The following is a 143485-nucleotide window of genomic DNA, read 5'->3' as shown; positions in this document are numbered from 1 at the left end:
GAGAGAAAATCAGCATCGATTGAAATATCAGCAACTTACAGAGCCTACAGCAAAACCGGTGGGAAAAAAACAAGGTTCCATCTTTCATAGTCAGGAATTCCAGGAAAACACAATGAATCTAAAATAAAAGAAAAAAATTGCACACTATTAAACCATCTTGCCACCCCCAAACCCTCAGCAGAAAATTACCAACCTGAAAAACAACCAAAAACTGCGTACAAAGGTAGTTCCTACTCTATGTGCTGCCGGACCTTGCCTTGTCCCGCAGTGCTTACCTCGGACAGACACCTCCGCTTCTCTCCATGACCAAAGCCCAGTGCCCGCACATCCAGCCAGCTCCAGAGCTGACACCGCCGGCAGCACCGGCCGAGCACCCAAGGCCAAAGCCTTGAGCCATAAACTTTTGACCTTGACCCTGTGGTCTTTGAACCTGTGACTTTTTGACCTTGATCCTGGGACCATTTCCACTTGACCTTTGACCATGTGACCCCTGGCCTTTTGACTTTGACCTTTGACAGCATGGCCTTGTGACCTTGACCCGTGCCCCTTTGACCCTGTGACCTTTTGATCGTGGTACTTGACCTTTTAAAATTCAACTTTGACCTTGTGACTTTTTCCTTGGCCTTTGACCCTTTGACCCCAAGCCTTTACCTCTGGCATTTTGACCTCGACCTTTTGACTGCTGACCTGTAACTCTTGGCAACTGACCTTTTGACGTTTGACCATGTGACTGTTGATCTTTGACATATGAAATTTTTACCTTGACCTTTGTCCCCATGACATTTGGATTTACCATTGACCCCATAACCTCCTGACCATTGACCCTGTGACCTTTTATCCTTTGACCCCCTACTTTTGACCTTTTTGAACTTGACCTTTCACCCCCACTACCTTTTGACCTTTGATCCCTTGATCTTTTGACCATGACCCGTGACCTGTGATCCATGGCCTTTTGACCTTAACCCCGTGACCTTTTTGACCTTGACCCCTTGACCTTTTGACCTTTTGAATCTTTGACCTTGATCCCGTGACATTATTACCTTGACCTTTTGACCTTGACCCCATGGCTTTTTTACCTTGACCTTTTGACCTCTTGACCTTTTACCTTGATCCTGTGACCTTTTGATCTTCAACTTTTGACCTCTTGACAATGACCCCGTGACCTTTTGACCTTGACTCTGTGACCTTTTGAGCTCGGCCCTTGACCTTTTGACCCTTTGACCTTGACCCTGTGACCTTTTAACCCTGGTCTCTTGACCTTTTGACCTTGACCCATTGACCTTTCGTCCTTTTACCTCAGTCCAATGACTTTTGACCTTTGACCTTTTTCATTTGACCTCGACCCTTTGACCTTTCAATCGTTGACCCTGATCTTTTGATCCTTGACCTTGACCTTTTGACCTTTGACCTCGACCCCTTGACCTTTCGACCTTTTACCTCGGTCCCATGACTTTTGACCTTTAACCTTGACCATTTTCATTTGACCTTGACCCTTTGACCTTTTGATCTTTGACCTTTACCTTTTGACCCTTTGATCTTGACCCTGTGACCTTTTAAGACTTTTGACCTTGACCCGTGACCTTTCGACATTCACCCCGTGACCTTCTGACCTTGACCTCGTGACCTTTTGACCTTGACCTTTTATCTTTGCTCTGACCTTTTGACCTCTTGACCTTGACCTCATGACCTTTTGACCTCTTGCCCTTGACTGTGACCTTTTGCGTTTGGCCCCGTGACCTTTTGACCCTTTGACCTTGGCCCCTTGACCTTTTGACCCTTTGATCTTGACCTCGTGACCTTTTAACCTTGGTCCGTTGACCTTTTGACCTTGACCTGAGACCTTTTGACGACCGCTTGACCTTTCGACCTTTTGACCTCGGTCCCGTGACTTTTTGACCTTTAACCTTTACCTTTTGCTCTTGGCCCCTTGACCTTTTGTCTTTGACCTTGACATACTGACCTTTTGACCTTTGACCTTGACCTTTTGACCCTTTGACTGACCCCGCAACTTTTGGCCCTTTGACCTTGATCTTTTGATCTTTGATCCTGACCCTTTTGACCTTGACCTTGTGATCTTTTGACCTTCGTCCTTGACCCCGTGACCATATGACCTTTGGTCTTGGCACCGTGACCTTTGACCTTTGACTATTTTGTCCTTGACCCCATGACCTTTGGCCCTTGACCCTGTGACCTTTTGCCCTTGGCCTTTCAGCCCTGTGACCTTTTCACCTTGACTCTGTGATATTTTGACCCTTGATCTCTGACCTGTGGCCTTTTGACCTTTGTCTCCGATATCTTTTGACAGACCCCGTGATATTTTGACCCTGCGACGTTTTGACCTTAACTCTTGAGTCGTGATCTTTTGAACTTTGACCCCATGACCTTTTAAGTTTGACCCCATGACTTTTTGACCTTTGACACTGCTATATTTTGACCTTGGCTTTTAACCGCATGACCTTTTTTCCCTGCAACCTTTTTTGCCTTTGACCCGTGACCCTTTGACCTTGACATTTACCACCGTGACCTTTGACACGTGACCTGTTGACCTTTGGTCCCGGGATCCCTTTCACCCTGCTCCCTTTTAACCTTGACCTTTGACTCCATGACCTTTTGACCTTTGACCCTGCAATCTTTTTTGCGTTTGACTTGTGACCCTTGGTCCTTAACATTTCCCTGTGCTCTTTAGACCCTGACCTTTGACCCTGTGACATTTTGACCCTGACCTGTGACACCATAACCTTTTAGCCTTGATCATTGATCACTTGGCCCGCCGCCACCCATAGATAAGGAAAGACAGAAAAAAAAAAAAAAAAGACAGTGACAGGGAGCAGGCCAGAGGGACAAGGAAAGACAGGAGGAAGGACAGAGCAACATAGAAAACAGGTGACTGACAGGGAGCCAGAAAGCCGGATACTCTGAAAGAGACAGGGGCAGGGAGCCAGATACCCAGATAGAGAGAGGACGAGAGCAACAGAGAATGACAGGGACAGAGAAGTGAAGTAATAAATAGCAGGAATAGGGAGAAGCACAAAGGATCAGAGAGAGGAAGAGATGAACAGCAAGGAGGAACAGGACAGTGAGATACAGAATGGAAAACATAGCAACAGTGGGCAAGACCAGAGGGGCATTGAGAGAGAAGGAAAAAGGAAGGAAAGCTAGAAGAGGACTGAAACAAAATTCGGAGCTTCCAAACACCCTTGCTTTCTAACGCTCCTCACAGAGGTAGGAGGCTAGGTGCGGCTGGGTAAGGATTCCGAGATGAAAACTCAAAAACTAGAGTGTGTTATTAAGCAGGCATTCTTTATTGCAGCGCTGGGCAGCACTGGGGATCGCTCCACCAGAGTGGTTTCACAAAGCAGTTTAAGTACAGTTTAATCCATCCATATTCATTACATATTCAGTACTTTCCTAGAATTCATTGCTACATGTTGATGATCTTGGAACATACTTTTTGTTACCCCGATCTTATGGTTTACTTGTGTATATTTCCAAGTTCCTGTTATTTACATATGGTGGTATACCTATATCTTCCAATCACCAAAGGTCATTCTTCTTCCTTGGCACAAACACATGATAAGTTCCCTATCTCTTTGACTGATCTCTGACAGACAAGCAATGTCAATTACAAACACAGGGCATAAGGTCAAACAGTTCTCAAAGTTTAAACTACATAGCTTAAAACAACCAGGGCTCGCAACGTTAATACGGGAAAATCTTAACCAGAGCAGGACAAGGACATGGAACAGCACATACAGGTGCAAAGAAGAAAAGAGTGCCAGGAGACAGGCCAGAGAAATGGGGGGGTGGGGGGGGTATGGGGGGTGTGGAAAGAGAGACAGATGCAAATCAGGCCAAAGAGACACAAAAAAAGGGAAAAACAGCAGTGGGCTACAGGGCAGAAACAGGATGAAAAAAAAGGAGAGGGAGCAGGAAGAAGTGCAGAGAAAAAGAAAAGAGAGTAGTAGAACAGGAGAGAGGAAGGGAGAGAGGAAAAGGGAGCAGGATAGAAGAGAAGTATAGGGAAGAAAAACCATCACAACAGCATGGGAAAGAGAAAGGGCTAGAGGAGGGGTGGGGGTGGACTGGGATGCACAAGGGGTGACAGGGCCCCCCAGGGCCCAGGACTCACCACAGCTCTCACACTTGATGCTGCCAGGAGTACTGTCGTCTCGTTTGCTCAGTCAATAAATCTGAAGAGTGAAGTGTAAAACTTTAAATAAAAATAATAAAGTCAAGTTTAAAACTTTCTTTAAAGAAAGAACAAATCTCAGTAATTTGCTTTATACTACAAAGGCACGTGGGTGTTTATGTACGTCCAATAAAAATGCTTACACTACAAAATTATTTGATTTTCCATCTGCATTAACTGAACTTGCCTAGCTGTGAATGGATACCATCAAATTACCTGGCTCTGAAATACACTGTTCCCATCCGCCTAGGGGGTTTCCTGTGCATTACACCATTAGGAGGGACGTCTAGCCAGCTGCACCGCCCAGGAGAGATGACACCAAATGGCCAGGGAAACGCATCATCAAAAGCCAGACAGAAATATAGTACTTGGGAGCACTGTGTCCAAACATGGGGAAAAACATGGCCCAGAACATTCAGCGGCCTCTCTTTTTAAACATTTAGGACAGATACCGAACTGTTTAAACCCCCCTCATAAACCACACACTGCAACTATTTGGCAGTTATAGCTTAAAACAACGCAAGTCCATTTGTAAGTTACACAATTTTAACTTTTTTTTTTCCCCTGTCATAAATCAAACTTATAAAAAGTCAGTGAGATAAGAGATCCCCCATATGGTTTCACTTTTGGGGGGAAGAAAAAAATAGAATGATAGAATCATTTTGGTTGGAAAAGACCTTTAAGGTCATCAGGTCCAACCGTTATCCTAACACTGCCAAGCCCACCACTAAACCATGTCCCTCAGCACCACACCTATAAGTCTTTTGAACACCTCCAGGGATGGTGACTCCATCACCTCCCTGGGCAGCCTGTTCCCATGTCTAACCACTCTTTCGGTAAAGAATTTCTTCCTAATATCCAATCTAAATCTCCCCTGGTGCAGCTTGAGGCCATTACCTCTTGTCCTGTCATTAGTCACCTGGGAGAAGGGACCAACACCAGCCTCACTACAACTTCCTTTTACGTAGCTGTAGAGAGCAATAGGGTCTCCTCTCAGCCTCCTCTTCTCTAGGCTAATCAATCCCAGTTCCCTCAGGAGCCCCTCATAAGACATGTTTTCATGACCCCTCTGCTTCATTCCCCTTTCTCTGGACCTGCTCCAGGACCTCAATGTCTTTCCTACACTGTCGTGCCCAAAAATCGCTCAAGGTGGGGTCTCACCAGTGCTGAGTACAGGGGCACGATCACTCCCCTGCTCCTGCTGGCCACACCATTGCTGATACAGGCCAGGATGCTGTTGGCCACCTTGGCCACCCAAGCACACTGACAGCTCACGTTCAGCCGACTGTCAACTAGCACCCCTGGATCCTTTTCTGCTGGGCAGCTTTCCAGCCACACTTTCCAAAGCCTGTAGCACTGCATGGGGCTGTTGTGACCGAAGCACAGGACCCGGCACTTGGACTTGTTAAACTTCATGCAACTGACCTCAGCCCATCGATCCAGTCTGTCCAGATCCCTCTGCAGAGCCCCTCTACCCTCAAGCAGATCAACAGTCCCACTTAATGTTGTGTCATCTGCAAAGTTGCTGAGGGTGCACTCGATCCCCTCATCCAGGTCGTTGATAAAGGTATTAAACAAGACCGGCCCCAATACTGAGCCCTGGGGAACACCACTCGTGACCCTTCGCCAACTGGATTTAACTCCATTTACCAAATCCCTCTGGGCTCGGCCATGCAGCCAGTTTCTAACCCAGTGAAGAGTACACCTGTCTAAGCCATGAGCCACCAGCTTGTCCAATAGAATGCTGTGGGAAACTCTGTCAAATGCGTTACTCAAGTCCAGAGAGACAACATCCACAGCTTTTCCCTCATCCACTAGGCAGGTCACCTGATCATAGAAGGAGATCAGGTTGGTCAAACAGGACCTGCCTTTCATGAACCCGTGCTGGCTGGGCCTGATTCCCTGGATGTCCTGCACTTACCTTGCGAGCACACCCAAGATGAACCGCTCCATAATCTTGCCCGGTACCTAGGTCAGGCTGACAGGCCTGTAGTTCCCCAGATCCTCCTTCTGGCCCTTCTTGGAGACGAGCGTCACATTGGCAAGCCTCTGATCTCCTGGGACTTCTTTTGTTGATCAGGATTGCTGATAAATGATGGACAGTGGCTTGGCAAGTTCCTCCACCAGCTCCCTGAGCACTCTCGAGTGTATTTCATCCAGTCCCATAGACTTGTGAGTGTCCAATTGGCAGAGCAGGTCATTAACTACTACTTCCTGGATTATGACATAATTCTCCTGGTCTCCATCCCTGTCCTCCTGCTCAGGGGGCTGATTACCTTGAGGGTAACTAGTCTGACTATTAAAGACTGAGGCAAAGAAGGCTTTAAGTACCTCAGCCTTTTCCTCACCCTAATAACAAATCCCCAGTGCTGCAATACCTAAGGCTACCAAACAGGACTGGCAGATGTGCGAGGAAAAAACCCAAACCAAACCAAAACACACTAACCTTGATCACTCTTAGTACAGATGTCAGTATCTCAGTCAGGTTTTCATATACCCCTAAAAGATATTTTAAAAGCTTACAGACTGAAAAAGCATAAAGCTTTTATTGTGAAAACAGCCTGTTTCTTCAGAACACCTGAACTCTTACGCACAGTTTCTTTCCTCTTTGGGTACAATACAATTCTCTAAGAATCATTTGTTAGTAAGCGCACAGAAACAGAAGAATATGCACACTCTCAGGAAGAGAAAATAAACAGAGGCAAGTACATTTTTCATAGGCCTAACGTGCTCCAGGATAGACATTATTTTATTTATTCAGTCATGACGGAGCAGTGGGGAAAGTAGCAAAGTGAAGATAAACAGCAGCAATGTTAAGTGAAATCCAGCTTTAATTCTGATCACATCTTTAAGAGACTCTCCAAGTCTACACCTCAGTCCTATGAAGGACTAGTCCTTTCTTGGAAGGACAAGCTTTTTTTTAATGTAAAAGTCCTAGGCTGAGGACTCCACAGAACAGAAAGTGGACTGAACCACAGGACAAGCAGTCATCAACACTGTAACAAAAAAAACAAATCGATTATAAACCAAGTTTAAACATCACTTTCCATCCTGTTTCTTTGGTTACATTTCTACTGGTGTCTAGGTGCTCAGAAGTTCACTGTCCTAACACCACAGGTTACTGACAATGTACTCGGGCATCTAAAAATAAAAGGCCATCTCCATCTCACCCATCAAAATAGGGTGAACCAACAGAAAAGAAACAGACAAGGTAACAGGCAGCTCTTACTTTATCACAGATGAGTCTGTTCCTTTACCTGGAATGAAAACATTTCAAACTCCCAAAGGCCCCCTTGGGGAACAAGCAGTGTTCTGTTAATAGCACTTTGTCACCAGCTTTTCTGCTCTGGCAGCAGATGGGCCAAGCTTGGGTGGGGAGGGGTAAGGGGACCCTTCCACTCGCCCCGGTCCCTCCACATTCTCCCAGCCCCACATGGGCCATCGCCTGAGCAACGACCGCAGCTGCTTGCTCAGGATTTCCCTCACGGGACGTGGAAGGTGACACTGGGAAGAGGCTGTGGAACAGGAACTTCTTGGTCAGGATGCCCGGCCAGCGGTGAGAATACCAGGCAGGGGAAAAGCCTCACATGGGCAAAATCCTCTCACGGAGGCATGGACAGGTGGATAGGGAGGGGCATATACAGGTGCATACATGTTGCACATTCTAATACCTAATAATCTCACCTTCAGTCATATTAAGGGAAAAGCTGTCAGCCAAAAAAACAAGGTTCCATCCTGCATGAAGTCCAGAGTTCCAAGAAAATCCAGTGCAGCTAGAATAAAACAAAAAAATTCAGTTAAAAAAAAAAAATCTGTGTTTTTAAAGCATCTTGCCACCCCTGAACACTCAGTATAAAATTACTGACATCAAAAAAACCAAACCGGCATCCAATGGCACTCCCTACTCTACGTGCTGCTGGACCTTGCCCAGTCCCGCAGCTCTTACCTCACACAGATGCTTCCGCTTCTCTCCATGACCAAACCCCAATGCCCACACAGCCCAGCCAGCTTCCAAGCTGGCAGCACTAACAGAACACCCACACCACAGCAACCTCAGAGCAGAATGAGCTCCCTGAGCAGAGCCCGGGGCACAAATACCCCAGACCCCGAGCACCACCCTTCCCACAATCACAGGGAACTGGATAAATGGAGACACGGAGAGAGGGAGACCTAGAAATGGCATTGTCACAAGCAACGGGGAAGAATGACATCAGAGCTGGTGGGATGCCAGAAAGGAAAAGACATAGAAAGGAAAGGTAGAAGGTGACACTTTACAGGGTAATGCTAGCAGAAGAGCAAAAAAGCTTTGGGGAAGCAGACAGCCTGAAAGGCAGACAGAGGCAGGGACAGGCAAGGAAGCAGGCAGAGATCTGGAGAACCAGGGCAGGGATGGGCCTGGGCACACACGAGGGGACACATGGCTCCTAGCGCCAACGGCAGACCTCCACCACCTCGAGGCTTTTCTCTCTGTCTCTGCCCCTTCCTCCTCCACAGTGCCGGCTGCCCGACCTTAGGAGTAGGCGCTGGGTGACTCAACGCACTTCTCCCATGAGGTTTCCTGGACATGCAGCAGCTCACACATGTGAGCAACAGAGCCGCCAAGGTCCTGGTGCCATGTGCTGGTGGTGTGCTCTGTTGGGGATGGCTGGGAGGGATCCTTCCTTGCCACAGGGACCGGCTGGAGACAGCTGCCTGTGGAAGCCCCTTGGTTTGACTCCTCAGCCAGTTCCTGCAGGCAGGCATGCTCAGGCAGCCCCTTTTCATAGCCCACAGCAGGGCCAGTCCCATCATTAGCCTCACTGGCCACACCTGGAGCCCATCAGGAACAGGGGCCTGGCCAAAGCCCCACAGCACATGGCCTGCTCCCTGGCACCTGCCCACAGCCACGAGCTCTGCACCCAGGGGCTTGAAAACCATCCAGGGGCACAGAGGAGGCAGGAAAATTTTGCTCACTCTTACCCAGAACAAATCCTGGCACTGAGTTGGTTACAAGGCTCAGTGCCCAAATGCAGCAGGGGACAAGGGAAGAGAAAAGCAGGAGGAAGGTAGAGAAGAGGTGGGGAACAGGGAGCCAGCAAACAGGATGCTGTGAACAGGAGAGGGACAGGGAGCAGGACAACAGTGTAGAGAGAGGAGTGCTGAGAGACTGAGCAAAAACAACAGGGAGAGGTGGAGGAAGACATGAGAGACAGGGAGCAGGAGAGGGAGGCGGAAAGAACCAGCAGGGCAATGAGGCAGAGGCAAGACAAGGAACAAAGAAAAATTCTGAAGCGATAAGGGAAATAGAGGCAAGAACTATGTGTTAACATAGGGTCAGGAAGACAGAAAGAGGGAGACTTACAAAGACAATGTGAAAAAAAGCGACACCACTTTTCCACCCTTCCCCCCCTTGACTTCCACATTTTCCCCAACTTTGCACACCATCTCAACCTCCACTTTTTTCCATCCCTGCCACCCCACCTCAGCTTGAGCGAAAGCACGGTGGAAGCCCCAGTGCCCTTGGGAAGGCAGCAGGATGCCTGGAGAGCTCCGACAGTGAAGAGTCCAGGACAGAAAGCTGTTGCTGGCCCTCCCCATCCCTGGGCAGCCCTTTCCCAGATGGCAGAAGGAGCGACAGGCAGGGCAGCAGAGATGGACTGGGATGCAAACAGGAGAAAGTGCGACTCACCCCATCTCCTGGGACTGGCTCAGGCCTTCACCTCCCCAACGCTTTTCTCTCAACACCCCTCCACCGCCAGGCTGGCCAGCAGCTCACACGCACAGCTGATGCAGGCACCGAGCTCCCAGCACTGTGTGCTGGTGGTCTGCTCCATCAGGGACAGCTCAAGAGGATCCTTCCTCACCGCAAGGACCAGCCATTCCATGCTGGAAACATCTGCACTCCTCCCTCCTCAGCCAATTGCCCTTTACCATCTCCCTCAGGCAGCCCCTTTATAGTCCACAGCAGGGCCAGCCCTCTTATTAGCCCCACTGGCCACACCTAGAGCCCATCAGGAACAGGGGCCACAGGCAAGAACAAACGCCCAGGGACAGGGAGATCAGAAGAGGGAGATGCAGGAAGAAGAAAATGTAAAAAGTGATGATGCTTTTCCACCTTCCCTTTCCCCCCGGCCTCGGGAAAGCCTGATGGAAGCCATGGGATTTCAGGGTGTCACTGCCGAGTGCCTCCCCCTTCCCCCGACATCACCGGTGATGGCACTTTTGGGGTAATGCCAGGGATTTTTTGCCAGAAAGTTGCCAGAGCAAAGTTCGGAGTGCAAACAGGTTATTGGTGGTGTGTGTTTGGAGCAGCTGTACTTGAGGGTGGGGGCAAGGCATGCCCATGGGGCAGGGGCATGGGCAAGGGGGGGCAAGGCACACCCAAGGGAGGCAGGTCAGGGGTGGGACCAGCACACCCACAAGGGTGGGTGCCACAAGGGGGTCATGAGAAGCGCCAGCATGCTCACGAGAGTTGGAACCACAAAGAGATTGGAGGTGGCACTGGCATACCACAGGGCTAATTTTGGGGGTAATCCCAGGGATTTTGGGCCCAAGGAGGAGCCAGAGCAAAGTTTGGAATGGAAACAGTTTATTGGTGGCATGGGTTTGGAGTAGCAGTACTTGGGGGGTATGGGCAAGACACGTCCATGAGGCGGTGACAAGGCAGGAGACAAAGCATGCCCATGGGAGGCAGGTGCAAGGCATGCCCATAGCAGGGGAGCAAGGCAAGTGCACAGGGTGACGACAAGGGAGTGGGCTACGCACACCCACAAAGTGGGTGCAAAAAGCAGGCAAGGCACAGCCATGGGAGGTGGTTCCAGGCATGCCCACAGGAGGTGGGGCCGCAGGAATGGGGGAGGGCCAGGCACACACACAGGAGGTCAGCTGTAGTAAGGGGGGGCAGCATGGGAAAAACCTTGCCTAGAGGCATAGACATGTGTAAGGGGAAGGGCGTGCACAGATGCGTACATGATGCACATCCTCACATCTGCTAGATAATCTCACCTTCAGTCCTATTAAGGGAAATGATGTCAGAAAAACTAGTGAAAAAAAACAAGGCTCCATCCCACATAAAGTCCAGAATTCCAGGAAAATGAAGTGCACATAGAATGAAATTTAAAAAAAAATTAAAATATATTAAAAAATGTGTTTTAAAATCATCTTGCCACACCTGAACACTCAGTATGAAATTGCTGACAAAAAAACCCAGCAAACATGCTTCTGAGGGCACTCTGTTCTCTATGTGGTGCTGAACCTTGCCCAGTCCCGCAGCTCTTGCCTTGGACAGAGACCTCCACTCCTCTCCGTGACCAAACCCTGATGCTCACACATCCAGCCACCTCCAGAGCTGCCATCACAAGCAGCACCAGCAGAGCACCCACAGCGCAGCAGCCCCAGGGTAGAATGAGCTCCCTTAGCAGAGGCCACGGCTCATATACCCCAGGCCCTGCCCACCACCATTGCCAGAAGCCCCTGGGAAAGTGGTGGGGCTGGGACACATGGCGGGGGGGCAGGCATGCCCATGGGAAGCATGGCTGAGGGAAGGGGGGTCCAGGCATGCCCACAGGAGGTGAGGCTGTGGGGGGGACAGGAGGCAGACACACCCAAGGTGCTGGGAAATAGAGCAGGGGGAGCAAGGCATGCCCACGGAGCAGGGACACATGGCAGAGGACAAGTCACACTGATGAGGCAGGGATGCATGAAGTGGGTATGCAGCATGCCCACGGGAGGCAGGGCTACAGGGCAAGGTGGCATGGGAAAAACCTTGCATGGGAAAAAACCTCTCCTGGACGCACAGACAGGTGGATGGGGGGGGCATACACAGATGCATATCCTAACATCTGCTATATAATCTCACCTTCAATCCTCCCTAAAGACTGCTGTGAACCTTGCTGCCTTCCCAAGTGCACTGCTGCGCTTTCCCAAAGCACACCGAGGTCCCTGCTACCTCCCCAAGTGCACTGGGTCTTGAGCCAAGCATTCCTGAAGCCTGTCAGAGCAACTGCTGCCTCCCTGAGTGTGCCAGAGCTTTAGCCAGTGTTCCCTGAAGTCTGCCACGGGACTTGCTGCTTTCCTGAGTGCGCCAGAGATTCCGCTAGACATTCCCAAAGCCCAGCAGGTGTCCTGCTGCCCTCCCAAGGGCTCCGGGGCTTCCACCAGGCTTTCACAAAGACTGACAGGGCCCCTGTTGCCTTGCGAGACCACCAGGGCTTCTGCTGGTGTTGCCCAATTCCCGCTGTGACCCTTGTTGCCTTCCCAAGTGTGCTATGGCTTCTGCCAGGATTTCCCAAACCACACGAAGTCCCTGCTACCTCTCCAACTGCACCAGGGCTTTAGCCAGGCTTTCCCAAAGCCCGCCAGTGGACTTTCTACCTTGCCAAGTGTGCCAGGGTTTCCGCCAGGTTTTTCTGAAGCTGACCAGGTGCCCTGCTGCCTTCCCAAGTGCCTTGGGGCATCCACCAGGTTTACACAAATCCCGCTGGGGCCCCTGCTGCTTTGCCGAGTGCACCAAGATTCCACCGAACATTCCTAAGCCTGCCAGAACCCCAAAGACTTCCCAAGTGAGTCAGGGCTTTGGCCAGACTGTCCCAAAGACCTCCAATACCCCTCCTGCTTTGCTGAGAGTGCAAGGGCTTCCACTGCTCTTTTCTGAATTCCATCATCCCTCTTGCTCCCTTGCTGCCTTTTCCAGTGCTTTAGAGCTTCTGTCAGGCTTTCCCAAAGCACACAGAGTTCCCTGCTACCTCCCTGAATGCACTGACGCTTTAGCTGGGCTTTCCCAAACCCCATCAGGGGACCTTCTACCTTGCCGAGTGCGCCAGGGTTTCCACTAGGCTTTTCTGAAGGCCACAGGGTGCCCTGCTGCCTTTCCAGGGCTTCCAGCGGGCTTTCACAAAGCCTGCTGGGACCCCTGCTGCCTTGCTGAGAATGCCAGGGCTTCCGCTGCTCATTTCCAAAGACTGCTGTCACCCTTGCCATATTCTCATGAACACTGGGGCTTCTGCAATGCTTTCACAAAGCACATCGAGGCCCCTGCTACCTCCCCGAGCGTTCCATCGCTTCCACGGGGATTTTCCGAAGTCCACGGGGCACCCCGCTGCCTTCCCGAGTGTGCCATTGCTTCCACTGCGCTTTCCCACAGCACACCGGTGTCCCTGCTGCCTTCTCAAGTGCTCCAGGGCTTCTGCCAGGCTTTTCTGAAGCCCGCCAGGCATCCTGCTGCCTTCCCAAGGGCACTGGGCTTTCCCAAAGGCTGCCAAGCTCCTGCTGCCACCCCAAGAGCTCTGGGACTTCTGCTGGGCTTTTCCAAACCTGCCAGGTGCCCTGTTGCTATGCGGAGAGCAGCAGGGCTTCCATTGGTCTTTCCCATAGCCCACTGTGACCCCTGCTGACTATCCAAGTGCACTGGGGCTTCCACCCCCGCCTCGGCCTCCACTTTTTTCCAGCCCTGCCACACCCCTCAGCTTGAGGAAAGCCTGGTAAAAGTCCCGGTGCTCTCAGAAAGGCATCAGGGCCCCCAGTGGGCTTCGGTAAAGCCCAGCAGAAGCCCTGGCACTCTCAGCAAGGCAGCAGGTGTCCCAGTGGACTTTTGAAAGTCCGGTTGAAGCCCCAGTGCACTCAATACGGCAGGAGGGTGTGCGGAGGCCTTTGGGAAAGCCCGGCAGAAGCCCTGGCACATTCAGCAAGGCAGCAGGGTGCCCAGTGGGCTTCAGAAAAGCCCAGTGAAGCCCCATCACACTTGGCAAGGCAGCAGGGCACTCAGCAGGGTTCGAGACAGCCCATCAGAAGCCGCAGGGCACCCAAGAAGGCATCAGGGCCCCTGGTGGTCTTCAGAAACACACAGCAGAAGCTGCAGGGCACTCAGGAAGGCAGTAGGAACTTTTGTGTACTTCAGCCACATAATTTGCAATAAATAAATTCTTAGAACCCAATAACTCTTATTTCTTGTATATTGTAGAATTTATAGAACTCCATGGTCATACTCTTTTCACAGGTTTGTGTGGGCTAAGCCTCTTCACCTGCATCTGTGATCACTTCCTAGTGTTATGGTGTTGGGGGGGTTACTGGCTGCTAGGGTTTAAATGGTATATTTTCAAAGAGTGTTAGGTTTGAGCTATTTGCTTTGGTTTTGCCTTACCTCACATATTTCACATTTTTTTATTTCAGGGTGTTGTCTTTCCTCTTGTTGTCTTTCTTTGGATTAAGTTAGGGTGCAGGATGTGTGTTTAACACGTCTTGGCGAGTTGTTCTTGCTTTTTTTGTTTTATATTTTGATTCTGGTGGTTTATGTTTTAGTTCTGATCTGGTCTGGCTGACTTCCTTTAGCCGCTTTTTTCCTCTGGGAGTTTCAAGTCACCTCCAGTGATTACTGTAACATTTATGTTCGACTTATGTCAACTCCTTGTGGAGAAGGCATTTCCACGGTGGTCCTTTAATTTTCTTAATTTTTACTTATTTTTGCGGTAAATCTTGATCCATTTTCTGTAGTCTTGGAGGACTGCCGGCCGATAGAGTGCGACTCCGGAGGACTGACGGGCACTTCCGGCATCCTGGAGGACTGCGGGCCCATAGAGTGCGACTTCCGGAGGACTGACGGGCACTTCCGGCATCCTGGAGGACTGCCGACCCATAGAGTGCGACTTCCGGAGGACTGACGGGCACTTCCGGCATCCTGGCGGACTGCCGGCCCATAGAGTGCGACTTCCGGAGGACTGATGGGCACTTCCGGCATCCTGGCGGACTGCCGGCCCATAGAGTGCGACTTCCGGAGGACTGATGGGCACTTCCGGCATCCTGGCGGACTGCCGGCCCATAGAGTGCGACTTCCGGAGGACTGATGGGCACTTCCGGGATCTTGGCGGACTGCCGGCCTATAGAGTGCGACTTCCGGAGGACTGACGGGCACTTCCGGGATCTTGGCGGACTGCCGGCCTATAGAGTGCTACTCGGGAGGACTGACGGGCACTTCCGGCATCATGGAGGACAGCGGGCCCGTAGGGAAGCGGCGGCGCCGCGTGGCGGGGAGCCTGCCGGAGCCCCAGAGGAGCCGGTGAGTCCCCCGCGAACTGAGTGCCAGCGAGAGCAGTGGCCGCCGCCGTCTCGCTGCCGCATCCGTGTCGTTTTTCTCCGGGGCTGCGTCCGGTGCTCGGGGAGGGGGGGGGGGGGGGCGGGTAGGGAGCGAGTGTTTGTTAATTATGAGGCTGACCTCGGCGGGAAGGGGGCAGCGCGGGCAGGAGGGGACAGGCCACCTCAATTTGCAGAGTTGTGTTATTTGCATATTTAAGCAATAATCGCTATTGAATCCGTCTCGCTTTTCACAGGTTCTGAGCAGCTCCTCTCCCGGCCGTGCCTGTCAGCGGTTACACCAGCGCAGAGCAGCGGTGATGGTATGTGCATGCATGATGGAAGAGTATAAAAATAGGCTCAGCTCCGGTGCAGCACTATTAAATGCAACAGTCCTTGGGTGCGACTAATTCATTCCATGCATTTTATCCAATTCTTGAATTTAGATAATATTCTGTTATTTAAATGGCCTGAATAAACAGTTTAATATTACAAAAATCCAATGAATGAATGGCTCGGACCCAGTGCATGCTCCATTTACTGCTGCTGAATGGAAAAGGAGCAAAGCACAGACACCAGGCTGACCCAAAAGGAAAGGTTAATTACCGTTCTAAATCATTATTTCGGATTATAAATTAGAAACCTAATTAGGAGTACTTTACTTACCACCATTACAATAAGATACTGTTGTAATAAACTGCTCCCAATTAATATTCAATTTCTACCTCAGAATTAGAAAATTTTAATCTGATAATGCTGCAGGGGTATCTTTAATGCACAAATTTAAGATTGCTCTTATTATTAACCAGGCACTAATGATGCCCAATTAGTGTTCTATGTTTCTAAAATTTAATCTAAGTTTTTGTTAATCAGATTTAATTTACATTTTTATTTTAGCTCTACTTGGAAGTAATTAGTACCTGCAATCATTTTTTTTGTCGTTCCCCCCACCCAAAATGGCTATGTTTAAATTTTGGCAGTCTTGACTCACTGTTGGTTTTCTAATTTCCTTTTATTTTAAATCTAAATCTTTTAATGTTGTGTTAGTTTATTACTGCCTGGGAATTTTTTTTAATACCTACGTTTAAACGTAGCCGTTATTTAACAATTCCTTTTTATTTCTCCTATTTAAAAATCTAAAGCTTCGATTACTGTTTTGGTTCTAAGCGGGAATCATTATTGCCTCCAAACTTACAGCTATATGATCATTTAAGCGTTAAAGACTCGCAAGTAGTTTTCGAATTCTATTTGTTTTAAAATCTATTATTTTGTTTTTCAACTCAGTCTCAGTAATGCCTACGATTTATTTAATAATGGCTATGTTTAAATTTAGCTGTTAATGACTCCCAATTAGTTTTCTATCTTTATCACTTACAAAAAATTACATTATTAATTGTAATTAAAATTACATTATTAATTGTAATTAAAAATACATTATTAATTTTTTAATTACAATACAGATCGGGAATAATTACTGCCTGGTTCATTAAGTAATATCTGCAATTAAATTTAGTCATTACTCAATCCTAAATAATATTTCTTTTATTTATGTACACCCTAATGTTTTAATTGTTACTTTACTACTAAGTGGATTAACGAGGATGCATGATTTTTTCTTTTAATATTAGGGTTGTTTCTCTACAGGTATTACTTCCAATTAGTGCTCTATTGTTTATATTCTGCTACTTGTAATTTTATTACATAAATTGGGAGTAATTACTGTCTGCAAAGTTTGAAGTAACAGCTAGAGTAGATTATGAGCATTATTCACTCCCAAAGACTATTCTAGTTAGTGTTATTTAATTTTTATTTTAAATGTTTTGAAGTAAATAAGTAGTAAAGATTAAAATAATACAAACTGAGAACTTTGGAATTCCCAGGAAGAACAACTGGAGCGCCTCAACGTGGCCAGAGATAGGACGACTGCCACGGTCCAGCTGGGACGCTTGACGGTTTTCCACTCCAGCTCCATAGTTTGAAGCTCAGCAGAGCGCAACGTCTCTGAACGGCGACTCGGCCTTTAGCCATCGCCTGCTCTTCTCCAGCTCCGCCACCCATTTTTTTCAGAGCAGCCCAAAATCCTGGGGAAGCGAACCCGCGCACAGCAGATACGCCGCGACACCAAACATCCGGCTGTCCAGCTGCACCGCCCCCGACCGCCGCTGCGCCAACAGGAGCCTCCGGCCGACGCAGTGCCGAGCGCCCACGACTCCATCAGCCGCCGGCTCTGCCAGCGGCATGTCCGGCGAAATCTGCGACGCTGCCAAGTCTGCGGCGACGCAACGGAAACGAACGCAAGCCGTGACAAGGACAGGCACATGGCAGCAGGTACAAAACATAATGCTGAAACGCTGCACCAGCTCGCCTTTATTTCAGGAGAGACACACACAGCACAAAGAATTTTATTCTACCTTGAGAGACGCAGCTGTCCTCTCTGTCTTCACAACTGTCTCGTCACAGCCACATCATCTCCATGGTTTGGATGTCTGGTGGAAAAGGAGGGAGCTCTGCACATTGCAGCAGGCCCTCACCTTCCAGACCTGCACACAAGAATAACACTTCACCCATCAGATGACACCAGAAACTAGAAAGCCCCTCAAAACAATTTGCAATCGCACACTCACACAAACCAGTTACACTCACGTGCTTCACAGCTCAGTCTTCCTCTATGCTGACCATCTACTTCAACTCCACACACCCTTCAACAGTCAGATCTGCAATCCTCTCCCCATGGTCATTCACTGCACTATAATTGGCAGAGCAGGGGGAAAAAAAAAAAAAAAAACAGCTGAAGGAAAAAAAAAATTTAAAAATCCCTGGCTAGATTATTTTGTTGGGGCTTTGGGGGGTTATTTGGCAGGGCAGGGGGGGGGCGGTGTATTTTAATTAAGGAAAATGCTATTCAATTCTTAATTCCAACCTACAAGGGAAAACAAACCACATGTACAAGGCTAGACATATTCATGTATATTGCAGAACTTGTACTAGCACTACATTCTGGATAGGACTGAATGACAAAGCAGAATTAAATCCTGTGAGAATCCTTCTCTAAAATATCTCTGGTTGTAAAGTGAATATTGTAGACAAGCAACAACAGTTCAAAGTCACTGAGACTCCTAGTTTTCTCCATCTGACGACCTCAACAGAAATAAACAAGTCCCAAAGGACAGAAAACACCAGGATAGGGTTGAAACAACAACAACAAAAAAAAAAAAAAAAAAAAAAAAGAAAAAAAAAGAAAAACCATCACAAAAATATCCAGAGCATCAGGAACTGTACCAAGCACCTTAAGTAACACTTAAGTGGCTCAAACAAAAAAAATTACAAGACACCTCAGGAGAGGCGTCAAGACGCACGCATGAGTCCGCACAGAGCAACACCCATGTCCTTCTAAGAGGACTATGCAGGTGAGAGAAGGCCCTTTGAAGGCCCGTGGTTTTGAGAAGGCCACTTGTCACACAGATCGATTCTGGTGCCTGGAAGGAAAATGAAGGGGACTCGAGGGGACAGAGGGCACACAAAGGGTGTGGAGGGACTCAGACAGCTTATTGAGGTGCCTGCAGTGCGAAGACAAAAGGATGACTCCAGTGTCGACTCCCACAAAACATGCTGTGACCCCACTTGGGGATCACAACCTCTGGCCCTGGCACACCGGGGGCTAGGCACAGGCAGCAGTGCTCAGCATATCCAGTGGCAGGGGGACTGATGGGGTTGAACATGTCGCAGCAGGGCCTGGCCAGGCTCAGGAGCACATCTGGTCCTCACCAAGGGGCTGGAGCCAGTCGGGGCCCGAGGAGCACAGGGGTGGGCTGGCATCCCCACCCACGGAGTTGCCTCAGAGAGGTGCCTCTGCTTCTTTCCGGGACCAAAGCCCAGTGCCCACACATCCAGCCAGCTCCAGAGCTGCCACCAGCAGCAGCACCAGCAGAGCGCCCACAGCACAGCAGCCCCAGAGCAGAATGAGCTCTCTTAGCAGAGGCTGGGGCTCATATACTCCAGGCCCCATCCACCGACCTTGCCAGAAGCCCCTGGAAAAGTGGTGGGGATGGGACACATGGGGGGAGGGATGCAATACACACCCACGGGAGGCGGGGCCACGTGGGGGGTGCAATACACACCCACAGGAGGTGGGGCTGCAGAGCAGGGAGGGGTTCAGGCACGCCCACCTGGGGCAGGGAAAACTCACATGGAAAAAGCTCTCCTGTGGTGCAAAGCACCAAACGGAGAAAACCACCCACAGTGGAAATGATCATACCTGCTTTTTCTACTACTTCTGTTGCCTCAGCAATGTGGCCTGGTAGGGAATTTGACTTAGTTTTTCTGCGCTGCAGGTAGGAAAAGATAGATGCCCTATTAAGCTGTATAGGAAAGTAACTCATTAAATGCAATAGCAATATTATTATCAAAAATCGTGTGATTTACCTACAAAAAAACCCCACAATGGTAGTGTCACGGTCCACTCAGTGGACTCGTAATGGTTCATTTGCTGTCATCTTGAAGTGCAAAATTAAGGCAACCGTGCCAAAGGGGTTTGCTTCAATCAAACAGTGAAACTTTATTGTTTGCCCATAAAGCAGCATGCTTTAGGTGAAGAGGGTGAAAGGAAAGAGAAAAGTAGGAGTGAAAAGAGGAAAGATCGATAGCTACCACCACGGGTCCAAGGCATCCCTGTGGTCCCAGGTCCAGGCAGCATCCCACCCGTCCTAATGATCGTCGTGATCCTTGGTGGGGAAAGCTCCCGAAGCTCAGATGCTGAGGAGCCATCTTTTAGGCCAAGTAACACACCTTGCTCCTCCTCTGTATCTGTGCCTCTTCTTGGCTCCATTGATGCTAATCAGTCTTTCTTGACAGCAGTTACGCAGTCCACCTTATCAGCTCAGGCTCGTCCCTGGTACCGGAGAATGGCACAGCACTCTTCGTGCCATGCAGCTCTTTCTGCCAGGGTGTTCGTACCGCATTCCATTCTCGGGATCAGCAACTGCGTCTCAGGCAGGCCACTGCAGACTCATGTCAAGATGTTAGCCTAATTTTTGGGGTACCTTATTGTCCATATCCCTGATGACATGGTTGAGACAATGCTGTTCTTCAGACAGACTCTTACAGGTAGCAATAGGGAACTAAAGAGGGCAGATAAGAAGGAAATTTTAAAAACAGAGGGATTAAGAACAGACGGGGGCAGAATAGGGTCAGCAAACTAAATAAATGAAGACATTGAAACAAAATGTAAAAGGTGATGAAGGTGAGGACAGGCAGAAAGACAAAACACACCAATAGGGACCTGGATAATGGAGACATGAAGAGAACATTTAGACAGAGACCTAGATATGTCATTTTCACAAGCAATGGGGAAGAATGAAATCAGAGCTGGTGGGGTGCCAGAAAGGGAAAGACATAGAAAGGAAAGGTAGAAGGTGACATTTTACAGGGCAATGCTAGCAGAAAAGCAAAATGCTTTGGGGAACCAGACAGGCTGAAAGGCAGGGACAGGCAAGGAGGCAGACAGAGATCTGGAAAACTGTGGCAGGGATGGGCCCAGACACACGTGAGGGGACCCGCAGCTCCCGACGCCGACGGCAGACATTTATCGCCCCGAGGTTTTTCTCTCTGTCTCTGCCCCTTCCTCCTCCACAGTGCCAGCTGCCTGACCTTAGGAGTAGGTGGTGGGTGGCTCAGTGCACCTCTCCCATGTGGCTTCCTGGAGGTATGGCAGCTCACAAGTGGCTGACGGAGGTTCCAATGTCCTGGTGGTGAGCTCTGTTGGGGATGGCTGGGAAGGATCCCTTCCTTGCCGCAGGGACCAGCTGCTCCTTGCTAGAGACAGCTGCCTGTGGAAGCCCCTTTGACTCCTCAGCCAGCTCCCGCAGGCAGGCATGCCCAGGCAGCCCCTTCACAGCCCACAGGAGGGCGAGCCCCATCATTAGCCTCCCTGGCCACACCTGCCCCAGCCCCAGCTGGAGCCCATCAGGAACGGGGGCCTGGCCAAAGCTCCACAGCACATGGCCCCCTCCCTGTCACCTGCACCCAGGGGCCTGAAAACCATCCGGGGGCACAGAGGAGGCAGGAAAAGTTTATTCATTCCTGCCCAGAACAAATCCTGGCACTGAGCTGGCTACAAGGTGCCCAAACACAGCAGGAGACAAGGGAAGAGAAAAGCAGGAGGAAGGTAGAGAAGAGGTGGGGGACAGGGAGAAAGCAAATGGGACACTGCGAACAGGAGAGGGATACGGAGTGGGACAACGGTGTAGAGACAGGACAGCTGAAAGATTGAGCAAAAAACCGAGGGAGAGATGGAGGAATACGTAAGAGAACAGGGAGCAGGAAAGAGAGAGACAGAAGGGACCAGCAGGGTAACAAAGTAGAGGCAAGGTGCAGGACAAAGAAAAATTCTGAAGTAATAAGGGAAAATAAACAGAGGCAAGAACTAACACATAGGGTCAGGAAGATAGACAGAGGAAGAGTTAAAAAGAAAATGTAAAAAGTGACACCACTTTTCCACCCCCTCTTGACTTCCACATTTCCCCCGACTTCACACCTCATCTCAGCCTCCACTTTTTTCCAGCCCTGCCACCCCCTGTTGGCTTGAGCGGAAGCCCCAGTGCCCTCAGGAAGGCAGCAGGACGCCCAGTGGGCTCCCACAGCGAAGGGTCCAGGACAAAAAGCCATTGCTGGCCCTCCCCATCCCTGGGCAGCCCTTTCCCAGGTGGCGGAAGGAGCGACAGACAGGGCAGCAGAGACGAACTGTGACTCCGCACACGCAAGAATGCGCAACTCACCCCAGCTCCTAGCACCGGCTCAGACCTTCACTGCCCTGACACTTTTCTTTCGACACCCCTCCACTGCCAGGCTGGCCAGGGACAGGGAGATCAGAAGAGGGAGATGCAGGAAGAAGAAAACGCAAAAAGTGATGACACTTTTCCACCTTCCCACCCACCCGGCCTTGGGAAAGCCCGATGGAAGCCATGGGGTTCCAGGGTGTCCCTGCTGGGTGCCCCCCCCCCTTTCCCCCCTGACATCACTGATGATGGCATTTTGCAGATAATACCAGGGATTTGGGGCCCAAGGAGCTGCGAGAGCAAAGTTCAGACTGCAGTTTATTGATAGCATGTGTTGGGAGGAGCAGTACTTGGGCTGGGGCAAGGCGTGCCCATGGGGTGGGGACAAGGCACACTCAGAGGAGGCGGTTTAGAGGTGGGAGCGGCACCCACGAGGGTGAGTGCCACGAGGGGGTCAGGGGTGGCACCGGCATGCCCACGAGGGGCGGGACTGCAAAGGGAGTGGGGGTGGTGCTGGCATGCCCATGAGAGTCGGCACAGCAAGGGGGTGGGGGCGGGGGCGGCACGAGCATACCTGCAAGATGCGGTGCCAAAGGGGATCGGGGTCAGGACCAGCATGCCCACGGGGGACGGCGCTGCTGCGGGACAGGGGGCAGCACCAGCAGACCCACGAGAGGCGGCGCAGCGGGGGGGCTGTGGGCAGCACCATCACGCAAACGAGGGGTGCCGCCGATGGCGGGGTGGGGTCGGACAGGAACGACCACGAGGAGTGGCACTGCCACAGGGTCGGGGGGGCACCAGCATGGCCGCGGGGGAAGTATGGGGGGCTGGCGCCAGGTGTGCAGAGGTGTGCACACGGGCCCGCAGCATGCGTTTCCTTACCGGGAGGCAGCAACAGCCGCGGCGGCACACCCTGCAGGCACCGCACGGCATCTCCCGGCAGCAAACGTGGCAGCCCCATACCCTAGGGCTGCAGCTCCTGGCATGCACCTTCCTGCTTTCTGAGCCTGTGAGGACACCATTTCCCCCCCACCGCGCTGCCGACACCGCACCCAGAAACCCTGCTGAGCCCCCGAGCGCTCCCCAGCACGGCTCCAACAGAACCCCACCAGCTCTGACACGGTGCGGCATTCCCCTCCCCTGCCCCTCTGACATGGACCCCACCGCCCTCCTCAAGACTTTCCCCAGGACCCGCTGCTCAATCGCCTGGCCCCTGCTCACCTTCTCCCTCGGTGCAGCCACAGCCCAGCGATGCTCAGGAACAGCTCTGCTCCTCCCGCGGCTCGCACTGACCCCTCCATGGGGCAGGGCAGCGGCCTCTCCACTGGCAGCCACCCCTTCCCAGGGAGGGGCCATCACCATCAACCTCACTGCCCCCACCTGGGGCTTCTCCAGCCCTGGCCCACACCTGGAGCCACACAGGACCAGAGGGCCGTCACCAGACCCCCATAGCGCAGCACCTTCTCCCCTGGGCTCCCTCCCAGCCCCTCGCCCGCTGCAAAGGGACTGCAAACAGCAGCTGGGAGGGCAAAGGAGAAGGCAAGCATGTGTTCAGTCACACATGTAACAAGTCCCAGGAGCGAGTCTGCTCCAGGGCTCAGGGCCTACCCCTGGGATACCTCAACAGTTGTTGCCTGAGCGGTGCTTATCGGCCCGGCAGGGAACAGAGAGTTGGTAGGTTGGCTGCTGGAGCAATGGAGACAGAATTCTTGTAGACTGTGCTGTGGCTATTTCACTCCTTCTCTTACTTCCCAGAGGGCAGGAGACAGGTATGCTTGCACAACCTGATTACTGCTGCTTACAGTGCAAAAGGCACTATAAAGCAGCAACAAAGAACAAGGATGGCCTATCGAATGGTAGAAGCAACATGGAGAGTCTAACGCATTAAGCCAGACAGGGCTTGGCAACTAACCTTGTGTCATGGTTTAATCCCAGATAGCAACTAAGCACCACAAAACCGCTCACTCCCCCCATTCCCAGCGGGATGCGGGGGAGAATTGAAAGGGTAAAAGTGAAAAAACTAATGGGCTGAACAGCACCCCTGCCAAACTACCTCCTAGTTTTATTACTGAACAGGACATCATGGTCTGGAATATTCCTCTGGCAAGTTGGTGTCAGCTGTCCCAACGGTATCCCCTCCCAACTTTCTGTGCACCACCAGCCTACTCACTGGTGGGGTGCTGTGAGGAGTCAGGTGGGTTGCAGGGAAGTGGGGGGGGTTGGGTGTCAGGAATGAGCAGGTGGAGGGGTGCATGCAGCACCTCAGGGGTCCAGAGGCAGAGGCATCAGGGAATAGTGGGGGGCAGGCAGGTCATGACATAGGAGAGCAGGGGATGCAAGTGGGCATGTCACGCACATGGAAACACACTCGTGTCAAAAAAATGGGAGAGGAACGACACAGATGGACCAGAGGGACAGGGTGGGAGATGACAAGACAGGCCAGGAGGGACGTGTGTAGAAACATGCATGGGGAGATGTGTGTAGGACCACCTATACCAAAAGGTCACACCTGGGATAATCTACAGCAGATCACTCACCTTGGATAACCCGCAAGAGATAATTCACTCTGGATGACTGACCCACACCAGATAATCCACACCAGCTGCCCCATAGCAAGGGGAGTATGCACGTCTCTTGCTCAGGCTCTGCTCCACAATGTTTTCCCTCCCTTCCCATGCTGGGATGGGTTCCCCAGGGTAACAAATGTCCCCTGTCCCCACCAAACAGCCCCAGCTGCCGCAGCTGCAGGGCACCCACTGGAGACAGAGCAAGGAGCCTCCAGAGGCAGGGCTGTCTCCTTATGGTGAGTATGCTTAACAACCAGCAGGCAAACCTGGGCTGGGGTTATCAGTGGAGCATCACGAGACACTTACTACAACTCATCTGAAAAACAAAAATCCTAAATTATATTTCAGCACATTAAAAGAGTAAAACAGAAGAAAGAGGAATTCAGTCAGAATAAGCGATAGGATAGCAGTTGAGCTAAAGGAGGTCAGCTTGAAATACAACACATCCTTTAAAAGCTAGAGTGATATGAACACTTAAATCAAGACTAATTGATACAATTTTGAACAGATTCTTAGCATAAAAGTAAACACACTTGCTGGTGTTGGACAATGTCTCATCTCTTCCTTACAGCACGGCTGCAGGGAGATAACCTTGTGAGGCTGCAGGTCAAGGCTGTAATGTAATAAGAATCTATTCTACAGATCTAATTTTGGACAGGATAAACGATCCTCATGTTTCTGAGCTCGTATGAGTCAAACAACACAAACGGCTATTGCAAACTGCTTCCTTTACCTGAATGACAATGAATGACATTCTGGGGGCACCGAGCAGGCATGCCACAATCATTGAGAAAGAAAGACGCATGCCACTAGGCTGCACAGGAAGGCCAACTTCCAACGAGGTTACTGAGAGAGAACTGGACTATGACTGAGCAGCATTACAGATTCTTCCTGTGTACTGCTGTTCTAGACATGAGGAACAGTCCAACATCTGAGCTGCGCAAAATTGTGTTTTAGCTAGTTTTACACTCTTTTTGGCTTGATCTCTGAACATTTCACTCTGCAACTAAGGATCTGGTCCTTGCTTCGTGAAAAAGCATCTGCATATGTGGAAGACAATGTAGACTTGCAACGAGCATGCTGATAAACATCATTAGGGCTGTGATGTCTTTGGCATGACAGTCTAACCTTACTGCCCCTCAAAGTCCTATTATGCTACCTAAGTTGGATGTGTACAGAACAATTATACAAAAAGGATCGTTCTTCCCAAAAGTGGCAAAACCAAATTTTTGCCTTACTTTACTGTAAGACAAATCTTTCAGGTCAGCAGTCTCAAATACAGTTCATAGCAACAACTCCTGTTGCTTCTGCTCTTAAGAGAGGCGATTAGAGTTCATTTTCCAAAGTTTGGCAGGAAAATTATCTTCCAATTTCACTTCTACAGCACACATACTTGGAGGGTTCTTCTGTAACTTGAGATCACTGGTAGACTGAGTCAAAGCCTCAGCTTTCAGCTGTATCCTGTCATCACTGTCTTCACCGTCAGACATGGAACTTACTTCTTGAATTTTCAAGAGATCTCCACTACTGAAAGTCTTCTCTCTGTTACTGGAACTCATTCTCAGGGCTCTTCTTGGAAGGTCTTCCTTTCTCGAGCTGATCTTCTGAAGTTTAAAAGAGAGCTTGTTTTCCTCTCCTGCAATATCAATACAGTCAAGTGAACAAACCTGTTCTCTTCTGGTTTTGTTGTTATTGACAGGACTATTCAAAGGAGATGATAGAGACAAGTTTTCTTCTTGCTCTTTAACACTGTAAGGAGGAGTAGGGACTTCAAATGTAGCATGAAACTGAGAATAATCGACGTGGAAAAAGCCATCTTCTAGGGACATTACCGGGAGGAATCTGTGACCCCAAAGAACTTCATCTTCTGTATACGAAGTCCTAGCTTGACACGTCATTCCTATGGAAACAGAGACGAGAACATAACATTCTAATGGCAGCAAGTAGACCAGCATATAGAACAAAAAATACAAGGTAAGGCTGATGGATAAAAGTCAATTGTAGCCTGGAAGCTAACAAGTTTATAGATTGTAAAATGGAGCGATTGTTCCTAGTCCATCTCCCAACAGTCAATGGAGTGCCTCTAATTGATTGACTAGCTTTTTATGCAAACATTGGATTAAATATTGCAGACTCATGCTGGGCAAACAGTTTCTGATAAAAGCAAAACATAAAATTAGACAGCAGTAGCTCACTAGCAACAACAACTTTATAGTTTATATGTAATACTGTTTCTTGGAAGTCAGCTTGGGAGAAAGAACAGTTTCTTTGAAGCTTTCTTCTAAGTTTGGCAGAGGCTTACTGAATTCTCTGGCAAAGATGGGGTGTGGGGGGAGCTAAAGCTAAATGAAAAATTTAATCTTCCATTCCTTCTATAGGCTAGGCTACTTTTTCTCCAAACAGCATGTCGAGACAAAATCTGTGCGGAGACACTGCAGCTGTCTTCCATGCTAAGACATATGTACTGCTGTAAAGCTTGTACAAGAATTTGTTCCACTTAGTGCAAACATATATCATTGGCAGTACTTACATGCATGAACTGACAGCTAAAATGTGTTCTCACAAAGCCAACAAATTTGTTACAAACTCAGCATAGCAGTGATTATTATAATTAATACATGTATCCCAGGTGAGCAGAACTTTAAGACTTCCTGTCATGGTACTCTTCAGAGGCAGAATTAGCAGTCAGTAAGCCCAAACTCCGATTTGCTCTCCAATTACTGCTACATTAATTCTCATACAAGTGTAAAATGTTTCCCTTGCAATACCTGGTTAGGTAATTCCATTAAGTGGGGTTACGAATGTATGCTTATCTAAGATACAGGGTTCAACTGCAGGATGAGGAGAGTTTTCTGTGGGGATCTAAAGACTGCTGCACTCGATGTGAAATTCTGCCCCAGCAAACTGTGTATTTGTTTAGGGCTCAGTCCAGCACATGGGTAGTAATTCATCAGTTCTGTTTCCTGTCTGGCATGAGATGACTGCACTTGGCTGCACCAAAAGGACATCACTGTTTCTAAGGCAGGAACTGGGAAACCAGTAATCTTGTTCAAAGGATGAAAATGCATCTTGATTAGTCAAAGTTTAACAAATCCTCAAAAGAAGGGAGAGGAAGATCAGAATATTGATGAACCTACTGAATGATTTTGACTCTTAACAGTACGCATGGATTCTCGATGCATAGCTTCTTACGTAACCACAGCGCGTTGTCACAGCATTCATAAAAGAATAAAATCCTCAAAACACAAGGCCACAACATCAGCTGTCATATGGACAATGCCATGTCAGAATTAAAAAAAAAAAAAAAAAAGAAAGTTAAAAAACCCAAAAGCCCTGCTCACATTTGCTGATAACCACATATTCCTACAATCTTTGCAACTACGTGGTCTGTATTTGTACTGTAAAACTGGATTTATTATTTTTCATTCAATTTAATGCAAGCTAGGCTGAAAGTGATTTTGCATCACTGGCAACTTTTAAAGTTCAACGTTATTTCAGAGTGGTGGTCCTTAAAACAGGAGTCTCATGAGGGTGTTGTACTCCTCTGCGTGCCATACTGAAAGAATGGCAGGGTGCATCTCTTCTTGGATGTACTGGCCACTTTGGGCATCGGTAATGCAGAGCCCTGTGAGCAAGGGAGGTCTCCTATTGGCTGTCAGTGGCCTCTGAAGCTCTGTAGCATATGGCAGGATATTCTGGAGCATCCAGGCTTAGTATCCTGAAAGGATTAACAGCTGTCTTGCAAAAAAATATCAGGACTGAAAAGAAAGAATGAAAATTAGAGCATGCATATTATTCTAAATCTTACCGGTAGTCTCAACGATTCCTTCAAGGATGACAACTATTTCAAATTGCTCGCTTCTTAGTGATCTTTGTGAGAGACAAAAAAAGGGGCTCTTTGAGTTAATTTCATGACAGATAGTTAGTGGAGAAACCAAAAACAGCTGGTCGGCTCCAGTTCCAAATCCAACATCCAGTTCACACTGGTCTAGTGGCAGAAATTCTCCCTCCGGTGTCTGTCGGGACTAAAGATGGAAAGATGATTTAATAATCACCGTGTGAGGCAAAGCATGAAATCAATGCAATGAAGTCTAAACCTGCCTCTTTCGTGACATTACCATCTACAGGGAGATATAGGTAATGCTAAATAGTATAAGGCTACTATATATGACCGATTTTGACTTTTCTTACCATGCCACTAGATCTTGTCACGATCTACAAACTTTGCTATATGATATATATTTTTTTTGACAAAAAAATCAGGTACCACATTACGTGCCTTATAACGGATGTTTGCCAAGAACATCCTGCAGCAAAAGTTCCCATTAAGGAGAACAAAATCTACAAGCCAGGCACATTATAAGCCATTGCCTGAATTAATGTTTCATTATTTTCATATGTTACTAATGTTTGTTTGGCAGACACTGTGAGGTACTAACTCAAAGGTAAGCATCATAGTAATTGTACAGTATGTCTGGTAAGTGATGTTTCCACAAAACCATCTGAATCACTATTAACAATGCTATCATCCCTTGCCAATTTGCATGTACCTCCTACTGTATGTTGAGATTAATAATGAACTTATGATCATTATTAAGCTAAGTGCCCCACTTTTATTCACACCATTTCATGGGTCTGATAAAAATACCGATATGATGGCTCCCCCCGCCCCATAGTGTTCCCTGCAAATTTTCCTGATATTAAAAATTACATCAGTTGCCCAGGCAGCTCCTCAGCTGATTGCTTTAAAGGTCTCTGGTGGAAATTGACCATTAAAATTAGAAGCTTTGCAGAGCCTACTTAAAATCCTTTCTGCTTATTCTTGATTAGAAAGCACTTAACTCTTTCAGAAGAATAATGAAAGATTATTCTGTAGTTACTAAATAGTTTTAACTGTGTTGCATTGGTATTGGCAAATGTATTGGTTTCATTGTTTGGAAACACCATCCATTAGTCCTGAGAGCAAGCAGAAGCTAGCAGCTTTGCCGTTGACTTAGATCTGATTGGTATTCTTTTAAGAAAGTCTCTGTCTTTAAAAAAAAATCCATAAGCAACTAGTGTACCTCCAGATTATCTCTCCACTTTACCTACATCTTAAAAATGCTGAATTTTTAACTGCCTGGTATTTACTGGTGGCTACATAATTTTTAACTGCCTGGTATCTACTGGTACCTAACATACAGTTAGGTAGCTGGTTGAGTACAGCTCCTTCTTAAATACAACGCATTATTTCATTCATGTGCTATGTGTCTGGTTTCTGTTGAAGAAAAAAAAAAATTCTTCCTATCTAAATAACCACGTTCTCCCTTACACAAGATTCCGTTTCTCCACTACTGATGAGGGCAGGGAAAATATCAGCTTATTGCTTGTAAAAGCATTCTCACAGATTATTCGGGCTTTGAAAGGTAAAAGTGCTATAAAATATAAGTGATCAAAACCACTACTACATAGCGATAGTGACAGCCCTTGTCATATGCAAAGGTGTAATCAAACTACTGCAAAAACATCCTTTCTCTTTCCCCGAGAGAACCTGCAGAACTAAGCTGCGGACTACGCCTCTAGTTTTGAGGCCTGGCTACTGTTCTTTCAGCGGGTGCACAAATTGGTTGGCAACGCACAACCTTTGCTCCAAGGTAACAAGGCTCAACACGAGCTGTATGAACCAACCTCTAAACCTCAAAGATTCCCAAAGTTTTATCAAACACAATTACCTAGACAAAGATGTGCATATTTGCACAAATTGCTGCCTGAATGACTTAAGAACTGTTTAATCCACAAACCGCTTTTTTTCTGTGGAACAGTCTTCAATCAAATCCACTCAGTAAACAAATCCAATGAGGATTAGAGGTAACGGATCTGGGAGAAAGCAAAAGGTTGTGTCTGAGGTATTCAGTATCTTACATACAGGACTGATTTATGCATGGCATGGAGAATTTTTAAAAGAAACTTATTTGTGAAATAAAAAGAAATTAGACTGAATAAAGATAGCTTAAAAGCCATAATACGTTAAAAGTCCTAGCCAGCGACCTTTGTTGCATATATGTAGCTTTACTCAAAGGGTCACAAAACAGCACAGAGGACTATAAACTGTCAGCAATAAGTTTGGAAGGAACGCTTGTGATTCTTTATTTTGACCCCCTGCGTAACACAAAGCCAAATAAATTCCACAGATTAATAGATGCTTGAACGAGGGCACAATTACTTAGAAATTCCCCAGCTTTCATTTTAAATGTGGCGAGAGATGGAGAATCCAAAGGTCTAGATGAGTTTCTCCAAAAGTTACCTGCCTCACAGCTAAGGGGGAAAAAAAAAAAAAAAAAAAAAAGACTCCTTCCATGTCCGGATTTTTCCACCTTTAACTTTCTGCCACTGGATCTTTGTTTGGTTTCTTATTACTAGGCAGACTTCCATTGCATTATCACTTGGTCTGCTTTTGTCTCTGACAAACTTTTATGCCCTTTGAGGATTCACTCCTATCCTTTACTCACTCTCGGTGCTTTTCTAAACCCTGTTGTTTATGCACATCATTCTTTAACTGGACACAACATAGTTCTATTATTATTAACCCTCTTTCAGTTCACTCACTTAGAGAACTTGCATAATTATGTTTTGATACCCAGTTGGACTAATTAAGCATTGGAATAGAAAACACGGGATGCAAAAGACAGATGACCATTGCGCTTAATATTGCAGTACGTTGTAGATAAACTCAGGAATCCAGGAAATGCTAAACGGGTACGCGCTAATTGGCCATACAGTACTGTGGTATTTTCAGTTCTGGTATTTGAGAAGAAAAACCCTGATCTCACCTATCTGCACTTCTGTCCCACCCTTAGTATAACAGCTTGCAAGAACGTTTATTATATATTACATTACTGAAATAATATGAACTTGCTACTTCGATACTGCTGTTAAAGAATTGTACCGGGTTTTGGTAGTGACACTACACCTGTCAGCCTCACCTCCATCCCCAGAAAGGTGATGGAACAGCTCATTCTGGATGTCATCTCTAAGCATGTGGAAGAAAAGAAGGTTGTCAGGAGTAGTCAACATGGATTCACCAAGGGGAAATCGTGCTTGATCAAACTGATAGCCTTCTATAATGGCATGACCGGCTGTGTAGACGAGGGGAGAGCAGTGCATGTTGTCTACCTCAACTTCAGCAAGGCTTTTGACACTGTCTCCCACAACATCCTCATAGGTAAGCTTAGGAAGCGTGGGTTAGATGAGTGGACAGTGAGGTGGACTGAGAACTGGCTGAATGGCAGCGCTCAGAGACTTGTGATCAGCAGCGCAGAGTCCAGCTGGAGGCCTGTGGCTAGCGGTGTTCCCCAGGGGTCAGTACTGGGGCCGGTCTTGTTCAACATATTCATCAATGACCTGGATGAAGGGACAGAGCGTACCCTCAGCAAGCTTGCTGATGATACAAAACTGGTAGGAGCGGCTGATACACCAGAAGGCTGTGCTGTCATTCAGCGAGACCTGGACAGGCTGGAGAGCTGGGCAGAGAGGAACTTAATGAAGTTCAACATGGGCAAGTGTAGGGCCCTGCACCTAGGGAGGAATAACCTCATGCACCAGTACAGGTTAGGGGCTAACCTGCTGAAGAGCAGCTCTGTAGAGAAGGACCTGGGAGTCTTGGTGGACAAGTTGACCACGAGCCAGCAATGTGCCCTTGTGGCCAAGAAGGCAAATGGTATCCTTGGGAGCATGAAGAAAAGTGTGGCCAGCAGGTGAAGGGAGGTTATCCTCCCCCTCTACTCTGCCCTGGTGATGCCACATCTAGAATACTGTATCCAGTTCTGGGTCCTCCCAGTTCAAGAAAGACAGGGAACTACTGGAGAGAGTCCAGCAGAGGTCTGTGAAGATGATGAGGGGACTGGAGCATCTCTCTTACGAGGAAAGGCTGAGAGATCTGGGACTCTTTAGTTTGGAGAGGACTGAGAGGGGACCTTATCGATGCTTATCTAAAGGGCGGGTGTCAACAGGAGGGGGCCAGACTCTTTTCAGTGCTACCCAGCACCAGGACAAGGGGCAATGGACACAAATTGGAGCACAGCAAGTTCCACCTGAGCATGAGGAAAAACTTCCTTACTCTGAGGGTGTCAGAGCACTGGAACGGGCTGCCCAGGGGGGCTGTGGAGTCTCCTTCTCTGGAGATATTCAAAGCCCACCTGGGTTTTGCAATCCTGTGCAACTTGCTCTAGATGAACCTGCTTCAGCAAGTGGGTTGGACTAGATGGTCACCGGAGGTCCCTTCTGACTCCTATCATTCTGCAGTTCTGTGTGATCCTATGGTATCGTTTGCACTTTCTGCACATGCCCTGCTTATTGAGTTATCGAGATCACAATATAATGGATCTTCTTACTCATTTGCAATGCCTGTCACCTGCCATCTGCGAACTTTCTGTTACAATTTTCTTTGCTTCCAAATTATTCACGGCTGTTAATCAGTACAGCTCAAAGAATAGGTGCCTGCTGGTCATAGCCCAAAGTGCACTGGCTCTATGGCTACTATGCTTCACAATTTTATTTTTAAAACTATTACTTAGCACGTGTTGAAAACAGGCTACGATGATTTGACATTCCTCCACTTTCTGAATCAAAATGTCCTACACTACTAGCTGAAACACTTTACAGACCACTTAACGCACCAACTCTGTCACGTTTATCAGTGACATCTGTAGTCCCACCAAGAGAAGATAAAAATAGGTATCCTAACTAATTTTAAAAAAAACAATACTGATTGCCATATGGTGGACGCTGGTTGCTGCTGCTATCATCAGATCGGTCAGGCACACTAGTGAGGTCCAGGAATTTACAGGCAGAAAAATATGGTTCACTGTTACACTGAAAAGGCCAGGACTAGGAACTGCACATTTTCAGCAGCTAGTTCCAACCAGCTTCTTTCTATTTCTTTCCCCAGGAGCTTGCTTTTTCCTGCTTCTAAAGCACTCAATGTAAATTAGAAAGACTTGGGTTTCTGGAAATGTTTCTGCTGAAACACACACGCTTAGTCCTGTAACTCTGTTTTCCAAACTCGCCACAACTCAGTCCAAAAAGGGCCCCAGACTTATCGATGACATTACTACACCATGATGCTGTGCAGTGCCCTGGACCAAAAAGCCAAGCCAGCACAGCATGGTGGCACCACTGTAATTTACCGAATATCGTACAGCGCATTATCACACTTTCAGTAAATGCCTTTCAGACAGACTTAGATTGGTGTGCTTTCTTTACAAGGTAAATCCTCGGGGCTCCATTGGTCCGAACAAACCACTATGCTCACTACTAAATATGTCTCCTATCTCAAGTACAAAAGTGTGATAAGACATATTTCTTCACATTCTTTCACTGTGACACAAGTAAAAAAAAATCTAGCTATCTAATCAGGTGCAGGAGAAGTGTAACAAGATCAGCTGTCAACAGCACTGCATGAAGCACAGCGGAAAGAGCACAAATCACAAAAAGGCACAACTTGCTAACAGTAAGCGAGTTCCGGCACATTCACCGTAAGTTTACATGACACACAAAGCTACTTCAAAGCAACTGATGTAAATTCACACGCTGCCAGAACGGCCACTATGACTGCTGGAACAGCCTGTCCAGTTCAAGGGGCACCTCAACGCACTGAGGATTTACTGAAAGACATGGGAACTAATACCACAGCTTGTAATGAAGGCTGAGGGGGCAACTAGTATACAAACATTAACTTTTAAACTTCCCTGTGTCCATAGCTTATATTTGCCAAAGGTCGCAAAGCAGCTTTAAGACAAGTCACGGGCATGACGATCGTTCAAAAGAAATCAAGTATTACTCACCAATTCATTGTCTATTCTATGAAACAGCTATCATAAGATGAACCAGTCAAGCAGGTCCATCAAATGTCCTTGTGTTTTCTGTCCCAACCATCTGCATACTAGCACTGTGTAACAATGGAATTATCAGCAGAAAGCGCACCAGGTGTTGGTGTCTTATTTCAAAAGAAGTTTATAGCAAATTACTGTCACTGTAAAAACACAACTGTGACACCGCTTTTATTTCACTTTGACTTGCATTCTGTCTTGGATGATGGACAGAATTAAATACTTTAGAAGAGGCTTCCTGCTAATTTTTTAATACAGATCAACAAAAATAATGGTTTAGCTGGCTTTCCAATTCCTACAAAAATTTGCTCCACTGTAACTCCTGACAGTTTGTTCCCATATATATGTATATGTGATCTCTTTTTGAATCTTAACAGATTCTCCATTTTAAATGGTATTTTGTGGTAAGAAAAATTAACAGCTCAGTCAATCGTTCTGCACAGAACAGAAGGAAAACAGCCTTTCGTATTTACCATTGTCCTGCCATCTACTGTATCGTGCTTGTTTCTGCAGATTATTAAAATGGTCAAATAGCTGCTCCAAAGAGAGGATTACCATCCAGAACACAGAACGCTTAGGACATTCACATATGATATTCTGAAAGTAACATCATCACTGGGATCCAGCTTCTGATGCTCCCCATCAAGTGTGCTCGCACGACTAGATGTAGCTGCTGTGAGCTGCTATGTTTCTTCATCTTGGCATGCTGCATGCAGCATTTTCTTTCCATTCTACTCCTGCCTGATGCATCTTTTGGACTTCCACGCCTGCCAGACTCTACTGTCTCCTGATGATTTTTTTTTTTGTTATGATCTCCTTTAAATTAGTTTGCTCGCATTCTGAATTATGCTGACCATTGTGAGTGGTTAATAATAAATATTGGTGACAATCAAAGGGCCTTTCCACTAAAGCACCCGCGCAATCCCTCCGAAATGCTGGGAGGCCACTGGCTGAAATCATGGGGTAAGGAACTGCAAGTTAAAGCTCCACAAGTTTCCCCAAGGAGAAGAGGAGGTCGAGGTTGATCTTTGTCCTAATTTAATGTCACCACAAATCACTTTCTTATTCACAGCCATCACCTGCTAGGAGCATGCCTTAGTATCCCTCCCTGCAGCTATCCTGTATCCCGACACATCCATCCTTCCTGGCCAAATTGGCTTCCTGCCAGCCTCACAATCCACTGGAATGTCCCTGGGATGTCTCTGATGAAACTGTCTTTTCCCCTATGCCTGCTTGGCTCTTTCATGGCTCCTACTATGAGCAGCCACAGCAAATTTTTTCAAAGCCCTTCATACTGCCCCAGCCATGTCCTCTCGCCCACATGCCAAGGGACAGGGCAGCTGCCCCTGGTGCAGGGCAGAGCCCACCAGCAGGCAGCATCAGGGGCTGCACAGGTGAAGCCTCATGCTGCCCGCACTATGGGCACGTGGTTGCACTTGGCCCGCACCCTGCCCGTGTTGCCCACCTCAACCCAGGCACCCCATCCTGCCCACTGTTGTGCCAGGCTTCACCTTGATCAGCTTGCAGCGGATCTGGGCAGACACCATGTGGCTGTTGCGGAGGTTGCCGACACGGAACATGAGGCAGAGCTTGCCATCCCGCTGTGAGACGACTGCAGCATGGCTGAACATGAGGGTCTCGGCTCGCTTCTTGGGCTGGGACATCTTGATGAACATGCAGCCGATGAGGAATGCATCGACAATGGAGCCCAGCAGCGACTGGAAGAGGAAGAGCACGATGCCCTCAGGGCAGCGCTCGGTAATGTAGCGATGCCCGTAGCCAATGGTGGCCTCGGTCTCTATGAAGAAGAGGAAGGCAGAAGGAAAGTTGTACACGTTGGCCACGCACGGATCGTAGGTGTCATCATGCACCCGGTGCAGGTCACCTCGCAGGTAGGCGATGCCCCACCACATTGAGGCCATGACAAGCCAGGCGACTGTGTAGGTCAGCATGAAGATGAGCAGGTTCCAGCGCCACTTGAGGTCCACCAGTGTGGTGAAGAGGTCAGAGAGGTAGCGGCTGCTCTCGCCGCCCAGGTTCCCATGTTGCACATTGCAGCGCCCATTCTTGTCCACGAAGCGCTGCCGCTCTCTGCGTGTGCCACTGCGAGCCGGGCCCACCGCCTGGTACTCGTCCCCGAACTTCCTGCGCACGGCAGACATGCTGCCGGCTGCCGCGGCCCTCCGCGGGCGCGGGGAGGATCCGGCGGGCCGGGGGGCGCGGCGGCACCTCGCTGCCTGCGTGCAGCAGCCGCCGAGCGCGGCGCCGGCCCGCGAGGAACGGGGCGCACCCGGATGCCCGCGGAACGGGAGGCAGCTGCCGCCACTGCTGCCCGCTCGCCGGCAGCGCGGGGAAAGATCGGGCAGAGAGTCCGCGACGACACCGCGCACGGGCCGCCGCCACCGCGCAGCCGGCGGGTAAGCTGGGCGGGGGGCGGGGCGGAGCCGGGGTCTGCTCGTTGAGCGCTGCGGGGCCGCTGCGGCTGCGCGGTGGTCGGGGAGGCGGACCCCGAAGGGAGGCTGGGCGGTGGGTCGGCGGCGTCCTTTTGCTGCAGTCAGCGCCTCGCTCCGCGTTCAGAGACCCTCGAGCGGAAGACTCCTCTGCAAATGTCGTTTCACGGTAACACCCTGGTAACGGAGTTCAGGCTGCTGGAGATGAGAGGATGTGAGCGGCGCCGAGTCATCCGCCGAGAGGCCGTACTGCCGGTACCACTAGGGATTTTAAAAGGAAATCGTGAGATAGGTCAGCTCTTAAAGGAATGCGAAGATGCTAATCCTCAGTCTGCATTTGAAAGAAAATAAGTACTCGAAGTAAACCAGGCCTAGTCCATTGGAGTTAGACCGTAATTGCGTCTATGCGTTCCTGCTTACCGCTGAACTAGCAAAGCAGCTGTTCAAAACAGTTCCCTGGAAGCTTAAGAGATTTCAGCGCAGCTCTCGTGTTTTTTGATGGACAGAAAAAGACCTGATATCAGCAGTGTTAATTACTAATGACGTGAGAAATTCAAAGTGGGGCTGTGCTACTGACTTTTACCCCCTCCCCCCTTACTACTTTCTCAAAAAGTTTCTCAAAAATAATCCATATTTGAATTTTAATTCTCAGTTATGTAAGAACAGTATTACCATTCAGGTCAGGCATTTCAATACCTGATTTTCAGCAAAGCGCTGTCATTACAAAACCATAGACCACAATTACTGAGTTTTTAGAAAATACGTCTGTAATAACTTGGATTGTATTTTGCTTCAGTTCTAGATTGGGAACTGAATAAACTATTGGTCTGTCTGAAGTTTAAGTTCAGTATTTCCACTAAATGCTAAAGCACAAGCAAGTATTTTTAAGATGTTCACGCTATCAGTCTTGGCATTACATCATTAATACTTTCCAAGAAGGCTCTGTGCATAGCTGCAGTAGGTGCTTTGTGGTATTTCAGGAGCCATATTTTTCAGAACTCAAGAGGATCACAGTTCTCTTCCCTCTAATTTCCTCCCAAATCAAGCACGTCATTTTCACCGCAAATACGGAAAGCAAATTGTCAGATGAGATGAACAATTTGAGATTAAATTTCCCTGGTCAACCAAACTTTATAAAAATATTTCCTTGTTCCTAAGTATCCATTGCCAGAAGAATATTATACTTTTGGTATTTCTTGCAAGAGAAGGACTACAGCAGTGGAGTCAGTGAGAAGGCATCATCCAAGATGTGGATAAAGCCCTTTCATTTATTTTCTAATGGTCCAAAAATAATAACATATATCTCCAGGCATGTGCCTGCTCATTGGACAGTCTCTTAATACTCAGAAGGAGGAGAAAGCAATAGAAGAGTCTACCTGACTTTTTAAAAGCATAATATTGTGTATAGTCTGTATGTAGTACCACAGTAACACAGTTACCACATACCTTTCTCACTCTATTTTGACAAATTTTAGTTATTTACCTATATAAACTTTTACTATCACAGCAATGATTGCCGCAGAGGGAAGCACTCCTGTTTCCACCCTGGCTCACAAGAAGGAAAACGCTATTTTCTTTCACATTATTCTTTGTTCAGGTGAACCTTAGGAGAATACTGAGAAGCATTTCTACTTTGTCTTTAATCAATGCCATTTGTCACGGTAATGACCTATCACTAATGAATAGCTTTGGAGAAATTAGTACTTAATTATACATTAAATTCTATAAAGCATAAAATACAGCGCCCCGGAAGCTTCCCGAGCTCCCCTGGAAGTGCCTGACCCGCTTCACGGGAAAGCCGCGCCCGGCGCCGGCACCTCCGCGCCGCAGCCCGCAGCCGCCAGGCCTGACGGTGCGCTGCCCCCCCCCCCCCCCCCCCCCCCCCCCAAGAGAGCACGACGAGCCCGGCCGGCCGCAGCCGCGCGCAGCGCTGGCGCGCCCCCCCGCCCCGCGCACGTCGTGGGGGGGAGGGAGGCGGCGCGTAGAACGGCTGTAAGGGCGCATGAGCGAGGCGCACAGCGGGCTACAGGGACGCGAGCGCTGGGAGCTGCTCTGCGGCCTGCCGGGGCGGGCAGGCAGCTAGCACCGCAGGGGCCCGGGCTTGGGCCCGCACCCTCAGGTAACGGTCGCCCGGCGGCAGCATTGCTCCGGGAGCGCGGCGCGGCTCTGTACCTGCAGAGGCGGCCAGGGCGACGCCATTTTGCAGTGGCGGGGCCGGGCCGGGCCGGGCTCTGACGCTGCCTTCGATGCGCGGGTCCCGGTGTGCGGGAGCCCCCAGGCCCGCTGGACTTTGCCTGGCGGGCTCTGGCTGAGGACGGGGAGTCGGGTCTGTGCCTGGTGGAAGTTCTGCGGAGTCCTCCGGCTGGCAGAGATGGGGCCGGAGTGGTGCTCGCAGAGCCCGGTCTCGCGGCTGGCGAAGTAGGTCTGGAAGAGGACGTCTTGCTGCCGGCGTGTGGGAGGTCTGGTCCCGGGCGTAACCTGCCGGCTGCATACCCGTTGGGCCCGCGGCTGGGCCGTGAGGAGGATCGGCCGCGCTACCCTTGCCGCCGGCAGAGTCATTGGTATCCGAGGTCGGTCGAGCGCATGGAAAGCTCTCCGGGGCGGAAGAGCCCTGCCCGGCGGTGCCGGGGAGCTGGTCTGCCTCGCTGTGCTCCGCCCCTCGGGTTCCCGCCAAGCTCCTAGGTCGCGTGAGGGGCGACCGGCCGAGTGCAGGCCGCCGGCATCCGGTCCCGAGCGCGGGGCAGCGGAGTTGCGCGCCTGCTGTGGGGACTCGGACGAAGAGCCTGTCCCCGTGGTGCCGAACAGGGAGCGAGCTGTCGTTTTCACTGTGCTTCTTTCAGCCGTCGGTCGCTCTTGTAGTGTAAAAAAACTGGCCTGTACCTAAAGTAGGTGCAGTACCCAGTGAAAGACTGGCTCGGTCACTTTTGCACACTTTATGTACACGGAAGCAAAGCGAGGAGAACTCCCGTGTCGCAGCTATCAGCTGTGATAGTATTAGCACGCAGGTGCATTTTCTGACCTAATCACCGGGATGATCTTTCGGGAAGATGTTAAAATGCAACTGCTTTCCAAAATGGCATCTACCTCTTTGGCTGCTATGTCTGCATTAGTGAAGCTTGATGTTGTATTGGGCTGTGAACCACACTAGGCTTATTTACCAAGGTAATGGGAATATGCTAAAGCATATTATGCCTTTAAAGTGGGAAAGTGCATTTGAGTCTATTCATACTGCAGTGATGAAAGGACAGAGTCACTGTTTTGAGCTTCTCTGTCAAAATATCACATGCTGGGGCTGAATTTAGTACCTTGAAGCCAGCCCTGTGTACTGACATGGAGCGTGCTGGTGACAAATTATTGGATACGGAATTCTTTTCATTCTTCTCGGTGTTCGTTCCAATCAGTCCTGGCTAGCAGGGTTTTTACAGAGTATGGGAAGTGTCTCTAGGGGAAGACTCCATTTTGGTTGCTGTATCTAACTCATCTAATTCTGGTGCTTCCGAGTTTGCTGTTAGGTTCTTGAGATGTTAAAACATGAGTTTTCCAGATTCCTCTGTGGGAATTCTTTTTCACCAAGAGTCTGGAAAATAACTCTGGTTTTCTTGGGGTTTGGTGGTAAGTTTGAGTGTGGAAAGCACACATTGTTACAAAGAGAGCAAACAATTAAAGTTCCCTTTCTTGATAATTAGGGAAGATTTTAAATGCATGTTAAATGAAATGCAATAGTCAAGGAACTGGAGTGGTTGAATGAATTGCCTATACATTTCTTTTGTTGTGAAGTGGGGGGTGTGTCTGAAACATTTATTTCTTTAAAGCAATAGGTAATAAAAAATTATTTTGAAAGTTAAATAAATGTGCAGTATATGTAAGAGACTGGAGTATGATCCATGGATTAGACTGAAATTTCAACGCTGCTCACTTGCTTAGCGAACTCAGTTATGTTTTGATACCCAGGTGGACTAACGAAGCATAGCGGTAGAAAATACTGGGTGCAAAACACAGGTGACTATTGAGCTCAGTATTTTGGTATGTTGTAGAGAAATTCAGGAATCTAGAAAATGCTAAGCTGGTGCATGCTAATTTGCCATGCAGTACTATGGTATTTTCAGGCAGCTAATCAAAGTTGAATCAAAACCCGTCAAACTTGTGTCATGCAATCAAAATATCAGAGATTTATCTACAAATAGAAACACAAGGAGCATCCTTTATTGCGTTTAACGTAGAGTTTGAGTATCCCACATTTCTTTTTAATCCTTTTTGTGTGCTCTTATGGCTGTTTATTTTTCTGCAAGCATTAGTCTGATGAATTTTATGAGCCTTTTAAATGCTCTGGAACACACAAAGTGTTTTGTCTTGGCCTGGCAATTAGAAGCATAGATTCAGTTTTTTAGTTTGAAATGAAATTGTTCTGGAGTCGTTTGCTCTCAGTGACAACAAAAATCAGCAATAAAAGCATCTAATGGAATTTCTAAGCAACAGAAATAACCTTATTTGTTGTAGCATCCTTAGTAACCATGACCAAGATTGATGCAGTGACGCTCTACTACCTTTAATGAGTTGCATGTAATTGTAGTGTAATCTGCATCAGAATGCCAGGGGGGATGTAAATTCTTTTGAGGTGTACTTTTAGGAAGCCCCAGAACATCTTGTCATGATGGCATCTTCCTGCATATTCTTTCTATTTCTGTGCATATGGTGTTTATCGCTGCTTTTAGATATCCATTCTGCAGCATGCTTTTTTCTTTTCTGTCTTGCAGACAGTTACACAGCCCTTCTAAAACTGTCTATCTTGAGAATGTAATAGGGGAGCATCTGCTCTCTTCAGCATCTGCTTTATCCAAGATACCGTGTGGTTATTATATAACATAATATTTTTCGTGTTGTAATTTGTGTAGCAGAATAACTGAAGGACTCTGCCTGATGCAGGTTAAACTGAACACTTGAGAGAAAGAAGTACTAGGAATTTACTATTTTTACATGATTGCCATTTTTCTCACATGCTTGAGCTTAGGTATTATCTTTGCTTGTTTCAGGACTGCCTCTGAATCGCAGTCCAGAAAGAAGAAACAATCGTGTTGATTTAAGTTGAACATTTTCTCTAAGATTAAGAACAAGGCCATGCCAGTACTTTCGGAAGACTCAGGTAACTAATCTGCATGCTTTCAACAGACCAGCGACTGAAATCTTCGTGTATGTGTTCCACACAGGAAGTGAATTGAAATTGGAGTTAAATGAAATAGAATTAAGATAGTTCAACTAGATTTCTTAGCCATTGTCTAAAAGAATACAAGGAAGGTTGAATATAGAAGGTGGAAATGAATAAAGTTAGTCAGATTTCAGGAAAGACTTAGTTTCGTAAGAACCCCAGAGCTCCTGAATATATGCTGGTAGACAGGCTCCTCTAGGCAAACTTGGACCTCTCAGCATAACACTGGCTTCTACACATCCTTATTAAAGATCAGCCCTTGTATCTCTGCTCTTTGCTGTGCCACTTCTTAATATTTTCTGAACAGGTGTTGCTAAGCTTTGTTAATATTCTTCCTTTTGACTTAAAAAACAATGATTCCATTCAAGGCTTGCTAACCAGCTTCTCCAGTATGCTACACAGGGTGAAGTCATGTATGCTGATGATACTGGGTTTTAAAGCAGAAATGAGTTTGAGTCTCCTGGATCCAAGTGCACTGTGAAGTTCATGGAGAGAATGGTCAAGGAGCAGCTTTTACACCACCGCCCCCCTTTTTGCTGTTGTTGTTTGGTTTTGTTTTCCCAGTCATGGTCCACCGGGAAAAACCTAACTTTTGTCTGGCCCTGTGCACTGCAAAATTGGGATATTGATGATCTAAGCACTTTTTAGAAAACTAGCCACAAGCGTTGCTTCCACTGCAGTGGAAATCTATACCAGTTCTTTCCACCTGACTTATAACAGGTGCCTCAGAGGTAGCAAGGGCAAGATAACCCTTGCAAGCGAAACTGCTCAGGAAGTAGAGCTGCTAGCTGTGCAACAAAGGAGGTAGTTCACTCATTTTGTAAGTCTGCTGTGAGGCTCTAGTAACTCAAAGTTTGTTAGAGGGCTAGCGGTTCGAGAAACAAAGAGTATTTAACATGAAGGGGGAAACTTCAAAAGTAGTGTCCTTAAAAATATATATTGCTTTGGTAGCTTTTGCCTTAATACGATATATGTTATATCTTAAGCTGTGTTTACTGCTTAAGAAGGGAGCCTTACAAAACGAGGGGAAGATAAGCACAAATCTCTCTGCAAACTTAATGATCATCAAGATGGTACCCATTTAAATGTAACTGATACTGAGTCTGCAATAGAAGGAACCATGAGACATGATATCTACAAAGGTTTTGTTCTGTCTTGAATTTAAATTTAGGATTGCATGAAACTTTGGCCCTTTTGACGTCTCAGCTAAGACCTGATTCAAATCATAAAGAGGAAATGGGATTCCTTAGGGATGTCTTCAGTGAAAAGAGTCTTAGCTACCTGATGAAGGTAAAAGTTTGTTTATAACCATATGTTTTCGTTACAGGTTACTTATTCTCTGTTCTCTTGATTTATTAACAGATTACTTTGCTAAAGCGCTGCTTTTTTTTTTGTAGAATTCTATACTGATCAAAGCATGTATTTATTTAAGCACAAAACATTCATTGACAACATATTTTGTTCAGAAAAAACATTTCTGCCTTGATTGCCAAAATGCAGATACAGTGCCCCGTAGCTAAAAAGCGATGTGAAATGGCTTAATTTTTTTCCCTTATTCTGCTGAAGTCTTAACAGATTTTCTGGCTGTGAGCAAAAAGAAAACAAAAAGACTCCCAAACAAGACCAAAGTAACCCCAAGAGAGGTTATTCTTCTGACACATCTCAGAAAAATTATATTCCTTAAATATAAAAATATTCTGGCGTAGCTGTATTTAGTTTTTTAGTTTAGTTTTGTATCTCTCTGTAGTAATATACCTGCATAATCTTTTTCAGATTCATGAAAAACTCCGTCATTATGAAAGACAGAGTCCAACTCCTGTTTTACATAGTGCAGCAGGATTAGTTGAAGATGTGAGTAAAATTCTTGTCTCCTTATTTTCCTATTATTTAAGCCTGCTTTTCTAACAAATCGCAGCTTTGCAGTTGTGCTACACGTGTACGTATTTCTCATCTTCCTCAGCGGTGCTTGGAATCTGTTGGTTAGTTTTGCTCATGACTGATCAAGGAAATGAGAGCTCAAAAATACCCTGTCATTAAGTGGAGACAGCAAAGACAGTCACAGGCAGATAGAACAGAAGGATGTTATTAATGGCCTTCATAAGGGAGAGGCTGCAAAAAACATTCAGTCGTTTCTCGACCGTAGAGTATCCCAGCTAAGCATTCAGTCTTAAGGACTTAAATCCATTATAATCCAAGCAGCATTACTGTTCACATAGAGTGGTTTGGGTTGGAAGTGACCTTGAAAGATATCTGGTCTAACCACCCACCCATAGGCAGTGGCAGCTTTCACTAGACTGGGTTGGTCAAAGCCCTGTCCAGCCTGACTTTGAACATTTCTAGTGGTGGGGCATCCACAACATCTCTGGGCAGCCTGTTCTAGCATCTCACCACCCTCCTTGTATTAAAAAAAAAAAAAATTCTTTCTTGTATCCAGTCTAAATCTTCCTTCTTTCAGTTTAAAACCGCTGCCTGTTGTCCTGTTGCTACAGGCCTTGGTAAAGAGCTTTTCTCCATCTTTCTTTTAAGCTCCCTTTATATATTGAAATGCAGCAATAAGGTCTACCTAGAATCTTTCTCTTCTCCAGGCTGAACTACCCCAACTCTCTCAGCCGTTCCTTTATAGCAGAGGTGTTCCAGCCCTCGGGTCCTTTTCCTGGTCCTCGCCTGGGTGTGTTCTAACAAGTCCATGTCTGTTTTGTGCTGGGGACCCTGGAACTGGATGCAGCACTCCAGGTGGGGGGGCGTGGGGGTTCTCACTAGAACAGAGTTGAGGGCAAGAATCACCTCCCTCGACCTGCTGGCCATGCTTGTCTTTATGCAGCCTGGGATAGGATTTGCTTTCTCAGCTTCAAGCACACATTGCCTTTGCATACCTGATTTTTCATCCACTGGTATCCTCAAGTCCTCTGCAGGGCTGCTCTAAATCAATTCATCCCCCAGTCTGTTCACAGAGCAAAGTTGTATCTTAGATTTGTTTGTAACGTGCCACGTGTCTGGAAAAGTGAAATTTGTACTGTCGTTGACGACTTTTCACGAGTGGCTTGTGCCTGTTCCCTTCCAAAGTGTAGCAAAGGGCTGTGGAAGGTTTGGGAGCTAGAATTCCTCCCTTTGCAAAGCCAGGAGCCCCCGCTGCCCCATCTTAACCTGCAGCATACCCCCTCTCCCCTTTCCCACAAATAGTCTACTGCCTCAATAAAAGTTTTGGCACTGCTGCCTGTCAAGTCATACAAAATGACCACCTTCTAAACAGTACAGGGGACGTTTTATACAGGACTATATGACTTCCCTATCTAGAACCCTTTACAGGGAAAGGAAATCTCTCTTGCCTCAACCACTTCTCCCTTCCTGCTCCCTCCCTCCTTTCTCTCTTCTCCCACCCAACGAGCCTAGTGCAAAAGTGCTTCCATTATTTCACTGGTCTTTTTTTGGAAGGCCCGAGACTCCAGGGCGTATTTTGGTATCCAGGCTTTGCAGGGGAACAGGAGAACTTCTATTGCATATTCCACACAGGTAATGCTACCTGGTTACAGAGAGAATTAAAACTCCTTTGTCATACATAGTATGAGCACAAGAGTGTTGTTTCACATGTCACTTACGGATTCCATACAGAATTTAAAATTTCAGAAATTGTTCCTGAAATTATATTGGCAGAGTCACTCTTAAAATGTATGTTTAGGGGCTAGGATCCTGATTTCTGATGATGTCTTCCTGCACTGTCTAATAAAAATAAAATAGATGAAGAAGCTTTCATTTCTTTTAGGATTCATGCACTATTGATTTGGATTGGGTTTGGTCTGAGCACACTGCATTGAAGGATGATAGAAGTTAGCAAACACTCACCAGAAACACTCACTTGCAAATATATGATCTTGTTTGGTAGACTTCTTCTATTTTGAGGTTGTTAATTTTTATTTTAAAGGTAATAGAAGAATTACAGACTGCACCAGTGAATAATGAAGAAAAAGAGCTACTTCAGCTGTTGTCAACACCACACCTCAGGGTAAAAAAAAACACACCGGAGACCTTAATGAAATTCCTTCGCAGAATTCCATGTAATGGAAAAGTTACATTAGAGAGTCCCTAAGAGAAAGGGAAAACATCGTACAAACTGTAGTTCTATTCCACTGTGATTTCCTGCACGGGCTTTAGGATGCAAAGGGGATTGAGAAGACACAGTGTAAACCTTTCATGCATAACGCACCATCTTGTCTTCCCCTCCCCTCCTTAATATTTCTGAGGGAGCAGAAAAGACAAGGATACCATTTCTCAACTTTCTGCTTTCCATAGTTGACCTCCATTCTGTAAGTTTATTTAGGTTGAGCTTTGTTAACTGTATGCATTTACTGTGAATAGTGACATATACTAATATATAGTGTACATGATGGGTAAGATAATTGCTAGATCTCTCTTGGGGGATTTATGGTGAGGGTGGTAAGGAGGAGGTTTAAGTTTGCTGTTATGTTGAAAACATGAGAACTGGAAACTGTAATATTACCCTGTTACTTTACTGTTTCTTTCTTTTATGCAGGCAATGCTTGTAGTACATGACACTGTAGCACAGAAGAACTTCGACCCAGTCCTTCCACCTCTACCTGATAACTTTGATGATGATTTTGATGAGGAATCAGTGAAAATTGTTCGACTAGTCAAAAATAAAGAACCCTTGGTACATATAAGATAACCCATCTCCAGTCATAAAACTCTGTAGTGCAAAAGCATTATTGTGAGTATGGAGGAGATACTTGAAGATGTCGTCAAATAGCCTGCAAAAACTAGGAGCATTCTGAAGCTAGTAAAATAACATAAAAAGAAAACTTTGGTAAATACACCTTCACAATTTTGCGTGAGATGCTTTACAGGCATGGGATTATAACGCCAGTTAATGCAGGGAATGCTGTCTCTGAGGAAATGATGTGTTGAAGCAATTATGCTTGTTATACGTATTAGTTCTTTTCATATTGTAGCTAACATGAAATAAATTAATACCTTCATTTGCATGAAAGTCAGTGACGTATGGTAAGAGTATGTATCCGTATGTCAACATTATTTTGACAAGGTACTAATTTTATATAAATGGAAATGGAAGATTTGATTTCCTCTGGAAAAAACAATCTGCTAAAGTGCTTTTTGTGTATCACGGTAGTAGAAGACAGCAGTGACTTAATTCCTGGTTAAAGCTTCACATTGCCAGCAGAGGTAGAAGAAAACATTTAATTACTTGTCTTTCCTTGCTTTTACATATAAAAGCGCTGGCTGTATTGTATAACGGTTGAGAAGACGCACAGAAAGCTTCTCGTAAGAAATTCTGGTTTGCTCACTTAAGTGACTTTGCTGCAGTATTGTAGGTAGTGTAAGTGCTCATCAAAGTCTGCGAAAAGGAAGGTGTGTACGCCTTCCCACAATCACATGACATGAGCACAGGCAAAAGCTGAATGATGGTGAGAATTGTTGAGGAGGAAGACAAAATTTATAGAACAAGTTACATTTTAAAAGACAGATTAGCTTACATATTATTTCACTGTATTCTGAGCAAATTTATGATGGTTTCTTTGGGGGCGTGGGGTATGTTTTATTTCAGGGAGCTACCATCAGAAGAGATGAGCATACAGGAGCTGTGATTGTAGCAAGGATCATGAGAGGTGGTGCAGCTGACCGCAGTGGTAAATTTCTGAAGAAAAGGGGATTTAAAATGACATTTGTAAACTTTTGAAAGTTTGCACGCACACCTGTACTGTATATCTGCATACCTAGAACAATAATCTCTAACTAAATCTGATGGTTATTCATTCCAAAACCAGTCCTTTGGATGTGGATGTTTCTTTTATGTATAGACTATTATCTTAAAAACAAAAAACAAACAAACAAAAAAACAACCCAAAAAACCCCCACAAAAAAAACCCCAACTAGATAAAAGCCTATCGAAATCTTAATAGGCAACTGTTAGATGTCAAGTCTGAACTAGTATGTAGACTCTCTGTGTAGTCAGTGGAGGGAGATGCACGTTGCTGGAGAAGAACTCATCGCAACGAGCTTTAGAATGGGATAGGTCAATGCTGGAATTGCCTTTCTTCCTTACTGGCTATAAAGGGAGCCTACAAGGTAAACTCACTTGACAGTTGAATTTCTGGTGCGGTGGCAGGAGAGACTTCTCTACGTAGGCTGTCATTCAGCATACTTTCAGGATCTACAGGGCTAATTCATGCAGTATTTGACCTTCCGTTTTCTAGAAGGTGATTGTCCAGATCTTAATAAATAAGATTAATTTGCCTTATGAGACTTACAGACTCCAAGCCTCATGCACTTTTTTCATATACAAGTAATGCAATCCCAAAACTAATTAATTACTGTGATGAAAAAATATTAGCTGATTACAGCTTTCTTCTTGATTGTTAGCATTCTTCAAATTAGTGTAATCCAATTAATGTGAAATGACTAGAGCGTGCGTTTCTATATTTTGTCAGTAATCTCTTAATTTAATTAGATATGTTTTTCTCTAAAATGGCCGCTAGGAAAAAATGCCAACAGAAATGGGAGAAGTAGGTCTAAGCTTTAGAGGAAAGAAAAGGATGCTTTTTACCTTTAATCTAGAATCTTGGTTTATTCAGTTGTCATGTTGTTTTCTGTATGCTTTACTGAGAAATTCTTTTACGTCAGCAAACAGTAGTTACATAACACAAGTACAATATTTTTTACTGAAGTGGATAACAAATGTAAAACTTTCAAGGGCCTCTTTATGGTTTGTTAAAAAAATTTAGTCCAGCATTCTTCCTGGGACTGTGTAGTGTTGATCTGTCAGTTGATGGCCATGTCATTCCTGCCTTTATAGTCAGTAGTGTGTCTCCTGACTGCAAGATTTGATCATCCTTGTGAAACCTTTCCAGTTTTGAATTCTTAGTCCTGATCCAAATACAGAGGCAGAGATGTTCCGGAGTATCTTGTCACGTGTTCTCTGTCTCCACACTGGTCTCCTATGAGACTGCTGCATGAAAAAAAAGAGCCATATGGAATAAGGGTGGGAGCCTTCAGAGCACTTCTCCCACAAAGGCACATGGCTCTAGTAGGAAATCCATTAGGCTGGGGGAGGGAGGAGAGGAGGTGCATGCTATTGACTTAGGTCAGATATCAGAGGAGTGGTGCTTTCCAGTCTGTAGACTTACTTTAATTTACTTACCATCTTTTCAGGTCTTGTCCATGTTGGAGATGAACTGAGAGAAGTCAATGGTGTTACTGTGCTTCACAAACGACCAGAAGAAATAAGTCAGATTTTGGTCTGCACTGATTTTCATTTCAAGATCTTTTCTGTTGGGTGATGTAGTAATTACAACAGATTATGGAATTTAACCATGAATTTAAAATACTTGTAGAGCTGAAAGATGCTTGTGGTTGCATTAAGAGGTTTTTCTTCTCCCAGTGGATTAGTCTTCTCCTTTTGACTTCAGGAACTTCTGCAAACTAAATCGGTACCAAGTAAGATACAAATACAAAATTACATGTTGCTCTGACAAGAGCTTCCCTTTTCATGCTTTTGTTTATGACAAGCAAATTGCAAGTTGAAAGTGCATTCCTAGAAGATAAACAGTTTACTTGTAATAAATATGGTATGTTAGGAACCTGAAGAAAGTCTTTGCTGTGTGTCCAATAGAGCTGTCAGTTCTTTATCAGCAGATTCCTTGTGACATTAGCAATTTCTTGCTTCGAGCTTCTCTAACATTAATGGCCACAAATCTTGGTAGAAAGTGTCATAGCTTTTGCGCTTCCTTGTTTCTGACTCCCTTCTTGAGGCTTGGTTCCCCCTTGTCTTGGTTTGGAGTGGAGTTAGGGACACAATAAGAAGAATGGCAACACTAGGAGACTGAAGTATCTGGCATTGGTTCCATCACCTAATTTATATTTAGATCAAAATAATCCTGAATAAGGAGAATGACTGCTTTTAACTTGGGGGGGGGGGGGGGGGGGGGGGAGGAATGTGGGGGATATCAAAATTGTGTTTTAAAATACTGTATAAAGTTTTATTTGTGGGGACCGTGGGATGCTATTCATCTGTCCTGCTTTAAATGCCTGCAATGTGAGAGTTTCCTTTTCATGGTTTAGTTTTTGAGGTAGAGCTACAAATGTTTGTCCAAGCGGATTGTCCAGGTTTCCTTTTTAATCTGCATGAATAGCAGGCTTCTCTAGGACACAGTTTATTTTGTCCAAAATAAGGCATCTAAAATAGATCTGATAAACCTAGTCTAGATTTCCAGAGCACCTAGAAATGCTTCTTAATTTACTGTAATTAATAATTGGAATTTACTAGCAAAGATTTTTAGAGTGAAACTAGACATTTACTTAGTAAATGTTTGCACTTCATCCTAACCAGTTAGCCACTATGTGGGAAAATACAGCAATATTTTTCAAAGCAGCACTTTAAAGTAGTTAGTCTGCAAAAATTTAAGTTAGTCTCATACTAAAAGCCACAGAAGTCTTGAATACCCTGTGAACTGTAATCCAGAAATCAATGTAGTTGCTAAAAGCAAATAAAGGAATTTTAATGCAGGTCTTAATATGTTCTGGCCCCGTAGTTACTGTGGTTGTCTCCATGGGGAAGACACTGTTGTGGAGGATTCGTGAACATCATGGTAGTCTCTGTAATGAAGTTAAATAGCAAATCAGCTTGGCCTAAGGAGGAGGAGAGACAGACGCTAGCTCCTACACTGGAACTTGAATAATCTGCCTTCAAAGCAAAAAAAAATTTTTGTCTTTCTCAGGCTCAGTCTCAGGGATCGATAACATTAAAAATAATTCCAGCCGTCAAAGAAGAAGATCGTCTAAAAGACAGCAAGGTACGTAACTTAGTGAAATACTAAAGCACGTGTTTTTATATTTACACACTGCTTGCATCTCCGTAAAATGCAAGATTCCTGTTGTTTCAGTGAGGAGTGTCACAGACCCATCATTGAACTAAAAAGATAGAGCAGTTTCTTGTTGTAAAATGCAGTGCCCTTTTATCCAGTAGAATTACTTAGGTGACTTCTCTCTTCATCATCTTGGCGCACGTTCTTTCATAGCACTTCTGAAATCTAGACTTTTCTTTTTGTTTACGTAATTAAAATTGATGTTCCTGCCAGTGTCCTCTTACCATGACGGCTGCTATCTGTCCCTTATCTCTGGACATTTTGCCACTTGCTTGAGTCAAAACAGACCTATTTGTGACTAGAGCTGCATTCATCATTTGATGCCGTTAGCCCACTGTAAATATCAGCATGCCTTTCAGAGTGCTTCGTTTGCCCTCCTTGATCAGCAATGACTTACTGTTCAGCTGGTCCCTTACAGGACTCCTCTGTTAACCTCTATTTCTGCTTCCCTGCTTTGTTGCCAAATTTTTCCTTGAAGCCCCGCAAATCACCTTTAAAGTAGTTCTACTGCAATGTGTTAAATAGTGGTAAGATGCAAATGATGCATTAAATGTACATTTTAAAGACTGTGTTTATAATTGGGCAACTTTGCCATAAATCCCTTTTTATTGTTTTCTCCCTCCCCTTATTTTTTTTTTTTTACCCTTTGGTTGTTGCATTTTTTACTTGCGTAGACTGTGAACTGTGTTTCTTGGGACTTTGAGAACCAAAAGCATAAAGGAGAGATGGAAGAGTACATATAGTTAGCAGTGTAAGCATTGGGGAAGCCTTTTAAAGGTAGTTTGAGATTTCAAATAGGACAAGAAAGGATGTGTTACTTTCTTTTAAAGGTGTTTATGAGGGCGCTTTTCTGCTATAATCCTAAAGAAGACAGAGCTATTCCTTGCCAGGAGGCTGGGCTGCCATTTAAGAGACGACACATCCTAGAAGTTGTAAGCCAAGATGATCCGACATGGTGGCAAGCAAAGCGTGTTGGAGATACGAACCTCAGAGCAGGCTTGATCCCCTCAAAACAGTTCCAAGAAAGGTTTGTCAGTGAAGATTACAGATTCTTTTTTTTCCACACATAGTGTCACACTGATTTTGTGTGCTGCTTTTTTCACAGGAAATGAAGGGCAGGATCATGCCAGGGTGAATACCAGATGCTTAGAGGAAAGTGCTAAAAAGCTCAATCTTCTCCAGTTATATAATAAACTTCCTAGCTTTCCTTGGCTAGTTTGCCATTGACTTATGCTTTATAGCATGAGGACAGAAGCACTTGCTGAACAAACATGTATGAAAGTAAATGTGTAGTATCTCTTGATCCTCTTGGCTTACGGAGACACTGCATTTCAGACTTGTACAGGAAATGCCGATTTATTGTGACAATTTTGCATTTATGCGTGTAGTAGTAGCAAAAAAATGTATATCTCATCTTTCTTCTGGTTACTAAGAGTATTTAGCTTGGACACAGAATACCTTCTAGAGTTTGAAATTTCTCTGTTTTGACAGCAAGACATATGTATCTTCTAAAGCAAAAATAGCCCTCGAGTCTTGTATTTACAGGACAGAAGTCTTACGTTTAAGAAGGAATCTGATTTAGGCCACTGGTCTCATTGTGTGATTCTTATTGCAAATTACTGAATGTGTCTTCTGTGGATTGTAGGTGTTACAAAGGTGGGGTATCTAACAGTTAAACAGGTCGGACTCTATTGCTGGCCTCCAAGATTTGCATAGGGTTTCTAACAGAGGACTTTGTTCCACTGTATGAGTGCTCCTTTCTGGAGCAAATTCTGCCTGAACAGCTATATCCCTTTTCCTGTGTGTGCTTATATGTCAACAGATGATGCTGCACTGCAGTCTTTCTTTTGTTTGTTTTTTCCTTTTTTTTTTGTTTTCAGATGTTTTAAACTACATTTCAGTGTATGCAAGAATATAGAAATTGCTTCAGTGTCTGTTTGCTCTGAGTGACTGTGTAAATGCCTGAGCATCTTTAGTCTGTTACGAATGTTGGTCTGTTGCAAAAAAAAAAAAAACCAACAGTGTGGAAGACAAATGTGGTTTCCTTTGCCCAACGGTTAGGGGTTTCTTGGGGGTTGGATTTTTGTGCTGGGTTGTTGGCGGGGTTTTTTGGTGTTGGGCTTTTGGGGCAAGGGGCTGGGTTTTTTTGAGCAGATTCAAGACTGGGAGATTAGGAGTTGAGCTCTGGTCCATGATTTTAACACTTCAGAATTTCACTTGATACTCTGTTCTTATTTTTTCACACAAGCTGGGTAACTTAGTTTGTTTACTAGTAAATAACAGAAAACTCCAATTAATCTGGAAGGCAAGGAATAATTTCTAAGTATGCATAGCTGCAGTGATTGTTTTGGACAAAGGTTATCTATGTTTGAGTTCTCTTTGAGGTTAGTAGTTTTAGGATTGTGGCAGGCAGGAATGTTGCCCATCCTTTGTAAAAACAGCAAATAGAACTTGGATTCCCAGCAGAGTTAGAGCAGAATTTTCCTAATCTTGTGAAAAAGATTGGGTGGGGAAAAGGAAATGGAAAAAAATTATATTGATAAAAGTAATGTGCTACTGATTTCTGTGCTGTGATGTATGAAAGCCTAAAATGTTTTAGAATCTTCTCTGTCATTTATCAGTAGCAATCTGTGACCGTCATAGTTTTAAAGAAAAAGTCTTTTAAAAAGTTGACTCAGAGACATTTTCTATTTTTCAAGGTAAAGCACTATTTCGTTCTGTATTTTCAATGCTGTATGTATACGATGCTATATATGACCTTATGTGGCTAAAATATAATTTTCTGTTTAGACGATTGACATACAGAAGAACAGTAGGCACTCTGCAGAATCCCAGAACTGTGAAGAAACCGTTATGTAAGTCTGGTGTGTTCCTTCAGCAATGTCTTAGTTGATACCAACTTCCCAGTATTTTTCTGTTACTTCAGTAATAATGTACTTGAAGATGTTTTGTGTAATCTGCTACTGATTTGCATAGATACAAGCTGCCACATGAGAGGATTTGGGATTAAGCTTTATCCAGTGTTGCTAGCGCCTATTGTTTTCAAAAAACATGTCTGTCCCTCTCTTCCTGCTTTCAAGAACATGAGGCCTTACACATTGTTCAGATGCTTTGAAATTTGCTAGTGTTCACATTTTTTCTACGGTTTGGAACTTGAAAGCTGCAAAAGTAACTCATTGCACACTTCTTGAAATTCTTGCATAAATGCATGAAATGACTCTTAAGTTGATAGGAAAATAAACTAGCTTTAAGGAGGATAAAAATTACTGGAGCTGGCAATACCATCTGCATTTCAGGCTTAGCATGACAGAGCTGGTGTTAAGTAGACTTTAAAGTGATTCTTGTTTATAGCTCTGAAGCCTCTGTCAGTGAATTATTCACACAAAAACTACTTGTGATGAAATTGCTAGTCAGCAATGCAAGGCAGAAGACATTCTGGATTGACCCAGAATATAACATTCCTGTTGCTCTTGAGTACTGCAGCACAGCTGTTAGCGATTTGTGGGGCAGCCCTGTGACTGTGAAGCCAGACATTGTGCTAAGAGTTGCCACCCTCACGTAGACTAGGAATCTGGAAATTGTCCATCTTCAATGATATAAGTGAACTTACGACCCATGGTGCATGGCACATCTTGTGAAGAGATACAGGTATTCTTATGGTGCAAAGAGGAGGGAAGATGCTCAACCAAATGATAAAATAGCATTACTGATTTAAATGAAGCTTTTCTGAATTAGTTTCCATTGCATTCAATGTTAGGAGGCATATAATGAGGATTGCTGCTTAAGTTTTTTCTCAGATGTTTTGCAGACAAACTGGTAACTGGCTATAATAATGAATTTTAGCAAAAGAAGTCTTTAAACAGTTGATAAGGGTACATTACTGCATTATTTTTTTTTAAGATAGAAAAGCCTGTTAAGCAAATCAGACCAGAAGAACCTTCCTTTCCATTACCTCTAATTTTACTCAATCATTTGCCAGTCTTTTAATATCACACCAACTCTGCCTTTCATGCTAACTAAAGATGATCAGCCTTCTGATAAAGGTAGGTACTCTCATAAGTAATTTTCTGTCTGAACGTAAACAACCAATGCATTTTCTGAAATACTTGCTAAGCCCCCAAGCAAAGAGAATAGTAGATACAGCTTATTCCTACAGCAGGTTTTTTCCTGAGCTATTATTTAAGCTAATTTAATTTGGATTGATGACCTAGGTAGTGATAACTTCCAAATTTACTCACAAATCAAGAGAAAAAGACTTGGGTCTTCTGGTACGCATTTACATGTTCTGTAGGTTTCTGAATGAGGTTGAAAGAGTTGCAAGTTAAATGCAGTCTCTGTATCTGGTATTTTTTTAAAAATAAATACTGGGGTTGAACATTTTAAAGCACCTGTATCAATCAAAATTGATTTTTCTTCGCTGTTGTTTGGACTGTTTTCTGTGTTACTTTCATTATGAGCAACTCTGTTAAGCTCATGCAGTTTATATGTCACTGTACCACACGCCTTTTGAAATAACAGGTATTTTCTGTTGAATTCTGCATGCTGTGACTTTTTTTTTTTTTTTGCATCACACTTGCTTCTTGAGAATAATATTCCAAGTATCAGTATTTCATCAACTTCGGTGAAAGTACTAATCATATTCTATAATTAGCTGGCCGTGACTGGTATACCCTATGGAAGCACGAGTGTGAAACTAGAGTCTACCTTCAACAACAGAAAATTGCTTTGATCTTAGCTATGGATAGGTATCTATTGCTACTAGTATCTTCTGTTAATGTAGGCATCATGTTCTATGAGTGTATGTTGGCATTGCTTGAGTACATACCTGCATGCAACTATTAGTTAAACAAAGCTCTTTCTCTGGATTGGTGCATTTTGTTAAGGGTTTAAGCTGGATATATTTTTGTCTATAGTTGGGTTTGTCCCAGAACCCTACTCTTCCTTCTCAAAATGAGCAGAGTTCTGTGGATATTGCATGGTACAGGTGCCTAAATTTTAACAAACCATGTAGCCCTCTTTCAGGAAGTGTGAGAACTCTGTATTTATGTTAGGATTGTATAGTGTTTTGCAGCTAAGAATTGTGGTTTTATTTTGCATACTTCTAGGCGCCTTGAGGGGTGGTCACAGTTTGAGGAGGGGTAGGTTGGCGCTTTTTTAACATAGATTTGCATATTTTACATACATACCTATGACAAAAGCATTGAATCTGTACGTTTTTAATAAAGGATTAATAAGCAGTGATGATTTATCTTGGTCAAAATGAAGTTGTTTAGAGCTCATATTTCAGTCATCTCTGATTCCTTTTTCAAGCCCAGATGATACCAAAATGTCAGAAGAGGCAATATTCTTACACAGTCATACCCATTTATAAAGTCATACATTTAAAAAAGTGCTGTGTTTGGAGCCTTCTTTTTTACTTAAGTCTGAGTATTATACTGCTAGCAGCAACACTGGTCAAATGTAATGAATGCTGAAGAGCATAAATTCTGGGAACCATAAATACTGAGATGTAAAATTCTCTTGTGCAATATCAAGGATTTTTTTAATCCTTTTTTTAATTTGCCTAGCCAAGGCAAATAATTTTTTTGTATCATTAATATTTGTGTTAAAAAAGCCTGTGCATATAATGCAGGATATAAAACTACTTCTTCCCTCACCAATGAGCTAGACTGGTATTGCAGCCACTCTAAGATATCTCCCTCCTCCCCTCTCACTCCCCTTTCCTCTGTGCCCTTACTCCTCCCCCTTTCCCCCCTTGCTTTTTAATTTACAGAAGACTGTGACTGTGAAGGATATTTCAACGGACAGTACATAGGTGAGAAACCAAAATCCCTTTCCTCTTCCCTAACCATCCCCTCACCCCCAGCAAAAAAAACCCACAACCAAAGAAAGGAGAGGAGGAAAACAAACAAACAAACCCCATGCCATACCGCACCCCTCAAAACCACCACACCTTGAAAAACCACCCCCACATTAAAAAAGAAAAACTAGCTTATTTACATTAGAGTTAATTTCCCATTCATTCATAAACTAGATTATCTCTGTGTAGAGACATAATTGGACTTTGGCATAGCCAACACTTGGCAATTCAAGGTGATATGAGGGGGTTGTTTATTATAGATTGAGTGCTTGGTTTTCTACCTGATACGCAAATTTTTCATCTAGAGGATTAGCATATGTGCACTGATTCAATTCTAAAAAAAATTTGTGAGTAACTTGTATCGAAAGACAGAGTAAATTCTAGCTGAACAAGCTTGAAAGTTTAGGTAAGTGGACACATGGTTTAATATATCTTTTTTTTTTTTTTTTTCCTCTACAGCTGGCTTACGTAGGAGCTTTAGACTAAGTCGTAAAGAAAAGGATAACAATTTGAGTGAAGGAAAGCAAGTGGAGCAGGCAGATGCAGCAGAGTTCCTAACGTACGAAGAAGTCACAAAATACCAGCAGCAGCCTGGTGAACAGCAGAGGCTGGTGGTTTTAATTGGTAAGATACACAATTGGTTCAAAAATTTGCACGTATCTCCCTGTTGTCTTATCGCTTGCCCTCCAAAAGGCTTTCTCTAGGTGTTTGGTTTTGGGCTTTGTGGTTTTTGTGGTTCTGGTGGGGTTTTTTAAATGGTTTTTCTGGTTTTGGTCAAAAGTTTTTTGTTTGTTTGGTTTTTTAAATTATAATTAAAACGCAAAAAACCCCAACCAAACTCATCAAATCCTTCTAAAAATAACGATGCAGGACTATTTCTCACTTTTCAGATTCACTTTCTATTGGTTCTCACTCAAACATGTGCATACTTGTGCTGTCAGAACAATGGATGGAAAGGTAGATGTTAGAATTATCTTAACAAAATTTTGCATGCAATTTTAACGCAGTGTGCTTAACAGCTTTGTGTGAAGCCAGTTTCCCAGGATGGCGTAGAAATCCAGGGTATCTCATAAAACTGCTAAAATCATAGGTTTTCTGACTTAGTGCCTGACAAATGTTTGTCCAACAGCTGTTCACAGACTCAGTTTGTCCTTGATGATGTTTTTCAAAGCAGAATGTGGTGAGTCATGAGGTCTCTCATGTACAGGTTTCTTCAAGCCCAGGTTTCTTCAAGCCCACTCCTGTATCATATTATCTGTGTGAAATTGATATTATTTATCCTCTTTGCAATATTCCACACAAAAATACGTCAGTCAGTTCTATTTTATTAGGTTGTTTGGGGGCCAAATTAAGTGAGCTCAAGCAGAAGGTTGTGTCAGAGAACCCACAGGAGTATGGCGTTGCAGTTCCACGTGAGTAAAATTTGCTGACTTGTGTATCACCACTTTATTGCTGTCGATTAACAGCTGCATTGGTGAATGGTAATTTGTGTTTTGACTGGATTATATGCATGTTTCAGAAGTACTTACAATTACTTTTCTCATTGTAATATGCTATGTTTGCCCTTAATAGCTAAACAGATCACTATATAATTTGGCACATACAGCCTTTGGAATTCTGTCAACTCGGTTGATTTTTTTTTTTTTAATTCTGTTTTCCCAAGTGAACAAATTGCATTTTCGCACTGTCTGTTAAAAAAATAATGAGAAACTGAATACTGGAAATAAAAATAAGACTATTGTAAATTGCAAAAAGAAAAAGTGTGGAAAAACTAGTATCTTAAGATTCAGCAAAAACATAATGTGTGTTTAAAAGAGAACGCTTTTTTTCAGAATATCATACTGGCTAAAGCTTAAAAAAGTAAAATCTAAAAGAAGTAGACAGCAATAAACCAAGTCAAAATTTTTACAAGATTTTAAGTTGCTGATTAGTATATCGAGGCTGTTCAAACAAGCCAGTCACAGTGGTAGAGAAATTAATGATTCTGCTGTATGGTTTTATGCCTAGAGTTACACTGAAATTTTTTTCTGGATTATTTTTGAGAAAAAATATTAGACACTAAAAAAAAAAATCATCATCAATGTTTGTGTTCCCCAACAAGCTACTTTGCAATCCAAGAAATTCACATTGAGGGCACTGTTTAGATGTTATTTAAGACTTCCAATAAACATCTGTCAGGCAGATGTTCAATTAGTTGACAGTAGAACTCATTTGGGTAATTTTTACTTGAATTTAAACACGTACATAAAAAACCAGCAGACATCACTTTTATGGCCAGGCATAGATTTGTAGAATGATCACTGAAGCTTCTCCTACAGTAATAACAATTACTAAAAGAAATTACAAAGTCAAAGGTAAGGGACACGCATAATTATGTGAGTTTCACAGTAGTGTGAGAGAACAGCCGGGGATATTCTTACTGTAAATTCAGAGGCCACATAATAGGACTTCCCTATTTTTATTTTCTAAGTTTCAAAGAAAATGAGAATCCAATATTCCAAACAGTTAAGAGATACTGTTTTCCATAGGATATACTCAATTGCTTCTACCAGATGTAAGAAGTATGCCTCCTAGTATTTGTGTTAGTTATAGCACATTGGGGAACAAAACAACTTAATTTTTGGTCTTACAATTTTCGAGATTAACGTAAAATATAAATCAAGAATTGTTCTTTCATTTTAATTTGAATTTTCCAGTGTTTAACTACCTTGTTTGAAGTCATGAAAATGTGACTGGACCTAAACAGAGGAAATACAGTTGTTTGCAAAGGCTGATCTGTCTCCCGTGTCTCGCCTCCGTTCTCTTCTAGATACTACCAGGTCAAAGAAAAGTCATGAGAAAGAGGGAGTAGAATACAATTTTGTCTCTAAGCAGTCATTTGAGACAGATGTGCAGCAAAATAAGTGAGTTAATTTTAAAATACTGGCATAATTGACTGTATTACAAAAATATTGCTAGTTAAATCATATGTCAAGTGAATACCAAAATCAGGTGTAAAGTTGGACTAGCTGTATTAGAATGGTTCAGCTTTCCAAGTAAAAAGCTCTTTATTCAGTCTGGACTGTTAATGTGACCTCAGAAATTTAGTAAGAAGCAATGTAGAAACAACATGGGACTAGTAGGTGGATTGTAGGTTAGAATTTAAGCCTGCATATTGTAAGTAGTATGATTGGTCAAAATTAAATGTAGTGAAAGTAACAGATACTTAGTTGGGCCTACTTACTCTACATTTAATATGATGTGTTAACAAGTTTTATTCATAAGTCCACTTTAAAGTGTGTTTGTAGACTGAATTGTGGATATAAAGGCCTTTCTGTAAGATAGACTGTGTTTCCTGAAAGTACAGATTTTTTTGCTAGTCTCCCAGAAGATGGAAGAATTGGGAGTCCATTTCCTTGCCAGCTTTGTTCTATTTTCTGTGAAAAACATCCTCTTTCTTCTATTAGGCTTGAACATCAGTCAGATGAATTAATGCAGCTTCTTCCCCCATTTGCCAGTAATGCTGATTAGCTATTAGTGACATGTGAAGACAACTATTGCTAGGAAGCAACCAGAAGGGGAAAAAAAAAAAACAAACCAAACTTTTTTTCCCTCCCTTGATTTTCCACATACACGCACCCCCCATTTGACTACTGTGACTTCAGGAAATGTTGAAAGTTAAATATTCTTTGTGGATGGTATTTAAAAATGTATTGACTTTTTAGATTTGTGGAACATGGAGAATACAAAGAAAATCTGTATGGTACCAGTCTTGAGGCAATCCGGTCTGTGATGGCCAAAAAGAAGGTTTGTTTGGTGGATGTGGTACCTGAAGTAAGTCTGCAGCTTATTTTAAAGAATGCAACTATTTCTTACTAGGCTGCCAGCACAAGTAACTGATGCTGTGCACCATTTGTAGCTATTTGTCCGGCAAAGAACAATAATGCTCTCGGCACTTGCGTTTCTAACAGGCGGCCTGACTGCTAGCTAAGTGGAATAGGGCTCTTTAGAAAGAAGGCACTGCGGTGTCTGCAGTTCCTACATGTCTAGTTGATACAGCCTAGATAACACTTTATCAGTTCTCACTGTGGGACTTTTTCCCTTGCTGTGGGAGAAATGTGCACCGCTGTTCTAGCCTGCTCCAGTCCTAGAGAGAATACTTAGAGCATGGATGGGTTCTTGTTCCTTCCTATTGCCTCTGAAGTGTTACTAGTGTTGTAATCAGTGCAGGTATATCTGCTCTTAATCCCTCCATACTGGGAGGTAATCTTTGAAATTCTGGTTCACATTTTGTAAGTGGGCTAGGAAAAGACTTGTAATACTACTTCAGATGAATTCCAAGTTTAAAATTTCCAGTGTTTGGCCTCTTAAGCAAAGCAAACCATAACTTACCTGTCAAGTCAATTGGTTTTATACTTTTCTCAGTATCTTTTGTCATGTCCCCTTGTTCCTGGTATCACAATGTATAGCAAGGCAGGTGTGCAGTTAGACCATGCTCCAGGAAGCTCATGTACTCTTGTAAGCTAGCCAGGACACTGACATTAACCTTTCTTTTGAAGAGCAAAAGGTTATTGTGGTCAGGTGTATAGTACACAGGACTTCACACCACAGTGTATATTGGGGAAACTGTTGAACCCAGCTTTAGTAGATCATTGACATATAGCAACAAAATTAAAAATTAAAAATTAAAAATGGTGTAACAAAACCCATCTGTTCACAGGCAGTAAAGCACTTAAGGACTCCTGAGTTCAAGCCTTATGTTATCTTTGTGAAGCCTCTCATTCCAGAAAAGAAAAAACACGTCCTAAAATCTCCCACGTCAGAAGAAATCTCAGCCCCCCTTGTAAGTATTCTAACTTCAATCTCTTCTTTTTAGACATGAAAGAAGTCTTTGGGCTAGTACTTCTATGATACGGAAGAGCTCTTCCTCCATGACAGCAGGAGTCAGTGGGGCACTAAGTGGGTCCTGTGCACATGTAGCCTTTCAGCTGTAACTTTAGAATGAGATTTTTGACTCCCTTAAAACTTGACTGTATAAGTAACACGAAGCAAAGTGCATGTCTTCCATGTGGATCTGTGTACATCACTCAAGGCTGCAGCAGGGGGAGCTGCCACTGAACTCAGGTAAACTAATAAACATTTTACATTTCTGATGAGCAGCCCCATCAAATGGTAAGGGTAGCCACCTAGTCCCGATACCTCAGGTATTAATCAGGTACATGCAAAATGCAGCACGTGGATGTCTTATGAGGACCAAAACTAGACCTACTGTAAACTGGTGAACTGAAAATGTGAACAGAGATACTGAGAGTGCGTAACATCTTTACTTTGAGTATATATGTAACAGAACTTAGTTCATTTGGTAAATTTTCATGTAAGCCCTTAAAATTATTGAACCTGGGGACCGTGGGTCCAGCATTCCTTTTCAATTTTTGAGGAGTATGACTTCCAGGTGTTTGGTTAAGCAGCAACTCTTAACTTCATAAAATGCAGTGTCACCATCTTATGTCCCTCCTGTAACATGTTTTTTCCCCCCTCCGTGTCACCTCTTACATTTTTGAAACAGCCTACCAAATTCCAGCAGTAGCATACCACTCCTTGATCTCAGTTGTCATATCTAACATACTCTTTCCTAATGGTAGCAGCTCTTGTTTAATTTCCTTTCAAGGTAATGCGTATTGTGCTAATATACTTTAAAATGCTCGTAATTAAAAAGACATGCTTTAAATTTCATACCGTCTTCTTGTGTTGATCAGCAGGATGAAGAACAGCAGGAAATTATTAATTCAGCAGCATTCATTGAAGAGCAGTATGGCCATTTAATTGACACTGTACTGGTGAAAGAAGATCTCCAAAGTGCATGTAATCAGCTGAAAACTGTATTAGAGAAACTAAACAAGGATTCATTTTGGGTGCCAGTCAGCTGGGTTAGGTCATAGCTTCTTACCATCTGTTTAACAGAAAGATTGTATAAAAATGTCTTGTAAATATATAGATTAGAAAAGGGAAATATGTCAAAATCACTTCAGAACTGCTGGTCTGTCTAGAAGGTGATTCATAAAGACTGTATGAGAAAAACTAAACAAAGTCAGAAGCTGAGCCTGGCTTCCTGAAAAGTGAATACTCAGCTTAAACAGATCGGTAAAGGATAAGAGTGACTTTTAGACTGTAAATAGTGCATTTTGTGCAGCAGAGTTTCACAAAGGATTCCACACTTCCAAAGAATTTAAGTAGTATTAGGACACAAACCAGCTGGAATTTTCATCCTTTGGCCACATACTTTGTGGCTAGAGTTAAGGCATCTGAACAAGGTTCTTCTCAGGAACCAGTATGCCTACCGAACAAGCTACTTCAGCTAGGTGGGAGGGATGTCCTTTGGAGAGTGCTTACACCATGTCAGTTACTCAAAAGTTCAACTGGCGCTCAGGCCAGCAAAAGATGTTTCCCTTCACTCAGGATCATTAGCCGCAACTCCTTTCCACTTAGGCACTAAAACTAGGCCAGTTATGTAAGCGCTAGATATTTTAGTGGCTGAGAGATGGGGCCTTTTTTTATGTCTGTCCCATTATTTCCCAGTGCCTCCAAGTTGTCTTGCACAGGTGTTAGTCTTCTCATCCATAGCTTGTGCCCACTTTCCCAGTCTCTTCCTACTGACACAGGACAAATGTTAAAACAACCTATGAGTACACCTGCATGACTAGCCAGCTCATAAACCAGACATTTTTTCAGTCTACATGAAAATAGCTGCATATTTTAAGAAGCTTATTTTCTACAAGACATCTTTGCAAATGCCACATGATGGGATACCAACTTGACACCAACATAGCAGCTCTGAAAAGGGTGCAAAAAGGAGGAGGCTGAAGTACCAAGTAGCTGAGCTACAGGTCCTTCTAGCATTTAGGACTACCTTTGTTCCAAATTTGGTAAAGCCTTCCAGGGCATCTAATCTGATATATCTAGTCCTAACGAAGAAATCATAACTGTTAGAGGACTTTGTATGTATTTCAGGGGACTTGAATATACAGGAGTTTTAGATGGATGTAAATAAGAAAATGCAGAGAGGTGAGTCTGGAAGCACCTATGCTTTGTAATTACTTGAAAAAAATTATGAGTATTGTACAGGTGCATGTTAGCTAAAACCAGTTCCTGTTTTTCATTGTGTGCTGAGGTCTAATCTTTCCTGTGTACCATGCCCTTTAACAAGAACTTTTGGTGTACCAGTCTCATTCCTTGCATCTTAACAGTATGTTATTCTTGTTTCACTAACAACATTGCATATTAAAAGCACATTTCCTATATATCAGCATCACTGATTCTGCATTAACTTGAGCCCAAAAAGTTGTGTAGGACAGTCACCTGTAATCTGTCTTCTCCAAACATGGACCCTGGCACCTCTCATGTACTATCCTGTCTGTAGCCATTAAGGTTCCCATTCCTACACGAATAAGCATTTTTCACAGTAGACATCTGCTCTGGCTTGTCAGAGCAGATATGCCGCCAGACTGGTGGCCCATCAGCTCTGCCACTAGTTCTGCAGTCTTGTCCCAGCACCAGAAGTAACGTGGCTTACAGAAGAGAGGCGTTGCCCAGTGAAAGTAAATCTGTCACAAAATTCATCTCTAGTAAAACTGAGTGTAATGTTTTAAAAACTATTTAACGGTGCTCCAAACTAAGTTGTTTTATGAAAACATTAAATGTGCAGGTCTATATTGCAGTTTACAAACAGGTTTTTACAGTCTGCAAGACATAGTTTAGAGGATACGGATTTAATTTAGAGAAAACCAGGTAAGAGACTATCTAAGGGTCAGAATTCACTTAAAGCAAGGTTGCAATCTAACATCTTAGAATATTCCAAATTACTAGCAGTAAATCAATCTGTATGCTTTATGATCTAACATAGTCTAATAGTTGAAATTTGCATTAAGAGAAGCAGGACAAATGACATACAGAGGTACACCTGAAGTTGCAATAACTGAAAAATTACTATCTTCAGTTATAATATTGCTATTAAAAATGAACTGCAATACTCAGTATGAGTTAAATATTTTTTTTAAATGTATGCAGGTTCTCTATTGATGTACAATCACAGATACTAACTTGGGATAATGTCAGAAATGTTTGCTTCACTTTTTTTGGGTTTGAAGTAAAGGAGGGTGAGAAGCTATGTGTTATATGCCAAAGTTAGCTACCTGCAAAGATGAGCTTCAGTTGTAGGGGAAAAAAGAACATTGTCACTGCTTCTGTTCTAAAATTGTAGGAAGAATGTACATGCAGATGGCTTTTATCAGGACACAATTCCAATTCTGACAAGATCCTGACTCCCTGCTGCATTACAGCAATGCCTTGTATATGCTCCTGCCAGTGAGGAGAAAAAAGGTGACATGAGATTCTAGAGAAAATCAGAATGCAAATTTACTTTAACTTGAAGTCCTGCTTTGTAACTTCTAAAAGCATTAAGTCAAAGTACTTAAGCAAACTGAAACTTCTCCGCTTTATCATCTCCCCACACCTAAAATTTATGTAGTCTTTCATATTTCTTTTGCAGTATTGAATGATGAGCCTTGGTTAACATCTGCAGTTTTCAGGTGGTCTTGCATACACTGGCTGTATGTGAAACTGCTTCCTTTTCTAAAAGTCTGTTGTGTACAGTACATCCAGGGCATGCTTCGGTCAGTGAGCTCATACAAGCAGCTGGTTTTGGAGAATCCATTTCTCCAACTAAATTTACAATAGGATTAAGATTCCAATTTACTATAAAATACATACGTTCAATATGACTGTGAGATGCACACAGATTAGAACCTTGATACCTCTAACACAGCTTCTTAGGATGTGTACATTGTTTTTATAAAGTGAAACCTGGGGTTAAAAGAGCATACCTAATTCTCTTGTGAGGAGATAAGGGATGTTGTAGCAGTCTGTTTAAAGTGCCTGCTGTTCTGCCATGAAAAAAAAAAAAGCTATGGGTTTTCTCACCAGGGCTAATGAAGCACTGTAAGAAAACTGTAATTAATGTAATCAATAGAAGTATCCTTAATCCTTTTTTTTTCCACTGCTCTTACACATCCTGTTCCCTCTGCAGACCAATGACTGATTGACTAACATTCTCAGTCAAGTCTTCTGTAGAAGAATACATAACACTTTAACACAGACTGTACATTCTTCTTCCACCTCCTGCCTGACAATATGCCACAGGCTATCTTAGTTATGCCTACAGATTTTCAATACATAATATTTTAATTATCAGCCATCATTGCCTTTTTCTAAACAGTAGGTTAGTGTTTTGGATTTTTTTGTAATAAACGCATCTTAGTTTGTCTAGAATGGGATACAAAGTATTTTAAGTTCAGAAGATGCCTATCATTGGCTACCTTTTACAACCACGTATCCCAGATACTGCACATTTGGGGTATTAAGAATGCACTAAAATACTACTTTGTTTTGCCCTTTCACATAGTATCTAAAAACTTGTAGAGAACCTGAGAAGAAGCAAGGGGAATATGTGGGACAGGTACAAAGATTCTTTCCCCTTACAGTTGTTACTGCTAATTGAGCACAACCCATCATAAGCCGTGTCTCAGGTGAAAAAAAGGCTACAGTTACACATAGTAAAACCTGTGAGCTTCTGAAGTTCCTAATTAGCAAGGTGAAAAAATACAGAAAGAAAAAAAAAAAAAGGCAAGCCTGCCTAGGACTCAATGGCTTCCTAAAAGTTGGCTGGGGCCATGACTGAAATTAGGTTCCACTACTGTAATGTAAAAGAAAGGTTCTTGTTCTGGTGATCGTTTATAAAGAAACAGAGCATTATGGTTTATTGCTCTGCCCTAACTGAAATCAGTATTTTTGCTTATGCATGTGAGTGAGTAGACAACAGAAAGATTAAGTCTTGAATGTAATGTACTGGTGCATTTTCTTCATACTAAAATACTGGCACTATTTTTTAAGAGGATCAGAATAAAATAGCAACAAAATGCAACTTCAGGAAAGCAGCCATTAGTACTAAGACCAGACATGCTTTTTATTCATATAGGCAGCCCTTCAACCCAAATTTCTACCTTACTTTTGTTCTAGAAAATGCTTCCCTTGCTCCCTTTTATAATTACCTAATGATTTCTTATTGAGATTTTTTAAGGTGTATGTTTTTTCTAGTTCAATATACAGTTAAATAAATAGCTACAATTTTAAAAGCATCCCAATACCATTTATTTAGTTTGACGTTATAATAAAATAATATTTATACAAAACAATAATCAAAGTACATCCCTGCCAAACAGTCTCTGAATTCTTTTGATTGTAGGTGGGCTTACAGACTGAAGGCAGAACTGTAGCAGATGGGGGTACATGGAGCTTCAGGCTGAGAATGCAGTTGAATTCTAAAAATAACAGCAGAACAGAACTCTCAAAAGGCATTTAATTCTTGAGGAGATGAGGTAGAAAGGTACTAAATTAGCAGCTAGTAGGTGCTAGTTTAGCTCCCTCTATTATAAATGGCCCCTTCTGAAGCTGAAATGTTTCACCAAGCACTTTTTACAGGAGCCCTTCTGTGAATATAATTTTGTGGGGGAAGGTCCATGTTGAATGCCATACAGCAAGAGCACAGTACTGTAAGCAGCACTATGATTTAATAGTGAAAAATCTGACAGTTACCAGAAAAATACCTAGAGATACTGGTTGTGCAGAAAAGAAGAAGAAATCATATTTTGTTCATGAAGAAAAGTGTATGTTGCTCATCTATTTGGTTTCTGGATCTATACAACTGGTGGCAGATCAAACAAGGCACAGACTAGTGCTTGGAAAGCCCTGACACTTTGAAGGGAAACAAAAAAAAGTCCACTCCATTCAAACAGAACAGCCACCTGGAGATTTAAGAAAGTGGACAGTATGCACCACACAAGCTTCTATCCTGCTGTGCTGAAGATTCCATTAGCTGGATTCCCTGCTTCTCTGTGCTTTTATCCCAAAGACCTGGTGTCTGCAGGATCTTTATGACTAGCTCCTCAAAGGCATCTTGCACTCCATCCTGGGTCTTGGCACTGGTCTCTGGTGGAAGGGGAAGAAAGGAAGGGGGGAAAGTATTTTATCTTATTTGCAGGGGGTATTCCACTTTGTAAGAAGTTCTTTTGGGTCCAGAGAGAAGATATAATTATTTTTTTTAATGAGTGAACCTCCTCTCCATTCTCCCTTAAAGGCACACTTAAGTCAAGTATGATAAACAGAAATGCATCCCAGTCTGAAGCATCTTGTTTTTCCACAGCTCCTCATTCTCTCCATAATGGAGAAACAAAAATTGTTCTCAGGTTGTGATAGTAAATCTACAAGATAATTATTCCATCACTAAGCTGGGAAACAAAGAATGCAGAGGGAATTACACATTTTCTCCTATGCGTTTGTTTCCGTTCCTTCAGGAAATCTTGTCAAGAAGCTTTGCTTAAAAGGTACCTTTTAAAAAAAAAAACAAAAAACCAAACAACAAAACAATTTGTTCTCCATCTTTATATCTTCATATTGTACATTTTATTGTTGGTCTAAGAATATTGTCTTTTATATAGCTGCAACAGAAACTTGGAAACCAAAAAAGAGACTACCCAAGGTCCTTGCTGTCATCAGTCAGCAGAAAAGTTCCAGTCTTCTGGGCTCTGAATTAAAAAAACTCTTCCAGTTTCAAGATAATATAAAATTCATGCCTACACAGTATTTGAAGGAAATCTCTTTCAGAGATAAGTACTTCCAACTGCAGTCAACGCACAGCATCTCTGAAAAAAGTTAAAACCTACATCCATGCATATGAACTAATGCAGCAAAAGGAACCCTTATTAATTAGGTACTAAAAAGCAGATCAGCCTATGTACCTGAAATGCAATTGTATACATTCACACTTAGCAATACCAAAATAAATGTATGAATATACAAGTTTTTGGCACAGTTACATACCTATAAAAAGCAGTGAGCGTTTCCTAGCAAACTGGAGTCCTTCTCTTCTCTCTACTTCACGATCAGGCTGCAGAGATGAATGAAGAACGTGACTAAAATAAGCTACACTTGCCACTTTCAGGAAGTCCCTGGAAAACTACCACTGCAGAAGTGAAGTTTTGCTAAAAAAAAAAAGTCTATAAAACCATGCAGTAATCAGCAACTGGATTTTCCCACTCTACAGACATCTTACTGCTAGGCAGGCTGTTAGAGAATCAAACTCAACAGTGACAACATCGAATCAGTTGAGAACAAATGTGTTGCTATCTTCTGAATCAACTAGGAGCAAGACATATGCCAGAAAGGAGGTTTCAGTAGTCAAATAGCTGAAAATGCATATCAAAGGATCCAAAAATTGACAGATTTGGAAAGGGGCAGAAGAGAACCTAATTCAGGATAGCCACACTGGAAGCCTCTTGTAGTAAAGCAAGAATGAAACATCTTGCTATGCAACAGGCATCCAAGATGAAGGGCAACAAAGCTGGTGAAGGACCTGAAGAACAAGTCTTACAAGGAGTGGCTGAGGGAACTGGGGTTGTTTAGCCTCAAGAAGAGGAGGCCGAGGGGAGATCTTATCGCTCTCTACAACCACCTGAAAGAAGGCCATAGTGAGGGGAAGTTGGTCTCTTCTCCCAAGTAACTAGCGATAAGACAAGAGGAAATGGCCTCATCATGTTCTTGGGCAGGTTTAGATTGGACATTAGGAAAAATTTCTTTACTGAAGAGAGCGGTCAGACATTGGAAGAGGCTGCCCAGAGAAGTGGTGGAGTCGCCATCCCTGGAGGTGTTCAAAAAAGGTGTTGATGTAACACTTCTAGAAATCTATTCCAACCTAATGAGTCTATGATATGTCAAAACACCCCAGAAATGTACAGCAGCCAGCATACCTCACACCCACATAGATGCATACCCTATAGCCATCCAAAAAGCTGAATTCTTCCCCACCACGTGTCCAAAACACAGTCTGGTCAAAAAGAAAGCAGCAGTTGTGCTGCTGTTAACTTCAATGGTATCCAGCAGTTTTTAGGCAGAACCTCTCACTATCTTAAGAGAATCTCTTTCATCAATGGCATCTCTCCAGGAGAGTTTCCATTAAAATCTTTAACAAGATCTGCTTCTAAGTGGAGCCTGCCCAGCCCAGGTTCCTCAGTTACAGAGCGTATCACCTCCCCACAGAACAGATGTGTTAAATTTCAGCACTTATCTCACATTTATACCCTATCATGACTGAGTAATCTGCACAAGAGCATAAAAGGATGCATTTCTGAACTGACCTTATCGGTTTTATTGCCAACTAACATCTTCACGGCATTGCTTTTGGCGGTATACATTTCCAGCTCATTCAGCCAGCTCTCTAGTCCTGCGAAAGTGTCTTTTCTTGTAACATCATACACTGGTAACAGAGGAAAAGGGAGTTTAACAGCTGTAGAGTCTTGAACAATGTTTACTTCATTATGGCAGAACTTAGTCCCTACTAGCTAACCACTGCCCTGAAAAAAAAAAACAAAACGAAAACAAACCAGCAGTATTAGGGAATTACAGAAAGATGCATCAACCATATCCTCTTCCTAGAGCTAGAACACATTGGCTGTGTTCACCCAAAGTCACTAGGGATTACAGAGCACAAGCATCTACCTCTGCAATAGATCTGTGACTGGAAGTCAGACTTACCAGTTGACATCTTACAACTGTGACTACTTCTGAATTTGGCCACACAGAATATTTTAAAATAAGTATTTTGTCACCTCATTTAATGTATAACTACATGCATACACTGCTGCTAAAAACACAGATTCTGAGTAAAAAGTGACTTTTGGTCACTGGTAACTTCATAACTGCATTCACTTAATCACCAAGGTTTAAAAAGCTGCATCATAGTCAGAATATTTTGTACAGCAAATTGTTTAGCCTTCACAAACCCTAAGAATAAGAATCCCTTCATTTTCTAATTGGTGTTGTCACGCAGATAGGGACTACCCATCCATTACTTGTGCTACAAACCTCATTTCTTACAGTAATCACATCAACAGTTTCTGGAAAAAAGTAAAAACGTCATAGGGGAAAAAAAAAACCACAAAACCTAATTTCCCTTATTACCAGAAACTCACCAAAGTAGTAACGGCTACGCTAATACTTCACCCACTCAACAGCTTGCAGTGTGCCATCTCTCTGTATTTTTAACCTAAATTATTTTGAAGAAGCATTGTTTCCTGCCAGTGTTTTTGTATCCTCAGTGTTTGAGCTAATGAGGCAGTAATGTTGTAAAAACTGTAACTGTTCCTCTAATTCTCTCTCACAACCTCCTTTTGTAAAGGCATGCAGATTTAGGTAGTAATAAAGACCACACTTTTTGTAATCATGTTTTTCTTTCATATACCTCCTACCTAGAACAACCCCTTGAGCTCCTCGGTAATAACTGTGAGTCAGTGTTCTAAAGCGCTCCTGTCCTGCTGTGTCCTACAGAGGAAAAAAACAAAAACAAACCACAAACACACACAAAATCAAATTATTTAGAACAAAAAAGGTATTTTAAACTACACAAGATAAACAAAGTTAAATTTCTCCTGGCCAGTAAGGATATGCAAAACCGTAAAACAACAGAATGAGGGAAGCAGTCAGAAAACATTAGCAGCAGCAACGCAAAACTGGTAAGCAGGGGTAGAAAAGCATGGAAAGGACTTGGTTGAAGGTTAAAGCAATAAGCACAGAAAGACAAGAAAGTCAATGGGACTCAAGAGAAATACATAAAAGGCTATTGCTGCAAGCCAAGCAGAAAAGCATAATCAGGTAATTAGCTAAACTGAATGAGCTAAGGAGTAACTGGTTTCCCAGTCAGACGCTCTGCAGGAAAGGAGACGTAGTGGTTCCAAAAAATCTCCCTTTGCTCCTCCACAGCAGGAAAGGAGAATCCAGTTAGAAAGAACTACTTCAAGTTTGCTAAGACTCCAAGCAGATAAGAAATTTAAAGTCAGCAGTTTAATTCAATTATTACTGCAGTATGTCACACATAATCAACAGTCTTCGAAATAGCTCCTCAGTGCAACACTGAATTCAAAAACCCTCAGAACAAACAACAAGGAGGCAAAAGAATTCCAGGAATATGCTTTTTAACAAAAAAAAATGTTTATATTTATGTACAGATTACAATACAAAGACTAACAGCTATGCTGTAATTTATTTCTTTTTTAAAAGAAGAAACTAAAATTGGCAATATATTTACTTAATTCAGGTCATCGTTACTAAGGAGATCGTACTTTTAGGTCCTATGCACACACAGACACTAAAGCAGAAGCCTCTTTTTGACCTTCATGCACTCTACACGCAGTAAAGTTTTCATTTAACATTGTACAACTGCACTGTTTTCTCCCCCCTAATTAGCAGTTTCTCCTGATGCTGTTACAGACTGCTGCAAAAATCCCTTTTCTGGCTATATAACTTGTGCAAGTTCTGGCCTTCCTTTTGATTTCACAGCAAGGAGACACACCCCTGTATGATTACTAGGGCAAACCTATCTTCGTTACTCTCAGCAAAGCTTCTGCTTTGTGCACAGCACATTCAGAATACAAACAATACATACACTCAGTGGCTAGAGCAAGTGTGACTTTATCACTCTTGCTCTGCATTCTGTACACAAAGTGTGAATGAAAAAAAGAAAATAATTCAAGTTTGGGCATTTCAAAATTTCAGATTTGAAGCTTGGCATGCTACTTTTGTTAATACCAGCCCGAGGCACATTTGTGCTCTCCTTCCAATAGTCTCAATTACTTAATTAGTAATGGCATGTTCTTTCTCAAATACCTATGATCACACACATAAAATCTCTTCCTTCTAGGGCTCTCTCATTCCATTTAGGAGAATAAATGTGGGGCTTTAATATTATAAATAATTCTGACTACACAGCTGCAGTCTGATGTCCCAGTTTGCAGATGCTGGAAATACAGCATCAGGAAGTTCAGAACAAATGCTCAAGTCTCCCAGTAAATCTGAACCAACTTTTAAATATTTCAGGACCAAGTATATTGTTTTTCCCATGATTTTAACCAAAATAAAGCATCTGGACTGTTTCTGGTATAGTATACACAGAGAATCACTGCACAGCCCCTACAGGAAATCATGCAACTCATCACCGACAACATTACTTTTCTGCAGTTTACTTAAGTGTTGTCTGTCCTGGGAGTACTTCTGGGTCATACGGGCATGAAATGCCTGCCTTTCTTGCAAGGCCACATCTTCACAACACTTCACAGAGGGTTTGAGAAACCCAGCTGTACAAGCACAGGAAAGAGCAATCAAAATCTCTACTAGAATTGAAGGAAGTCCCAAACCTAGAGCAGTGAAGCATTTATCAGTGTTTTGAAAGAACCTTGTCTGCAACTACTGTTGTAGATCATGATGGACACTATGTGCATTTGCCTAAGTACACAATCTCAACATGAAGAAGACTTTAGCACGGTGGGGCTGGGGGGAAAGGAAGAGGAAAAAATAAACCCTCACAAAGAAGCTCTTTAAGTTTTCACATCTGTCGAGAACAAAACCTACTCGTATCTGGAACAAAACCTACCCATATTGCAAGCTGTACTGCATGGCCGTCTACCACCATTTTCTTCACTTTAAAATCAACACCTAAGAGGTAAGAAGGGAAGACTCGTCAGAATGAACTGGAGAACGCCCGACCCCCTAACAGCGCCCGCCCGCCCACCCGCCCCCTCAGCCGGCGCCCCCCCAACGGCGCTCGCACGGTCCCGGCTCCCCGACGCTGCCTCTCGCCAACGGGACCCAAACGAAAACTGAAGCGAAAGTGTCCCCAACTGGGCGCGGGTGCACCCCGGACATACCGACGGTGGGTTTCAGGCACGGCTCAAACACACCATCGGCGAAACGCAGCAGGAGGCTGTGGGGAAAGAACCCGAGAACTCAGCCGACGCCGAGAGCACCCCGCCCGCGCGGCGCGCGCGGCCCGCACCTGGACTTCCCCACGGCGCTGTCTCCGACGAGAAGCAGCTTCAGCGTGAGGCCTGCGGCGTCCATCCCCCGCGCTGCAGGGGCCTGGAGCCGGCCGCGGAGCGCGGCAGAGGCCGCCGGACCGGGCGGATCAAAGCCGCGCAGAGCGGAGCTCATCGGCCGCAGAACCGCGCGCTCGCCGCGCCGGACCTGACCCTTCCGGGCGACGCGGACAGAACCAGCTGACGCGGCTCCGCCTATGAGGCGGTGGCCGGTGTGAGGCGGGGCGGGGCGGGGCGGGGCGGGAGCGGGCCAGGCCCAAGCGGCTGCGCCGGGGGACCCTCTGGCTGGCCGGCGGGAGGTCGGCTCGGGCTGGCCATGTCCGATTACCAGATTTCGGTGGAGGAGCTGAACGACCTTCTGGCTAACGGAAGCGGCTGCTACAGCCTCCCTAGCGCGCACAGCAACGAGGTGGTGCCGCGCATCCACGTGGGGAACGCGTGAGTGCGCCGGAACGGGGCTGGGGCGGGCGGCTGGCGAGAGGCGAGGCCGGCCGCGGTGGAGGGGGGTGGGGGGCGTGCTTGCGAGGCTGTGAGGGCGTTCGCGTGGGCACTTGAGCGCAGAGGCTCGAGTAGGCCGCGCAGGGGTGTGAGACGCAGGGCGTTCACTGAGCAGCCGCCTGAACGGGAGTTTGAGCCGGCGGCAGTCGAAGCTACAGGGTGGAATCTGCTGGCTCTGTGCGGGCCGCGGCCCGGGCCGTGCAGCCCAAGGCCCTCCGGCGTAGGGGAGCTGTCAGCCCGGAGGCCTGTGGGTGCAAGGCCTGAGCAGTCTGGCCGCAGGCAGCCTGGGGCTGCTGCTGCTGCCTGACACGGCAAATGACGAGGCACAGCTCATAAATGGCATCTGCTAAAATGTTCAGCACCTTGTCGAAGTCCCAAATCTAAGCTAAAATAGAGCTGAAACAACGTTAAAACTAATTAACTTGCTTAGGAATGAAACACACCTGCTCAGTTGTATCAGCGCTGAGCTTTTTTTTTCCTCCTGCTGTTTCCTATTCTTGCTAACAAGTTGTGGTCATCCACACCAAAGAGGGAGGAGAGACAAGATGCCATGAGATCATCTGTGGAAGCCGGATCACAACACCGGTGTAATAACTGAACATCAGATGAATAGAATAAGCTGGAACATGAAGAATGAACAAAGTAGCGATGTGGATATTAGATCTGGGTTTAACCATGTGCAAAATGATCTAAAGGGAGCAAGACTTATTAAAATAGGAGTCGCCACCCCTGTCTGTGATTGGTCAAATGGATGTTTCTGCACTTTAAGCCCTAAAAAACCTCATCCTAGTTAAGTATTCATGCACATGATGGGAACCAGCGCGATACAGGTATGGCTATGATGAAAACCCTTAAATGGGGAAAAGTGTTCATGGTTCACCAATAGCAATTCTTTTCTCAGTTGTATGATGTTTATTCTTTGCAGCAAGATTATGATTTCAGTTATCTGTTCCAATCTTGTCATAGCCTGCTGATTCTCTTTCCCTTTTTTTGTCCATCTTCATGCATTTTGTCTCTGTGAAGTTTGGAACTTATTGCTACGTATGTAGCATGCTGGATCCCTGTTCTTGTTTGACGCTTGTAACTCCTAAAGAAATATAAGTCAAACCCATAAATTTTTATTAACTATCTCCTAAGCCAAACCAAATTATGTTTGTCACTGCCAGTTGATGCGGACACGCACATCTATAGATAGGACCGAAATTGTTATCTCAATGGCCAATCTGATGTCTGACAGCCACCTTTTTAGCAATTACCTGGAAGAAATGAAGTCATAGCTTGCAAAGTGATTTGCACAGTAAATAATTTTAAAATAACTTTGAAGGTAGTTGGCTACTACAGAGTAGTTTTCCTTGTTCAGTAATTGATTTTAATTATACAGTATGGACTTTAATACATTCAGATGGAAGGTTGTTTAGGAACAGAGGATGCATGTGTAAGTTGTAGGATGGAAAACGTCTGTCTAGTGGAAAGCTTTACCACTGAGAATGGCTTTTTATGTCATAATTGACAATTGAAAATATCAGGAGCAGCAGTGTAGTCTGTAGCATAAGAACAGTTTAACTGTTAGTTGGACTAACACAACGTGCAATTCTACTGTCAGTGTTTTTAAAAAGATGCTGAAAAATTGTGGAGGAAAGCTGGAGGCAAGAAATAACTTTATGGAGTGAAAAAACTATTTCACAGTGGGAACAGACAACCTACTTGATTTACCAAAACTTAGTAGGCAATAATATCTTTGAAGCATGCACAGAGAGTTAAAATAGTTCTGAGGTCTAGCTGAATGGATCTATTAAGATTCAGTCACTGCAGGGTGAACTTTGATATTTGCAAACTGGAAATAATACTAATTCTTAAAGAAGATTTTTTTGTATGAAGTGGGGTTGTGGTATACTGCATTGAAAGTAGCCCTTGCTATATTAGTTGGCATTCCGAAGAATTTGAAGCTGTGCAGATCTGTTCTTATGTGGTTTCCAGCTACATGTCCCTCTTTTGTACTCTCCTTGCTTAAAGATAAGGCTGAAGAGAGATCTGTTTTTCTGACTTGACTCCTTCTCCTAGAAACTGCTGGGGAAATGAACCTCCTTTGCAGTCAGCCTCTCAGGCTTTGTGCATGTGTGGGTCCAACAGTGTGCAAGGCATCAGTAAAGCTTTTACTACTGTGTGCAAGAAATAAGCCATAGCTTTGTTTGGGGCCTGTATTTGCAGTTCATTAGCCTGACTTGTTCTGCTCTAGCATCTGCACAGAGCTTGGGATACTTCTCATATTTGCAGCTGTCTTGGTGCAGTGCAGTGCATCTGATTGACACTTACCTTGTATCTCAGCTTTGGCCTTTGTTGCACTAATCTCCTTACTGAATCTCTGAGGTGTCTTCAGAAGCACTTGCCATTGGGTTACAGTGAAGGCAATATAGCAGGAGCACAAAGTAATGCAGTCATTTGATCTGACATTCAAATCTCTGCTTTGACTTGGATGGATCAAACCTTTCTGCAATGTAAGACCACTTTTATGACTACAAGGGGCAGAGATTTTATAACAGTAAGAATTACAGAGTAGCCACACCTGTAGAGTTTTCATGGCGGGGGTTGGGGGGGGATGGTATTGGAACCCCAAATGTAAAAGCAATGGAATTTGAACAGGAACTCACAGGAAAAAATTAAAATGTCTGAGTGAGATTCCAAAACTTCTGTTGTAAGCCTTGTAGACTATTTTGCATAGGGGTGCTGCTGTCTCTCCTTATGAGTAACCCATCTTTAGGTAAAAATGACAATGCAGAGACATTCAGGTAGATTAGATTAAATTGGGTTGTAGGGTAGAATAACAATTTATCTGTCAAATTACTTCGAGTTACAGGCAGAGCCAAAGTAATAGATCTTCCATTCAATACATGAAAGTCATAATTAATGAAAATTCAGAGGGAAAATGTTAAAATATTTTGGAAATAATGGTTTTGCATATAACAGTAGACAGTTCTAACCTCTCACGAAGACTAGACAAGATTTGTGAAGACAAGAGTAAAAATGTAATATCACTAAACCAAGAATTATTATATAGGTGACAGACTAGCACAATTATATATTTTTCAAGCGATAACAAAATAAGATTTCAGGATACACTGGAAGTACAAATCATTTTCTATTTCTGTACAAGTCAGGATGTCTTTCAGTGTAACATTTTAATCGGTGACCGAGACAGTTGGACAGAATGTATCTTTATCAGGGTTGCAGCTGACACCAAAATGGGGGGAGCTGCCAATATGCTGGAGGGTAGGGTGTTTATTCAGAGGAACCGTGTCTTGTCAAGAATAGTGTTTTGCCAGAAAGCAAGCAGGCTCAGTTTTCTGAACTACTGGCTAAGGGAATCTGTTTGTGGTTTTTTTCGCAGACTATTGGAAGCCGATAACAATTCAAGCCATGTCTCTAGAACTGTTTTTGGTAAAAAGGTTCTGGTTACAAATGCCTAATCTGAGTTTTCTGTCTGCTTTAATGCGTGTAGGTAAGCCATGAAGCAGTTCATTGTTCTTAATGTGCTAGAAGTGCAGGTGTGTTGTAAGGAGTATGAAAGGCATACTTCCAAAATTAATAATAAATTTAGTAACAGAGGAAATTAAAATGTGTTGATGTTCTGGCATTTTTTTGACATTAAGGACTTGGTTTATTTGCTTATAATCCCACATAGCAATACTTTATAGCCTCGTGTACCCTTAATTGCTGATGCATGGTTCTCTAAGACCTGTGTTTTGTGGCTGGTAAAATTGTTCATCTCTGTTCAAAATAAACACTTCTTACTAGTGTTACTCACAGGATGAGGAACTCTCAGTCTCCTATATTGAGAACAGACAAGATTCTCTGATTTTTCTTAGGGAAATAGAAGAAGCTGATGTTAGTGTCTCTGCTGTTTGGAGGAGTTAGCGTGTCAACATTGAACATGATGCAGCTGGAATGAAATGTTAAGGATGGGAGAGATCCAAGGTCTCTTTGGAAAGGGAGAAAAAAACGGCATACAAATACTCTCTTTTTCACCTCTAGCTATATAAGAAAATTATCTATAAAATTTGCACAAATCATTCATTGGGAATGAGTTTGTCTCCAGGGAAGCCAGTCCGTGTCGTCAGATTCAACCATAATTCCAGGACATGAGTTCCTGTTGATCCTGACCACTATCAGATATATACTGATCTATATACTATTATTGAAACCATATACTCACCCCACTAAGCATAGGAACTCACAGCTGAATTAATACTTTTTGTTTTGGCCCTGCACTGTAGGATTTGATGATCTCGGAGGTCTGTTCCAACCTAATGATTCTATGATTCTATTTACTTTTCTGTTGCAAACAGAATTTCCCAGGAACTGATACTTGTCCCCTGACACAGATGATGTCCTGCCAGATGGAAAATCTGTCAACATTTGTTTGGGTAATGAAGTCTTTACAAATATTTGGCTTATTGCCATAGTTGTTTGGCACAGACGGCAGAAAATGTAGAAGCTTCACTCATGCATAAGGATTCATCTGCTTACACTATAATTTACAGGGTGAAGTCAGAAGGAGAAAAGGAATGCTCTAGATGTTCATATAGCTGTGAAAATTGTGAGTGGATGCACAGAGATTCATACAGATATAAACAGATTTGGGTATTTATTTTAACTTTTTTAGAATAGCTAAGTGTCCAGCCAAAACTGTAGGCGCATTGCCATCTCTTAGAAAGTTTTCCAAAAAGATACTACACAAATGCTTATCCGATGCTCAGCTTAATATGAAGACTCCTTGTATTTGCAATTTATGAGTTGAACCGTAGGGAGATTTTCTAAAAGATTTATGTTTCCACGTCCAGTTAGACACATAGTGAAAGCTGCCTTCGAGAACTATAAAGCAGTTTATGTCTGTTTGGGTTAGGTAGCCCAAAGTGTGGAGGAACTGAGTTATCTTTCAACTAAAGCCTTCTGTTGCGTTCTGCTAGTGTTGACCAGTGGGCTCAGATTTTTCTAGGAGATCACGTGGTGTGATAAAACATATGGGTTTTTTTCTTCCGAGGAAAGTGAGGTAAATATTGGGACTGACATATGGAAATATTCATGCTCGGAATGAAAAGTAGTGATTTTACACAAAAAGGAGTCAATGGTCTCCTCATATTATTAAGTGGTTATCTTCTTTACTATAGATTGCGTTCCAGTGCACGAGCAGGGATTTGTGCATGATCAGTTGTGTTACTAAGCAGATGGATTGTTTGCCGTTGGACAATCTGGGTCTTTTATCAGAGCTTATGGCGTTATTACTGGATCTTTTTGTGACTGAAAGGCATGATTATTACATGCCATCCTACACAATTGTTCGCTAATAGGGTAGGGTGCTCTTTTGGACACTTAAAGGTGGAAGCAGGTGGTTTTGCCACAATTATTTGATAGAACTGAGGAGCTGGAAAGGGCTTGGCTGACCTAAAAGTACTGAATGCTTGCTTAAGCACTTAAGCATGTTGAACATCACTCATCTGAATTCTTTTCCATTCAGATATTGATTTCAACTAAGACACTAAAAGTTACAATACCTGTGATGAGAACACTGAGTGGCGAAGACTGAATTATATCACTATATTGCTGGCCTTTGGATAGGCTTGCCAGCTCTTTCCATGATTTCAAAGATGTTGAATAGCAGCAGGGACAGAGGACTACACCTCATAGGAGTCTTCAGATAAGACCTTGAAATGCAGGAATTATTTACTCATAGTTACTTTCTGTCTTCCTGTGGTCTGAGAAGGAGCCAGTGCTGTTTCACAGTGGTTAAAATTGCCCCCTAAAATGTCGTGTTTGTCTGGACTTTCTGCTAGAGTAGCAGGTACTGCTTACCTGCTGCTGCAACACTGGTAGCTGACAGTAGAGGCTTTTTATAACTGTTTTTTAGAGTACCTTATGTAGATAACAATTAATCTTAGAAGTGATTTTTCTGGGCTTTCTGTTATCTCCAGTATTTTCTTACTTTCATCAGAATTTTATGTTCGAAAAAGAGTTATCATTTTATGCCATAGTAGGATCTAACAGATTAAATTTCGTGTGTGTTCTTCTCAGTTGTCAGCCAAGAAAGTAGCATTCTGTCATGCACAAGTAGCGACCATGGTTCTAAATATTTCTGTGAATTTATAATTTGTAGCTATTTCACTTCTGGGCGTAGTATATTTATCATCTATTAACAGAAAAATCAAATGTTTTGGTTATCAATACCTTCTGGGGACATCGCAAATACTGAGATGATTCACCAAGTTCTAATCATTTTCTTGACACTTTTTATCATACAGGTTCATAGCCAAGAACATTATGAGGCTGCAGCGTCTGGGGATAACCCATGTTCTGAATGCAGCAGAGGGGAAGTCATTCATGCATGTGAACACCAATGCAGAGTTCTATGAAGGCACAGGCATCAGATACCATGGCATTAAAGCTAATGATACACAAGAATTTAACCTCAGTCGCTATTTTGAGGAGGCAGCTGATTTTATTGAGAAAGCACTTTCCCAGAAGGATGGTAAGGCAAACTGAAATCTCTTTCTACCATATTTTCTGTGCACTGCATATGTTTCTTAGCAATTTATTTTTCTGTTTAAAATGGTTCTTTGCTCAGATTATCAGCTGAACAACCAAGTCAGAAATTCAGATCAAGGCTCTTTATCAAAGACAGCAGAATACACAGTAAGACGTGTTAATCTTCTGTCTGCACATGTAGGTCTCCAGTATATGGCAAATGGAATTTCGTCTGTCACTGTAGGGGTGACTTTGAAAAGTGAAACAGCTGCTGCATCCTATAATAGTGTCTTTCTGGGAAGATGTGTTCTTATTTTTCCTTAGGAGTGGTAAATCAGATAAAAAAATAAAAAAAGTAAGTTCAGTCTAAAGTTCGTTTAGGACACTAGAAATTATAAATTAAAGGCAGAAGAGATAGAAGTGATGCATTGCTAAACAGTATTCACACAACCTGCTATATTTATTTTTACAAATGTACAGTAAGGCTAGAGACTGTGGGCTTACAATTTTTATTACATTAAGTCTTTAAATTATTTTATGTGATCATTACCTTTTTATTCCCTAGGATTGCAGGAAGGCTGGAGACAATATTCGCAATGTTGTTGATTGCCACATTTCTCTGCAGTGTGTTTCCTCAGAGCAGAAATCCTAGGACATAGTGCAGTGGGTTAGATGGTGTTTGTTGTCTGATTGTTTCAGCATGCCAGTTATTTCTACACATGCTTAATTTCTTTCTTGCTTCATGATTGAATATGAAAAAGGAGGAACAAGAACTCCCACAATTCTGGAAGTTCTTTCCCTGAAATGGACAAAAGGGGCACTAAAGCTGTGATGTGCTTTTGACAGATGGAAAGAAATTCTACCTTCAGTTTGGTGGCATATGAAAAATTCTAAAAATCGAAATGCGACTCTTCCACTTAGCATTGTGACTTACTGAAACAGGCTGCAGTAGTAGGAAAGACGAATTTAACAGTGCCAGCTGTGCCATGACTGTCCCTACTCAGTTTGATCTAAACAATTGCAGAGTCAATCTGAATTTACAGTAGCAGTTCTATTTGCTGATTCTTTCAGTCTTAGTAGTTGCCTACCATGCCTGCCACTGTTTTCTTGCTGTGGTAAACAAAGAGGAACTTTGTAGCTGGGTAATGCCAGAGCCAGTTGTAAGATTAACTCACTGCTGAAATTTGACAGTTTTGTTTGACATTGAAGTGTAGAGTAAGGACAGTGAAGTGAAGAGGGATGCAGTAGCATTTTCCTTAAATTTCATTTTAGTGTTGTAGTTGCATGAAGCTCTGGCAGGCAGGTCTGGTATACTAAAGGTCTGTAAGGCAGCCCTTAGGACACTGCCTTTCACAGAGGAAGGCTAGCAAACCTTTTGCTTCTGATCATTTGCAGAGGGGAATTCAATTCTCTTCCATATATATGATCAAGAATCTCTAAATCTTGCTAATTTATGGCTACGGGCTCTCAAGAAATGTTGAGAATGAATTGTTTTAGCTGTTTTAACTTGCTGCTGATTAGAATATTGCCTTGAGCTGAGAAGCCCTTGCAGCTCAAGGCAAATCTGGTAACAGGCTTTCTGTTGCTGTGGTTCAAAGCAAGTTGTGGTTATGAAAATGTATGTATATGGTTCATCTGTTCTCTTGTCTCAGAAAAATATTTACCCTGGACAGTAGCCTGGGGCCATATCTCCCACTGCATTTTGGGAAGGGGAAAATTTTTTTGTCTGGAAAAGCAGGTCAAAGGGGAAGCAGCTAAGAAGCAATAAAATTGAGTTAGATTTCTCAAAGGGAGCAGTGGCCTGCATTATTATGGTTGGATACCTACCTACAGGATTTACCCATGTGGTGCGTTAACCCTGGCTGGATGCTAGGTGCCCACCAAGCTGCTGTATTACTCCCCTTTCTCAGCTGGACAGAGGGAGAAAAATATGACTAAAGGCTCATGAGTCGAGATAAGGACAAAGAGATCCCTCAGCAGTTACTGTCACAGGCAAAACAGACTTGACCTCAGGGAAATGAATTTAATTTATTACCAATCAAATCAGAGTAGGATAACGAGAAATAAACCCAAATCTTAAAACAGTCAGTTCATCACACGCTGTCTTCGCTGCTCCTTCCTCCTCACCCTCTTCTGCTCCAGCGTGTCATCCCACACATGGGAGATAGTCCTGCACAAGCTTCTGCAGCATGGGTCCTTCCCATGGGCTGCAGTTCTTCATGAACTGCTACAGCATTGGTCCTTTCCATGGGGTGCGGTCCTTCAGGAACAGACTACTCTATTGTGGGTCACAAGTCCTGTCAGGAAACTTGCTCCAGCGTGGACTCCTCTTCACAGGTCCACAGGTCCTGCCAGGAGCCTGCTGCAGTGCAGGTATCATGTGGGGTCACAGCCCCCTTCAGGCATCCACCTGCTCTGGCATGGGATCCTCAATGGGCTGCAGGCAGATATCTGCTCCACAGTTAACCTCCATGTGCTGCAGGTGGACACCCTGCCTCACCATGGTCTTCACCATAGGCTTGCAGGGGAATCTCTGCTCTGGCACTTGGAGCACCTCCTCCCCCTCCTTCACTGCTCTTGGTGTCTGCAGAAATGTTTCTTTCACATAGGCGCACTCCTCTCTCCCAGCTGCTGTTGGGAAGGTTTTTTTTTTCCCCTTCTTAAATACGTTACCACAGAGGTGCTATCACCATCACTGATAGGCTCAGCTTTGGCCAACAGCAGGTCCGTCTTGGAGCCAGCTGGCTTTGGCTGTATCAGCTGTATCAGACACAGAGGAGGCTTCTGGCATCTTCTCAAAGAAGCCACCCCTGTAGCCCCCGTGCCCCAACTTTGCCGTGCAAACCCAATACAACCCAACAAATATGTAGAATGAGTTCCCTGGTCAGTTGTCTCGAAGCATTTTTACGGGTGCTGGCATAGATGTGATTAGATGTTTCTAGTTCTCATTGCTGCACAGTCAGCAGTTTCATTTACTTGAGTGTTAATGTGGCTTCATAAATAGCTGGAGAAGTAGCCAGGTATGATCCAACATGGAGTTACCATAGGAATTGGCAGCAATGCAGCAAAAAAGGCTGGATATCTTTGAAGAGATGCAATGTATGACAAACAGCATATTTCTTTGTCTTCAATGTATTTTAAACTTTGCATCATTTATTCATGCTCTTTGATACCGGTCACCTTTTAGGGGCAAGGCTTATTCTAAACCACAAAAGATCGGAGAAATGTAGTAAATAGATACAGTTTGACTCTTGGTAATAATAGTAGCAAATATGTTTTAGTGTGAATGTTTGAAATACGATTTTTTTTTTCTGCATTTTCCTTGGTGACAGACTGTGTAGCTACTAACAGAGTGATAGCACCTTTCTTCCAAGGTCTACACGTCTTCTGTAGCATTCAAAATTTACAGTTCTCAAGCTGCTGAAGGACTAGTATTATTACACTTTGTATTCTAGCTATTTCATGTTGCTTTGCAAATGTATATTCCAGTATAACCCAAATTATGACCTGTCTTCCCTGCAGGACAAGTGTTTGTGCATTGCCGTGAGGGCTACAGCCGTTCCCCTACACTGGTCATCGCCTACCTCATGCTTCGTCAGAATATGGATGTCAAATCTGCATTGAGCACTGTCCGGCAGAAGCGAGAGATTGGCCCAAATGATGGCTTTCTAAGGCAGCTTTGCCAGCTCAATGAGCAATTAGTGAAGGAGGGCAAACTGAAGCCCTAGAACAGAGTACTGTAGTATTTTTTGAAGTTTCTCAGACCATCAGAGGACGTCTTAGGTGCTTTAGATTCCTGAACCCCAACCACCAAGCTAAATCACATAATGTGAGGGAGGCAGAATTCCTACTCTTGTCTAGTGAAAGCATCTTTCTCAAACTCTGGGTCTGTCTTTCAAGGTGGCACAGAATTGTGTCAATGTTTGGAGCTGCTGCAGTAAAGAGATATTTTTAGAGGGGTAACTCCAGTGATAACAGCTGTTTACACATGTATTTTAGGGCCCCTGCAGACTCTGTAGCATATGTGGTTTGCATTGACATGGAGTGTGATTCATTTAAGCTTTGTCTTGTATCCCACCAGAGCACCATTTTCTGAAAGCCCCAACATATCTTCACTCACTCTTAATTGAAGTACTGTATTTTCTAAAGCTTCTTTTTCATGCACACAGGTGCCTAAAGTTTGAGTGTAGGAGCTTTAAGGAATGGAGAAGCTTATATTACAAATGCACAGATGCACTCGCTTGTAAAATGAAGTGTGTGTGGCGTTATGTTTAGTGTGGATTTATGCAATACACAGTGTGTGGTAGTAAAGCCATTTGGAGCCCAATCTTGATGCACACTGTATTTCCAAGAATATTTGTACCTTTTACTGTTGTGATTGACTTGAAATAGTCTGATATTAAATGCTCTTTTATTTTTGTTTTGAAGTCATACTTGAAAAAACTGCCAAGTGCAAATGTTGAAGAAAAAACCTGAGCAAGGAAGAAATAATGTCTGTATTTAGGAGTGCTTGTACTGGATGTGTGAATAAGTCCTGAGTATCAGAATATAATGGCTCCCGAGGCTTGTATTGAATTACAGTGTCTCTCTGCCTTCTTTACTTTCACTGTTTATTGACACAGAATGGAATGAACACACATGCAGATTACTTCCAGTAGGGTAGCACCGGTGTGCTTACAAAGAAGTTTGCAGAAGTACACTCTTGACTTCCTGGATTTCTTGCATGGTATCATTAAATAGAAATGAGCATTGTTACGTATCACGTGGAATAGGAAACGTTTCCTTTCTATTAAAATAAATGATGTCATGATTCTGATTGACATACAGATGAAATGAGTCATTGCAATGTTGGGAGAGGGAGCTTTGTTTACGGTATGCCTGACTTAGTGTGTAAATGTGTACCTGTGAGTTGCAGCACTGTGTTAACGCAGAGAATCTCCCACTGCAAACTCGGAATTGTTGGTTAAACTAACAGAACTTAAGATGTATGTGTTGCCTTTTTATCAGTGTTTTAATGTAGTTCTAGATTGAAAACCTTACACTATTTTAAACAGAAACACTGTTGTATTAGTAACACATGTAAGCTCAGATCTAGTTTTGTATATTCAGTTCACTAGTCAAAAATCACAAAGTATGTACATTGGTTTACTTCTGGTCGTTGGGGTTGTGTGGTTTGGGGGGGTGGGAGTGGTGGTGGGGGAGTTCTGTATAGCTGGATAACTTTATTGAAATTAAACTCCAGAGGTGATTATTCCGGTTGAAGACCAGGCTTATTTTTGCTTCTTTGCCCAGGATGGGAGCTGCCAGATCGAATAGTCTTTTCTCTTTTGTGTCTTTAAAGGGGACGACAACTGGGGAATGCTCTGCATAGTGTTTTCCTTCGCTTCCCTACAGTCAGTATTTAGTGCTTGCTTTGAATCAGGATGGTCCAGTAATAACAAGCAGGAATCAGTTTCATTGGCTAATTACATACCTGTTTGCTTTCTCCCATTATATCAGTATTAAATTAATTGCTTCTTCAAAATTCCCAGTTACTAATTTCATACTGTGTATCTTGGGGAATAGGAGTACTGGCCTTTTCTATTACACTGACTTTTTCATACTGCCGTCTTATTTATAAGTCATCCTTTTAAAATTTTGACTGTGGGCATGGTTGGGGTTTTTTCCCATCTTGTCTCATACCGTGTATTCATAATACCTGTCTGCACTACAAGGAAAAAAAAAAAAAAAAAGAGGGGAAGGGAATTCATGTGCATGCTCTTTGTCTTTGACCTGTTACTTGGAAGTAAAAAATTCCAGTCCATTAAAGGCCTAAGAAACCATTAGGCATTAGATTTTTGTTACTCTTCCATAGATTGTAAGAAGGCTGATAATTGTCAGATTAAAATGATAATGGTTTATTAAAATTGAGTCTGTTGACCTTATGGTGATGGTTTTGTATTAGTCAGTATCAAGAAATACTGACAAATCAAGACATACAGGAGTCTGTTCTTATATTCAAGATGTTCTTTGAATTCATAGGACACTGCTTGCTTCTAGTGGTAACTTCAGTGGTACTCTGGCCCATTTATCTCAGTCTAACAAAACTGATTTAACAAACGTTTTGTAATAGGAGGGTGGAGAAGAATAAATAAGGCAATGCTATAAACTGATTTTTAAAAATTAGGTCTAAGAAAGACAGTATATCCTATTTTGAGTTACTGATAGGTGACCCAGTAATGAAACCATTTCTAGCTCTGCTTTTAGAGTAGGCTAAAAATAGTTAGAATGTCAGACCACTGCTCCATTAATGGGTCATACTCTTCCTCTTTTACTCTTATCTTGCTGTTTAAGTAATGTTGCGATTCCTCTGCCTATTTTGGTTGGCCAAGAAGAGCTTTTGTGCCTCTGAGCCATGATGATATGCTGTATACTTCTAATTTTCTCTTTCTGATTGTAGAAGGAAAGATTGTATAAAAATGGGAATGAGAGCTTTCTTTCCATATAATATGAAATTGAGAAAGTACTGGAAGAAATACTTTTTATTCTGAAATTACTGCCACCTCCCCTTTGCTGTGAGATATTCCTTACAAGCATGCTAATCAGGGAAGATATTTTTTAAAACAAGTATTTGTTGTAAATAACAACACTACATTTTTGGAGTTGAAACCTCTTTGTTATAGCTAAAATAATGTGATCTATATTTACATTAATATGTTTGTCCTGAAGAGCAGTGGGGCACTTTTTGTGTAAATAGCACTCTGGAGAAGGGATGGGGTCTCTGTAATTTATACATTTATCATAGAACAAAGACATCTACCATGTCAGAACTAACACAATGGGGAAAAAAAAAAAAAAAAAGACAATAGTTTGGGGTTTTTTGTACTTGGGAGTTAGTGAAGTTGGAGAGGGGGTAAGAGTGGAAGCAAGAAGCTATTAGCATTTTATAGCAAGGAACAAAGAAAGTCCAGATACCTAAAATGATATATCTAAAACTAAATTCACCTTCTACTCATGCTGAACTAAATCTTTCTCAGCCATTGCATAAGCACAGGAGAGAGTTTGTAACTAAAAATTAAGATAAGTAACATTTACTGAGTACCTTCTTCTTCCTTTGGTGCTGCAGCTGAGACTACAATGTTGACAACAAGTGTTGTATCTAGCATGCTACTCTGAACCACAGGTACTGCCAGAGAGTACTTCATGAGAGAATGTTGCAATGTGTCACTGCTGAAAAGTAAACATTTCATGAAGTTATTTCAAACAGAATTAAGAGCATCTGAATGCAGGACTAGCAGCCACGATATGTTGTACTGTAATTCCATTTTTGGATGTTGAGCCTGTGTTAGTATTGGACAGATTTTTTCTCCTACAACATGAGTATGCCTGGCTTACCTGTCTTGGTGAAGTGAGAATTAATTAATCTTCATAAAAGGCTTTGAAGAGGAAAAGCACTGTGTATAAGAACACTACATGCTCTCTGAGTTAAAAAACAAACGTGTCAAATATATCTTCCTCCTGGTGAGCAATGGAAAAGAGCAGAAAGGATATTTACAATGTTTGTTTTCATAATTTAAATATTTTCATTGAGCTGTCTTCTGATGTCCAGAACTAATGAAATATCTGATGCTAGAACTAGAAGCAGGATTTTTTTCCCTTCTTTTTTTTTAAAATTAGTTCTGTTAGTTTAGTGTGATGTGTCTAGCACAGAGGGACTATCTAATGGACTCTCAGTATAGCACAGAGATTTGGTCTAAAATTAGTTTCTGGGCTTCGGTAATGAGTAAAACTGAAAATAGAACAGTCCTGAGAGGTTATCTTGTAAGGATTTATTTGTGAGAATTAGTGTCCTATTAATTTCTTCTATTCTGCAAATAAATCCTGGAAATCAATTAAATGTTGGGGTTTTTTAAAATTTAATTCCAGTATGCCAAGGTCACTGGCTAGCTGACTCACCAGATGGAGCTGTAGGCTTGTTATTCTTCACTAGTCATCATTCCATCCCTGAACAATACTATTGTGTGAATCTAATATATTCTTGTCTTATCACTGAAAAAGGCAAGCCACCAGAATGATTTATCAGTGCATTGCGGGTCTCTGGTGGAAGAATACTAAGATTCTGTTTATTCTTGGCTGCTTGGATGAGATCACATCGTAGCATTCCAACTGATACGCTTACAAGGTCGTATGTGACTCAGCCAAATTCTTATGAGACACATAAAAGTTGCCTTGGCAAGAACTGTTTGAGAAGCAAACAAGTTTTGAACATGTGAGAAACTGAATTCCTGGGCAGTGTGTAAATTATGAGCCATTGCCACAGATAAGCTTAAATTGCACATGTGTATCTTAGGATACCTAACAGGAAGCCCCTGGCCCAGGTGTGGGCAAAGGAGGGGGGTGCATAACGAGCACCAGAAGTTACAAGTGACAGAACTGATTTCAGAAACTGGTTTATATGTGCATGCCTTCATAGTACAGTGTTGCATTGCAAGCACATCAGGACAGAAGTCTGAGTCCAGAAAGCAGCAGCAACGGATTTGGGCTAGGTATATGATTGCTCCTTGTACCTGCTCCCCTATGTGCGATTCCCTCTTAGCACGGCTAAGGGTGGTGGGTTTTTGTCTCAGAAAATAGCATCCCAGTTCTGAATACAGAGGATCCAAACTCAGTTCCACCCTGGTTGCTTGAGGGTTCATTCTGAAAGCATCCTTGATAGGTCATGTTGTTTTTTTTTTTTTCCCCTGTGCTTCATTAAAAGTGCAAAAATCAATTGTTTGTGGGGGGCTACAGCTCAGACCATTTCTGCTTTGTTGCAGAAACTACTGTGAGCAGGCAAGCAGCTACAGGACTTGGAAGAATGTTTTTGCAGTTAAGGAATCTGAATGTGTATGCGATTTGGATTGTTATCTTGTCTCTATTAGGCTGCTCTCCTAGCTTGTGGACAAGAAGTTTTAAGCCAGAGATTAAATATAGCTTCTGATTTTTACTTATGTAGATTTTTTGGTATTATTTCTCCCACTGCGTAATACAGATATATGTTAAGACAGTTAATAGGGGAGATTGTTTAAGTACTTAGAGAAGCTGCATCAAGAAAATTTTTGTTTTATTTGACAATTGATTACCATAAATGTGATTCTCTGTAGTCAGCCTACACTGACAATGATAGCTTTTGGAAATATTCACTAGACAGACATTACATGAAAAGAAATTAACAGAAGCTGAGCTTTGTTAGATACATACAATTCTAAAGGCATTTAAATAGAGGAGTGAATAGGTAGCAATGGTTCAGTGATTACCAGTACTCAGTTTTCTTCTGCTCTCCTGGTCTGCTTTTCAGCTGTACTCCGTTTTGCCACAAGCTGTGCTTTCATTTTGGACAAGGTCTTTATGGGTGAATACCAATACAAGGTGGTATTCCTATCTGACAAAAATAATACCACGTTAAAAATCTTTGTTTAGTTCCTGGTCATCCTTCCTGACTTGTTCAATTAAAACAAAAGAAAAGAAAACCGAAACCAAACAAACCAAACTGAAAAAAAACCCTAAAAAACGACAAAATAAAATCCCGCACCATTTTCTTCATTTGAGGGCCATTAGAAGATCACATGTCAGTAATTCCAAAGAAAAGAAAAAGTAGCTGTATTGTGAGGCTTGAAAGCAAAGTTTGAGATCATTGTACACAATTTCAAGTATAACTTAATCATGGTAGTCTAGCCTGTTCTTTGAAGGAGAAAATAAAAAACAAACCCCAACTCAACCAACCAGCCAACAAAAATCTGCAAGGAAGATGGTTGCACAGCTTTCCAAACTAGTGTCTGCCTTTTCTTCAGAATCCTTTTTATTTGGTGGGCAATCATGTGATGCTGCTGTGAAGTTGTGTATCCCTTGCTGTTCAATAGATTTCACCGTAGCTCTAAGCCAAAAAGAGACTTACTTATAAATAAGAAAAATTATGCTTGGAAAAATGTTTGCTATGGCTGAGTGTTTGGGTTTCCTGTATTTGTGAGACTATCATTAACCGTTTTGAGTAAAGGAGGCAGTTATTAATGAAAGATAATCAATGCTGCTGATGATTATAGGAAAAAAGCAATCAGCACATCTGAGGCAAATGATATGACAACAGCCTGTATTAAAGAATTACATCCTGACCGGCTGTGGAGAAAAAAAAAAAAATCTTATAAAAAGAAAATAGTATGTTGTGTCCCTCCATAAAAACAGTAATTTCTGAGATGGTAGGATGTGGGCTGGAGGAAGGGAGGAAGGGGAGCAGACACCAAGGGGACACAGTTGTATGCAACACGATGCACACTTTTAGAGATTCTTTGGAACATTTGGAAAGGAAGGCTCTTCTGGAAATGCTAATCTCTGTAATTTTGGGCAAAGAGAAATGGTAGGAGAGAAAGCACATCACAATACATTTCAGATGCTATTATTTTAGGAAAGGACCATTGTACAGAGCAGGTATGCTAAAGCTCATCAGACTCAGTACCACTAGTGCATCTGCTGTGTGTGTCTCTGTGTATGTGGAAGGCTGAAGAGGTGAAATGTCCTCATGTCATTGCTGTTGTTTAAATCTTATTATTTATCATCAAGGTCACACTAAGGGAGAATACACCGCTGCTTTAAATTTGGTGACGCCTGTTTTCCATGCCGGGTCATAGGAATTGTCAGAATGGAATGCAAGCCTTACGTAATGAGTCTTACAGTAGTAGGGAAAAGTCAGACAGTGAATCACTTTTGAATCTCTTCTACATGAAATGTTTTCATGAGGATGTATGTGACAAACATTGCAGTAACACACATGGGTGTCTCTCTGCTGCTTTAAGCTTTCAGTAGCTATGATGAGCAAAATGTAGTACCTAACCTTTACTGAAAGATGAGATGCTTTCCAATTAATGTATTTAGCCTAACACTATTTGCAAATAACTTGAAAATCTATGTGGTCTTGAGACAAAGAAATGATGCAACTATCACCACTATCATCTTATTTTTGCAAGGAAGGAAAATACCATAGGTGCAATGTTAAAACATGAGAGATTAATACATCTTGGGCATGGGTGCCCTAGACATAAGGTCGTCAATTTTCTCTTCTTATTGGTTGCATCATGTATAGAAATCAGTCTGGTCATGGTCTTGTGTTTAAAATAAGTGAATGTCCTATATTCAACACTTGCACAGAATGTCAGCAGAAGTAGTAGTGTGCAATGAATTTAAAGCAAGTGCAAATGGTTTTTTTTCTGGGTTTTTTTTTTTTTAAGTGATAAAAATGTGAGAAAGAGCACATCAAACAGCATGATGTGCAACATCCTGGCTGTTTACCCTAATTAACATATTCCAAGTAGCTTGTTTTTTAAGGTAAACTAACCAAAACAACTTCTCCTTTTGAAAAGAAGCTCTTTCTTGTTTCTTCCAGTATATTTGTGAAACAAAATGTAGGGCTTCTGGTTTTGTAAAGGAAAAAAAAGTTGCCCCCCCCCTCATTTCCCTGCAGAGACTGAAAAGCATAACTACTGAGCTACAGATTCTAGATTTGCTTACTTTATACTGGGGTCAGGGAGGGAGAGGAAGAACAACAGTAACAATAAAAAGTCTGAAAAACCCTTGGAAAAGACACTAGCCAAATACTCAACTATGGAGGTAGAAACAGGGTTTAATTATACCATTGTTAGAAAAAACCTGCAGAAGGACTTGTCAGGTTGCAATACATACTAGTCTTGTCAATCATCATTATTGCCAGGCACAAAAAAATGAAGCGCATATGAGAAGTTTTTACATAGAACTTGTAGAATGTTGTCACTAACCCACCCCCACACATGCATTTTATTTCACACTGACAAAAGCTGAGATGAATGAGTTGTTGTCTGGCCCTTCCCACTTTGTATAGTCATTGGCTGGCTTGGTTCTAAAAAGGATTTAAAAAAGGGGAATAATGTGCCTTTGCCTGGGATCTGAGACTGTCAGGGTGCTGAAAAGCTAATCTGTGAGCTGCCACCATGCAGATCTCTTGGGCTGTATGCTCTGTCTGTGTCTTAATACAAATTGCATTTCAATCTGTGGAAGCATGGCAAATGTTTAAAAATGATGCTACAGAAATCATTCCTGAGATCACTGAAAATACAGAAACACCGATGGAGCAGACTTTCAGCAACAACAACACAATGAACCAGGCAAAGCATGGAGGAAGACACATACAGCAAGCTCCAGACCCTAACGGTAAGAATAATAACATCATTATTACTGTTTTGGACCCTAACAGGAAGTTTATAAGAGAAAACTTTTAGGTGTGGACCTAATGCTGTAAATGATAGGGAGTTACATCTACTGTTGCAGAAGTTATCAGTGTAAACATTAGAAGGGATATACCAGAGTTTACTGGTGAAAAATGTGGTCTATCTGTTGAACAATCCTTAGGTACCACAATATGCATTCCTATTCTGCCCAGCTGCTCTCTGCAGGCACAACTTCAATACATAAAGCCTGTAGAAGATACTACTTAAATTTCTCTGTGTTTTGTGCTTGCAAGCACTGTGAGGAAATATCACAAGTTGTCTTTCTCTCTTTAATGTTAGGATGGAGCAATGAGTTGACAGTGGAGAGAATATAAATTCTTAATATTTAGAAAGAGTCACACTAGTGATGTCTAAGATCACACAAAAATAGTACATGGAGGTTGCGTTCAGCTAGAGGAGAGAAGTGTGCTGCTCACTGTCCTTTACCAACAGCCTGATTTTCAGCCAGATTCCAGCAGCCAAAAAAGCTGTTATGAACAGTTAAAGCACTCTTGAGGGGAATACATGCCCAAATGAATTGGAGGGGACTTTATTTTGCAGAGTTATGCAATCTTGGAATCGGTTTGGCTTCTTTAACAGCACCGACATACTTCATAATATATTGTTACTGCATTTGGCCGACTCTAACATTAGCAATGATGCAAAACACAAGCTTTGTGAAAAGACATGAAGGGTTAGCACAAAACAGAGAAAGGTAGTTTTAAAGAAGTGTTCTGCTGGCAAATAGGGTGAACTTGGTCCTCGAGACTGACACATTTGGCTACCAGATGCACATAGCAACAGGTCAAACTTACAGTTTCCAGTATTGTGCACTGCAGATCTGAGCTAGCCTTCCTTTTCCGAGGACAACTGAAAGGGAATTGTGTTTTTCTGCTGCAATTGTCAGTTAAGGTCTTTAAAACCATAGCATTAACAATATTTTAAAAGAAAAAAAAAGTAATGTTTTTGAGAGTGCAACTTTATAAGGGTTTTTAATCCCTGAAAGGGGGAGCACTCTGCTTCTCACAAGCAGCCCCACCAACCCCCACGTCAAGGCAGGTTGATTTTGTTTTTACATCTGAATACCTTCATTTTTTTACCCTCTTACTACTCTGACATCAACTGGGGGGAATCTGTCTAACTGATATCTGCAAATTTTTTTAACTGGAAAGGGCATTTACTTAAGAAAGAGAGGGTGAAGGAGACTGGACAGTTACTCAGGATATGCAGTGGTCTTGTGTACTTGTTTTAACATCTTTAACACAAGGAATCAAAATGATGATCCAAAGTGGACAGACCTTCACGGGACACATGATGTTGCACCAGACCATGAATAATTTTGCAGTATGTGGAACCTGTGCACATATAGGACAGGACACATATGCACAGAAAATAAACCTATATAGTTGAGGCAAATACCCGTATATTTAACTATATCTGCCTGTGTGCTAAGGTGGTACAATACACCTGATTCAGAGCATTATTTTTTACATAGACATAGTTTTCTTAAATGCTTAGGGAACTTGGGAAGATCAGACTAAGTACACATGGAGTTCAGTTGTCAGCATTTTTGTCACAGCATTATGACAAGGATTGCTTCATTTCATTAATGCAGATCTTAAATCTTTTTAAAAATGAAATCTTGCTAGCTGTACTTTGATAAATATAAACTGGAGCACTAAAAATCATGCTTCCCTACTTAGCAGGAAAAACAAAAATTAAAATGTCTGTACAAATATTGTTCTATCACTAAAGACTCAGAGTCAGAATTCTCTTTTGATGTACCGAGGAGGGAACCACCATGTGCACAGCAAGGAGAATAGGCCTAACAGTCAGAGCCTCCTGTTTGTAAGCTGACCTTTGAGGATTTCCACCACAAACAGCATTCCTGAGTTAAAACTATACTTTCCACTGAGAAGAACATAATGTTTATCTGGATGAAGTTCTTCAATAAACACCTTCAAAAATCAAATTCTGTGCCTTCCAAACAAGTAAATTGGCCAAGCATGGCTGAAGAGACGCCTTTAGAAAAAGTCTGTTCCTACAATTGGAAAGTTTTTCTAAATCCTTATTGCTAAAAAAACTCTTGTGTTTCCTAATGTTTCGTTTGTCTATAGCTGTCCGTTGAGAAAAGGGGGTGAAAAAACCCACTGTAAGGTACCTAATCAGCCAGAAGATGCCTCTAGCTGGCTGAAGGAAATTACGTGGGACAGGTGGAATTGTCACAGAGAGGAGTAAATGTGGAAAACCTAATGACTGAACAGTGGGAAGTCCTTAGGGCTGTTGTTACCTGCTGTTTCCCTAACCTGGAACACATTATGCTAGTTAAAAATCACTTAAGGTACACCTTCTTTGTTGCAAAAGAATTTAAATCTAGGGTCAACCTCTGAAGTCAATAGAATTGCGGGGAAGGTTTTGCCCACAGGTAAATGAAGCCAGGAGAATCACATAAAAATTTCCCATGAAGTAACTACTGCTGCTGGGGTTACACTGCAGGAGCTCCACTGCCCACCTGCACAACCCTGACATGGAATTTACCTAGTGGCAAGAGAAGAATTTTACACATCAATTTGTATGTTGTCATTTAAGGGTCTCGTAACTAGAGTAGCCTAATATTCAGAAGCTGCACGAGCAAGTCTTTGGAGATACTCTTCCCAAAATCTGCCATTCAAGTTGTCCAGCTTGTATCTAGCACAGAGATAGATATCTGCTACAGAAACAAAAAAAAAGCGCTTTCTCAAGGATGAGGAAGAAAGTAGTAACTAATGTGTTTCTTGTTTGCAGATGCTTCTGGCTATAGCTGCAGAGAAATGAGAACCACCCGCTATGTCACAGAAGGGCCTTGCCGCAGCATCAAGCCTGTAAAGGAACTGGTCTGCTCTGGTCAGTGTGTCCCCTCACACCTCCTTCCTAACTCTATTGGTAGAGGGAAGTGGTGGCGTCAGAATGCCCTGGATTATCGCTGCATTCCTGCTCACACTCGCACGCAGCGCATCCAGATGGCTTGTCCCGAGGAAGAGACTCGGACTTACAAATTCCGAGCTGTCACATCCTGCAAATGCAAGCGCTACACTCGCTACCACAACCAGTCTGAGCTGAAGGACTTTGGAAAGGAAACTGTCAGGCCTCAGAAGAACAAGAAGCCCCGTCTCTCCAGAGCCAGGAGCAGCAAATCTAACCAGCATGAGTTAGAAAATGCGTATTAGAAGGTGGTGCTGAGTGGTACAGCCTAGCAACTCCGGGTATTTTGCAAAACATCAAATGGCACTCACAGGCCACAGCATGACGTTCTGACTGCAGTAGGTTTCAATTCCTTCTGCTAAGCTGGGTCAAAGGCTCACATAGTCAAAAAACCTATCGGATTGTAGCAGTTATGGTCTGATACGAGAATGAGATAAACTGAGCTGGAGGTAGCAACACCTAAATTCAGTTTGAGAGGAGAGGTGCACCTTGGGGATTCATGTGAGATTATGTGGCTTGTACAAGTAGGAAGGCAGAGGAAAGTGAAGCTGTTGTGGTGACAATCACACTTCACTAGAAGTCATTCTGCTCACTTTATGTGAAAAGAAGACCGAGATCCCTTTCCCACTTTTATAAGTGCCGTGATGCAGGACAAGCATGCAATTAGGGAAGCACCAAGGAGAATTACCACTCTCTGGATTAGTTGTACAAAGATAGTGATAGCAGGGATTTCAACAGTTACGGTGACTGCAAAGTCAAATTATTGGTAAATTAACATCTTGTCAGATGTCCTCATGCCCCAGTTGTTCCCTCTAAAACACAAAAATCAAAATATGACACATGTGTTCTCAAAACAAAAGTGTCCAAATCTATTTCATACTTTTAATTAAAAGACTGTAGGATCGACAGATTCAAAACTGAGATCTGACAACTAAAACCATGTTAGTTTTAAGGACAATGATTTGTTTTAGGACAATTAAACAAATTCTACTAAGTGGAGCAGATTTATTAAATGAATGCTCCTCACTGATGTTTGTCCTGTAAACAGCTAACGATGTGCATAATTTAACATAGAAGATACTGGTTATGCCTTATTTCCTAGACACAATTGACTTTAGTATCAGCTTAGATATCTCAATTTACATTTTCTGTTCTACAGAGTTTGGGTTATCTGGCCACACACTTCATAGCTAAGACTGTGCAAGTGAAGTTCTAGGAGTAAGGTGCTGGTTCTGCATTAAAAGTGAGCCTCTGCTAATTTTAAAGTCATTAATTCCTCTAGAAAAGTCTTTGGTATGTGCAACTTCGATAAGTCTTTAGTTTGACAGCAACTTTCCTTTACTTAGCTTCTCAACATTCACACTAATGTTTTTGTTTTTACATTACAGATTATTATTAGACAGTGAATCATCACATGCTGTATATATACCATAGAAGTGCTAAGCCTAGTATCAGTTGAACATAGTTTGGGATGAAGACAGTTCCTCACTGTTCTTATTTTCTATGTAAAGTTTATGCTGAAATCATATAAAGTATGGAAATTCGCGATGTTGATAGATTTTGCAATTATTTTATGTGGGAGCAGAACCTAGAGAGAAAAGGTATTGTTTCAGAGAGGGAATTACCTATTTATTTTTTTCTCAGAAATTATTTATGCAATGTTTTTCCATGTAGAGAATGAGAAGTAATACTGCTTTAAAAATATTAGTGTGTTATTTTTAATTTTAAATACATTGTTAATAAAGTAGAAACAATGATTAATTATAGGAAGACTCATTGATTTTCAGTTATAGTATAAAGCTGATTTGCTGCAAAGCCAGTGAATTACAGAACAATCAGGGTGTTGACTCCAATTTCTGTGACAGAGAGTGTCAAGGTCCTTAATTCTCAATTAATAACCCACACAGCTCTAAAGAAACTCCATCCTGGAACTTCTTGCTCCAACGCATGACATTTCTTATGGAAAAAAGTCTCATGGAACAAAATCAGCTGATTTCAGTTTCCCTCCTACTCCCAGTGACATTTCATGATTCATGTGTTCACAACCTGATAAAGCCACCAAAGAAAACAAGAAGTCTGTGAACTGTTGATCAAGATTTCTTGACTGAAATCCGATTGCTTCAGATTTCTCTCATTGAAAAAGAAGTGTGGAATCCCCTTGCAAGTGCTGCCAAGCAACTTTTACACTTTTTAACAATTTGATATTGTACCCCTATGCCCATTTTCATTTATAAGGCCATGTTCTTTAAGAAACAAAGACATTTTTTCCCAATGAAGTCAGGGAAAACTGAGCTTAGACTGCACATAGCAAGGAGATTTTTGAATATAGCTGTAAAGATGAACAGCTTTTTCAACACAGCCAGTAGATAAGGTGTTGTTTCATTACTTCCGTTTGATACCTCATATAAAAACCTAGTACAAGCAGTTGTCATACCTGTGATGACATTTTCCAGAGTTCAACTTTATGAACTTGGCACTTCGGGCTTAATTTTTGGAAATCAGCATAAACACCTGCAAGTGCTTCTTAAGTAAGAAAAGCAGTTCAGTTCCTCTGAAACACTATTCCACAGTCTCACTGACATCTAAAGTTACTGGCGTATTGTCTCTAAAATGTTGACTCCAATAAACCAGAGAAAAATACTTACTCCGCTTTGTCTGAGACGTCATGCTGGATTCCAGGCAGTTCAGAAGTATAGGGCCTGCTGCAGGTGAACCAGTAATATCTTTCTCGCAAATGCTTCACCCTAAAGACATCCCCTTCCAAAAAAAACCCAAAAGCCAAAAACCAAAAAAAACCCCAACTAAAAAACCCCACACCACTCCTCCCACAAAGTGCTTTTCTACCAAAAGTGCAAAAGTTTCATGCTGTTACGCTGCCATTCAGAACCTTGCAGTTTTCTGACTTACAATGTAAGAATTGGTTCTTTGCATGTTATAAAAGCTTTTACAAGAATCCCAATGGACAGGGAGTCCTGAGGCACATATACTAGTATGTTTCCTCTCAATGCCCATCCTGTTTACAGTTTCTCCCCACTGGTTTCTTACCACAGTTTAAAAGTGGCTTAGATGAGCAGTCTGTAGATATGCTTAGTCTTCTGTAGTCTTACTCCTGAAACAGTCCCCTCCAACCACCTCTTTTGTGATTTGTATTATCAGGAGAGGAACAGGATAGTGTTCAGCAAACAGCTGGAAAAATCAAAATGTGGGATGTTTCACAGAGGCAGACGGCTACATTCCCCTCCACTCCCATCCCCATGTGGGTTCTTTTCAAACAGAGCATTTGCGTTTGTTTATTTACTTACTTTTCACACACACTCTTTTTTTTTAAAAAAAAAACCCTCTAATAAAGATGTATGTGATTTTAGCCTCACATTAGTACATATTATTTACAACTGTTAGTAGGGCTAGAAAGACTAGAAGACAGAAATTTAGAGAATGACTTACTGGTCTAATAATCTATGTCAGTGTTTGCTGAAAGCATTATTTATGACTCAAGGGACATACTGTACAGAGGAGATGCCATCTCTAACTGCATGAAATTTCAGTTTGTCTTTCACACTAAATCTATAAATTTTCAGTTCTTTACAAAGAAAAAAGTTTGTTATTGTACACAGAGGAAATAATTGAAAACATAGTGATTTTACAGATTGTCCTTATGTCAGCAAAACATTAGTGGACACAAGATATACATGGGACAGGCTCTTTCAGAGTAACAAATACTCCAAAGGGGTTTCATAATGGGCAGAGACCTACTGTGCACTCATTTTACGGAAGCATTAAGTAGTTCTTCGTTGGGACTATAAACTCTTTAGGCAAGACTTAATTTCTTCATTGTAATTTTTGCAATAAAATAGGACAATGGTACGTAATTTAGGTGCTACTGAACTAGTGGTAACAGGTCACTGAATTTGCCTTCACTTGGCTGGAGACAGCTGCCTGTCAACAACTGAACAACTGTCATAATGGGTAGTCCACAGAAAAACTATCAAGTTGCTTTTTTCAGACAGGATTCATGGTTTCTCCAAATCAGCTTTGAACACTCATTTGTCCCCCATTTTTATTTCCAACTTGTGTAGACAATGTCCCATGGCAGATTCTCTACAATATACTCGCTGACTTACAATAAATAAATCAGTGTGCCTACTTTAGTTCTTTTTCTGGCAAAAATACAATTCTGCTATCATTCAGTGAAAGATAAATTTACAGGCAGCACAAACAGCCTGCTGGTATCCACAAGATCCCAAAGATGTTGCATGAGGTTCAATTTTTTTAATTACAAATTGCACAACAAAGAACATAACTTTATCCAGTGAGGCCTTAGGCCCAGAAAACACATTATGCGTGTGTTCTGCAAATGTGGTTGAGAAAGTCAGCATTGTGAAATACGGAAGGAATAAACATGTATTTTTTTTTTTAGCCATATGACGTCAACTTATAATTAGCTTGTTTCACTCAAATTAGTGCAGTGTATGGGCACACAGAACAACTTTTCTATAGTAAACAGGCTCAAAAGTCTTAAATTGACATAGAATATATTTATATGTAGCTTGAGTTTGGATTGAACATACTATGCAGCTGTAACCTGAAATTTGAATAAACTGAAACTTCCCTTGATAGGCAAGTTTAAAATAAACTCAGTACAAGTTGCAGAACTTGCAACAAACACAGCTGATGTTATTCAGTTATACAAAACAGTGCAACTGCTCCCCTTCTCCCCTTTCAGTCTTAGAGCCATCAAAGGACAATTCTGCACAAAGTTTTTCCCATATACAAAGGGGCGGACATTTCTGTTCCTGGAATTGTGGGAACAGTTTTTACACTGAATGTTGGAGAGCTGTAATGTCAAGCTGCAGTGTTTCATGGACAAGGCTCATGATGCCTTGCTGTCTTTTCACTAAATTAGGAATATGGTGCTTTTCTGCTTTTTATGCCAAAATGAAATTTATTCTCACTAGAGTAAAATAAATGTACTGTGCCTGAAGCCCAAAGGGAAGTAATGCTGATTCTTCTGTCAGTGTTAACCATTCCTGACACTGTATCATAAACTAGCTATTTCTTTCAATCCTAAAAACTCTCACTGGTCTTTTATGAGACAAGTTATTACTGTGGAAAGAGGATAATAAAGCTGTTCAGTAAAACCTGAGTAGAGGTAAAACTCATCAGCACAAGCCCTGCTAATTCTGAAATAAAGGAACACAAAGGCAATCTTCAAAACATTATTTCACCTCTATTGCATCACAATGTATGGCTAAATTGAAGACTTCCAAGGACGGGACATCCACAACATCTCTGGGCAACCTGTTCTAGTGCCTCACCACCCTCACAGTGAATAATTTCTTCCTAATATTTAATCTAAACCTTCCCTCTTTCCGTTTGAAACCATCCTATCATACCCCTCGTCCTCTTACTGCACTCCCTGATCAGGAGTCCCTCCCCACCTTTCCCGTAGCCCCCTTTAAGCACTGGAAGGCCACTGTAAGGTCTCCCTGGAGCCTTCTCTTCTCCAGGCTGAACAACCCGAACTGTCTCAGCCTGTCCTCACAGAGGAGGTGCTCCAGCCCCCTGAGCTTCTTCGTGGCCTCCTCTGGACCCGCTCGAGCAGGTCTGTGTCTTTCTTATGCTGGCGGCTCCAAGCTGAAGCAACACTGCAGGTGGGGGTCTCACCAGAGTGCTGTAGAGGAGGAGAATCCCCTCCCTTGACCTGCTGGCCATGCTACTTTTGTTGCAGCCCAGGATGCAATTTGCTTTCTGGGCTGCAAGTGAACATTGCCAGGTCGTACTCAATTTTTCCATCCAGTAATACCCTCAAGTCCTTCTCTGCAGGGCTGCTCTCAAGCCATTCATTGCCCAGCCTGTACCCATGTTTGGGATTGCCTCGACCCAGGAGCAGGAGCTTGCACTTGGCCTTGTTGAACTTCATGAAGTTCACACAGGCTTACCTCTCAAGCCTGTCAAGGTCCCTCTGGATGGCATGCCTTTCCTTCACAGTATCAACCACTCGACTCAGCTTGGTGTCATTTTGAACACTTTAGTGTCTAAAGAGTCTAATCCATCCCAGCCCTGCTTCTCCCTGGTGCTACCAGGGCCTGGCTGGTTCACACTGATGCCATGAACATCCATTTTAGCCATCCCAGGTGAGGCAGTGTGTGATGTGAATCACATTTTTGCCACGTATTTGCTACTCGGATTCTAACTGATATAGGTGGGGCTGAAACTGTCCCTTTCTTACAAATTTGTACAGCACCCAGGATGTGGAAACATTGGTCTGTGCTTGGTGTCCATAACGGTAATATCATCATTTTCATCTCAAAGGGAAGCAGCCCCAACTCCTTGGCTGAGTTACAAGTCCAAGGTCGTGCATCTCCCTACTAAAGACTCCCACATCAGGCTGTTTGTAGTACTGTCCTTCAGACTCAAGCTTTCTTGTTCATGGCTTTCCAGGCAATTTAAATATACTCTGAAACCAAGGAAGAAAACTGTATTTATTTCGTGGTTATCAAGCTCCTAAATTAAACAGACATCTTTATCACTTTGCCAACAATTTAATGCTTGTGGTGTGAGGTTAGTTTAATGTCTTAAGAAAACAGCTTAGCTCTGGCTAAATAAATAAGTGATGTCATTCTTCATTCAGGCTACCAGATTCTTTGGTGTAAAAACTTCCCTTAGGAGAGGCCTTGGGACATAGTGGCTCCTCTGAGACTATTTACATCTGTCAGATTCTCTAATCTCTTCTTCCTTCCTTCCTCCTGGCTATTTCCTTCCCTTTCACTATAAAATGGCCAGTATTTAACTCCAATGCTTCCAGTCTGCACAGCATGCTTTTAGAATTGGGTGGTGGTTGTTTTTTGGTTTTTTTTCATAACCAGAAATAAGGCTTAATTGAAGATAATTACTCTCCCATTTGGAAGGTTTTGCTATTTGCAGGGCCTTATTTTTTTCTAGTCAAATTAGCAGGCAAAGTTAGTTTTAAAAGTGATAGTTTTCTTCTAAAATTGTTCTTCAGATTAAGAGTGCTGCTCAGAACCAGAAACTTTTCACTCATGATGATTTTTTATGTGTTTAGAAACTAAAGTAGCGCTATCAGGAAATCATTACTGAGGGGAGAGAGAGGACAGACAATTGCATAGACTTCCAATGAATTGAGAAAATGGCATGTGAAATTTCAGCCTGCTCATCAATTAACATGGGCCTTTAAATAAATCAGTCTTCAAATCAGAGGTCTTTGGGGTCCTCCTGGGAGCCAAATATATACCAAATCATTTTAAAAGCTATTTTTTTCTAGTATTTTTTTTGTCATTATCATGTCTAATATGGCATCAAGAGCTAGCAATGAGTTACAAAGATTATTCTTTTGACTTGCACTTGCAACAAGAACAGAACAATAGTACTTTGTAGAGTGCAAGCATTCAATGCATCATAGTTCATCGAGAAGAATTAGTCAATAGATTATCCATACTAGGAAAACGGGCAGAATTTCAGAATCCAAGCATCGTATCATCAAACATCATCCTTTTCCTCTAGTTGGAAATGCTCTCTGTCTAGAATTTAAGAATTTTAGCTAGTTTTTCATCATTTTGGGATGCTTAGAACTTTGAAGTGGCCATCAGACATGTATGCAACTGATTTGTAGCATAACCTGAACAGACAGTCTGCATATGAGCAATAAACTTCAGTTCACGTCCAATTTACTTTTAAGCTACACAGCTCTCGAAAATATAGATCTGTCTTAGTCGGTAGTACCATCACCCTGTATTTACTGAAATACGCCGCTATTATTTTGAAGTACATGTTACATACAGATATTATATCCAGTGACTCTGAATTTGCTTGAATTTCTCTGCAAAGAGTGAAAATAAATAAATAAATAAATAAATAAATAAATAAATAAATATATATATTAAACAAAATTCTTTGCTATTTAGCAGGCAAATAGAAGGCCCAAGAGCAGCGGAAATGACATGTGGCTAAGTGCATTCACACAAAATGCCCTAACTTATTATTGAAAGTTTATGGGTGGTCTTTGGGGCAATGGCAGGTCTAAAAATATATTTGGACCTGGCTATTCGGTAAGACCTCACGCACAAGTCTGACGAGAAGCTGGTCCAGGATTTTTTTCTTTTTCTTTTTTTAAAAAAACTCCATAGCTAAGAAGAAAATATGTCCAAGAGAAAAACGCAACCAATATGGGTTTCAGCGGAGCTGTACTGATTTTTAGCATCTGGATCCCAAGACAATATTTAAAGGACAATCACCCAGATTACATTTATGCAGTTTTAAAAAAAGAGCTTCCTACTTATGAAAGGCAAAAAAAGCCATACTAATCAGCAAAAAGAGACACATTTAGCAGTAATAATGGAAGGATTCTTCAACAACTGCAGCATCTGACAATTTAAAATGAGTTGACATTCAAGAAATTCACTTTACAGAAAAAAAACAATTCAGGTAAGTTCTTGAGCCATGGGCCATGAACACCTAGACTCTGGGGACTACTTCTAAGGGGGGTGGGTGGGTGGTCTGGAAACTGACTGAGGAAAATGACCCTATATCGAATATGTTTACTGTGCAGGAGAGTATACCTCCACCAGAACTTTCCAGGGATCTGCAAATTTTAAAAGCTTGAAAAGGCTTTCTTCTGATTACTTAGGTACCAAAAAACCCCTCAAATATAATTATGACATGTTCCCAAGTAAAATTAAAAAAATCTTGGAAAACGCTTTGTCAGTGAGGAACTCTTCGGACTATTATTCCATAGTTGCCAAAGAGAAGCCTTTCCTATTACAGCTATATGTCTAACCTTCTCCGTGCCAGCTTTCAGTGTCACCCTTTCATATCAGAAATACATTGGAGAATCGCATTTTAAATTCGGTGTTCTTAAAAAATCTTCTCTCATACTTCCCTTAACTCACATGGTTAACACGAGTGTTATTTTAAGACCACTTCAATTCTTGGCCATTGTTCTAAACTCACTGAAACATAAAGCTTGAAGAGAGTGTCCTGGTCCATTTTAAATAATAATGAATAATAACTATTATTCACAGCACTGAGTTTATTTACTGCTTTATGCAGCAAATGCAGACAAAAATTACCACAATCCATATTAGCTAGCTGAATTAGCTCAGTAGGCTGTTTTTATACAACTTAAAATTCAAAAGGGACTCTAAAAAGAAAACTGAGGCTTCATTAGGCGAGTAAGCTGGTAAGAAATGGGGTATACATTAAATTCTGAATAATTGAGCAGTATATAGACATAATTAGCTCCAAGTAGCACATACATAAAGGATATACATATGAAAGATATAAATGAAAGTAGACTAGGATAAATGCATTGCAATTGTGGGACAATGAATTTTTTTTTTTTGAGGAAGAAAAGCAGCAGAAATATTGGCAAGTCAAATCAGAAAAGCTGAAATGGGGTGTAGGTTAGTCCCCTGCCCCAAGTCCATGCTGTTTGACTAACCAAAGCCTTGAGTCCTGTGTACGCTTGGTGTTTGTATCGCAAATTACAATATCTGGCAAGAAAAAACCTTTTTTGCCTTTGATCCTCGGTTAAAGCAGACTGAGAAAATCCCTTTATAATTGGCTAATAGTTCATGGTGCTGAAATTGTTGTTGTAGCACAATCTGTGGGAACAACACAGGAGAAACATTTCCTGCAGAAAGAATGCTGAAGTTTAATTACTGCACATTGCATGAGAGAGGATTTCAGTTTTTAGGGCCATGTGTTGAGGCAGTTACTAGGTAGCCAGCTTGTACTGGAATATTGATGCTTTAGTCTAATCTCTGCTGTGCCAGAGAACACTGGAGGGGCCTCATTCTCATGATGGGGTAGAAGGAATGCTACACATTTCTTAGGTCTTATAATCGTGTACATTGCTATGCCAGGCAGTTTAATTAATAACTGTCGACATCTTGTCATTTATCACTACCAAAACGGGAGGTGAGGACCCTTCCATATATGTGCTGTACAAATAAATTAAAGTTGTCTCAACCAGTCTCACGGGTTTGCTGTTGTCAGTCACTCATGTTGTCCTTCCTGCAATTGAAAGATTTGCATCTTATCTTGCTCTTAGGGCTGGGCAGCTATTTGTATAACGTAAAATAAAAATACATGCACATGCAAGCCTGGTGGATAATCAACCTCATTTAAATTTGTTGTAGAGAGGTCAGTTACTGAGCTCAGGATAAGATACTTAGTACTAGACTGAAATGTACATCAAGGAAGAATGCATAGAAATGGCTTCTTGAGGTAGCGGGAAAATGCTGCCATCAGATAATGATGTCAATATAAGCTTTTTCACTGACTTCAAGTGTCATTAGAGCAATATCTTATTTTCATATCACATAGCTAAATACTAAGTAGTTCAGTATATGTATATTGTTCATCTTTTCTTTGGAATCAGATTACCATTCTGCACATGTCTTAAGAATACTCAGAATGGCTCTGGACATAAACACGATTTTGTTTCTAACAGTCAAACAGAAAAACTTCCTCTCTGTGAATGTTTTAATTCATGGAAGCATTTTACAGGAAAGAACAATTCCAACTGAAACGAGAAGGTGGACATAGCTAGAGTAGTAGTGTCCAAACACAATCTGTTTTTTGGCAAATAAAAATAAACTGTTCATTAGAGGTGCTGCTCTATCTTCAGGGGTACAGTATGCCAGGGTCTGTATGCAGAGAAACAAGAGACCCACAGAGCTTATTCTTTAAGCTGAAAAATAATAAACTGAACTCTGTTTACTCTGTACAGTAAACTGAAGTGTGTGAAATTTTCATGTTAATTTGTGGATGCAGACAGAGCTTCCTGTGCCTGATGAACACAAATGATGGAGCATCTGTGATTTTGCTTTTGCAGGTATGTTTGACTGACTCTGAAGGAGCTGCATTGTTCTTCACTATTGAAAGCCAGTAGGAAGTGCTGGATTCCTGCAAGGACTGCTAGAACCTTCCTTCCAGAGGGAGGGTGCTGGCTAGCTTCAAAGAATCATATTAAGCTGCAACTCACTAAAGTACTTGTTAAAACCACTAGCACGATTCAGGCCACACTTTCACTTTCATCAGGAAAACAGTTAAGTAAATAGTGGCATATGGCAGTTTGGCTATACTGAGTGTCCTAGCACTGTTCCTTGTACTGATTTCCTGTGGGAGGTGACCCTACATGCAGGAGAGTTTGGATAGCACTGGGTAATATATGTGTTTCTTACAGAAAAAGCTATACATTACACTTTCATGAAGAGAAGAACATGATCAAATGGACCCCAGCAATCAGTTAAGTGCAAAGAAGAAAATCCTGCACCAGAGCTCATCAATTTCCCATACTTAAAATAGGGAAAAAAAGTGACAAGCATTAAGACAGGCCAAAGAGAAAGAGACATTTCACATGCCATCCTTAGCAGGAGCCCGTGGTAGACCTAATATTCAGGGGTCAAATGGCTGAACTAACTATGAGGCCATTTTAACAGTGTGATGTGGTGGTAATTCTAGCCCCTTCTGGCCACAGTAAATTGCCCTGTTTGGATGGAGCCAAGCTGAAATAGCACGTTGTGCATGCATCAGGAAATGACCTCATAATATACGAAGCCTCAGTTTGTAGGTGATAAGTAAGGGCCTGACAAATTAATCTCATCAGCTGCACTCATCCTTGGATGCTACTCTGTGCCAGGCCACAATGCGTGGGCTGAAGTCTATTTTTTTCATTTGTCTAACTTAAACAGGTAGTTTGAATTACTAGGATACAAATGTTCCATTCTGTGCTGTCTGCATCCTACATTGCTCTTGCTGAAATGGGAAGAAATATCATGTCATATTTCACAGACAGGGAGTCAAATTGTTATGCTAACACCTTGCTTTTGTCAATGTATTTTGAATTATACATTCTGTAAACCTAATGGAGCGAATCTATTGTTTTTGTTAGTCTTTTCCTCTTTAATAGCAAGCACCTTTATTAATAATTGTAATTTAATTATTTAAGATGCCATTCAGAATGCACTAAGTTCTACAGTCTATCCTTTAATTGCATTCCTCAATATATTATTAAGTCCTTGCAAGATCAGAAATTGCATCTAAGTGAAATGGAAAGAAAGAGTTGCCTTAGGCTCAGGACTGGAATTTAGGAGATGATATGTTATCAAAAAAAGGAAAAAAAATAACACATTAATTTATAGAGAAGAACCCCATCCTCCATTTTAAAGAAGCCTGTTTCTTTTGCTGTCATATGAATGTTTTGGCAGCAGAAACAACAAAATCTTTACAATACTCTCCCTTTTTTCGCTGGCATACACAGAGACTCTATTGCAGACATAAGGAAGGCAGGCAAACCTGTAGTTGCCTGCGTTCTATCTTTCCGGTGTTCATTTTAGAATTAGCAAAGTGAAGATTTTTGTTGTTTGTTTGTTTGTTTGTTTTCCCAAATCTATAATTTGTTCTCTAAACTAGCCATTTTTAGGAACATGAAGACCAAGTTTGTGTGCAGAGTCTTTGGACTCTAGAAACTTAGGAATATGTGCTCAAGGCATGAAGACACCACACAGTACTGTGAGAAATAACCATTATACTGCAATATCAGAGTCCTTGCTGGTGAATTTCTAATCCTTGGCAGATGATGAAAAGCATGACAGTAACCAGAGAAGAATATGTGTAATATCATTCATTTTTCCAGCTCCATTTTTTTTGCTCTGCAAACAGTAGCTAACAACGTATTTGACAAGTCATCCCCTAACGGTGGTTAGACATGGGAGATGTACCAAAACTTAATTTTCAGTTTGTATCTACTTCCTAGAAAAACGAAATTATTCCCTTTGGGTGAAATCTAAGGCATGCAGAGATGGGAGTACCAGCAATGTACACAGCTAAGAACATGTGAATATTTCTATTGTAAGACTCTGTTTTCTCAGTTTCTTCCATCTTTTGTATTTTGTTCTAGATTATTACTCTACAAAGCCATTGGAACAACTCTCTTCCAGATAAGAATGCCTTGCTGGCCTAAGTCCATGGGAGGAGGTTCCCAGGCACCAGTCTATGGCAGATGACATGGAGGAAAAGAAGGGTTGTGTTGTAGGAGAGGGAGTTTCTGGAAGGATACTTTTTTGAAACATTCTTCAATATCTAACTTTAGCTGTATAAGCCATAACATCTTGTATAAATCTGTTTTGGCCAAATCAAGAATTACCTGGCTTCCAAAATGAGCTGAAATTCTTAGATGTGCTAACTGCTTGAGTAGCAATATCAGAGAGGTTGCGCAAAATCTGTAAAAGATTCTGTGCAGCATTAACTGTGTTGGAAACCTAGGAGAGTGGAAAATACACCATTATCTATCATAATTTATGAAAACTCCCAACCTCCCAAGTATTTGAAGGCCTAGGACTGACTCCTCTGGTGAAAAGGTGGTCTTTGGGGAGAAGTGATTCTTAGTCTTACAAACACGAGTTAAAGATAATCAAGATGTTAGAATTTGTAAATCAGAGATTTTTTTTTTCTTGGCTTGCTTAAAAGCAATTTAACACTTTGACTCTAAGCTAGGAATAATTCTTAGTGTTCAATAGGAAATTCAATATTTGGATGGCTAAACAAATTGAAAAATAAAGTGTTCATCATTTCTGCACATTGGGTGAGGCAAAGCTAGTTCTTCAAAGTAAAAAATATAAAATTGAAAGTGACCGTTAAAATGTATACACAACAATATATAGTCTGTGATCCCCTACTGATGATACACAAAAACAACTGTACCAGACAGCCTCCAAGGTAGTAAATGTAAAAGTGATAGTGAAGTGGGATGGTATTCCATCTACTAAAGTCAAAAGCTCTGTCAAAAGCATTCTGTACTTTGGCTATTAGATCAGAGACAATTGCATTTATGCAACTCTAAGAAGAAAAGGGAGAGAAAAGATCAGAAGCTGATTTATTTATTAGGATGTACAACAGCATGACACTTCAAAATTGTCACTGAAATAACAGACTGCAACTATAGGGACTAGAATTCAAATATTAGGGCAAGAAGTTTGGTTTTAATTCTCTGGGCAAAGAAAAAAAATCAGGTTTAGTTTATGCTTGCCATCCTTTTCTTTCGTCTGCTAAAATAGACTGCATCAGCCTTGTATTTGTCTGACTGTTGGTCATCTGCCTGTTATCCACTGGGGTCACTGTAACATCTCAGAAATCACTGAACTGGTGAATTCACAAAGTCTGCTCCTTACTACAGGATTATATCAGGAGAACATTCTATTCTCTGCGCCATGCCTTCTGCTGGGTCTGCTCATGTGAGGGGCCCACAAGAGCCAGCAAGTGGATCTGCATCCTCAGGGGTGCTTGCTGAAGACACTTGCAGCTCCTCTTGCAGGACAACCCAGCCAATTTGGCTTCAGCAAAAATTCCTGTCTTCAAACCCTAATTACTGTGCTGGCACAGCACTCTGAGTGGTTTTCTAATTGTTTGTATTTATTTGCAAAGTCTCTACTGCACAGGATCCTGTGATAAATATAATTCCACTCATGGCTAATTTAATGGTTTTTTGGAGGGGAGAGGGAAGAACAGAGGGTAATTTCATGGTAAACCATAATTACCAGTACAAGTAGTACCTTAATTGCCAACCCAGTCTGAGGGGGTAGCTGAGGCTCAAATCAGTCTAATTGGAATTCTACTTGTTCATAATAAATAAGTGATAATCGCTAATTTGATCTAGCCTGCATTTTTTTTTTTTTTCAAATTGGAAACATTTGAAAGTGTGAATTTAATGTCAGTTTGTGTTTAATTTTGGCCATTTCCTCCTTGCATTAGGCTGGCAGTCTAGCAGAGAACTGAACAGAGTAGATATCTAAGTCCTCCAGATCTTCTAATCTACTAGCTTCTAGTGGCATAGACCCCCAGCAAAACAGAGGACTTGATAAAGCAACCTATAGCTGTGTGTTGAGTGTTGAGCTCTTTTGAAAAATCTAGTTCCAGCTATAGGTGCAACTCAGAAAATTTGGTCCTAAATGAATTGCCTACAGCTATGTGGTAACTCAATCACCATGTGGAAATGGACTTTTGACTTTCAGGTCCCTTTTCCTCACCTTTTCTAGTGAAACCACACTCCTTCCCAAGTTAAAAATTTTATATTTTATTATTTGGGTTGTTCACGGCTAGAAACTATGATTTCTGATTGACGCCATGTAAAAAGAGGGAACTATCATCACAATATACCGATAACTTGACTCCAGCTGTATATCCAACATGTATTTGATCACAAGCACAACACAAATATATTTTCCACATTTCTTCCCCACAGTTTACTGACCTAAATACCCAAGATACTCTTGCAGGCCTGAAACAACACTAGCCAGCATAAAGAAAGCATTATGAAAGTATTTCTTCTGACATTTTGCCTTCTTTTTTTCTCTCTAGGAACTCCACTAGTTGGTAATGGGAATATTGTGTTAGACCTATAAACATATTCTGATTTCTGATGGATACACATGTTCAGCTGATTTGAGAATTAGACCATTATAGTCATGAAAATTCAGTCAAAGATTTTTCATTTCCAATGAACCTTGCTGTTTTAGTGTTGTCTATTGACTACTGACAGGGAACAGAAGGCTTGTTAATTACAGCAGGTATACTAGCAGTAGCTATATATGTTATGAGTCTCCTAAAAAACACATATGGGTAAGAAGCAACTGTGGGAATTAGAACAAACAGCACTTTGTGACATCAACCTGAAGTCTCGTAGCTCTTTTTAATTAATAAGAGTAACGTTAACTGCAAGACTGACTGGCCAAAAGACAAATATCCTCTCTGAACCCTATCCAAAAAGTTTGTCCTTAATACAGTCTAGGATCTTTAATATATTAACATGCTACTCTTTATGAAAGTAAGAGAGTTGTCTGACTTCTAAGTATATCCAAATATATGGTAGATACAGGAAAAAAACAAGTGTCAGGGTGTTTAAACCTACCAGTAGCAGTATATACACCTACCTGCAGCTAGTCACAGTATAATGTATACTTTGGTGTGGATGGATCAGTAGCTCCTCTTTGCCCCATTTTTAGCTCTTTTTTGCAATTTGGAATCCTTCAGAGAGAAATGGAAGAATTCCTTGGGTTTTTTAGATAAGCTTCTGTTCTCATAGCTTCTGGGCAAATACCTCCTTATTTGCAAGAGGGCTTAGGGCCCTGGGAACCCAGCGAGGGGCAAGTGGAGGAGCCGCTCACACTCTTTCTTACCAAGCTAAAAATCACTTTTTCTATCAATCAAACCCTACATGAGGCCTCCTTCAACTTACAGGCTCCTCACCTTTGTCTTATGATCCTGCTAGTCACTGTCATGGCAACCGCAGAGGCCATTCCAGCAGAGAAAACTGCCTTGACGATTAGGAGGGAGCCTGTGGACTGGGAATCCCTGCTCCGGAGTTAGGATCCTGTGGAGGGGATCACAGGGCAAGGGTGAGGAAGGAGTCAGTACAGTGGGAACTTTGCATGATAACTGCTAGTAAATTTTCTGTAAACAAATTAAATTTAAAAAACCAAACCAAAACAAAAGAAAAAAAAAACCACCAACCTGGAAAGGATAGTGATTTCCTCAAAGACAAATCTGGGTGCAGAGAGCCCTTCTGGCTGCAACTAATGGGAAAGACAGCATAAAGATCCAGTCCCAGCCCTTCTCAGAAATGCTATGCAAATGCCTCTTAGCACCTACTGTTGATGTTCCCCACTTTGGAGACTCCTCAAAGACATTTGTGCCCTTCACCACATTACTCCAATTGCCTATGAAGGGGCATAACAGTTCCAGGAAAAGAAACATTATCATCCTGGAAAGCTCACGGTGTCTTACTGGAAGCTTATTCAACGTTCTGATTTAGATCAGGCTTTTTTATCAAACTGTTTTGTCATATTACAGAAGATGGCTGCACTTTGATTTCTTGCTGCTTCTTTTCATTTCCCAAACTTGTATTTACTTGTCCTTCTCTTTAGAAGCTCCTAAGAATCAAAGATAGGTTTAAACTGTAGAAAATACATGTTCTCTGATGTCTGGGGATGTTCGTGTGAAAATGTCTTCAGGAAAAGAAATAATTTCCCGCATAAGTAAACTCTTCACAGCAATCTCTATAGATAGTGTTGCCTAATTTAGTTTCATTTTTATAGCTAGCCTTGAATACTTCTGCCCTTTTGCCCAAAGAGGACTGGTAGCAACCACTGTAAAGTAACTGATTAAGCAGCCTAATCCCCTACAGAAAAAGCTCATTTCATCTTTTGGAACATATTAACTTCATTTTCTCCAACACGAGGAGAGTGTTCCTAATCTCATTTTGATGTTTTGCAGCATTAGGATTGATCAAAGTCTCCCAAGAGGTTTATAGCTTCTGTCTGATATAGATACATCTATTAGATGGTCTTTTATACATGATATTAAACTTAGAGCATTTTGGCAATGTCTGATGCAAGTTATCTGTGGCAAATTCTGAAGGAATAAAAATCAACCCAGTTCCACTCTAAGCTTTTAAAAGTTTTTACTTTTATTTTTTATTTAAATATTTTTAGTAGCAAAAGGGAAGGCACAAGTTTACTTCCTTGGGTTACACTTCTTAGCGGTGCTGGCTCTTTCTCCTGGATGGAGGACAAGGGTTCTGTGCATTAATGTGCCTCAGCACCTCAGGCTTGATTTCTAGTTTACAGACACTTCTACTACTGACAATTCTGCCACAAATGCTGATGTGAACCCTGGCTACCTGATGGGATTGATATGTAGGTGTCAAGCCTGAGCTGGTAGCGGTTGACACTACACAATGGCTGTTGAGTGACCTGCACAAAAGGGGTTGGTTTGTCACAGCACAGTTCTGCACAAGGATGCTATCACCTGCCTTATCAGAGGAGGGAACATTTGACGTGGTAGCCAAGGGCATAGGTGAAACTTTAAACTCCAGAGTGTGGTTGGTTTCACCTTCCCAGACGAAGGCTAAAGCTTACAGTTCTGGAAAAACAATAATTTATCTTGAACTAAATGTATATTCAGCCTGAGGTGGATCCTCCTCTCTCTGTCAAACTTAATATTGATTCATTCCCTTAGTGGCTGATTGCAATGCACTCTCCCTTGGTCGTTCCTTGTTCTGGCCCATCTCCTGCAATTGCTTAGTAGCCCTACTCCGGTCTATCACAGGTTCTTTGTTCTAAACCACCCTGTAGCATCATTATCCTGTGCACTTCTGTTTTTTTGACATGTCAGGCTCTGCACGTGAGTGGTTAGTGTGTGTGTTAACAAATTTCACCTCAGTTTTCCTGATCTTAAAAGTCATAGGTTTTTGTCAGAGCCAGTTGCTTGACACTATAAAAAATAAATTATCCACTTGAAACATTTTACATTTTTTTTCGTACATGAAACTAAAAAGCAGAAGACATGTAGTACTCAAGAAAATGTGAAAATCTAATTTTTTCCCCATAAACCTTAACTGTTACATCCCAAGCCACAGCAGGAACCATGGTGCCCCACTGTCTTCGAGAAACAAACCGCAGGAGTGACCATTGCGGTCACCTTCTAGCAAAGGATTTTGTTCCTCAGGCACATTTCTCCCACAATAGTAACACTCCAATGACAAGACAAAAAAAATAGCTTCTTCCCTTACTCACATACAACAATCTGGCAAACACACTTATAATTTGCTGAAAGGGTCTGGAGCGTATAAGTTATAAAATAAAACCAAATGAGGATACAGCCACAAGGCAAAGGTTGTAGCTAGGGAGAGCGGAGCATGAATTCAGCAAATCTGTGGAGAGCCTTACCCCTGGACCGTACAGGAGTTGAGAAGCCTGAAAGAGCACCAGCTCCTGAGCTTGCCCTTGTTTTCCTGTTGCAAAAACAAGTCTTCACATTTCTCTTTGGAGTAACCCAGAATAATTGTCCTATCTGAAGCCGTGATTTCCCTCACCCTTTGCCATTAGCTGTAGTGTAGGGTGTCTGAACTTGTTTGCTTTTGCTAACGGAACGCTAAGGCATTGGCCTTTCCTGAAAGAACTGTTCCACCTGGGGATTTATTAACTACTTCATATGCTTAGGTGTGGACTTGTTTCATGCAAAGTAATTTCTCACCATTTTTCCTTGCCGCTTAGCTTGAAAGCATACTCCCTGGCTCTCAACCGCAGCTTGCAGGTTGTGCAAGCAAATATTGCTGGCGAGTCTACAGAATGGACCTGCAAAATCACATGGAAATGCTGACATCCAGCCAGCAGTGGACAGTTGCTACAATTCAGTGACTTCTTTTCACACTGCAAACCAAAAGAATAATTGAACTTCTTGACAAAGCATCTGCATACTTTTATTCTATTTTATTTATTTATTTTCAGTGGAAGGAGGAGAGGGGGAAGGCAGCATTCTATTTAAACCTTAGCTACAACTTTACAGTTAAAAATAAGGGTAATTTTACCAAGAATCGCAGGTAGCGTCTCCACCTCGTGGTGTGAAATTGAAGTATCTTCAGAAAAATTCTGAAATGGCATTTTAGGCAAAGACAGCATGTTCAATTCAGCTCTGTAAGGTATTTTCCAAGGCAAATTGTACTTGTCAGCAGCATGCTTATGTAAAAGGTCAAGGATGAAAAAGATTTTATGGGAAATTGATGACATATATACATGTATGATGGTGCATCATATAACATAAACATGCTGCACTCACTTTCTGCATACACTGATCCATACCCTGCACAGCGCGAATAGCTTCCTAATGTCAGGTTTAAAGCATTCTTGTCTTTTAACTATTTCATTTCTTTAAAAAAAAAAAAAAAAGGGTTTATGATAGTTCTATGTAACCTAATACGGAAAACAAGGCCCAAACCCTCAACTTTTCCTCAAGTCACTTGAGTCACATAAGTATTTAGGCTTTTAAAAAGTGTTTATAGGTACGGCTTAACTCTGTGAAGTTCTGGAATGTATATGCTTTTTTGTAACCATATTCTGGACAGCTCACAATCATCTTAGAATCCACTTATATACCAGGTTCTGTCCCCCTGCTCCATCCTGTTTATTGATTCTAGCTGGCAAGTTCTCATTTTATAATAGAAATTCTTGTTTGGCAAAATCATTTGCCTGACCTATAAATTTTTACCTGATTTTTGTAACGGTAATTCTCATGATAAACCAATAATTCATCAAAAGAAATTAAATGACCCAAAGATCAGAATGGCTCAGTTTTCTTAAGCTATTAAGCAAGCATCCATCACTTGCTAAAGGCATGCACACGCTTTGACCTAGAGGGTAATTAAAAAGTCTTTTCAGAGCACAGGAATTGCCAGTCATAAAAATGGAACGTAACATGGGATTGATCATACATACTACTGCTTATTAAGTTGCACTGTGCACTTCTGTTGCACTGACTGTGTTTCCTGACTTTACATCCGCATAATTTGTTCTTACTTTGGGCATTTAATAAGGTCTTGCTATCACATTAGTCAAACACACAATAAAGCATCCATTTATATTGTGTGTATAAATACACCAAAAAAAGGAGAAAGGAAGATACAGAAACTAGAAGCACTATAAAGATGATTTATGTAAAGTAACCCAGCAGATCAGTGGTGAAATCCAGATGAAAATACAGGTCTTAACTGCCAATTCATGAACCACATTGTTTCTACAGAAACAAAAAATCTAGCAGCTGATATGAGCACTTGGTGGTGTTATACACTTCTAATTAGTTGTTGAGCAGTGGATGTGGGGGGCTTTTTATTATATCCAGTCTCCAGGTGTATGGATAATCATTGCATTCTGTTTCCACTTACATTGATGGGATGGTGACTTGCAAATACTACTGGAAAACAGATAATTCAAAATTAAATATTAAAAAAAAAATCCATTTTTCTCAGCCTTAGTCTCTTTTAAAACATACTTTTCCCAAGTAAGATGACAGGCAGCAGAAGGGTTACAAAATATCTCCTAGTTTTCTACCTGATACTCTAAAAATATGAAAAAACCCTTGACTTTTCATTATGTATACTTGAGAAACTTCCTCTGAATTTCCTTTAGAAATCGCTGATTTAGAAAGACCATCTCAGAGGACAGATTATCACGCTATGGAACAAGGAAAGTACAGTTCAAGGTTTTGGCTACAGAAAAAAAATGCCAAGGGGAAGCCCAGCACATAACCTCTGCTCTCACAAGCGGACACGACCTGCATCCATCAGGGGCTTCAGTTTCAGCACACTTGCTGAAGCACTGATTAGTGTAAATTGGCTTTTCAGGGGCTACATAATTTACAATGTTTCTAAAACAGCGGAATTGGTGCTCTATTAAATGGAAGCCGGAGTTACGTTGCATTTACAAAGACTAGCAGCAGAGGGAGATAGTCCACTACTAACAATTAATTCCTTCGCAGTAGAACTTACAGCAAGAAGAGAGTTTAAATCGAACTCATAGGTCCTCGTTGCTCGAGCTCTAAGGTGTAAGACAATACAATACAATAGCTGTAATGTGTTCTATGACTTCAGAATTACCTAACGAAATGGCAAATAGTAACTGACTGAACTTTAATTACTATATGGGATTCCATGGGACATCTTTAATATCAGAATTTCTGCTGAATTCTTCAAAACTATAAACATCCTGTGACTATATTGCAAATAATAAGAATTTAAAGAATACTTTTTTAATGTAGGCAAATTTTAAAAAATAAATAAATGGTCCATAACAGTCATCCAACAAAAAATGAATTTTGGCTCCTCTGAAAATCTTTTCCAGAATTTTCATTTAATTGCGTTTAGTTCAGCTAGATCCAGTAAAAGAGACCGTACGAAAGACAATGACAAAAGAAGCAGCAGAGGATGGTCTGAAGAATAGTGCGGAAGTCTTAGCACTGAAGACATTTAAAAGCTTATCACTTGGCAGAAAATCATATAAATTTATTTATTAGTATCTCCAGAAACATATGGGATTCTTATTACAACAAAAACTCAAAATGAAAATGCTGTGCTCTCTCCCACCTAAAAATGCATGAACCATGCACTAAAGTATCCATGCAGATTTGTTAATCTATACCCACAAAAAATGGTTTGAAAAGGTTGAATGTTCTGTTCCTATCTGTTCCTTGGGAGTGCCATCGTTCCCATTTCTTTCATGTGGTCTGACGAAAACAAAAGAGGAGTTTTGCAATCTGCTAAAAGCTGAGCTAATTTTGTATTTTTTCAAAATATTTGCCCATCAAACTCTTTAAGTGTTCCTTTGCTGATCCTAAAAAATATTCTTGATTTAATAGAAAGCTTCTGGTGCCTTGGACCTTGTTCAGGACATTCAGCTCTTCATGAAATATCCACAACAGCATGCATAATGTAAAGACAGGACTCATTATGATAAAAAAGATGATTTATCGAAGCTTTTGGCAAATGGTCTTTCCTGTCTTAAGGATTAATGTTGTAGCTGAGACACTGCTTGTTTTTATGACCTTTCAAGGAGAGGATATTCCTCATCTTTACATGGCCCTGGGCCTCAAATCCAGAAAAAAAACTGGAAGAGGAGAAACAAGCAAGGAATACAGAAGTTGGTGTCTAGACTTGCAGAGATCTTTGGTCCCTTAGCACAGCTTAAAACACACAGCTGCTGAAACAACTGAATATACTTTGCCTCCTGTAATTGCTGTCGCAAGACATGGATACGTATTTACCTCTTTTCATTCATATTAATTTCTTAATAGTAGAGAGAAACCAAAAGACAGTGTTTTAAACAAATTCCACGAGAAAATCCCGATTAGGTGGGAATAGATCCATGGTACAAGAAAAATGTGTACACATCTACCCATGCTAGAATTTACTGTGTCAAATTTCCACAGCAGCAGTACCACCAATTTTTTTGAGGAGTTCATGCCCCTGCTTTTCAGAACAAGACATTGTCAATGTCTCTCTGCCAGAGGTTCTTTCTCCAAAGCTCAAATAAAATTGCTAGTTGCTTACTTGTCTTCTGCAGACTTTAGTTTTTGATCATCAGCTTTCTTATCTACTTACATGGTTCGATGAGGTAGCAACTACTTCAGTGAGAAGAGCTGGGATATTGTTTTTAGCCTGGTACAAGAGAAATACGAGGCAAAAACAAACTGAGAAATGTCAAGACAAAGGTAGAGCTCATTTATTCAATATAATTATTGCAGATGCAACTGAATTTTTACTGTGAGCAAACCCACTGAATCCAGTTCACCCAAGTATGCCATTTGCCTGTAATTCCTGTCACACCTTTCATTTTTACAACCCAAACCCCTTGTTGTAGTAAACCTAGTAATAAAACCAGTTAAAAACGGAAAAAAAGTGATCTTTCAAACAAAAAGCATTCAAACTGACAGTGACTAAACATTTTCCAGCTAGTGTTTTTTTCCCTTTTAACATTTCTGCAAACTTAAAGCTGGCCACCTCTTTCTTCTGCTTTTTGCTTCTACTGTTCTCTGTCCTAAGATAAATTACCATGTAAATGTCTCTGAACACATCTTGATATTTCCTGTACCTGAAGCAGGGTTTTTTTTTTTCACTACAGTGAAGCCATCAAATTAAATTAATACCGGAAATATTGACTTAGTGCTAAGAGGAACGTTATCATTAAATTAGAAATTCTTGTGGTAGAGATGCCAGTTCCCCATCTGCAGAGCAAGTCAGACACTGAATCTCAGTAAAAGTATCAGATGAGACTGTGGAAGGAAAAGAGTCGTAGTAGTTCCGCTCAGTGGTTTGACTGTATAGCTCCTGCCAACTAATGAAGGCTATACTAGCACCCCTTGATCATACTGCTATGTTCATAGAGATGTCTTTAAAAATTCAGGGGAAAAAACCTAAGAAAGTTAAGGAAAGTGAAAAAAAGCAAGCAGTAGAAGATAGAAGTTGAAGACTGCAAAATATCTTGGTAGATGAACTGAAACAGAGCAGCAGGGGATGAAGAGATTAAATGGAGGAAAAAAGCAATGTATTTTAAAATACTGTTTTGTTCAGAGTGAGCATGTTATTGCATGTACTTCTTTAATTTGTAGAAAATTAAGTAGAGAGGTTGACAAACGTGAGAATGTACAAGTGCTTCTGTAGAAAAGGAAAGGGAAATCAAACAGTCAGAAAATCACTTCAGTCTATTTGGAACTGTGAACATTAAAAATATATTGTCAGGAGAATGTTAGATTCAATTTGCAAATGACTCACCACCACAAAGAGTGAATAAGTAGCAAATATAATTCTTTAGTCCATGCTATGGATGTGAACAAATAGGAAAGTATGCATTCCATACAATTTATGTTCAGCTAGTTTTATGGAGACTCTGCTAATCCTACAATCAAAGCAGCTAGATGACATGGCAACAATCCTAACCTGGCACACATCTGGGTTGGGAAGAAATCAAACAGCATAGAATGGATTCAACCACCTAATCTGATGAAAGATCCCCAAATGCTATACTGTTGTCACTTCTCATGATTGGTATTCAACAGATTAAAACATTTGGGAGCATTTGCAAGGGAGGTTCTAGGCATAGGGAAGCACATGTCCCACACAATCCCTTGGAAACTGAGTTTTGTGATCCTGCAGTGCTGCAGTTTCCTTCAGAAATTATTCTCCCTTCTTCACTGACAGAAAGTGTACCAACAATCTCAGCTTGGTGCTATTGGACGTTCATTCCTAGCACTGCAACTTGGAGAGAATTCGAAGCACCAGAAACAAGATTAAGAGGCTTTAGTGACCGACTTAGAGGAAAGATTGAAAGTCTGAAATACATCTGGATTGCGTTTAAGAAGGCTTATCATAGATACCACAAAATTTTAAAACTCCCTTGAATCGTTGCTCTCCACCTGCGCAGTACTAACAGATTGTTACTCAGAATAATGAGATGGAGTCAGTAGAAGTGAAAGCTGAGTCTAGACACTAGGAAGCAGCGAAGAATTGTCTTCCCCAAAGGGAAAGTGGAAGACTGAAACTGTGACATTTACTCGGGTCTGGGCAATATCCTAGGAAATTACACTGGCACAGGCTGCCCAGAGAAGTTCTGGATGCCCCCTTCCTGGGCGTGCTCAAGGCCAGGCTGGATGGGTCTTTGAGCAACCTGGTCTAGTGGAACGTGTCCCTGTCCATGGCAGGGGGGTTGGAACTAGGTGATCTTTAAGGTCCTTGACAACCCAAACTATTCTATGATTCTATGGAAATGTCTAGTAGAGAACAATAAAACAACTACCTGTAGGAAGACTAAGTAACCTAATAAACTCTTTCCATCTTTAACTTCTGCAACTAAGCAGCAGCTTCCTGAATTTAGTATTGGTTGTTTGTTGCTCTCCAGGTTTCTTTCATTAGTGTTAAATTGTGCAATGGAGTTAATATCAATGGTTCTTTCATGTACAAGGAATTCCCCAGTTCTGGTCCAGTACCTGAATGGAGTAAAACTTTTCCAGTTATTTCAGTTGCACACGTGGCAGGTCATAGTATGTCATTGTTTAGAATTTAAAAAAAAAAAATATTTGGAGAACACTAATTTTTAATGAAGGCTGTTATTAACTTGCCATTTAGTAGCTCATAAACTTTCAAGAGTAGGCCTTGGTGCCTAGAGTTTTCTCCATAACAAGCATGTAAATTTTCTTAAACTTCTGACAAGTGTCTAGCCAGTGTCTAGCCAGTGCAAGCTGAATCTTCCTTTGCCTTGTGATCAGAATAAAACCTGTAATCTAAGAAGTCACTTTGGATTTCAGGTGCAAAAGCAATTGTACTGTCAGGTGCAGCAAAAGCAGAGTAGGACCAGGGCTCCTGCCCCCATGTTCCAAGAAACGGTACAAGCGTGACGGTAATTTAGAAGAGGGCTACATTAAAGTGACACGAGATGGTTCAGGTCTTTTTTATGGAGAAAAACTGCCTTGCCAGAAAAAAGAGGTGAAGACATGGCACAACTTTTGTCATTTCACCTTCATGAAGTGATGCAAACTACTGTGTGAGGTCTCAGGGTGATCCAGAGCTCAGAGGCTTCTCAGTTTGTGAGATGGCTGAGAAATGCTTTCCTGGAGGAGTCAAAGAATGAACTGATAGAAAGCTCAAAGACAAATCCCCACTTTCCAGCCTTCAGCTTGTTATGGGAGCAATTGTTACAAAACCTGATCTCCATCCATGCCATTTTTTTCTAGCCAACACAGTGCTTGACTGAAGAGATGTTGACTTTACGAAGGTTAAAGGTGGCTGCCCCAACCAACAAATGGGATTCAGCAGGAGGGGAGGATTGTTGTTCTTTCTCCTTTCAGGAATGAAGTGTCAGGAAGATGTAGAGCTCAAATAGGCCCCTGCTGAGCAGCTGAGTGACAACACCAGCTGTAGAGGGTGCTGGAGCAATGCAAGACCTGAGGATTCTCACGTTTGGGAAGGCTATGCCATCTCCATTTCCCCACATCTGAAGTTAGAGGAATAACAGCAAGAGCTCCATCAGGAAAACAGGGTCCAAGCAGTTTAACTCAGAATGCAGGAACTGAGTCATGCCCTACACATAGACCTCTGCTTGGGATTTCTGAATCGGAGCTGGAAGCTGCCCCTGGCTGAAGTGAATACTAGACTAACGGACAATCCTCCCTTCCCTTCTATCCCGCCAAGTATATGTGCAAGGATATAAATGTTTGCATAATTAACTAGATAATTTTGTAGACTGAAGACAGACCTAGGCTTGAATTCATACAAATCCCTAATAACCTGTGTGACTGAAGTGAGTGGGTGTTATACATACAGCAACACCCACAGAGAATATAAACTAAATACTCTGCATTGGCAAAAAGTTCTGGAGACTGACTTAGATTCTGCCAGTGTCTGGAACATTTGCACCATTCATAAATTCATTATTACATGGCCTTTCAGAAAAAAAGAGCAGCCGGGGGGGTTTTCTTCCTGCCAGTGAGTATGAAATATGTTTTAATGTTTATTCTCTAATGTAACACTGAAACAGATTTAAATATTTAGGAGAGTTCTTCCTAGAGAATGAATTGAGTATCAGATATTTAGTATTTTGCAAGAAAGTCAAGATTCACGTGATAGAACAGAATTTGATGTCCTTGTTCAGACAGATCTGGACTAAACCCACTTGATTTCTTGGAAAAGGCCAAGCTCTAAGAACCAACAGATATATTAGGAAAAGCACTTTTTTTTTTTTCCGTCCGATCACTTGAAATGTTACAATTCCGAGTTAAACAGAAGCCAAATAAAATTATCCCTTAAGCCCCAGTGAAAAACAAAGGCTCTGTGTCCATTTGCTAAATCTGTGTCTATGAGAGAATGCAAAACCCACCACAAACGGTGGGAGAAGGGAAAGAGGCGCACACAACATATAGCAAGGCCTAGGGCAATAAGTATTGGAAATGGTTGCAAGCAGATTATAGAAACATGGAACACATGCACACATAAATTGTCATTAAAAACGTGGAGAAGCACCTTGAGAGAAGTTGCAGTAATGCTAGCATAGCAGGGTTTTGGGCACTCCCAGCTGCCACACTTTTGTGAAAAAGGGATTGAGAACAGATTCCCTGTTAATGTCTTTTCAACTGTGATGGCTCTAGGGTCTAAGAATCTGCTTTCTGTTAGGAAAAGCAATAAAACTTTCAACAAAAGATGAAAAATATGTCTTCCATTGGCATAAAAGCAGGAGATTTCCTTGCAGGAAGGAGTGGCATATTGAAAATTCCCTGGAAAGTAGAATACAGAAAGAATAACTGCCACTGGCAGCAAACTCCAACTCTCAGCAAATACATGTGTTACAGAGCTAACAAAAAACCCCAACCAAACGGAAGTCACTCAGAAACTTGCATGTGTGCCTAAGCCAGGTTGTTCTTTTGTTTTGTTTGGTTTGGTTTGGTTTTTTAATTTAGGATTGGGCTTTAAATTATAAATAATCAGTAAAATCCATTCTTACTTTTATTTCCCACTTTAGCTCTTGAAAATTGGCATCTGTTGAGTTTTTTTAATTCTGTTAGGGCTTTTTCCAAATCCAAGACTTGGGGAATTTTGTTAACAGTGCAATAAAAATAACTTCATAGTGTTACAGGCAAACATTAAAGCCTTTTTTGTGTGCTGCTCTTTCACTTTTTTAAAAAAAAAATACAGGCATTGTTTCTTTAAAAGGCTGCATCTGCAAATCCCATTAGATGTGCATATAAGGTTTCCGATGATTAATAGTTGCCTGCTTTACTTTGGTTGGAGGGACTGAGGGTATGTATGTTAACCCCTCCCTCCCCTCTCTCACATTTCACTGCACAAACTTGTCACTCCCTCCCCAGCACAGTATTTAAAAAGTGTTTTGCTTATGTTCAGCACTTCACGAGGAAGCAAGGCCTTGGGAAGCAATTCAGGGCAATCACTGAATAGATGTGGTTACTGGTTTCCAGTTGGGACAATGAAGACGTTTAGAAGAGTTTCCAAAGTAACAAATCTGCAACAGCATAAAACCCACAAATAAACTGTTGCTTAGGGAGGAAATCTGTTCTCCAAAATTTGGAAGATTTCCCCTCTGCTCCTCTTCTGATTTTGAAGCCTCAGCTACAACCAGTCACGAACACTGGAGTGTGGACAGGATTGAAAGCAAATGGATCCCACCAGCAGCAGCTGCATGCGCAGTCCACAACCTCCTGCCCCACTTTGGGGGTGCCTGCGGAGCACCCACGTGGATGTCACCACAGCTTCAGGGCTGAACCACTACACACCAGCACCGTTCTCCTTCCATCAAAAATCAGATTTTGCTACCTACTCTGATTTCTCAACCTCCTGCCTGGTGACTGCTCCCCATAGCTTCCCACGTGAGGAGCAGGCATTTGTGGAGCAGCCCCCCTCTTTCCAACATTCTGACTGGCATTTTGCAGCAACTGAGGCCAGAAGACGACTAAATCCAGGACTGGCCTTGGGTTCTGGGGAGTCAGAAGGCAGCAGCCCAAATGTTGTTAGTGCGACAGTGGTTATGAATGAAGATGATGAGGAACCAGTAAATACTACAAATGAGACTGAGAAAAAGTCATCCAAAAGAAAAAAGGAAAATTCAGGTAGGTGATATGAAAGCAGGGTTGTGGGATAGTACAGGCTTTAGAATGAGAGCACTTGTAAGATTAGGAATTAAGAAAGCAAGCTGATGAGGAAAATATTTTGTAATTCTTGATTGGGGAAACTCACACAAAAACAACACTGGAACTAAATGGCTTATTCTTTGATGACCTCTGGTGTTTTTATTTCAGTCCTGCAGATCTTGTTTACTGAACCAGGCATTTTACTCACCAGCAGAATGTACATCTGCTGTAACTAAACAGGAATCACATGGCATGTATACACTGAGCTGAAAGTCCTAGGATGTGGAGTTATATATCGCATACCTGCCATTTGTCCAAGTGTAAGAGAATGGCAGTCAAAGAGCAAAGTTCACTCCTCTTGAGCTGCCTGTGATAGTTGGAAATGTTATACTAGGATTTTGACATCTCAGTTTACGGTAAAGAAGTACAAGATGCGAAGACTCCCTTTAGATATAAGTTCTGTTTGGCCTCACTAAATATGAAATACTTGTACGTCAAAAAAGCAGGTACTAAAAATTTGCCCATCAGTTCAGTGTCCAACAAGGCAGAAAATGTCGTTTTCTTTGTGTTATCCTAGCTAGAAAACACATTCTTTCTATAATGCAATATTCAATAATTTCAAAGTTATATAACCTCTGATTTGCTGCTGTCTCAAATCCACATATGTGAAATATGCATAAAATTGTTTTCCCCTGAGGAAGCTGCTAAAAATTAAGATGCTTATACGCATTCATTTGCTGTGGTATTAATTTACAAGTTACAGTGTGCTTTTCCCCACAGCACTGCTATGAAGTGGGGAATATTTTCCAGTATCCCAATTTTACAAGTAAAGAATACAATAAAAAAAATATTTATTTTTAGGTTTTACAGGTTGGCTACAGAATAGCCACCTCTAATCCGAATTTCATTTCTCCATTTTGCCCTTTAAACAAGTTGGTACACATGCTCTCTGTCACACAATTAGCTTTAATCTCTGTTTTCTTTCAATATGAATAGGCTGTCAGGGAACACATAAAATAACTAATATTCCAAACTTCTTTATGCCCAGAATCTGGTTTACTCCCTTCAGTTATTTGTTTTTTCTTTAGAAACCCAGCTTTGTAGAATTTAAGTTCATTTCTTTTGAAAAAGCATGCTTGGGACAAAAATTTCCCAAAAACCCAAATGCAAAGAAGTCTAAAAAAAAAAAAAAATCAAAAGTGAACAATGATTTTATTAAAACATTTGCTAGTGATAGGTAAACAGCAGATTTCAGTATACTCAGCTTAGAGGGATATCTTTATTCTTAAAGAGACTGATTCGAAAGTGCATCTCCCTGTTTTAAGTAGAAGACAAATGTTCTTTCTATTCTCTGTAACTAACACCCTTGACATTTTCTTCTCACACTTGCTGCCGTCCCGTATACTTTTCTTTACAGGGGAGCTGTAAGGAATGACATCACTGAGAGGTATGGTGTTTCCTATCTTCTAGCAGCTGTTGCTGTCTGTACAAGTTGTTACTCTAACGAACACCGAATGATGAAAACACCCCAAAGGGGATTCCATGGCTTTTCATTTCACTCCCTTCTTTGCTTACCAGACAGCAGATAGAATCATTTCATACCCCTCCTGCAAGTTTTTCCTTCCTTCTGTCTCCAGACAAAATAAAACAAATGAGGGGAAGGTCTATGAGCAATTTTATTGTGATTTCCTTCACTTTTACAGCAGTTCTAGAAATGCAGATGGACATATTGCTTACTGATTGTTTATACTAGGTGGAACATAAGTCTTTTCTCTCCTCTGGAGAATTTTCCTTGACTTCTTTAGAAAAATCTAGGTACTCAGAGCCTTCTCTTCAGAAATTGGGCTAGTAAAGAAAAACATACTGAAATCACTTGAAGATATTCCAAGAAAAGTCTAAAATAAGTGTATTTCTCAGACAAAAAAGCAGAGCGATGTAAAAATAATAAAAGAGCTTGTCAATCTTTAAAACTTTCTTTGAAGCATCGATATAGTAAAAACATTTAAAGGATGGCTTTGTTATGTCAATAACAACAGTGGCATCTACTACTCATGGATAAACATGCACAGACCCTTCCCTTCTTCTACAGACTTTAGTTGTTTAGATGCCATATTCAGTCTTGACTTCACAGGCTAACCAAATGACCTGAAGATAGAAGTTAACCTAGTGCTAGCTTCCACAGGTGCCCCTGCTGTCCATCCACAAGCCACAGACAGTAACATTTTCAAATAAAATTTCAATAAAGTTTCTGTCCGACCTGTCCTAAATTGTACTTGCATTATTACGCACTTGAATTTCCCAGGTCTCCAACAGCAGTAATATAATACATAATAGAATTCAGACAGCTTTATTTTACGTGAATGAAGCAATACATAATGTAAGTGAGGTTGCTGTAGAAATGAGAATGTGAAAACTGTGCATAATGACTCCCTTAACAACATTAGCCATACAATGTCCTTGACTGAAGAATTCTGGAAAATTTTGTATTAAAATGAATAGAGATGATCTAAATTCCCACCTGCCAACCTTTCTCAGTTTTGCCACTAACTGTAAAGAAGATTTTCTAAGCTTACAATGCCCATTTACCATCATGGTGGCATAAAAACCAGTAGGCAAGAGTACGTAGCAGCAGGTAGCAGAAGATAACCTGAGAAGGACTGAAAAGCAAAGTACAGGCAAGTCCCTGATCAGTTTAAAGTGGTCTGAGTGCAGAACATCATGTGTCATAGCCCTCCATATGCACTCTCCATTGAGCGTTATTCCATGCGGTGTGCATTGAAGTAACTTCTGGATACTTTATCACCAGCTGCCAAATGAATCCACTATTTATGAGGTCACTCTACTTGGCTAATGCTCCTGATGATAGCTTTCAGAATTTTATGTTCTGTAACAGCAAAACCTATCAGTGTCTTACTACTCAATTTAACCACTTAGAATAAATATGCCCTCAATGTATGGGGAGAAAAGTAACATTGTGCAGGTGCTTCATATTTTTATTTTACTTTCTTCTACTGAGGGAAAAATCACAGACATTGACAGTAGTTTGCAGAATAAGAAACACCAGATGCATTGATCTGGGGTGTGGATCACCACAAACATCTAACAAGCAGGTAGGATCCTTCACATCCAGGCATTAGCGGCCACCATACTTCTGTGCCTAAGCTGCTCTCGGAGCAATACAAGTAGCCTCTGTGGTGCCGCAATCCTGTATCTGCACAGTACAGAGCCCTTATACCTTCCTACAAAGCATTGTTTACTGGCCGTTGTTAATAGATCAGTTCAACCCAGTGAGGGAGAGTGAGTACTACTTTATAAAAGACCAGATTCTGATTCAGTTATGCTGGTTGTAAGCACAAAGCAAATTTCTTTACCATCTCCAAATGCTGAATTTGGCCCATTTTTTACAGGGAACGGGTTGTGTCTTCATACACACATGTACGTATAGGAGCCTGACACAGTTTTTGTTTCGGAAACTTTACAGCCTAGGAACTCGTACCATTTGGGTTCCTGCACATATTTTGCTGCAGCCCTGGGGAAATGCAGCTGTTAAGTTCAACCAGCATGCTTCATGGTAGGCGTGGTAGAGACACAGACCTTCCTGTGATTCCTGAGCAGCTTTTTTTCTCTTTTTTTTAACTCGCAGTACAGTAGGAAAGTATTTCCAAGCTGATTTGTCCTTTCACACAACATTTGCCATTTTCCACATTCTGTTGTCAAAACTCTGCAGCAACTAAGCCCTATTTCCACTTTTGGAATGTCTCAAAACCTCCACCCATGAATAACCATGTGTCTCTTTACAACACCATGTGGCACACAGCCTGGATGACAGGATCCAAACCACTCATCCTGATCTGCTCCTGGAAAGACTTAGCTATTTAAAATTATTCATGTTGCATTTTGAAGATGAAGACTGGTGAAACTGCCCCTTAGAAAGGATGTCCTTTGCACAGAGCTAAGTGGTGAGCTCACATGTATATTCAGGTTGCATTAGCTATTTTTATCCCAGGTTAATTTGACAGAGGTAGCCTTAGTTTCTGCAGTGTGTTATTGGCATTGGAGAGCTGCTTTACCCCTCCACATGTTTGCTAGGGGAGCAGAGACCCAGGGCTCTGCAACCCTCAAGACCAAGGCTCCCAGAAGTTGGTGGCAAAGTTCTCAGAAGGAGATCCACACTTCAAATTCCGCTTCCCCATCGCTGTCTCAAAAGTCACATTTGTTAGCCTTTGGGAAACATGTAATGGTGTGGTTAGTTCAGTAAGAGATGAGAATGAAGCGGATTGTACAACTACGGGCAAAAGCATGGGGAGAAACTTCTGGGGTTTTGTTTTCATACTTTCCCCAACTTTATTTGGGGATTTTTGAAGTACAAGTAGCAAGAATAATGTTGATGCAAACAAGGCTAATTGCCTTGAAAAGGACAGCAATCTTCAGCACGTGATACACTGGTCCCTGTACATATTATCACTAATGGGAGCTATGTTTGATTTCTCTATTTCTGATGGAGAGAGCTGAGATCAGATTAATCATGAAGCCTACAGCCACACTCGACAGATTTTTCCAGCTTTATTACTTTGGCAACCAAAAAGACATCTAGAAGAAGATGCTACATGTTGTGCTCACCGCTACCATTTTGTATATCTTTTCTACATGGAAATATCATGCTAGGACACACAGAACTTCATTGCATGCTGGTTACACACAAAAACTAAGTAATCAATCCCCCACATAACGAAAAACCTACTAGCATCTTCAGTTCAGGGAACCTAGCCAACCACAGGAACAAGAGCAGGGAAAGAGTCAAGAAACTTGTAAAACTGACTCCCTGAAAGATTGGCAGTTAAGGCATTGCTAACTTGAAACAAGTGCATTTTTCCTTGCTTTGTTTGGAGATTCTTCACAAACACCAATTTTTAAAACACAGGAGAAAAAAAGGAGGGGAAGGGGAAGGGGAAGGGGAAGGGGAAGGGGAAGGGGAAGGGGAAGGGGAAGGGGAAGGGGAAGGGGAAGGGGAAGGGGAAGGGGAAGGGGAAGGGGAAGGGGAAGGGGAAGGGGAAGGGGAAGGGGAAGGGGAAGGGGAAGGGGAAGGGGAAGGGGAAGGGGAAGGGGAAGGGGAAGGGGAAGGGGAAGGGGAAGGGGAAGGGGAAGGGGAAGGGGAAGGGGAAGGGGAAGGGGAAGGGGAAGGGGAAGGGGAAGGGGAAGGGGAAGGGGAAGGGGAAGGGGAAGGGGAAGGGGAAGGGGAAGGGGAAGGGGAAGGGGGAGAAGCGAAGCGAGGAGAAGCGAAGCGAAGCGAGGAGAAGCGAAGCGAAGCGAGGAGAAGCGAAGCGAAGCGAGGAGAAGCGAAGCGAGAAGAGAAGCGAAGCGAGAAGCAAAGAGAAGCGAGAAGCAAAGAGAAGCGAGAAGCGAAGAGAAGCGAGAAGCGAAGAGAAGCGAGAAGCGAAGAGAAGTGAGAAGCAAAGCGAAGCGAAGAGAGGAGAGAAGAGATTGCTACAGTCTCTGGGAAAGTCAGTTTGTGTTTGCTTTTTAGCATACGACTCTTGACTACATTGCAGATAATGCATAAATACCAAAAATTTTTTCAGGGCAGCACAGTGACAAGGATGAACCTGAGGCAAATCACTCACATAGATACCAGATCTCCTTTGTATTTCCCATTTAGCAAGGATTACAAGAAGCTCAAAGTCTGGGGTATCATGTGCCAATTCAAATAACACTGATTCTCTGGTGTTGCAGGTTTTGCCATGTTCCTCCCCCACCCCCTGCAATATTTCCAGGCCGTATCCTAGCTTAGGGTGCTTACTCAGTGACTTTACCTTACACGCTGCACCAGAGGTTGTCACCATGCACTCATAACGCACTACACATCATACACACAAAGCGCTAGCTGTTGCTTGGTGGATCAGGGGACAGCAATAATATGTATATAAGGAACGAAAGTAAAGATGTGGGGAAGGAAACTATTTTGATGCAATGATAGCAAGGAATGAGAGCTTCCTTCTCTTAGCTGATCATTTCTGATCTTGCAGACCCAGGCCTGAGCTTCTGCTGTTTTGACAGCACACTCCTTCCTGACTCTGAGCTGTCCCACCTTTGTCCCCTTGAAGCCAAGACTGACAACACTGATAAGTCATGCTGAGCTTGAGGGGGCATAACACAAACTTCTTAAAACTTCCACTGAGCCCTTCAATTAGTAGTTTACATCAGACCTCTGCAATACACATGTAGACACAGGTCACTGTAACTGCAAATTACACAACATGTGTGCTTGCCTCTTAGAAACCCAGAATTCAAGCAGCAAGGCAGAAACGAGCAGCAAATCACGGAAGGAAAGGACAGCTTTCACAAAGGAGCAGCTACGGGAGCTGGAAGCTGAATTTGCCCACCATAACTACTTGACAAGACTCAGGAGATATGAGATAGCTGTGAATCTGGATCTCACCGAGAGACAAGTACTTCCTGACCCTGCCTCCCTAGCTTCTTCTTCCTCCCCCACAACCTCTCCTTAAAGCTAAAAACCAGACACATTACTCAAGGGTGTACTTTTGCAATGGTACAGAGTTTTTTTTAATACAAAGCCTCCATATTCTTTTAAAACCATTTGTTACAAATTTCTATAAGTAGTGAATAAATTAATTATGTTTATTTAAACTAAAGACACATTCGGGAAGAACTGATATCTACTGAGCTATTGTTTACCACTACTCATTGGTACATACTGATATGTCAAGACTTACAGATGGAATGTGGATATCACCTTAGACTGCAATTACGAGGAAATTATTAGAATGATGTATGTTTGATACATGCATTTTTCCTGGGTCAGGTGATATTTCAAAGAGATAAGAAAGACAAAGATGTAGAGTTCCATGGAAAGACATATTTCTGTTCTCTCATTGTAATCTCAGCCAGGGTTTCCTTATCAAAGCTTAGTGGACAACAGAGGAATTGTTCAATTAAGGGAAGCAAGTTACAATTCCTGAAGCATTAGGTTGGATGGACTAGATGTTAAAAGACATTAGATACACTGTGCCCATTAGATTGGCATGCTTAGTTGACACAGGACAGATTCTAGGCAAAGCACATGTACTGCATTTGCAGGTTCCAGCTGTCTGGAAAAGTTTAGAAAGAATTGTTCCTGCTTTTGTTAGAAAGGTGGATTACTTAAACTTCTACGATTCCTTTCACCTTTTCTTCTAGAATTCCACAAAACATCTGTCTGTTGATGCACACATATATACATTGGTCTGCTTGTACAGTTCAGATTGAGGCAATAAGTAATTATTTCCTTTTTATCACCCAGGTTAAAGTATGGTTTCAAAACAGAAGGATGAAGTGGAAACGTGTTAAAGGCGGGCAACCAGTGTCCCCACATGAACATGACACAGAAGATGTGGACTCTGCTGCCTCCCCCAGCTCTGACTAGTCCTTGCAGCAATGGGAGAGGAGTATGGAGAAAGTAATTGATCAGAAGGTGGATGCAACACTGCTCCGGGTCAGCTACACCACAAGATGATCCTGCTTGCAAAACCTGTAGCCCCGAGTCTTTTAAGGTGTATGATGCTTTAGGTTACAGAGGCAACTAAAGAACACGGGGCGGGGCGGACGAAGCCATAGGAGGGCATGATTTTTATTTTTGTCTGAATGAATTTAACTCTCTCTGGAATTGTCTTACTACCACAGATGTGTCTTCAGAATAAAAGCTAATGAACACTGAATATAAAACAGGAGTAGTGTTGTATAGGATCTCAAACACTCAGAAAATACAGGTTGTTGATCAGCGAGTGATAATGCAACCGTATGCTCATCCAGCCTTTCCCTGGTCACATCTATTCATTCTGCATTTGGACTTGACCAGGCACATTTTCCTTGTACCTCATTTTAGAGAAAGAAATACTTTGATAGTCAGTGACTTTTCCTGCAATACAAATTGAACGCCTGTATGGCTGGGCAGCAGGAGACCAAAACTATATACACAGAGTTCTGCTTACCGGTTTCAGAAGAGGTGGCTTTCACATTGACAGTCCAAGAGGACAGGTGCCTTGTTGATGGTAGCAATTTTCAGAGGGACATTTTTTCCAAGCTTACTGTAAATCCTGAAATTAAATTCCTAGATCTCAATTTCAAATATTTTTTCAAAGCAGTCATTACCAAATGCCACAGCAGGTACAGCAGAGATTAAGCCCTCAGCACAATAGTTATCACCATTTTGTTTTCAAATGTTTAAATCTATTTAACTAAACAAAAACTACTCTTTAGTGCTGCATTTCTTTTGGAATCTCTCTGGAAACTAGTGATTTTCTTTGTGGATTCGGGATTGTCAGAAGTAGAAAGCAATGGTGTCTGGAGTGATTTAACTGAGCTTACTGTCTACAAATTCTCTTTTAATTTTTCATTGGAGACAAAACTTTCCTCCAAATAAACATATACATGTGGGTATTTAAACTACATATAAAAACATTTGTTAATCTAGGTATTGCATGTATTTACAGTCATTACTTACTGCCTTCTAAGTCAGTATCTTTATTTATGGAGTTTACAATTAAGAGATCAAGTTAGCCCTTTTTGCAAACTTCCCATTAATAGGTTATTTTTTGTGACTTTTTTTTTGTGTTTGTAATTCATCAAATATTTCTTACAAATGAATAGTATCTGTGTTTTTCAAAACATGTAAACATATTGTGTCTTTGATCACATCTGCTTTTGACAGTCTTTGAGGACACCCAAGAAACTTACCAGCAATCATTGAAGCCACTAAAGCTGACACGGCCAACTGCCCAAACTTCTAATATAAATAATACGTAAAAGAAGCTTTCCAATGCAGAATTATAAACTGCCATGGCACCACCAGAAGTCTTAAGAACACTTCCACTTGAAATTATCTGCTGTTTCAGCCAAAATTGTAGCAGCAATAAGCTGAGCTGTACAGAGTGCTATTGTGTGGGTTACAAACCTGGTGTTAACAATAGGTTAATAACCTCACTATTCAGGTTGCATTAAAGTAGGTGGCTAACAAAGTTGCCTGTGCACAGGTGAGAAGAAGCTGCAGTTTACTGTAACTTTAAAAGCAGAAAATGTCTATGGCTCTGTTTAAACCTTTGTCTTCTGATTAAGCTTCTGACTGAACTCACTAGTTTAGCTCTTGGCAAACACTGAAGAAAGCTGGTTTTGTGAATAACTCTGGTGCTGACTCAGACATCCTACTCTCATCTCCAGGAACGCAAAACACTGTGGGGCGGGAGTTCTTTGTTACTCATTTCCTTGCAAGCTCTTAAGCAAATTGCACACTGTACATCACCTCCCTGCCTCCTCCCTATTGCGGTTAGAAAGTTTGCAAGCTGCAGAAGCAGCTTATTTTGTGATGAAAACTTTTGGGCTCTTGGTTACCAACATAAACCAAACTCAGCTCCTCACCCAGAAAGAAGGCTAATAAATCTTCACTTTCAAGGAAGTTGTCAACAGTAGTATATTGCATCCTAATTCACGTAAAAGCTAGTCAATGGATCCCAGGCTGTACTCATAATTACAGCTCCTAAACAGTTCTTGCTCTGGCTCTTAAGAAATAAGGTATAAGTCACCTGTGAGATCATTTTGTGCCCAGGCAGTTTCTGCATGAAACCATCTGCTTATTCTAAGACTTTAGTGTTTTGTGAAGGAACATTTCACTCCTGACATCAAAGCATTTGACCCCTGAACCTCTGGTGCCAAGAATCTTTCAGGCAAAGTCTGTTGTCTGGGAGCAAAGTCTCTGACCTGCAATTATTTTTCACAGAAATACACATCAGGCTTTATTCTCCTCACGGAAAGGAAGTAAGCTACCTGGGGATGTTTGGCAATGCCTCTCATGCCTGATTCTCAATAAATAATCTGAGCACACCATCACCCACATAACATCAGAAACGTCTGGCAGGTCTTCCACAGGAAGCATATGCAGGCAGAGAAGCAAGACTTTCTGCCTACATAAGACCAGTGCAAATAGCCCACAGGGAATGGGGATGTCTGTATAAACATAAAAATATGTGCTGTAGCCCTTTATATCTGTGCTGCCTCTTCTAAATGCAGGAAAGAAGCACTTTCCTTAGAGTCATAGATTTTACGGACATTTTATCTAACTAGCCAGATGCCAACATAGCATAGGCCTTAATTCATTTTACATAGTTCCTGCGTCCCATGACTCCTCTGTTGTTAGCCCTCGGTTTCTCTGCATCTTCCTACAGCATTAAGCTAGTGATTTTTTCCAGTTGATGGAGCTACTTGGATAACTTAAAAATAACCCAAATGTGACCAAGAGAGCATGTACTTCTGTGTGTACACTTGATGAAGTCATAGACAGATCCACAACCCCACTAGGAAAAATTTAGATGTCCATAACTTTCAAGAATCACTTATTTTCAGGTCAAATACGCCATCATCACCACTACTCCCACTGCCCCACCCCCCTAGTGCTGTTTGGCACTAGAGCTTCTGAGCACCTCCTGTTCTAAAGCCAGACTCAGTAACAGGGTCCCAGAGAGTTCGACACTTGCATCCTGGGTCTTGTTTAAGATTTTAAGATAATAGACCACTCTGGTTTTATCATTTTCAAGCAAAGTGGAGATATTTGGGGATGGAGTTCAGTTTCAAGCAGTGATATGTCAGCTCCAGCTATGAGATTTCCATTGCAACTTAGAGACAAATCTAGTTTGGTCTGTATGAAATTGTGAGTAGATTATGGAATTATATGAATTGACATGCAAATTCCGTCACACAAAATTAAATGGTCATGAGAGGACCCTGCATTCCAGTTGGCTTAATCCAGGGAAACACCAGTCATTTCAAAGATCAACAGAAAAATGTGGCATTATATATTTGGGATCCATCAGTGGAAGGCAGGACTACCACAGTTCTACTATTAGGGCAGTATACCTTCTAGAAAATACATGTTGGTGCAGCTTCTTACAGCAGATCGATCTAAAGAAGGTGGTAGAGCTTAATACAGCTAATACAGATGGACAGAAGATAATACACATTATCTTTTTGAAACTATAATAATTATAACACAATCACAAAAAGCAGCAGGTCTTAGGATGAGGATGACAAGGCAGTGCAGACCTTAGCAAATCTCAGGAATTTTCCAGAAGCCTGAGACAGGTCTCCGTCTTTAAAAAGAAGCTAACAAAGATTTGACAAAGGAAATTTTTAGAAAGTCCAAAAGGGCATCCAGAAAATGGTCGAGAATACTATTTTGATTGCACCTCTCAAGTTTCTATAAGGTTACACTTGAGCGCTTACTCTCTACTTTGACCTATAAAGGCTCTAATAAACCCTCAGGCAGTTTATCTTGCATAGGAAATGAGAGAAATCGTACCGTGCTCACTGAGGCAGCTGTTCACATTTGGGTGGCAGGCATATGAACTTTAAGAGGTTCTCTCTCTTTTGACATTATAAACAAAGCTAAGCCGTACGGGTGAGCATTGCTGGGCACACAACCTGCTTAAGCCATCGCCCAAATTGTGAGTTCTGAAAATGAGAAAATGGAGCTCACACCTCTTCCAAGATGCTACTTTGACATATTCCCAAGAATTCCACACTGTGCTAGCAGATAGTGGATAGTAGTCACAAAATAAATGTAATGAAAAGAATCCCAACTATGAAGGAAACCTGTGAAAAAACTGGATGCTTCTGGAGAAGCAATTTGTCAAAAAAAAAAAAAAAAAGTAAAATGTAAAGACACACAGCAAAAGCACAACAGATATCTGTACATAGGTATACACATCTAGAGAGAGAGTGTGCACACAAGAAATATTTGGTCTGTGATGACTCCTGGAACTAAGAGTAATTCAATTTGACAAAAAAAAAAATAAAAATCCATATTTCACAAAAAAAAAACCCTCTTTCTTATTAAAAATCACTTTGAACTCTTCAGATAAAAGCAATTAAATTGGCGTTTAAACTCTTTTTTGAGACCTTTGATTTCTAGAGAAACAACATTGCAGCACCCTGTTTCAGCTCTTTGGAGGATAAACAGATCCTTTCAAGATGAGTTACACAAATCTAGGGTAGCTACCTGTATGAATTTTCCAACGGCCTGGCCTCTCCTCTTTATTCAGTGTTACTCTCTGTGCTGGCAGCGTCTCTAATCACACAGTTTACTGCTATGGTAAGGTGGGTCTCTAAGAGATGCACTGACGATGCTAGCCTAAGCTCCTGTGACAGGAAGTGCTCCAGATCAGACCTGACAAGGCAATCTTATTTTACTGAATAGTGAGACACGAGGCATCCCACACAGGATATGGCTGTGTTCTGTCAAACTATTTCAGTGTACATCTTGGCCAAGACAAAATCTAAATCTTTAGTTGTGGAGAGTTACTGTCTCAGCTGTTGCATATTTGGTTTCTGCATATCCTTTCTCATCAAGCTGGGTGGTTAGTATTGGATAAAATGGTGCCAGCTTCAACAAAACACAGCTTATGGTTACACCACAGGACCACTGATTGACACTGTAAACACTGCTAGAAAAGCTATGTTGGAATTCTCAGCTGAAACGATAAACTTAGACAAACTATGCATGTGCACTGGAAAGACACAACCAACCTATGCCTTCTAGAGGAAGCCACCACTGTTCTTTGCTTAGCTGTGCAATATTAGGAGGTAACGTAGATGCCCCAGACAGCATGTCTAGATATTCCATATTTTATTGTCAGATCCCACAATCCCAATGTCCTGGTTTGGGCTAAACCAGAACTAATTCTGTTTTAGTGCTTTAACTTTTCAGTTAAGTCTCTTCTAACTAACTGCACTTTCTGAAACAGCAGCATGTTTTTCCAGACAGTGATTGCTTCTAGCAGTGACAAGGCCTGATGTTTATAGTTAGCACCAAGGAATGGCATGCAGAGAGGCCCTTGCTTACACTTGTTCTTATAGCGACCAAGGTCACTGCTAAATCTTGTACTCCGTGTTGGGGTGCCATAAGTGAAAAGGGTCGCAAGCACGAAAAAGGTCACACCTGCAGGGAGGAGTGAACGGGACAGGTGACCCAAACCTGACCAACAAGGTATTCCATCCCATAGACATCATATTCAGTATAAAGCTGAGAGATCACGAGGGTCTCTCTCTCTTCTTCGATGGCCGACGTCTGAGGAGTCTCTGTCTGTTCTTGTCGTCGATCCTGATCCGTGCATCCCTGAATCCAGTGCCTGAGCCCAGCTCCTGCATCCTGTCCCTGTCTGCTGCTCAGTCCAGCCTGGGACTGCCCTAGTGCCAGCCCTGCAGTGTGGTGGTGACGCATTGCCTTCAGGGTGGGGGGAGTTGGGTTCGGTATTGATTTTGTACCTATTTGTATATATTTCATTATTTCCTTGTTATTATTATCTTTTCTTTCATTGTTACTGTTCCATTAAAGCTGCTTTAGTTTTCTTTTCCAAAGCATAAAGTCTCTCTCCTTTTCCCTTTTGGGAGGGGAGAGGGGTTAATAGAGAGTGTCTGTCATTTGTTAGTGGCCGGCCCAGCCTCAACCTGTGACACCTTATAAAAGCAGTTGCAATACTACTTTTTCCATATCCAGGAGTAATAGGTATCTTTCCTGAACCTAGCCAAGAGAGGCAGGTATCTTACACTAATAAACAAATGATGTAGCAATTCTGACAACAGACACTTTCTAGCTACTGAGTGTTGTTTGTATAGATGGTCTATGCAAGCGTGGACAGAAAGGGAAAAATCTTTGGCACAGGGGTTGAGACTGTATACAGACACATATATGTCCAGTCTTGTCACACGAGAGTGTCGCCCTGCAACTCCCCTGGTTGGTGTTTCCTTCTTACCAATTATGCAAGCAATCCTGCAGCTTCTTTCAGAATTAGAAGCTCTCCCTTTCCACCTCCTAAGGCCAAGTATGATCATGTATGTCTTCCTGGGTCTAGGGGAGTGATATCAAACATTAAGCTCTACTGAGATGCTGCTCTGCTGTGGAGACAACAGTGTCTGTCAATGTAACCTGTAAAAAAAAGATCTTAGCCTGACATTTCTCTCTTTTCACTGGATACACCTTATCACATGGCTGTAAAAGCCTAATGTTTTGTTAAGGAGTGCAAAGGTTAATTAACGCACACCAGATAGCAGAGAAACTTCTGGAGAAGGGTTCAGCTAAAAATACATCAGGCTGGAAATTTGGGGAAGAATCATCAGCAGTTTCTTAGCATTTTACACAGAAAAAAACCTGGGCTGAACACAACCCATTGAAAGTCCTACAGCCTTTTAAAGGTCTCTAGAGCTGCCATGTCTCATGGAGCATCACCTTTGTTTTACATAAGGCATTGGTCTATGGGCAGCTTGAGAATTTGCGTGTGTATAACACACTGTGAAGACAAGTAAAGCCCTCCCTTAGGGCATTGTGCTAGCTGCTGAGCTCACATACAGCCATTTTAGCTCTACAAAGAGACACAAAAGCAGTGGACTTGGGGGTGGCCAGAGCTCCGCTTGATCACCTTTATTTCATGCTTCTATTGTCATCCCAACCAGACTTTCTCCCCTCTTAGCCGAGAACTCCTATGCTCCCACCTTTCAATAGTCGTTCACATCCCATCCACTGGGAAATGACTCATTTCTTCCCATTCACAGATGAACCTGGAGGTGCAGAGAGGTCATGCTGCTCCCTGCTTGGCACACATCCCAGCTGACACACAGGGTGCTGCAGGACCCAGAACACACAGGAGGGAGGCATTGCAGGGGGGTGCCTGATAGCTATTGAAAGTGCACATTTCTCCTCCAGTTCTCCTCCAACCTCCCACCCTGTCATGAGGAGAGTCCTTAAAGTCCCCACACATGCGGTCCTCCTGACTGGGGGACATGATGTGACTAACAACCAAACCCTTCAGTTCACACTGTTTGGAAAACAAGAGAGGCCTTTTAGGAAACACTTCCGAGCCACAGATTTTGACTGGGTCATATTCTACATGAGCAAAGCTTACAAATCCTGCTTCTATCACAATTTTCTACACATGGAGACAAGCACACAAAAAGCTGGAAGCAGGCCTTCAAATGAGACAACAGATCAGGGCAGCTTACAGAACAGACACACAATTTTTCAATTACCCCACTTTCTTTCCCCACCTCTAGCGTTGCTCATACTAAGTTTCGTCAGCCACTGTCTCATATTTTGGGTAATTCCCTTCCTTTGAGGAAAGTGTACAGCCCCTTCAAGAAATATTATATGTCTGCATTAGTGACTGGACTCTGAACACCTGATCCATGCAGCACTTCTAGGCAGATAGGCAGGAAATTTGTAATCTTCCAGTGATTACAGTAGAAGGGCTTCTGTCTGACTGGAACTTGCCTGGCGTGGCTGTAAAGTAATCTCAGCATCAGGCTATCGCCTTTCAGGCGACAATTGTGAATTATGATGGGGCAGTTTCCACTGCAGTACTGGATATGGGCAGATGTCTGCAGCTCCCTACAGTTTCTTTTCCCCACCCTCCCCACACACAACTCCACATTGTTTTAATTTCTACATGAAGGAAGGAATTTTGTCCAGGTCCAGGGTTTTCTATCACTATTCCCTCCTTCTATACTGTAATTTTTTATTTTAATTTTTTAAATAACTTTTACACAAGGGTGAGCAGCCAGTTGTCTGGAAGCTGCTTTGGAAGTAGATTGCAAAAAGATAGCGGGAATGAGTAACAGAGAAGATGGTGACTTCATACCATGGAGGTTTGAGTCATGTTTCTCTCTTTCCCTTTTGAAGAAGAAAACATTTTTCAAACCTCCCTCAATCATGCTGTGAGTCCCTGGCTTTGGAGCAGGAAGCAGACATGTGAATTGACACTCATGTTTTCTTAAAGCCTTTGATTTTTAATTCAGTGGAAGATTCCAATGCCCCACACTCATACCCCATGATAATCTGTCACACAGAATCCCACATGCAGCTTATTTCCTACACTTGGAAATTTATCACCAGGTGAGCGTTAGCCCAGCAATGCTACAGTGAAGTCAAGAATGGTAGAGACACCAGAAAAAAGGATTGTTTCATCCTTTCAATACTAGCCACAAACATCCTTACAGTTTTATACTTTAATCCACTTTTCATTCCATATTTCTGTTTCAACCCTTTTCTATATATCTACATTTCAACCCTTTCCATTCTATATTTCTCTCATGAGAGATGGTCAAGAAAACTGGTATAACTGATGAGGATCTGTGCACAGTTTCCAATTCAGAAAAAGAAAAATCTAGCAGATCTAATTTCATTGCTCTATCCACTTGCCTTAGCTGAAGGGAGGAAGGAAGATAGACCTCCGGTCCCAGTGTCATAGTCACTAACAAATCTGGCCAGGAAAGTGATTTTCCAAGGAAAACAAGTATCACTCTCCATGACAATTATTCACAATTGTTTCTGTCTGAAGTTAACTGAAAAGGAGATTCTGGAGAAAAGTGCAGCTCAAGAAGTGTTTTGAGATTTCTTGCTCAGGTCGAGTTCTGCTTGCACCCAAGGTCGGTCCTGCTCTTCTTTCCTTGAGTGTGACTATTTTAGGCTAACTTCAGTCTATGCTTTTATATCATTAGCTGATTTTTGCTGAAGGAATCTAATTTAATGTACTCAGACCTGATTGCAGTCTCCAGCTTTACAGATCACAGAGGAAACGATACAGTGTTTCCATTAAATTCATGGCAGGGAAATTCCTCTTTTTCACACAAAGCTGGAAGCAGGCCTTCAAATGAGACAAGAACAAGTAAAAATAAAGTATACTACACTCCCAATAGGAAAGACCCAAAAGTTGCAATCACTGATTATTCCACTTTAAATGTTCTAATGGTTGCTACCCTCATTTGTGGCAGGTGGAGTCCAGAACAGAATCCAAAGGCAAGCATGAGAGCAATCTGCTATTAATTTTGTCCTCAGGCAGGCAAGTTTATATGCTACCCTCTCCGTGTCTGTCCTTGAGTTTAGCAAGCCTCACAGATCCTCTAAGCTACAATTGCCACTATAAGCAACAAAACACAACACAGCCTCCCTCAGGTGCTCCACAGACACACTCAGCCATGTAAATCCCATGTGCAGTGCATCATCGTTGGTGGGCATTTAAAGATTTGCTTGCAGGCATGACCGATGGGGCTGTATAGAGCCTGTACTAGAGACACTGGAAAAAAAAAGTGAGCCAAACAGAATATTCTGATCAGACCTAGCAGGGCATTCTCACAAGTTGTGAAGGAGAAGGACAGGAAGTTTAAGAGAATTCTGGCACTACATGGCAATAAGGAAAAAAACCCGAACAAACTAAACCCTCATTTTTAATAGCTTACACTCCAGCACCAGCATAGCTCCTTTTCTGTCATTCTGCAACAGCACTAGCTAAGACGTTCCTTTATGTCAGATTTCTCATGAACAATTATCAATATATCCTTTTTGTATACTTCACATAGTTTTTAAATATAAGATCAGTCTCATACCTGAGAAGGAGAGGACAAGAGTGCCTCTTTCTTTCACATGGTATGTGGTTGGCTGCTGGCAGCAAAGATGGTACCTCTCCCCTAACTCTACAATAACTGCTCACCAGCCCTGCCAGAAAAGGCTGAGCAGAGCAAAGGCAGCTGTGTGCAGCTCTAGGAAATGGCTGGAGGATTTAACAAGGAAAAAAATTATGTCAGACACCACAGAGGAGATGGAGGAAAAGAATCTCCGTGAAGGATTTTGAAAATAGAAAGTATGAAGGAAAAAAAGGAATTCCAAAATCTACTCTTAGTCGTAGGACTGCTTTAGTTTAAACATTTCCAGCATACATTGGATATATACACATCCAATGCTCTATGCATTCTATCAAAAAAATGACACAAAGTGTAAAGTAAGGATTCTTACTTAAAAGACTAGCAGTATGGACTTGTGTCAAGCCACTCGCTGCCTTCAAGTGGCCTTAATTTAGCTGCATGGAGTTACGGCAAAGTTATAATACAGTTCTTTAAAGTATCACCTTAAAAAAAGCAAATGAGATGAGAAACTGTCTGTCTCCGGGAAACGTTCTAGGCACATCTCCCCCTTGTTTATTTGCAGAAGAGAACACAGACACAACTACATTACACAACATAAGGGTTTGTGGCATTCCTGTCTTCATTGAAGATGTGTTTATACTGTTAGGTTCTATTATGAATCTGTTTAATATGCTGTGAACGCTCAGAGTCCTTCGCACAATCCAGGCAGGAAGTCTTTAATGCACATATGAGAAGACATTTCCAACCATTCAAACACTAGATAAATAGGCATGAAAAAAGTCATTCTACTGCAATAATTAAATTCTTGTGCTTTTGCAAGATTTCTTAGAGAACAAGCATCCCAGTTCTAGCAGAGTTGTTCATAAAGCCCAAGAAAGCCATATGGAGAAAAAACAAAACCTCAGTGAAAAACATTCTGAGTCATTTACTCTTTGCATTTTGTAGCACCATGAGATATTGGTTAAGATCAGAGCCTCACAGTGTTCAGCTCACAACAGGCCTTGTTTCAAAGGTAATCTAAAATAGGTAAGTATCAA

At 42.2% G+C, this 143485-nt stretch overlaps 6 protein-coding genes across 7 annotated transcripts; 4 read left to right on the top strand and 2 right to left on the bottom strand.

Annotated features, from left to right (window-relative positions):
• Positions 1-25844: 25844 nt before the first annotated feature.
• On the bottom strand, positions 25845-36600 carry LOC104344810 (G protein-activated inward rectifier potassium channel 1-like). Its single transcript, XM_086477827.1, has 3 exons — positions 35950-36600; positions 28381-28597; positions 25845-26472 (listed from the first exon to the last, which is right to left on the bottom strand). The coding sequence occupies exons 1-3, from the start codon at positions 36598-36600 to the stop codon at positions 25886-25888; spliced, it is 1455 nt and encodes a 484-aa protein (XP_086333953.1). The 3' UTR covers positions 25845-25885.
• Positions 36601-42003: 5403 nt separating this feature from the next.
• On the top strand, positions 42004-64122 carry MPP3 (MAGUK p55 scaffold protein 3). 2 transcript variants are annotated; one of them, XM_086477895.1, is made up of 18 exons: positions 42004-42028; positions 43263-43381; positions 43865-43942; positions 46011-46091; positions 46620-46757; positions 47670-47751; positions 49274-49359; positions 50839-50913; positions 51816-52012; positions 53776-53840; positions 55008-55028; positions 56759-56800; positions 57305-57469; positions 58177-58257; positions 59655-59748; positions 60550-60658; positions 61545-61667; positions 62581-64122. In XM_086477895.1, the coding sequence occupies exons 1-18, from the start codon at positions 42004-42006 to the stop codon at positions 62761-62763; spliced, it is 1764 nt and encodes a 587-aa protein (XP_086334021.1). In that variant the 3' UTR covers positions 62764-64122. The 2 variants fall into 2 exon arrangements, with proteins under 2 accessions (XP_086334021.1, XP_086334022.1); XM_086477896.1 differs by having other exon boundaries at positions 47670-47752; positions 49263-49359.
• Positions 64123-66892: 2770 nt separating this feature from the next.
• Positions 66893-73837, bottom strand: LOC104340071 (ras-related protein Rab-18-B). The gene is made up of 7 exons (XM_086477860.1): positions 73758-73837; positions 73630-73685; positions 73356-73417; positions 71179-71251; positions 70069-70187; positions 68756-68822; positions 66893-67864 (listed from the first exon to the last, which is right to left on the bottom strand). The coding sequence occupies exons 1-7, from the start codon at positions 73820-73822 to the stop codon at positions 67689-67691; spliced, it is 618 nt and encodes a 205-aa protein (XP_086333986.1). The 5' UTR covers positions 73823-73837; the 3' UTR covers positions 66893-67688.
• Positions 73838-74113: 276 nt separating this feature from the next.
• On the top strand, positions 74114-84627 carry DUSP3 (dual specificity phosphatase 3). The gene is made up of 3 exons (XM_086478062.1): positions 74114-74235; positions 80589-80815; positions 84334-84627. Exons 1-3 carry the CDS (start codon positions 74114-74116, stop codon positions 84537-84539), a joined length of 555 nt encoding a protein of 184 aa, XP_086334188.1. The 3' UTR covers positions 84540-84627.
• An 8156-nt stretch (positions 84628-92783) lies between these two features.
• Positions 92784-96265, top strand: SOST (sclerostin). Its single transcript, XM_009947047.2, has 2 exons — positions 92784-93003; positions 95844-96265. Exons 1-2 carry the CDS (start codon positions 92784-92786, stop codon positions 96263-96265), a joined length of 642 nt encoding a protein of 213 aa, XP_009945349.2.
• Positions 96266-124525: 28260 nt separating this feature from the next.
• Positions 124526-132417, top strand: MEOX1 (mesenchyme homeobox 1). The gene is made up of 3 exons (XM_086478092.1): positions 124526-124976; positions 131271-131443; positions 132295-132417. The coding sequence occupies exons 1-3, from the start codon at positions 124526-124528 to the stop codon at positions 132415-132417; spliced, it is 747 nt and encodes a 248-aa protein (XP_086334218.1).
• The last annotated feature ends 11068 nt before the right edge of the window (positions 132418-143485 follow it).

This window comes from Leptosomus discolor, chromosome 25 (assembly GCF_034619465.1).
Source record: "Leptosomus discolor isolate bLepDis1 chromosome 25, bLepDis1.hap2, whole genome shotgun sequence".
NCBI lineage: Eukaryota > Metazoa > Chordata > Aves > Leptosomiformes > Leptosomidae > Leptosomus > Leptosomus discolor.
This window is presented reverse-complemented; position numbering and strand designations above follow the sequence as displayed.

Coding starts and splice junctions, on each gene's coding strand:
- LOC104340071 (XM_086477860.1), bottom strand. CDS start 73,822: ATGGACGCCGCAGGCCTCACGCTGAAGCTGCTTCTCGTCGGAGACAGC. Junction 73,418..73,629: donor GTGCCTGAAACCCACCGTCG/GTATGTCCGGGG, acceptor CTTACCTCTTAG/GTGTTGATTTTAAAGTGAAG. Junction 71,252..73,355: donor CAGTACAGCTTGCAATATGG/GTAGGTTTTGTT, acceptor TTTCCTCTGTAG/GACACAGCAGGACAGGAGCG.
- SOST (XM_009947047.2), top strand. CDS start 92,784: ATGCAGATCTCTTGGGCTGTATGCTCTGTCTGTGTCTTAATACAAATT. Junction 93,004..95,843: donor GCAAGCTCCAGACCCTAACG/GTAAGAATAATA, acceptor TCTTGTTTGCAG/ATGCTTCTGGCTATAGCTGC.
- MPP3 (XM_086477896.1), top strand. CDS start 42,004: ATGCCAGTACTTTCGGAAGACTCAG. Junction 52,013..53,775: donor TCAAAACAGTTCCAAGAAAG/GTTTGTCAGTGA, acceptor TTTTCTGTTTAG/ACGATTGACATACAGAAGAA. Junction 53,841..55,007: donor AACTGTGAAGAAACCGTTAT/GTAAGTCTGGTG, acceptor TGCTAACTAAAG/ATGATCAGCCTTCTGATAAA.
- DUSP3 (XM_086478062.1), top strand. CDS start 74,114: ATGTCCGATTACCAGATTTCGGTGGAGGAGCTGAACGACCTTCTGGCT. Junction 74,236..80,588: donor CGCATCCACGTGGGGAACGC/GTGAGTGCGCCG, acceptor TTTATCATACAG/GTTCATAGCCAAGAACATTA. Junction 80,816..84,333: donor AGCACTTTCCCAGAAGGATG/GTAAGGCAAACT, acceptor TCTTCCCTGCAG/GACAAGTGTTTGTGCATTGC.
- LOC104344810 (XM_086477827.1), bottom strand. CDS start 36,600: ATGTCTGCCGTGCGCAGGAAGTTCGGGGACGAGTACCAGGCGGTGGGC. Junction 28,598..35,949: donor TCCGCTGCAAGCTGATCAAG/GTGAAGCCTGGC, acceptor TTCCATCTTTAG/TCCCGACAGACACCGGAGGG. Junction 26,473..28,380: donor AGGAATCGTTGAGACTACCG/GTAAGATTTAGA, acceptor CTGTTTCCATAG/GAATGACGTGTCAAGCTAGG.
- MEOX1 (XM_086478092.1), top strand. CDS start 124,526: ATGGATCCCACCAGCAGCAGCTGCATGCGCAGTCCACAACCTCCTGCC. Junction 124,977..131,270: donor AAGAAAAAAGGAAAATTCAG/GTAGGTGATATG, acceptor CTTGCCTCTTAG/AAACCCAGAATTCAAGCAGC. Junction 131,444..132,294: donor TGGATCTCACCGAGAGACAA/GTACTTCCTGAC, acceptor TTTATCACCCAG/GTTAAAGTATGGTTTCAAAA.